General features: G+C 46.7%; 3 protein-coding genes across 3 annotated transcripts; 2 read left to right on the top strand and 1 right to left on the bottom strand.

Moving 5' to 3' along the window:
* Positions 1 to 1,078: 1,078 nt before the first annotated feature.
* Positions 1,079 to 78,508, top strand: LOC149325412 (sodium-coupled monocarboxylate transporter 1-like). The gene is made up of 16 exons (XM_089564271.1): positions 1,079 to 1,420; positions 14,961 to 15,026; positions 16,730 to 16,781; positions 17,715 to 17,782; positions 24,186 to 24,343; positions 25,575 to 25,715; positions 44,434 to 44,563; positions 46,705 to 46,793; positions 47,616 to 47,725; positions 55,733 to 55,800; positions 56,547 to 56,633; positions 58,618 to 58,790; positions 60,754 to 60,857; positions 68,833 to 68,936; positions 69,005 to 69,038; positions 78,384 to 78,508. Exons 1-16 carry the CDS (start codon positions 1,079 to 1,081, stop codon positions 78,506 to 78,508), a joined length of 1,851 nt encoding a protein of 616 aa, XP_089420397.1.
* An 18,643-nt stretch (positions 78,509 to 97,151) lies between these two features.
* Positions 97,152 to 100,161, top strand: LOC149325413 (uncharacterized). The gene is made up of 5 exons (XM_089564272.1): positions 97,152 to 97,578; positions 97,665 to 97,930; positions 98,854 to 99,123; positions 99,497 to 99,519; positions 100,123 to 100,161. The coding sequence occupies exons 1-5, from the start codon at positions 97,157 to 97,159 to the stop codon at positions 100,159 to 100,161; spliced, it is 1,020 nt and encodes a 339-aa protein (XP_089420398.1). The 5' UTR covers positions 97,152 to 97,156.
* LOC149325414 (uncharacterized) lies at positions 99,588 to 101,875 on the bottom strand. Its single transcript, XM_089563957.1, has 3 exons — positions 101,408 to 101,875; positions 100,998 to 101,205; positions 99,588 to 100,902 (listed from the first exon to the last, which is right to left on the bottom strand). Exons 1-3 carry the CDS (start codon positions 101,873 to 101,875, stop codon positions 100,514 to 100,516), a joined length of 1,065 nt encoding a protein of 354 aa, XP_089420083.1. The 3' UTR covers positions 99,588 to 100,513.
* Positions 101,876 to 117,178: the final 15,303 nt, after the last annotated feature.

Genomic DNA, 117,178 nt, shown 5'->3' on the forward strand with positions numbered 1-117,178 from the left:
ATTAATCGTTTTATTGAAATATGACTCTTAATATTACTTGCATCTGCAAGTATGAGCAGGATGTTTGAGAGGTATTGTATGACGATTCAGAATTCTGCCTTACTCCTTTGCAGCATAGCGTCTACGCTTGTGCACGAAACGTCTGGAAAGTTTTTTTTGGGGCCTCTAGCGCACTTTTTTTTGAAGTCCGTAATACTGGCTACAATTAAAAATCCCTGCTGGGCCAAGCAATATGGTCGTTTCGTGCTTAGGAAATGAAGTGATCTTCTCGACCAAGAAATAGAGATGGGCGTGTACGGCATCACTAGCAAGTGCTGCCTTGGGCTTTCACTTCTTTTTTTCTGATGATGTAGAGTGCTTTACCAAACGACACTATACCTACTATTTCGATGCGGTAACTTCGGATGATAAGCTAAAAAATTGATATAGTATGAACGTGTTTGTTAAAAGAATTAGGCTCTTAATCTCTAAGCGTGCTCGATACGGCGTGCGTAAATTCATAAAGTTTTTGCATTGGTGTTATTTTGTCATGAAATGAGGGCTTTAAGCAATACGAAAACTTTTCAGGTTTCTCTCGACAGTACAGCGCATTGCGTATCTGAAAATGTACGCACACTGTGGGCCACATGAATATTCAGAGACGCTAATGATGTTTCTCACAAGGAGAGCTATAAACATGATTTAATGAAGCAGAAAGTTTGTCTCCCATTTCCACGCTTATAATACTTAGTGACAGCAAGATCCACAACACAAGAGGGTAGTACGCGCCCAGATATGTAGTTGCACCAGTCCTACTATTCCGCTCGGAAAAAATGAAGCATTGTTTTAAAGTGAGACGAATTCAGCTACTTTCTTTCGATAACATCATCAATCTAACACTTCCATGAACCGCGATTCCTGATAAAATTGTTGTAATTCGCGTATGTTACTGGGCACTTAAACTTTTGCACTGGCAAAAAAAGCACAGGCCTTTCAGGCATATGGTGGCAAACTATACATATTTGCTTTTTCATTTTATTTGTCCTTAGTGTGAACAAGGACACCCCTAGGAGCACAACTGTCCTGAAAGTCGTCAAGAATGGTCCGGGTGCTCGAGTATGCTTTGTTTGCCATCCTGGTTGCTGCGAACCTTTCTCTCGGCTTGTACTTCTCCTTCCGGCGGAAGAACGTCAGTGCCGGAAGTAGGGACACAGCAGAGGAAGTGTTTCTCGCTGGCCGGATGCTGAAGACACTCCCCCTGGCGGCGTCCTCCGTGGCGTCGCTCTTCTCGTCGACCGGACTCGTGGGCTTTCCAGCGCACTACTACGCCTACGGCTGGCACCTGTCCTGGGGATACCTCACCTCTTTCGTGCTGATTCCTGTGACCACATATGTATTCGTGCCAGTGCTGTACCGCCTGGGCATCACATCGATATTCGAAGTGAGTACAGCGGCACAAGGTGCCGTGCAGTCACCCGCCGCTGTCGTCTGTGTGTGTGAGTGCAACCTAGAGTATGGCCCCGACGTGCTCTATAATACGTGATTAAAAAAAAATACACGCCCCTCCCTTTGAAACACATTCTTAATCTAACCCTTCGGTGAACAAAAAGCGACTCAGTACAGAATCATCGCAGAACGGTGTTCTGCAAGCGCTAGTTTAAAAATCCTCTCGGAACCATCATATATGCACTATAATTTTGGTTTTTAGAAGGGTGAAGTTTCCGCGCGTAATGTACTATTGGGCAGGTACTGAAAGTTGTAGTTGTTGAACGCTACGTGGCATCAAGTGCACTGTGCCCCCTTAATGCTGGAACCGTAGCTTCTTAAAGAGGCAGACATAAGTTAGTTGCAATAACCAACACATCTTTCAATTCTATACGCGTGTAAAATGGTTTTCCAAAGTCCTTAGTGGTCTGCTCGTTTTCTTGCTCTTCATAAACTGTATCGTTGACAATCTTTTAGTTCTTGATAAATATTATGAAGACGACTAGGTACCTTACAACGTTGTTAATGTTATCCGGTTCCAAATTACAATGAATAGTCAGCTGCTGAAAGCAATACCATGACGTGAGGAGTGGAAAATGGCAAAATGACAACCGCCCTGAAGAAAGGTCCCCTGAAATAAGTAATGCATTGTAAATATGTCGCTCTTTCGATTGATAATAATTTATCGAGGACAGAACATATCAGTTAAAATTGTCAGATCTAACGCTTTCCTAGATGGTTTTATCTCAAGCAGCCATTATTATCTGCAGCACAAGCTGTATGATCTCGTTCATAGAACATCCTAATTCGTCCAGCACTTGAATAAGCTGTACTAATTTGGAACCCGTTTACCGCACCAACAAATTTGGGCGCATCCAACCAAAAGCAGCAACATTTATTTTCAAGAATCGTAGCCTACTGTCTGACAGTGAATTACTTCGGTAAAATTGCTTTCTGTCTGTAACTTGTATAAATTGCCTATTGAGAATGAATTTCTGTTTGCGCTCGATAACAGGAGATTACAAATCTTCGACTGAAAATTTTATGCGAAGCATACTAAAATAGCCTAACCCAGCTCCTCGAGCGCGGCGGTGTCGTTACCATTGACCTTTCGTGACCTCCATGTCATACCACTTGATGCGTGACGTCACAGCAGATGAAAAACGGGGGCCCAACTCGCGCCGTCGCGCGAGGCGTCGTGACCAAGGATGACCACGTGGTACGTGACGTCACAGCAGATGAGAAACGGGGGCCCAGCTCGCGCCATCGCGCGAGGCGTCGCGACCAAGGAGGACCACGCGATGCGTGACATAACGACATAGGAGAAACGGGGCCCCAGCTCGCGCCGTCGCGCGAGGCGTCGCGACCAATGTGTTTCCTGCTTCTGCCGCTAGGTGCGCTGTAGTGAACACGTGATGCTGGAGCGGCGGTATACAAGGGGGTGCGCCTGCCTCTGCTAGGCGTACACGGGATAGAGATGCCTCCTGGAGACAGGGCTCCTCGTTGGAATGAGAAGCAAAAGTTGCGGCGTGCTACAGAGACTGATGAAGAGCGTGAAGAACGTCTAGCCAAGCGGCTTGCTCGATATGCAACTCGGCGACAATATGCTTCGCATCTGACTAGGCTTAACCTAAGCTAAGCCTCAGCCATTTTTTTAATGCTCCTATTTCCGGCTTAATGCAGTAGAATGAAATAACCTTTCTAACGATGGAGTTGAACAAAAGTCGATATCATCATTTAAAGAGCTCATAAAATTATTTGTTCGTACCCTTTCGCCTTCATATATGCGTATGCAAGCGCGTGTGCTCACCCTGTTATGATCCTGGGGAAGGCCACACCACTCATGTACGAATAAAGTAGGTATGAAGTACGGACATTCACGGACGAGGAACTAAACTATTTCTCTGCAGAACAGCACTGAAAAAGAAAAAGATAAAATTTGTTCCATTTTCAAGAATTAAGTGAGAGTAATTTTAGCGCAGATTGTCAGAGGTGTGCAGCGTGGAATATGGAAATTGCATGCACATAAAACGCTCAGCCGGAAACCGGTGGTATAGGGAAGAGACAGAATGTAGGCACAACAAAGCGGCCGGTATAGCCAAATGTGACCTAGAGCAATCCAGTCAGGCACTTTAGAAATTTGTTTCAAACACATGCCCGTGGCTTGCGCTGAACAAGAAAAAATTCAGGAGGGCACTTTGTCGACCTAAAGTGCGTTGAGGCGTAAGCCTTAAGCGCGGTGTTGCTGCTTGTGTCACTGACGCGTTGTTAAGATGTTAAGCTTCGCCTCTAAAAGTGAAACGCGACGGCGTCTTGCCACGCTGCCAGGGAGTCCACAGAACGCCATCGCCCGTTCGGTTCTACCCCTTGCTCGTCGGTAAATTGGTTTTTCAGGAAAGGAAATGTATCTGTCTCGCATATCTGGCTGGACACCTAAACCTCGACGTAACAGGAAGGGAGGAAGACGGGAGTGAACGAAGGCATTGCATTCACTAGACGCGCCTTTGTTCATTACAAACCATCGAGTAGGCATGGCGGAGTGGTAGCGTGCTCGTCACGCACTCCGGAGACCGGGGTTCGATTCCCCAACTAGACCAATTTCCTACTCGGTTTTATTTATTTATCTGGCCTTACTAGAAGGGTTAATTAGGCTAATTGGGTAATTAAGCAATGAACTAAACTTATTCCCACTTACTTGGAGCATCACTATACGATCCCTTTAATTGGGTGCATGGTTACTATAGCCAAAGCACAATTGGCCGCGTCTGAAATTCGCGCACTGTGACGTCAAGACCGTTTCGACCAATTGAAAAGCGTGACATTTCTGTCGACAACTACTGCTTACAACGATGAGGCATTAAAGGCTTATGCCTTAATATTTGGCAGCGATTGCGAGCACAATTTGCCTGACAAGAAATTCACCCCGTCGGATGCTGATGACGCTTAGGAGCCGTATGGAAACTATGGGCCAGTACTCTAAGAAGTTCTTGATGACAGAAAAAGCAGCGCTTTTCGTTACACAGCTAACGTATCCTCTAGAGCTTGGTTCTGACGCAAGAGGAAAGGCTTCTGCCAGTCAGAAATTTCTCAAATCGCTGACTCGTCGAGCGCTTGAAGTCAAAGTATTTTATTTTGGACAAATAAACATTGAAGAATGTGGCGACCGGTAATAACATCCCGCCATTGTTTGCCCGTTAGAGGTGCAGTACTGCCAAGCGCGTCGCTTTTTACATGTCACGTCCTGCACATCTGCAGGACGACGTATTCGATCTATTCATTAGGGACGACCTGTTCCTATCTGTAGTTATAGACAAGGTTGTGGTATGTTATTGAAAGAAAAAAAAGTTATTTCTGCTCTGCCTTGCCAGGCAGTATTCTTCTACACGGTATATCATGCATGTTCCCTTATATTTGAAAGCTTTTTCAGTGACTTGCGTTGCTCGACAGCCCCGAAATAAATTTTATTGCACGTACTCTCCCCCAGCGAAATTTCGCTTATAGTAGCAAGTTAATTTGTACAGCACCTACGCAAACTGTACGATGTGGACCGTTCACGTACTACTCGCGACAAAAAAGTGACGGTAACTTACTTCCGTCTATCTTCCGCCGTTTTTTTCTCCCTTGTGGTTTACCTCTAATGTTCTGTCCAAATAGTTGAATGCCTAAGACGCCAAGACAAAACATGCGGGGCTAGGCTTTCAGTGCTCCATAATATTTGAAAACAATATGATTCACTCTGAAGCAAACAAGTCGCTATAGAGAACAGAAGCGCTAATATAGTAGTAAGAATTGCAGTTTGTTCTGGAACGCAAAATATATGCATTGAAGCCCACATATGCGCACTGGAGAAAATCAGGAGAAAGTAAAGAAGAAAAGAGATGTAAGAGAACAGGAGCACTTGCCCTAGTGACGAAAGTACGAAATTTCGCTCGCATGCGCGCGTCTGTACCTTCGGCTCACAGAAAGCACAGAGCTGTTTTAGATGGGATGCTCCTCTACCAGATGATCAATATGTGTTAGCACCACTGCTTTCTGATCAAAAAGTGGGCAGCAGGCGCAACCTCATCAGGAGATTGCCAAGTGAAGCTAATGTTTCAAGGTGGAACATGTGAACATATGTCAGTGAAAGCGCATGTGGCAATGAAAGCAGCGTCAGGGAGACAATCCTTGATATTTTTAGCCGAAAAATACCGATAGTATTTAAAAAACGCGCATGGTAAACAGAACCAACTGTCCTGCCCGTTTTGCGTCATTTTTTGTCGGATATCACTGATGGCTGTCTGCCCTTGCAAACATGTCTTTGTGATCATTACCATTGAAAACGAATTTATGAGCCTCATCTTAACTGCCTCGTTTTGTCGCGTTTCAATGCATATTTTAGATTTTTTGTGATCTATTGAAGAAGTGTCTTCTGACGGGCTACTTCAGCCATTCGTTCATTTTCAAACAGCGCCTAACATCGATAACAGACTAAGGAAGGCACACACGCGAAGCTCAATGCTTTCAACTTTTATTCGAAGAATTGCGTGCACTCCCTGTTAATGCTCGATAACCACCACACGAGCTAACCAAATCAGGGGGTATGATCTGGAGATAATACAGTTCACTACTCTATATCGTACAGGCTCCACAAGGAACACGTATGCTCCAGATGATAAGGGCAGATCAAGATTATGAACACTGTCTAATCTTTTCAGGTAGGATGCTTTTGCTGAACCATTTACTAGGGAAGACAAGGCAAAAAATAAAGAATGATTTCAGGTGCTACAGTTGGCGTGATAGCGTGACTTCGAACTAATTGTATACCAGAGGATGACATTGCACAATATAAAAAGCAGAGAAGAGAGGGAAAGCACGTTAAACATGCTAAAAGGGGGATAGGAGAAAGGGTACGCACAGGTAACATTGGTATAAAACAAGGTTGCTACAATTCATTATAACTAAGCTGAAAAAGGTAAAATAGAATGAGCGCGAAGGATGGAAACAAATAAGAAGCGTAAAGGTTACGGCAGAGATGCACGTCACCAAAACTGATGGCACGAAGGGTGGCCTTCTTAAAAACAGCTATTCATTATCTGAAATTGCAAGGGATGGTGCGCTGACACGTTTATCACATTCTTGGGGATTAGAAAGACTAATTATTTCAATTTAAGTTTTGCTGCTTGCTGTAGTGAGGAATTTTGTGCTTTCCTGTCGCGGGTGACTGTCAGATTTCTGGCATTCATTGCGGTGTATAATTTACTTGCCGTTTGAATTGGTGAACAGATTGTGTTCACAATCATTCTTCCTCTCATTGTAGTATCGGTCAGTTTGGCCGATGTACATCATTCCACCGGATACCGAATCCTGTTAGGTGATTTCCGTAGCGCATTCTATATATTTCAGGATGTGGTTTGAAGTGCATCCTTGTTGTCTTTCATGGCTGTTTATCACTGGCCACACTCTAGCGAGCTTACATGGCGCCGAAACATGAGTTGACTCCGTCCATCGACTCTCTTCACAGTGTGTGACACGTGGTGTACGTACAACATGGCACATACCGATTTTCGCTCTTCGTGCTTTCGTGGCGCTTCACATTCTTCATCCTTTGTAAAAGGCTGTCGAAAACAACAGCAGTTAGTTCCCATGGATAGCCTCACACGTACTGTCTCTCAGTCTGGAGGTATATACATAATTTCTGTTAATTATTGCATGTGTTTCTGAAAGAAGAATGCCACACAAAGTGAATGATAATTCCTCTAAGAGTGTGTTCCAGGGAAAAAAATATCATGGAACGTTGCAGATTCTGTAAATTATATATCCTCCACCCTTCTTTCGAAAGCCGCCGCGGTGGCTCAGTAGTTACGGTGCTCGACTGCTGACCCGCAAGACGCGCGTTCGATCCCGGCCGCGGCGGTTAAATTTCTATGGAGGTGAAATTCTAGAGGCCCGTGTACTGTGCGATGTTAGTGCACGTTTAAGAACCCCAGGTAGTCGAAATTTCTGGAGCCCTTCACTACGGCGCCTCTCATATCCTCAGTCACTTTGCGACGTTAAACCTCACAAACTAAACTACGCTTATTATTTTCGTACTTCCTTGGATTCTTTCTTCACACTTTCCGTTTGTGGTTCGAATATTTCGACATTTTTAAAGTATGCACGAAAACAAACCTTACAAACAGAAGCGTTACTTGTTGCTAATTCTGTGGCACACCATGAGTTGATCTTTATCGCTCGGAACATCAATGCTCATAGCTCATGATAGCCCGCCTCTCAAGGAAAGTTCTCTAAAAAAGCAATCGCGCGCATCAAAAATTTGTTTTCAGCAAAGCTGCAATGCAGAAAAAAATGCCCAGGTAAACAATCGTTGCTTTCCGGGTGCCGGGCGTGAACACTCGGACCGCTATCAACTGCTCCGCGTGACCGCTCGGGAGGGTATGACATGCGGTTGTAGTATAACTTTTCATGCAGTCTTGTCATCCTCTGAGTACAAGCTACAGTGACGTAAAGCTCAGCAGACAATGTGTCACGTTTAGTTCTACACAACTTCCTCATGAACTATAAATTAAAGTTGAATAAACTCTCGGGGTGAACAACCTGTAGAGAAAGCCTGTTCCCCGGATAAGTCTGCTTCTCAACGCGAAATGAAAAAGTCCGCGTTTGTACCCCTATTGTGGCGACTGATTTGATTGTTCTAACTGAACCTTGTTTTCGTCATCCGGTGCATAACGTCCAGACCCTTGCAAGTTACCCCATTGCAAGGCGCATTCATTGAAAATATTTGCTCAGAAACATTAAAAACAAACATTGTTCTTATCCGTTTTACTTTTATGGCAACCAGCCCGAGAAACGCTCTTCACTTGGCGTGTTTTCGTTCAATCATACAACGCCTTAGACTTCATATGGCAATCTTTCATTTACAGAGCGATAAGCCGAGCACATAAGAGGAAATGAACTAAAGCATTTACAACGTTCGGCGGTTTAGTAACGGCAGCGAAGCATTAGATAAACAAAATCAATCTGACTGCTTTATCATCTGCTCTAACATTTGTCGATGCTTAGAAGCCTTTACCCCGCCGCGCTGGCTGAGTGGTTACGGCGCTCGGCTGCTGACCCGAAATACAGGGGTTCGATCGCGAATTTCGATGAAGGCGAAATTATGGTTTGGTTTGGTTTATGGGGTTTAACGTCCCAAAGCGACTAAGGCTATGAGAGACGCCGTAGTGGAGGGCTCCGGAAATTTCGACCACCTGGGGTTCTTTAACGTGCATTGACATCGCACAGTACACGGGCCTCCAGAATTTCTCCTCCAAAGAAATTCTAGCCGCCGCGGCCGGGATCGAACCCGCGTCTTTTTGGTCAGCAGCCGAGCACCATAACCGCTGAGCCACCGCGGCGGCGGTGAAGGCGAAATTCTAGAGGCCCGTGTACTGTGCGATGTCAGTGCACGTTAAAGAACCCCAGGTGGTCGAAATTTCCGGAGCCCTCCACTACGGTGTCTCTCATAGCCTGAGTCGCTTTGGGACGTTAAACCCCAATAAACCAAACCGAACCAAACTTAGAAGCCTTTGTACAGGCTGCCAGTGTCAACAGTGCTGTCGGAGTGATAACAAACGTGTTGTAACTAAAACGGCCGTCGAACTGTGACGTGTGTAGGCTTTCGTGCCGTCTACGGGATACATAAAAAGTGCCGCATAGAAAAGACAAATGAGTTCATACAGTTCTCGTTGACAACCGCCCATGAGTCACCTGGGGCGGATGGACATAAAATCCCTGAGCACATAATCTGTTGGGTCTAGCAGACCCTTAATGCAGCATGAAGGTGAGATCTCTTGATATAACCGTACTCCAGTATAGATATGTCAAATTACGTATTGAAGAAAAAAGTTTCATTTCATATACGCGTTCGATATATGTGGTTGGATGACCACGTGTTCCCAGATTTTAAGCTTAAGGCTCCTAAGTGTCTTCTTTGATTTTGTACCCAGACCTAGAAGGTGAAGATGTTCTCCTTCCTCCTCAAAGCCAGCACGGTGGCGCAGTGGTTGACCGGAAAGGCGCGGGTTCGATCCCGGCCGCGGCGGCCGAATTTCGATGGAGGCGAAATTCTAGAGGCCCGTGTAGTGTGCGATGTCAGTGCACGTTAAAGAACCCCAGGTGGTCGAAATTTCCGGGGCCCTTAACTATGGCGTGCCTCATAGCTTGGGTAGTTTTGGGACGTTAAACCACATAAACCAAACCAATCCAAACAAAGCCTCATACGTATTGTCATGTTCAAGCGAATACTTGATCGACAGAACAGCTAGTGCCTGTAGCGTGTTTAAAGTGCCGGCAAAAAAAAAACTGTACAGGCATCTGTACTCAATGTTATAACAATCCCGTCACGTTCAGATTCGTTACTGATACGCATTCTATATGATTCTTTGATTTCAACAATAATTCCTCCTTAGTGCGGGTCAAACCGAACGCTGAAACATTTTAGCACCCGCTGACACATTTTATTACTTGTTTGTGACATCTTATAAGACACGAGATCTATTGCTGTCATAATGAGTCTGTGGTAAGGCAGATAATTTGTCAGCCAATACGCGCTGGTATCCGGCATGCTTACTTCATGTTGCATGGATTCTGAAGCGCTTAGGTTTAGGGCGGAAAAAAGCACCACTGTATTTCAGCGAACCCTTGAAATGCTTGAAGCAAAATATATCGTACAATTACTACGCCAATGTGAGCTTTTTTGCGAAGTAAGCACCGTAAGCCACAAAAGCTTTCAGCCCCAAAGCCTTCTGCGTGCAGCTGCATGGCGTCCCTGTGATGCACGTTTTCCGACAAGCAGGTGCGTGTAAAAGTGGTAAGGGAAAACTCTCCTGCCGTTAGGCAGGTTCTGGGAACGGACTAACGCGACTATTTTCTGGGACGCACGTGCTGCCCTGCTCCGTCGACGCCTTTGGACCTTGAGTTTATCTGGGGCGTTCTCTGTTGAGAACAGCTCATTCAATGCTTTTTTTTCTAGACGGTTGACTATGCGGTCGGTCTTCCTGCAGGTGGGCTGCGCGTTTAGCCAAGAAACTTAACCAAAAATGTAACACTATATTAAGCCACTTTTGCATGTGCTTCAAACGTAGAAAATATAGTACCCAAGTTTTCCACACGATTGACAGCTCCATCAGATTTCTTTTTCGTGTGAAATTTTAAATTTTGAGCACTTACATTTCGGTACACCTTAGAGTGTCACTAAAAGGAGACACTAAATTAATCCACATGCAAAAGGTATTGTACTGATATGCGTCATAGGCAATGGTCCACTTCGACCTCTAACAGTGATTTCATAAACCCGGTACCAAAAAAAATCTGCCTAAGGGCAGGACGAATTTTCGCCGCTGCGTCCTGTTTTCTTCATTCTTCACATGGCGCGATTAGTGGATTTCCTTTAGTTTAAAGCTGTTTCAACCATCATGTGCCTCCGAAAGGGCGTGAAGACACCGTGGTGAATTCCGTGAGAGGAGACTGAAACCTCAGACGATAAGCTCTCACGGGTAGGCGTGCACTGAGTTGAAAACAGCGCGATTTGAAACTGGGACGAAGAAAGCACAGAAAGACTAGCGCTGGCGCTGACTTTCCGCTGAAGTTTATTGCTCCTACCGCGGAAATAAGCATATACGACAGCGCTCGAAAGTCAGTGCTCACTCTTGTGCGTCTTCCTTTGTCCCAGTTTCAGATAGAGTTGTGTTCTACTCAGTGGATTAGCAACTCGGCGAACTTCTCTTTTAGCCATACTTGCATGTTTTGTTCTGATATGTTGGGTTGTGGGCACAACGAGCTGTGTTCTCAGGCGGCCCGGTAAATCCATGCTCTGTGGACTCCGAGCGGTCATGAAATGGAAAATATCCGTGTTTCGTAGCGTGCGTGAAGTTGCGAAGTTTGCACAAATCGTTCGTTAGCAGACGACCTTTCTCAAACACATATGATATCTGGGTGAATCGTCTAGTAACCGGCTTATCGGATACTTGGGGCCAGGTCTCATAGCCTGCCTGAGCGAAGCCTTCAACTCAGATGAACGGCGCCGTATGGTCGCAAGGTCTGACTAGGTTCTTGTGAGGTTCCATTGCAGTTCCAGGTCAACTCCTCGCTGCTTGAAGGCGAAGTCATGGCTTCCCGCCATACAGAAGTCAAGGCTCTGCTGGATGTCGCCGGCTGGGTAGCCTACTACTTCTATGACACCATTTTTCACGGCAGCGTGAGCCATATGGATCAAAACGTGTCAGCGAAGACCGCGTAGTGTCAGGTGGTGGCAGAGGTTTTAGCTTTAGTTTAGATGTTAGTTACGGTTTAGTGCATTTCAGAAGTTCTTCCCGCTAATTTTATTCGAAAATGTCAAGCAAGTATTGCATCAGCTCAAAGAAAGGAACTTGAACAAAGATCCTGGAAATCGGGATGCTCTAAGTGCATTTACTATAAAGTATTTTTTTTTGCAAGCTGCCAAAATACGATTATTTTGATTCATCTATGAACGCAGATGATTCTGCATCATAATGGTAACGTTGAGTCGCCTCTGTTGTGTGAAAGTGTAGATTCACGGTGCTTTTCGCTTTTTGTTTCAAGAGCAGAGTTATGTATACAGTGCAAAAAAAAATATGCTGCTTAAGTCCTCGAAGCGCAATTCGCTACTTTATTGTTATCTACGTTTTTCATACTAAACTATTAGTATTAAGGCACTTGGGACCGCTTTTAGGCAGTGATGATAAGCTTTACGGCCGATCTCGCTTCGATTGAAGAGCTCGCGTTTTCTGGCATAACTAGTCGTAGTGATAACGGACTAAGTTTCTCCACATGATTGAGATTCTTGGTCCTTTCTCACACACATCGAAGACAGAGGCAGGTCGAATTTAGCCTAACGTTCCCGACAGACCAATCTAAAATTTAAACTGGGGTGTCTAAAAAACAATGAAAATAGGGGCCGGTTTTCGGTACGGGAAACAGACAGAGTATCCACGTAACTGATTGTTTTTTTCCTGCCTCTTGTGATCAAACAGGCTTTGCTTTTTGTTGTTGAACACCATGTTAATATGTCAGCAAAAAAAAAACAAAATTTTGGAAAATGTATGTCTCCAAAACAGGATTCCGACATGTCATGCTACAGAGCATTTACTTCAGAGCAAAGATTTCGCCTCTGCCGTGAACGTTTTTTTTACGGAAAAAAAAATTCTTTTCTACTGAAAGATAGATCTTTCCTATCGGTCTTCCGATCGAACCGTCGAATGAAATAAATGTTTCCTTCAACGAAGCGTATACTTCGATATATATATGCACGCACGCACGCACGCACGCACGCACGCACGCACGCACACACACACACACACACACACACACACACACACACACACACACACACACACGCACACACACACACACGCACACACACACACACACACACACACACACGCACACACACACACATATTGCAATGTGGGGACTCGCACAGTTAGTGTGGACGGCCACAGTCCTTGTTCCAGCAGTGCTGCTCAGCAGGCCGGCGTTCGCAAGCGCGCACCCAAGCTTCGTCACCTTCTTCTTCTGTCTTCTTCCTCTCCTTCGTCGGCGCTAGCCGCTGGGGCAGCAATCCCCAACTCTCTTTCTTACAATATATATATATATATATATATATATATATATATATATATATATATATATATATATATATATATATATATATATATATATATATATATATATATATATATATATATATATTTCTGTGCAGCTAATTGATCAATACAAGTTATTGTTCAGTAATTGAGAAACAACAGGATTTAATTCCCGATGTTCCGACTGGAGGACCAGCCTCTCCCGCCGAAACATCATGAATTAAGTCCTGTGATGTTTTCAATTCCTGGTGACATGTGCGTGCGTGCGTGCGCGCGCGCGCGCGTGTGTGTGTGTGTGTGTGCGTAGCAAAAAAGGGAAGGGAAATGAGGGGCTCGTTATGCATATCAGAGAAGCCAACAACCACAGAAATCAAATACCATAGGGGATTTTGAACTTTGTGGTGCTGATGAATGAAGATTATTAGGAAATATTTTAGCTTTTTTTAAAGAGACACTCAGTAGAAATTAAAATTGGCTTGTATCGACAGAATACCAGCTCCTGATTACAAAAACGCCACTCATACTGACGAGAAAGCTCTTTTAACTTAGAAAAGAGCAAGAACCAAAATACAGGTATCGCCGCCACTGGCCAAACTCGCAAGTACAAGCGTGATGACGTCATAGGACAAAACAGTGTTGCTAGAACCAATAGTTCTAGCAACACCGGGACACGATAACCACGAATCACTGAGGCGCAGCCAATGCATGCGCAAATCTCCTTGACGTCGCCAGATGGCGCCACGTACCCGGCAGCTAGGCGCGCGCCTGAAGCATGGGGACCAATCAGCGCCTGCTCCCCGGCGGTAGGCGGGCTCCCGGTATTCCGCTAACAGTAACAAGGTACACGGTATGCTAAAGTTGTCTATTTGCGAGAACTTCGTTGACGACTTCGAGAACGGGAGCCATCATAACGATGGCAAAACGCTGGTGCAAACGTAAACGAAGCGACGGTAACGATGGCCGCAATAGCCGACGGATGCCTTCAACGTGCGGCCGGCGGTAGCTTTCTTTTCGGCTGCTGGTAGGCCGCACTGCTGGCCGCCAGAAATCACGGAGTCTGCGTTACGTCATGTGTACGTCATGTTTCACGGCACTTAGTCCTGTGTCGTCAAAGAGAGTTCCAAGGTTGAATCAAAGCGGCGGGACAAACTTTTTAAACTTCAAATCCAAATTTCTTAGAAATAAATGCATCTTTCACTGCCAGCCAAGTGGAAGCAAAGCCAGAAATGCCGAACTATGGGATTTTGCTTTAAAAAAAATATCAATAGAGCTCTCCTCACTGTCCCATTAAAGATCACTGATTAGTTGGTAGAGCTCCGGACGCGTAATCCGGAGGTCGTCGGTTCGGTTCCCACCGATGGCATGTGCTTTTTCTTCTACTTCTCTAATCAGTTAATGTTGAGAAAGATAAACTATTGACTAATAATCTTCATCGATGAACACCACAATACAAAAACGAATCCCCTAATCCCCTTTGCTTCGGGGGCTGTTGGCTTCTCTTATAACGCTACTGTCATGAGGTAGTGGGGAAAGGAATCTTCCCGCCTCCTTTTTATTATATGTCCCCCACCTCTTCCGAATACCTCCGTCCATAATAAGGGATCACATTTTGATGTGTCATCAATTATTTTTTTAATTTGTCATTGTTTTTCTACGCCTTCTTCAACCCCACATTGCTTGCACTGGTGCCTTACGCTATTCCAGTACCTCAAGCGCGCTTTAGAAGCAACGTGTTTTGAATTCTGTAGTACACTGGAAAAAAGGCTGGTCCTCCAGCCGAAACGCCGTGAATTAAATTATGTTATGTTTTTTTTTTGAAATTCTGGTGATTTTTCTTATTTATATGTATAAAGTTTATCCCTCTTTTCGCAGTACATCCGGCTGCGTTTCAACGCCAACATTTCCTTGACAGCATGCGTTATCTACCTTTTCCTCACGGTAAGTTAGTAAAAAAAGACAGAGTAAATTCGTGTCTTCTCAGCACTACCTCAATTCGATAGCTTTAACATAGCGTACCTACAATCTTAAGAGACAGCGGGACTGGTGTGCATCAAAGACGGCGAAAATAAGGAAGTAAAGGAATTACGCCAAAGATCTGAACAATAAAAATCAGGGGATGTGCTGCCACACTTTAGAAGGTTTGTAATGATTAGGAGATGTGCGAGATCTGTCTAGTGATCGACCCAACAGAATAACTAGCCTCTCGCAGGGCATTCGCTGCGATATGAGCACATTTAAACGCGACTTCAAGCATTTTTAATATCCACTGCCGTTTTATTGCCCATTGAATGAGAGAAAATGCCGGTTTCATGCACATCGGTAGCAAAATGGCGGAGCGACATCAGTGGGAAGGTTATGGCAAGTTTATCAATATTCATAGCATAAAAGTGATCAGCTGAGAGCTAGAAGAGATGCAAAAACATTTTGTTATTGAATGGCAATTATATAAATTTTTGTGCCCGATTTAGATATGCCACGCGAAGGGAATGAATTTCTGTCTTCGCTTCCAGTAGAAGAACGGAATTAACTTACTGTTTAAGGTGCAAAACATTTGCTGGAAGCTGCAACCAAAAGCCGTACTGCTTGTAAACAGTCGTGACTGTGGATATAACAGAGCTATCTCAGCAACGCTGAGAGCACGCAGTAGTGCTCTCGACCATACAAAAAACACATCGGGGTAAGAGAAACGCAGAGGGATTTGTACGGATTAGTAACTTGATTCAGGCTCGAAAATAACAGGTACTGCGTGCGTGTTTTTGGTGCCGAAGGGATATTATGCGGGGCAAACTACGGAAGCTCCAAGATACGATGCCTGGTGGTTTTACCCCACATGCACGTCCTAATATTCACGCTTCAAGCGGAATGTTTCGGGGGAATGACGGCATCGCCGAAAAGTACCCACCTCCCCGACCACGTAAATATCTCATTTTACTTCCCAGTCTGGAGGCTGCCAACAGACATCAGAGACAGCACATACAGACGTGTGAGGCGTCACAATGCAGCTGGAGGCTGTTCTAAAATAAGATTTACAGCATTGCAGAAGTCAGGCGAGTTCTATTCTCAGTTACAGACCGTATCCCAAGAAAAACACACTGAACAATGCTGAAGCTACTTCTTTACAAAAAGAAAAAAAGTTGATCTGTTCTAAACAAACTTCGTAAAAACTCCTCTGTAGACGTAGCGTACCAATGTCCCTGAGTGAAGCGATGGCCACACCAGCATCCTTGCAAACGAGAAGGGGCTTACGGGGGGTGTATTTATGATGAAATGCATGGAAAACGCTTAACCTAGGATTGCGACCAAAGCTTTATTTTCTCGATTTCCTGGTGTTAAGACAGGCCAATGGTAGGAAAGGAAATGATGGAGGATCGTTGGTCGGATATGCATCTTCGAAAATTTTGAATGCTTTTAAGATTGCGCATCACCTCTCTCTTCACTCTGCTTTCAATATTTTATTTGTCAGTTAACAAAAACCACCATAATCATCCCAATAGTTCTCCTGCATCAAGCTGCACATAGTCTCTGAACCAATCTTCTATGCATACACTTAATGGCCTTTGAAAAAAGGCGAAATCAGGCCAAATGTCGCAGAAGACAAGAACAATTACTGAACTGTTTTTCTGGTTTCTTCCTTCTTCCAGCAAAGTGTGGGCGCCATCTCCATTTTCGCAGCATCACTCACTCTTGTCACAGGTACGGTCAGTTTCATTCTTTAGCAATGGCTTCTGTCAATATCAGAGCCATAGATTACATGTGGACTACTTATGACAGTAATATTGAATTGGAGTTGAAGTAGAAACTTATCATTATTATTATTATTATTGTCACTATAATTCTTTATTGCTATGAAATGTATTAAACTGCTTTGCTGTTCAGGTGATTTAACTATACGTATGGCCATAAATGAAAGTATAAATACCTCATTAGAAACACGAAAAATGTTATCGCTTCACTAATGGAACTCACAGCTTAGCAGAGAGAATTTCTGACGAAGTTTCTCTATTAAGGTTTCTTCGGCAGATGTGAAGAAAACGAACTGCCCGTGCACTCGCTTTCTTTTATGTAGATGTTTTTTGCTAGATTTTGTCCTTGATTTGTCTTAGAACTCTAAAAAAATAGAACCATGAATCAATATGCTTTTTTCAGGCGCTGTTCACGCCTAAAAGAGACTTCGCTGTGAATTACGACATTCCGGCCCGTCAGGCGCGTTACGCCAAAATAGAAGCCATCTCTTTCCCTTTCGTTTTCCGCAACACTTCAGCGCAACGGGCATTATTGTCAGACACTCAGCTTTACTTCATACTTCGCAGTACGCAGTCGGCATGTAAACGACAATAAAGCTAATGACCAGAGTTTTCTCAGAATACATTAGTCACCTGCGAATTAATTTGGCCAGACCGCAATTCTCTTTTCACGCTTAACAGTAAGAGGTCTTCCTTAAGGCCTCGCGAGGGCTGTTAAGAGACTTGCACTGTATGGTTATTTTCTGGTTGAATGCACTCTAGGTGCCATCCTAAAAGCAAATTACTCTTCATAGTCCACAGAGAAGATTCACGAGAGATGGGGAAGCGTGGTGTTTGTACAGGTTATATGTCTTCCTTATGCCGAGATCTCCTGGCTTTTCAGCTTTCAAAGCTCCGCTTTTCTGGTGCAACGTGTTTATCGGACTCTCGGGAACTTTCTACACCGCACTGGTAAGTGTTTCTCGCAAACCAAATACTAACGTTGCATAACTCGTGAGAGATATGGCGAGGCTTATTTTATGCGCACATGTGCAGCGATTAAGTCAGACGTGTTACTATTTTGAGGCCACAGTAGCGGAGATATGTACGAACAGACCATTTTGCGATGAAGGAACCTGAACGTATGAATACACGTTTTTGACGAATTCACTCTCATATCGCCGTGGCTCCGGCAAAAATGTATTAGCCCCTATCTTCACTCAAACTGCGAGCTAACTTGGTCAAGTTTAAGAATAGCAGAGATAATGGGCTGAAAGCATGACGTTCTACGTCTCATCTTGATGCGAACACGCTTGTAACCAAATGAGCTTTTCGAAACGAAGAAAATTATGGTAGCAAATTTGTGACGTTTATCATTCAAACAGTTTGGCTACTTCTTTTTATAGAGCTTACTTAAGGGAATTCTTGCTAAGCGAGCTAAAGCGTGCGCGAGAATGATAACTGGCATTGCACCACACTGCGCAAGTTGAGTACAACCTACGTTGCATACGCGGCGCGAAACACGATTACGAGAGCAACCGGACCAAGAGGTACGGGTGGCATACCTGTCGCTGTCATTTAGACTATCTCTTCTCGGTGTGTTTCGCGCCGGGAATGATTCATCTCCCATTATCCTGAATAGGGCTTTTGATGAAGCCTCGTGTCAGCGCTGCTTCAGCGCATCGGTGAGCCCCTCAGGAATTCCGCAGTAATAGCCGTCGCACGCACGCAATGCATGTCCAATGACGGCAGTGAGATCGCTTTGTTGCTGTGCGCTGCTGCTAATCACTGAAGTATCGTTTAATTACATATTCAAGAAAACTTTGTGCAGAATGACACAAGACGGAGAAAGAAACACGTACACACACGCGAGCGCGCACGAGTATCGCTTCCGAAAATACAGTTGCAAGTTTGCGCTCGTGTGTGTGCACGTGTTATCCTTCCGTCTTGTGTTTTTCTGCGCAAAGTTTTCTTGGTTTGGTTTGGTTTATGGGGTTTAACGTCCCAAAGCGACTAAGGCTATGAGAGACGCCGTAGTGGAGGGCTCCGGAAATTTAGACCACCTGGGGTTCTTTAACGTGCACTGACATCGCTCAGTACACGGGCCTCTAGAATTTCTCCTCCAAAGAAATTCAAACGCCGCGGCCGGGATCGAGCCCTTGACTATGTCGCTACACCAACTGGCCCAACGTTCTGCTCTACTATCGTTTAGTTACTTTGCAGAAGCTGGTGTTGGAACTAACGAAGTGGAAATAATGCAACACGACGGTCACTTTAAAGCTCCCAGGGCACATGCTCAACGTGCCCCAATGGAATTTATTAAAATGTAGGCTCTATATACATGAACCTAATTTCACAGAATCGCATTGAGACTGTTTCCTTCACGGACAAGTTTCCGGCCCTCTTGATGCAACGATGCGTTTTGTTCTGGAATTGCTAATCTGGCCTGAATACTGAATGCTTGGAAGATGAGGTGCTGCATTTGGCAATTATTAAAAACACATCATAAGACGGGTGTACTGGTGTACTGTAGGTAGCTATGGCATAAAACCTATTTCCAAACTTGCGTTCATTTCAGAAGGGAGTATGTTAGCACTTAACAAAAAACTTGTCCTTGCGTGTAACGCTACTAACCAGCTAACCTTTTTGCGCTATAAATAAAAGTCTAGACAGCACACATGGCTTAAGAGAAACATATTGCTCCGCATGTCTGCAGCACAATTCTCTACTTCTATTTAGCGCTCCAATTCCGATGAATGATTTGAAATGTAATCAGCAGTAGGCACTTTCTTGATGCTTGTTCGAATCACGATTGTTAAAGTGGTCGATAGCACATCTTTAATCGCACTGACGCGGTGTGTTGGTGGAGGTTCAGCTTGCTGCCTCTTACAAGTTAGCACTTGCGGTTAAAGTGTTCATTCCGCGGACGAATGGCCATTCTTTCTTTCCTGATCAGCTCCAAGTTTGAAGTGATCATTTTTTTCGCTTTTTTTTTCGTTCCGTCTGTAATGGATCGAAGTTACATAATCTGTTTTCTATGTAAAACAAAAAGCGAACATCACATTATTGGTTCCAAAGTTCCGCATGACTAGGGCCTTTCCCATTTTCGCAGGGTTTGCAGTGAACATTGCGGTTTTTTTTAAGTAATTGGAGATTTTTTGATGAGTATTACGCTGATTAAATCTATTATTACCACCTCTCTTCAAAAGCCGCATCAGTTACCATTCCAGAGAAGAGGAAGTGGGGCGCGATACTGTGATGCGTGATAAAGCGAAAAACATAACATGATGTAGCCTCCAAGGCCGCCTGTATGTTGTATAGAAATCAAGCTATGCAGCGATACCAAGTATGCAGGGCACAGCTGCGCGCCGCTTGCTCTTGGCCGACGGCGACGGTCAGGCATCTGCGCAGCTGTAGCGGCCGACTGAACACACCTGGGGACAGGTTGCAAAGTTTCACCTGTAGAATTTACCGTACGTTTTTGAAAGGCTAATAAATACCCGGTCTTGAGTGTTTCACAGAAGATACGCAACAAGTTCTTAATATCGCCATGAAGCTAAGTGTGCTTTCTTTGTTTCAACCAGCGCACTTTTTTTGTCACAAATGGCATGCGCTTTTCTTGCGTGGAATCAGCTGCAACCAAGATTAGTACTTGTGAATTGACAGGTGTTCATCTGGGTTCTCTTCGACACGCTGCTGTGCTTTATTTTTTTCGGAATGAGTGTTTCACGCAGTCAAGATGAGTTATCTACTTAGGTTGGAACCACATGGCTGAATTATTCAGGAATGATCTGTCACCTGCACAACTAATTGTGCGACGTTTAATATTGGCGCAAAATTGAATCATTGAAAGTGTCATCGTCATCTGGCATTGATGACTTGAACTCTAAAGTACTAAAAAATACTAAAAATGTGGTTAGTGTCATTTTGTGCCATCTTTTTCAACAGTCATTATCATCAGGCGTGCTTCCGCAAGACTGGAAAATTGGTAAGACCGTTCCAGTCCCCAAGAAAGGTTCATCGTTTTCATGTAAAAACTACCGCCCTATTTCTCTTACGAGCATCTGTTCAAAATTAATGGAACATGTTATTTATTCTCACATCGTTAAATTTTTAGTTTCCGTCAAGTTTTTTCATCCTATCCAACACGGCTTCCTAAAAGGACTTTCCTGTGACACCCAACTAGCCCTTTTTATTAATGATCTTAGCTCTCATCTTGACTTAAACATTCCCGTTGACACGCTCTTTCTTGACTTTGAAAAAGCTTTGGATAAGGTACCCCACAAAAGACTACTACTAAAACTTTCACGTCTTAACCTTAGCCACTTGGTGTTAAAATGGCTACAAAATTTTTTGACCAACAGAGAGAAATTTGTCTACGCTAACAAATCATCGTCACCTCTTTCCCCCGTTACTTCAGGTGTACCACAAGACACAGTGCTTGGACCTTTGCTTTTTCTAATCTACATTAACGATCTTCCCACTAACGTCAACTGGAACATCCGATTATTTGCCGACGATTGTGTAATCTACCGCCCTATTACCAGCAGAACTGACTCTGACACCCTCCAAACTGATCTAACTCAAATCGAAACTTGGTGCAAGCATTGGCTAATGTCCCTTAATATTGCTAAAACATGTATGATTTCTTTTCATCGAAGGCAATCCCATATTCCCTCAAAATATGTTCTTTTCGGTTCTGAAGTATCATCTGTTCTTTCCTGTAAGTATCTTGGCATCACCTTAACTCATACCCTAACATGGTCTTCGCATATCACGAACATCGCTAATGACGCTAACCGCACCCTTGGCTTCCTACGTCGAAATCTTCGTTTTGCTACCCCTTTTATCAAATTATTAGCTTATAAAACATTCTTTCGACCTAAACTAGAATTCGCATCAGCAGTATGGGGTCCTCATCAATCTGGCCTTTCTATAATTCTTGAAAAAGTTCAAAACCGCGCTATCCGTTTTAGTTATTGTGACTACTCTTACTATACTAGCGTGTCCTCTTTAAAATCCAGAGCATCCTTGCCTAACCTTGAAACTAGAATAAAAATATCTCGACTATGCCTATTCCACAGGTTCTATCATTCACCTTTAGGATCATCTATCATATCAACAGCTCATCGTCGTTCTAGCCGCGACAACCAGATCAAGACCGTATACCCACCCGCTGCAAGAACTACATCTCATTTCCGTTCTTTTTTTGTCACATCATCTCGGGACTGGAGCGATCTGCCGCCGGAAGCCGTACTCATCGTCAACTGCATCGACTTCAAGAAAAAGGTTGAGGCCATCCTTATGTAATCAGTAATCTTTATGTATTCTGTAATATCTATGTATCCTGTAATCTTTATGTACTCTGTAATCTTTATATAATCTGCATGTAATCCGCCCATCCCTCAAGTAATGCCCCACAACCAGGGCCTTTGAGGTAATAAATAAATAAATAAATAAAATCCAGGCTTTCATTTTATAGAAGTTTTCCTAGTTTTCTAGCGGCTTTCCTTCTCCCGAAACCGCCCTATGTATCTTGAAAAGGTTTTTTTTTATACACCTTCGCTCCTTTTACTAACATGCTGTTGTATTCTTTACCAAAGGAACAGGGGTCACAAAACGAGCGAAAGGTATATAAGCCTGCTTGGAAACAACCGAGCATAACTGACCGCGATCATTTAGACGCATAGAATTCCGCTACTTTAAGAATTGTTTCCTTGAAACTGCAAGGATCTTTCCACTTCGTTTTTGTAGTGCTTCAGTTTTTAAGAAATTTATAGCCCATTGACCAGCTTTGCGTACCACTCGAATAAATTCAAAATCTTTGATTCTGTAAATGGGCGCAAATAGCGCTTTATAGTTGGAGTATTAATAGTGGCCGACTGCGTTGCCTGTGCATTGGAAGAGCCACAACGCGCCCAGAGTACGAGGTCTGTTAGAAAAGTATCCGACCTTTGGCCGTAGAAAAAAAACTTTCATAACTGGAGCGTTGCAAACCTATTCACCTTCAAAGTAGTCTACTTGGGACTCCACACACTTCTCCCAGCGGTGCTGCCATTGTGCGAAGTATTTCGAAAAGGCCCCTTTCGGAATGGAGTTTAGCTCAGCTGTCGTTGCAGCCATAATGTTCTTCCTTGTCTGAAATCGCGCTCCTTTCAATGGCATTTTAATTTTGTGAACCAGCCAAAAGTCGCAGGGGCCATATCAGGACAGTAAGGAGTCTGTTGAACTACAGGAGTCTGGTTTTTCGCCAAAAAATCTGAATCGAGTGCGAGGAATGTGCAGGAGCATTGTCGCGATGGGTGCGCCAATTTCCTGTTGACCTCAGCTCCGGGTTCTTGCGCCGCACAGCATCACGTAGGCAACGGAGGACATCCCTGTAGCACTCTTTGGTCATTGCTTGACCCTCTGGAGTGCGTACTCGTGGTCTGCCACACAGAGGGTCTTAAAGAAAGCAGTCAGCATCACTTTCACATTGCTGCGCACTTGGCGAGCCTTCTTAAGTCTTGGTGACGTGGAATGTTTCCACTGTGACGACTGGGATCTGGTTTCCGGGTCCTACCTGTACACCTAAGACTCGTCACCAGTGAGTATGATGTTGATGAAGTCGGGGTCACTGTTTGCGGAATCCAGCATGTCCTGTGAGACTTCAACACGAAGCTGATTTTGCTCCACTGTGAGCAGCTTCGGGACGAATTTCGCCGCAACTCTCTCCATGGCCAAATCTTCGGTGATAATGGAATGTGCGGAGAAATTGCTCATGTCCACCTCTTCCTCAATTTCTCGGATAGTCACGCGACGGTCCTGCATCACCATAGCGTTCAGTTCGGCAATGACCTGGTCATTTTGGCATGTTGATGGCCGATTGGAGCGTGGCTCGTTCTCCACCGGTGTGCGGCCATCTTTAAATCAATTGTACCACTGCTTAATCTGTGTGCTGCTCATAGCATCGTCACCGAAAGTCGTCTGAATATTTCGAATGGTTTCCACTTGGCTGTCGCCCAGTTTATGGCAAAATTTGATGCAGTAGCGCTGCTCCTTTCACTCCGCCATTTTCCTTGCAATAAAAAACCGACGAGAGCACTGCGTACTGCCTCACTCAAATGCTGCGTCCCAGCGACTGACGCTATCGGCAGGCGGGAAAAAATTCGTGCATGCGCATGAAGGTTCAAGGTCACCTGATGCAAGCGCGCTTGTTTCATATCCATCAGGTGTTCCCCCCCAAAAAAATAAAGTCGGATACTTTTCTAACAGACCTCGTATACCTGCATGCCACCCAAGCGGCCGAATACTGTAAATACTCTGCTAAATGCCACATCACGGCCAACGGATTATGTAATCTCCTTTTATTGTCTTCATCTTTCCTTCGTCGCAGGGAGGTCTGCGGGGTGTGGTGTGGACAGACTGCATGCAGTTCTTCTTCATTCTCTTTGCACCAATCACCGTAGTCTCAAAGATCATGATTGATTCTCTGTCGGCGAACTCGACTGTGCCTCCCCTGACCAGTGCAGACTGGAGGAAGTACATGGGGAAGTAAGTTTGCTTTACATCGCTTTATGGGGTTTTAACGTCCCAAAGCGACTCAGGCTATGAGGGACGCAGTAATGGAGAGCTCCGGATAATTTCGACCACCTGCGGTTCTCTTTAACATGCACTGACATCACACAGTAAAATGAGCCTCTAGAATTTTGCCTCCATAGAAATTCGACCGCCGCGGCCGGAATCGAATCAGCGTCTTTCGGGTCAGCAGCCGAGCACCACATGGGGAAGTAAGCATTCCTCTTAATGTGTTATTTGAAAACCGGCCGCAATGCGCTGCAACAGGCACTTCATGGAAGTCTGTTTCAGAAAGAAAGCATAATTCAATAATCAAAGCATTCGCATAAAGCCATAGCGCGAACACTGCTTTTTAGTACAGCGGAATTAGAGAAGTATGTCAGCGCTTTCCGTTTGATTGTAATGTAAAATACACCCTGCAGTGATAAAAAGTATCTTATTACTGTAGCGACAAGCACAATCCAATATTTTATTTGTTGCCGAGAACTAGGAATATTGTATAACAGTCGTTTAAAAAGGGGTAGGGTTTTAACTCAGCTAGACCAAGAAGACGTTCGAAAGAATGTGTTTAGCGTGCACACGTCTGGCGATGATACTGTACTCAGGTAAGCACTGATCGAGGTTGAGCTGGTCTGATCTGTTCGCGCCGCGGATGCAGGTTGATGAAGACCGCGATGTGCAGTGCACAGCGAGAGAGTGTTGCAGTTTAACACGAGGTGAGATTGGCTGCGGTGATAGCATAGTGCCCTCACGCAGTGGCCGGCGAACTTAACCAGTTCGCGTCGCCGCGGGTTCGAAATCTAGCCGCGGAAATGTGTATTTTATTTTCGCATGGGCTGTTGCTACGCTACAATTTGCAGAGATGTACTTTCAAGATGAAGCTTAACGTAAACTCGGTGAGACTGTTAGACTTCGTGAAATAAAGCTTTCGCACTAAAATAATATATTTTCTGTTTTCTCGTGAGCAGGACAAACACTTGCAGAAGGATTGTGTTTCAATAGCACCCAAGCCTGTGGACCGCAGCAATAAATACTAGTTTGATGTGAATGGTTATTTTACAGAAAAAGCGCATGTACCCACGGATTTCTTCTTGCGATATCATTTCGTTTCTCTATGTGATATAAAAACCAACAGGAAACGGGTGCAAGGTGCTTACGTAAAAGCAGAGACTAGCATCGTACGGCATTTTCAACGTTTCTTCAACAGCTACAGCTTCGATCTGACGAATGACGAAACCATATGGGCCTGCTTTTTTGGTTCCTGCGCTTTGGCAACCTATCGGCTCTGCTTGGACCAAGTCGTTGCCCAAAGGCTCCTGGCGTGTAGGACACTGGAACAAGCTCAAAGGTATGAGCTCTGCATGATATAGTCGTTTGATCTATCCTAAGGGCAAAACAACATATACTTAGAATCACTGCTCCAGCTGCGTTTTTCGATTCTGCGTTTGTGGTACAGGAATGAAAGCAACTCTGACTAGTAGAAGGTGGCGCAAAAAATGAAATTCTTTTACTCTACCGCTTCACATCAGCTTTCCAATTGGTGTCACTGGTTAAAGGAAAAAGAATACGGTCACTGACCAAGTCAAGAAATTTCACTGTCACTGGTGCACGCCCTGTGAAACAAACCCATCAGGGCTTTGACATTAATGCTCATCGTATTTTATTTTATTCATTTTTTTATAAATACCACCAATCCGGACCTGGATCATTGCATGAACTGTAAATATACCGAATACGAGCAAGCAAGTGCATAGTATACAGCAGTGAAGCAGTATGTGTGCGGAGCCTGTCCAGTTAATAGCAATACTAATAACCGATGACGAATAACATGGGACCAGCAAGTAAAAAATGTTAAAGAAAAAATTAACATAATGCACTATACAGTACAACGCAGAATTTCAATTTTTAATATAGAGCATTGAAGCATACGGAATGGTGTTTAAATTTACGTTCTAGAACTAGTAGGCACACTTCATATGTGTCTAAAGTTTTTATAGAGCTTGTTATGCACGATGGTTGGCTATTCCGTTGTCTAATGGATAACGGACAAATGAATGCCTAAAATAGTCAGTGTTGAGTCGATACTCTTCCAGTGACTGTGAGTTCATATGTCCCGTTGTTCATGTTTCTGATATTGAAATATACGTTATAGTATCTATGTTCATCATGTTATGCAATACCTGATGAACTATCTTATGTCGTGCAAGCCTGACGCGGTTTGTAACTTCAGTATTCCGTAGTTGTTTATCAGTTATGTGGGTGAGTGAGTTTGTGTTTGTTACATATAAATCTTACAGATTTTCATTGGATTGCCTCGTTTTTATTTATTAGTTTATCTCTAAATGAAACCAGGGTACATTCGCATATTCAAGTACGCGTCGCACATATGTACTGTAGAAAAGTAGTTTAATGTCTACCACGCGTCTCGGAGGAGCCTCTCCATAAAGAAAAGTTGTTTTACTGCTGATGACTTACTTCTGTTTTACTGCTGATTACTTTCACGTAAGTGCCCCATTTCACATGAAATGGTAAAATTAAACCAATGTATTTATGCTGTGTAAATGCGGGAAGTATGATATTGTTTAGTGCGTACGAAAAGTCGAGCACATTATGCTGCATGGTAATTCGTAAGAGAGGTGGTTTTTCGGTATTAAGACATTTGCCATTTAGCGCACCATTTAGATACCGACTGTAATGCATTCTCAAGTCTTACATGGTCGTCTGCCAGATTAATTCCATGGTATAGTAAACAACCATCAGCAAAACCGTTATATTATTAGGAATACTAGCAGGTAAATCATTGATGAAGTTTACGAATAAAATAGGGGCGAGAACGCTGCCCTGAGGAACACGTGATTTCCGCTACTTGACTTTTCACGGTTAAATTCTACGAACTGTGGTCCACTGCTTAAGTTGCTCTTGATACAGTTAATGACTGGTCCTTTGCCTGTTTTCATTTGGTTGATAACCATGCCTCCGTGATTGCAATGAAGTCAGGGCTGACACAGCGGAGGAGTGGTTCAAGCTCAGTTGTTAATGTTCACGAGGCTACGAATGTTCATATGTGCAAATATTATATAGCACGCTGATTAGGGTGGTGACGACGCAGCGGCCATGTTTCGGCTTCGTCCTTTTTTTTCGTTACCAGTGCGTGTACCTGACTGAGACGAAACATAGCTACTTGTATCATTCCTTGGGTTAGCAGGCTGAGTATATTATCGAATCAAAGCAATACTGCCTGCCTCGTGATCATTGTTGAGGCGTCAGCAGATCATTGTTGACGCCTAACGTATCAAAAACCAGATATACTTGTTGTCCTGAATACATGTCCTCCTTCCCAGAGCTTTTTTTTTATTTCACGTACTCGAGGTAAAAAACCTTCAGCAATCGAGTGGTTAGCAGCTTTTAGTCTGGTAGTTTCTTAGAATTCTGGTCATACCTCGAAAATCTAGAAGCTTCAGTATGATGGGTCTGCATTTGATAGATTGTGGTTTGCTTAGCCGATATATTCTTTCTATTGCACACTGTTAAATTTTATTTTGAAAGCAATAGCACGCCAGGTTTCGAGCCTTCAGCGTAGCGTGGTCCGGTATTTACGCTTTACACCACGTGACTACTGCCGCCATACTAGCGCGAGAGCTGGGCTACCAAGTCGGCTCTTCAGCGTAGCGTGGCTCGTAGCCACGCCGGGCGTATCGCGCTTCTCCCACTTGGTGCGTTGTGGTCTAACAGGTGCTTATAATACAAGGCCACGAAATACCCAAAGTGGCCGAATACGAATACCTCGGGATATGGCTAAACGAAGGGCAGATATACACGGAAAAGCACGAACAGACTCTTAGGGCAAAAGGACGAAGAGGCGCCGGGATAATGAAACATAGGGCATTATGGGGGTACAACAAATATGAAGTACAAGAGGTATTTCGAAAGGAATAATGGTGCCGGGACTTACTTTCGGCAATGCGGTTCTGTGCTTAGGGGCAGTTCACTCCAGATTAGACGTAAATCAGAGAGCTGTTGGAAGATTAGCACTAGGTTCCCACGGGAAAACCACAAACGAGGCAGTACAAGGGGATATGGGCTGGGCATCGTTCAAAGCACGGGAAGCTAAGAATAAAATACTATATGAAGAACGCCTGAGGAAATTGGACGATAACCGGTGGGAAGCTAAGGTATTTAAATATTTATACAGAAAGATCGTTGACTCACGGTGGCGGAAAAGAACTAGAAAACTAACCAGTAAGTATGCAGGTCATGAGGACGGAGAAAGAAAAAGCATTAAACGACAGGTTAAACACAGAAATTAAAAATTGGATGAATTCAATGAAAAAGAAACATAGTGTAGAACTATATCGATACTGGAAAAGGCAGATCGGGAAAGAATTTTTCTATGATAACTCAAGAGGCAGTGCCCTACTTTTTGAAGCTAGGTCAGGGTGTCTTAGAACGCGCAGTTACAAAAAAAATATAACGAAGAAGATGACACATGTGCCGTGTGTGGTAGGCCTGTGGAAACAATTGAACACCTCATAATCAAATGTGATGGTATCCATCCGGATGTCGATGAAGGCGCAGTCACTCTTCCTGAGGCCCTAGGGTTTAAAGATAACAATCGTGGTGTAAATAAATCTGCAGCGGAAGTTAGCAAAAAACGATTGGAGGATTGGTGGCTGAAAAGCAGAGATGTGGCATAAAGTTAGAATTGTAAGAAACTGTAGGTAAAGATGATGGCGATTCTTAATGAGAATTGCCAACACAGTAAACAAAAAAATAATAAACAAAGAAAAGCTGAGCATGGTGGCAATTGCCACCACCCCGTTTCAAAGGGGGCGCTCCTATCCATCCATCCATTAATTAATGGAGGGACGTCATAAGCGAGGCAAAAGATGGGCTACCAAGTCGCCTCTTCAGCGTTGCGTGGCTCGCAGCCACGACTGGCGTTTCGCGCTTCTCCCCATTGGTGCGCTGTGGTCGAACAGGTGGTGTGACGTCATAAGCGAGGCGAGAGATGGGCTACCAAGTCGCCTCTTCAGCGTTGCGTGGCTCGAAGCCACGCCTGGCGTTTCGCGCTTCTCCCACTTGGTGCGCTGTGGTCTAATAGGTGGTGTGACGTCATAATCGAGGTGAGAGATGGGCTACCAAGTCGCCTCTTCAGCGTTGCGTGGCTCGCAGCCACTCCTGGCGTTTCTCCCACTTGGTGCGCTGTGGTCTAACAGGTGGTGTGACGTCATAAGCGAGGAGAGAGATGGGCTACCAAGTCGCCTCTTCAGCGTTGCGTGGCTCGCAGCCACGCCTGGCGTTTCGTGCTTCTCCCACTTGATGCGCTGTGGTCTAACAGGTGGTGTGACGTCATAAGCGAGGAGAGAGATGGGCTACCAAGTCGCCTCTTCAGCGTTGCGTGGCTCGCAGCCACGCCTGGCGTTTCGCGCTTCTCCCACTTGGTGCGCTGTGGTCTAACAGGTGGTGTGACGTCATAAGCGTGGAGAGAGATGGGCTACCAAGTCGCCTCTTCAGCGTTGCGTGGCTCGCAGCCACGCCTGGCGTTTCGCGCTTCTGCCACTTGGTGCGCTGTGGTCTAACATGTGGCGTGACGTCATAAGCGAGGCGAGAGATAGGCTACCAAGTCGCCTCTTCGGCGTTGCGTGGCTCGCAGCCACGCCTGGCGTTTCGCGCTTCTTCCACTTGGTGCGCTGTGGTCTAACAGGTGGCGTGACGTCATAAGCGAGGCGAGAGATGGGCTGCCAAGTCGCCTCTTCAGCGTTGCGTGGCTCGAAGCCACGCCTGGCGTTTCGCGCTTCTCCCACTTGGTGCGCTGTGGTCTAATAGGTGGTGTGACGTCATAATCGAGGAGAGAGATGGGCTACCAAGTCGCCTCTTCAGCGTTGCGTGGCTCGCAGCCACTCCTGGCGTTTCTCCCACTTGGTGCGCTGTGGTCTAACAGGTGGTGTGACGTCATAAGCGAGGAGAGAGATGGGCTACCAAGTCGCCTCTTCAGCGTTGCGTGGCTCGCAGCCACGCCTGGCGTTTCGTGCTTCTCCCACTTGATGCGCTGTGGTCTAACAGGTGGTGTGACGTCATAAGCGAGGAGAGAGATGGGCTACCAAGTCGCCTCTTCAGCGTTGCGTGGCTCGCAGCCACGCCTGGCGTTTCGCGCTTCTCCCACTTGGTGCGCTGTGGTCTAACAGGTGGTGTGACGTCATAAGCGAGGAGAGAGATGGGCTACCAAGTCGCCTCTTCAGCGTTGCGTGGCTCGCAGCCACGCCTGGCGTTTCGCGCTTCTGCCACTTGGTGCGCTGTGGTCTAACATGTGGCGTGACGTCATAAGCGAGGCGAGAGATAGGCTACCAAGTCGCCTCTTCGGCGTTGCGTGGCTCGCAGCCACGCCTGGCGTTTCGCGCTTCTTCCACTTGGTGCGCTGTGGTCTAACAGGTGGCGTGACGTCATAAGCGAGGCGAGAGATGGGCTGCCAAGTCGCCTCTTGAGCGTTGCGTGGCTCGCAGCCACGCCTGGTGTTTCGCGCTTCTCCCACTAGGTGCGTTGTGGTCTAACAGATGGCGTGACGTCATAAGCGAGGTGAAAGATAGTCTATCCAACCCGAATCGTCCTGTAGGCAGTAGACGCGGCGAACTGCGTTCCTTCCGTTAGAGGCGCTGCGCTCGCTTTCGCAACCTACCAGGCTTAACCAAAGCTAAGCCCCTGCCAATTTTCTGTCGTGCCCCTGAATACCTCTTCGTTGCCGCCGCGGTGGCTCAGCGGCTATGGTGCTCGGCTGCTGACCCAAAAGACGCGGGTCGAACCCGGCCGCGGCGGCTAGAATTTCTTTGGAGGAGAAATTCTAGAGGCCCGTGTACTGTGCGATGTCAGTGCACGTTAAAGAACCCCAGGTGGTCGAAATTTCCGGAGCCCTTCACTACGGCGTCTCTCATAGCCTTAGTCGCTTTGGGACGTTAAACCCCATAAACCAAACCAAACCTCTTCGTTAATTTATTTTTCAGGTCAGTTGTTATATTCCCCAAGGTTCTCAGGAACGCTATACACCTGCATTTCTTCTGCAGTAGTTTTACAGCTTCTCAGTTGTCTTTTCAAGGGACGCTTCTGTTTCCTGTAAGGCAGCTGCTTGTTTCACGCAAGTGGACGCCTTATCTTCAAGAAATTAAACCCTTTCTAGTTTCGTTCAGTGGAAGTGAGCGAATCATTTTTATTACCTCCAGGCCATCTCCGGTTTGCTGCAGCTGCCTTGAAAGCTGTGACATATCAGGCCCCTGGTTAGTCTTTACGACCAAAGCAAGTAATCGCAGCTGTACAAGATACAAAGATAAATCTGAACACTCAAGCAAATAGCAGGGCAGCACAATCGAACAAAAGTTATTCGATCGAAAACATTTTCCATAATTTTTTTGTAACTGCATTAAGCAGACCAACGGATTAGACTGCATAGCTGCAGAGTTGGGGGATTAGACTGCCTAGCTGCAGAGGTGCCAAGCTGTTTACTGGTAAAGTGATCAAAATTCTGCATTAATTTTTTCATGAAGTCGAAGTTGAACCCTCCCGCTGTTCTTGGTGGTGTTCTGCAAGTATTTCTCGACATAAAGTAATATGTTACGATGTAGCGAAGCCAGGCCAGCAGGGTGTGCATGACAAGCAGCTTTTAGGGACGGATTGGCTTGAAACAATGATTGGTGAAACAAAGGTCACGTTACGCATCGCGTCCTAGGTCAAAGGACTAAATAGGAGCAACTTCGTGCCATCCAAGGAAACTCTCAATGAACAAACAAATGTAGCGTCACGCATGCCATTGTGGGTGATGTCACATTAGATTGCTCGCTCAGCATTTCGATGAGGGGATGCTATTCCGGTGTAGAAATGACCGACAAACAGTCCTCAGTGCAAAAGAGCTATGAACGGCGCTCAGAATGTTAGAAAAGATGGAAGAGTTTCGTTTGGTTTATTGGGGTTTAACGTCCCAAAGCGACTAAGGCTACGAGGGACGCCGTAGTGAAGGGCTCCGGAAATTTCGACCACCTCGGGTTCTTTAACGTGCACTGACATCGCACAGCACACGAGACTCTATAAGTTCGCCTCCATAGAAATTTGGCCACCACGGCCGGGATCGAACCCGCGCCTTTCGGGTCACCAGCAAAGCGCCGGAACCACTGAGCCACCGCTGCGGAGAAAAGATGCGAGAGTTCTACATCAGTAGCTTAATATTTTGTGCCGTGACACGTGGGAGAAAGCAAATCATTAGGCCATTGAGTTTGCATTCAGCCTAAATTAATTATATTGGGCATAATTATGAGACTGCGAATAAAACACAGCAGATACCAAGGTTTGCGGCAGGGATGCAAAGATTATACTACTGGGCTAGATTGGCGCTCAATAAACGGCTGCGGGTATGCACCCGCAGTGATACTAATACGCAACAAACTTTCACGATCTCACCCCTCATGCCTTATTTAGCGAAAATGGGGACTTACAGAAAATTTGCGTACCACATCGCGCTAGCGGGCTCGCACACAGATGAAAGCAGTCTTCGTGCTTTCTGAGAAAATTAAACCGAACAACCGCAATCGATGTTGGATGCACGGCTGCGAAAAGTGTGCAGCTGATCTCGGTTTCTAGCCGTCCATTTCTGCCGTTAGGTTATGGGCTAAGCAGATGAAGAAATTAGTTGCCGATGTGGGCTTCGAAAGTGGACGTGCCGTTTGTGTGCATTGAAGTTTAATATTTGTCCTCTGTAGGGGTGTTATAGCGCTAAGTTACTCTTATAGTCACTTACATAAAATTGCTTGGCCTTACCGGGTAGTTCGCTCTGTCGAAGGGTGCTTGAAGCGGCGGTTGAGTTTGGCAGCAATACCTGCTTCGCGCGCGCCTCCCGGAGTCCTCGAAAAGGTAGCTTAATGACAAAGTGGCGAATTAAGTTGTATTTGGGCAGCTTCAATTCATTGCCACGAGCATAGCAGACAGGGAAAGAAGAAGGGTCTAAAGCTGCCGCCATACCGGTGCGCGAAACGGGTTTGACCTCCGCGGAATGTTTCGAGATCTGGCACTGAGTAAAATTCACGGATTACATTTCTTCTTTCTGGTCTACCGCAGTTCCTCGAAAAGATAGCTTATTGTAAAAGTGGAATAAATTTCTATATGGACGGCTTCAATGCATTTCCATGAGCATAGCTGACTGGGAAGCAGAAGAGTCTCAAACTGCTGCCATACCGGTGAACGAAATCGGTTCGATCTCTATAGAGTGTTTCAAAATATCGTATTCTGATAAAATTCAGATGCGCATTTCTTCTTTCCACAGAATAGGTTTCATTAGCGCGTGCAGTCCGCACTGTGCTGAATTTAGAAGCCGAGTGTTTTATCATCGCGCTAGCATGTACCAGTTGCTGACTGTTTTCTTTTGATGTTTTTGAGCACCACATCAGCACACTAAAGCATATTGTCACGTTGTAGTGACGGCAGTCCAGCAGTCAGGAAAACACCAGAAATACTTGCAAACGAAGCTCTTTATTTGGGCTGACTTGCGCCCGCAAAAGAACTGAATCACTCCGTGGCGGCGTAAGCAACAAGCGTGCTCGTCAGTGGCCGAACTATGAATGCCCGCTGCTCGCGGCATCGTTCAATTTAAAGCCAGCAAGGAAACTTCGAGATAACAGGTCGAGATCATCTAGAGTAATCTAGAAACACGTAGATGCAGCTTTTCATGGCTGTGAACAATCGAGATTAGTCCGGTCGCTTCTCGCGTCACGAACAAAAATGATAACACCCCTTTTCTGCGGCCTTGGGCGAACGAACGGACGCTACAATGATACGTGGCATTACTCCCCTTCCAAAGAAGCATCGTCTCGATGCTTTAAAATGAAAATAAACACGGAGAATGCTAACTTCGAGTCCTTTAGCGTTCATAGTAAGGTTTAAGTGCAGCTGTAAAAGCTTCAAGTCTGGCAGTGTCGTCGTCGTCGGTGTTGTCGAAGTTTTCGTCGTCGTAGTGGTCGTCGTCGTCGTAGTGGTCGTCGTCGTCGTAGGGGTCGTCGTCGTCGTAGGGGTCGTCGTCGTCGTAGGGGTCGTCGTCGTGGTAGGGGTCGTCGTCGTCGTAGGGGTCGTCGTCGTCGTGGGGTCGTCGTCTTCGTAGGGGTCGTAGTCGTCGTCGTAGTCGTCGTCGTGTTCGTCGTCGTCGTGGTCGTCGTCGTCGTCGTCGTGGTCGTCGTCGTCGTCGTCGTCGTGGTCGTCGTCGTCGTCGTCGTGGTCGTCGTCGTAGTCGTCGTGGTCGTCGTCGTAGTCGTCGTGGTCGTCGTCGTAGTCGTCGTCGTCGTCGTCGTAGTCGTCGTCGTCGTCGTCGTAGTCGTCGTCGTCGTCGTAGGGGTCGTCGTAATTGGATCATAGTCTTGTGTTTTCCTCGATGGAGAATCGTAGTTCTTGCGCTCAGAAGCAACCTCACCTCCAGAGGCTGCTTTACTCAGTTTAACCATCGGGGGCTGGGGGAGCGTCCACGCACTGCGTAGCCTCGGCTAGGAGATACATAGAGCGGTGACAATGGCGACGGGGAACGTGATAGGCGGCTCAGCGATGAGTATTCTTCCCGACGCAAAAACTCCTCGATTTCGGCTGGTCGCTGGCCGCATCGGGGTCGTGGGGCGTCGTAAGAGAACCCTCGGATTCTCCTGTATGGGCAGTACCGGAGAATGTGTCCGGCTTCTCCGCAGTGGAAGCATAGGGGGCGGCGCTGGTCGGGTGTTCTCCACTAGTCGCATTTCCTAGGCCGTGTGCGACGCTCGTAGGACGGGAGAGTTGGGGCGAGAGGGCGGCGCTCCAGCGCAGCTGGCTAATGGCGATAGGGGCTTGGGTCCTGTCGTCGAGGTGCAGCACGGCGCACTGTTGCGGCGTAAGACATGGCTGGAGGCTCCAGAGGCTGCGTGGTAGACTGGAGTCAGGTCCTCCGGTGAATGACTCAGAGGGCTGGCGTCACGACTTGTACGGGGTGTCCGGAACATGGAAGGCTACCCAGCACCTCCACCAGATGTCACGTTGTAGTGACGGCAGTCCAGCAGTCAGGAAAACACCAGAAATACTTGCAAACGAAGCTCTTTATTTGGGCTGACTTGCGCCCGCAAAAGAACTGAATCACTCCGTGGCGGCGTAAGCAACAAGCGTGCTCGTCAGTGGCCGAACTATGAATGCCCGCTGCTCGCGGCATCGTTCAATTTAAAGCCAGCAAGGAAACTTCGAGATAACAGGTCGAGATCATCTAGAGTAATCTAGAAACACGTAGATGCAGCTTTTCATGGCTGTGAACAATCGAGATTAGTCCGGTCGCTTCTCGCGTCACGAACAAAAATGATAACACCCCTTTTCTGCGGCCTTGGGCGAACGAACGGACGCTACAATGATTCGTGGCAATATTTTCAGAATTGCTTTTTTTTGGCGCGGTATTTGCGGCACTCGTAAACCAGCCTGTGGCAAACAACAGCTGTCCAGAAGGTAAATTTCCAACGGCGTGGGTCGCTCATCATGTCGAAGCTGGGACAAGTGCCCGTTGAATTTCTCTGAACATGTAACCGTGCGCAAAAAAAAAAAGGGCATGGCCCGTTCCTGAAAAACACGCAGTTTGTCGGAGGAATTTCGCAGGTGCTCTGAGGAAACAACTCAATCGCGGTTTCTCATTTTGAAGCAGCAGCGACTCTCCACAGGACCTGTGCTGAGAAAATATCCCTAGTGGGGTGCATCTCGTTACCGACATCTCTCAATGTACCAGCCTGCTATGTAGACAGTTATTTAGATCAGAAGGAATGTCGGTGCCCTTTGTAAAGCGACCTACCTGCATTATAGCGTAGTCTGCGCGAAGCTAGCCCGAGAAAAAATTAGCGCAGAAGACTTGCATGATGCTGGGGTTGGGGAGCGGGACAGGTGGTGCCAGGGGATAGAGACGTGTACTCATGTCGCCATTAAATCTTCCCCTCAGATTATGCCGAAATGTATAGAAATTTCCTCCCTCGGTAGTTAATCACCACTTGAGTGTGTGGAGGAAAGCAATATTATCAATGAGATTGCGTCTGTGTGGCTTTGCGTTGCAGGGTTACAAGATCCGTAGTCGTCAGAAACAGCATGCGCTCTCACCGGACATGACTTCACTACTCGAATTAGGCCGTACAATAGATGTGTCTGACACTAAAAGCTTAGTAAAAAGCAGTGGAGGGAGATTTTTACTGATAATACGTTTGCGTTAATAGTCAACGCACTAAACAGAAGCATGGATTCAGCTTCTGGTACAGAATTTCTCCAGTATGTTCAACTTAACATTTCTGAACATGGATGTCTCAGCTGCACCGGTGATTTTAGGCCCCGACTAGGCGCATCCGCATGGTTCTGGATAATCTCTCTAGCCGCCTCTATAATGTCATATGCACGAAAGAAGGAGGCTAACGAAGAATTTTCTGGCAAGGGCTAAATATGGTAAACTTAGTTATTTGGACTTTCTCTTTCATCGGTGTTTTTAATATGGCATACAAGACAGCTGCACGCAACTCACAGTAATGCGGTTCTCGGCTCTATTCTAGACTAATGTTCTCATTCAACGTCATATTCACAGGCAAGGTGAGCTTTCCTGAACATCACCAATCACCGCTATCTGTCAGCCACCAGCAGCAAGCACTCCGACACACACTCTGGGAATATTTACATCTGTGAGAAAAATCAGAGTGCGACGAGATGGCACACAAAGCTAAAACTGATGGCCGGCGAACCTTGTCCACTGAAGAATTTGATTTCTTCAGTGCTCCCTGCCCTGGCAGCAAGCGCTCAAATCTAAACCTCCAAATTCATTGCGGTCAATTTTGGTGGTCAGCGCCATGCTGCACATGGTGGCACTCGTGGAAAATAGGAGCGTTTTTGCAGGTTATAAAGGCTTGAAGCAAAGTAAGGCTTTTTCAAATAAGTATTTTATTTACAATTTTGTGTCCTCAGAGTTTGTCTTTGTATGAACATTTTCGATATTTTGTAGTCTTCGAGAAGGCGTTGAGCTGTGCTCTGGTACAGCTGAAAGATTTTTATTCGCAGCTGAAAACAGTTCCTGACATCATTCATCGCATAACACCATCTGTCGGGCTAGTTGGTTGCGATCCATATGTATCAGCAGCGCGAACACCACACAGGAAGAAGAAGGAGAAGAAGGTAAAGAGCGCTGAACCAGGTCCACTCCGTCCGCGGTACATCGATCCGCCTCCGCCGCTGGGGCGAGGCTAGAAACTTGCCTGACCATGGTCAACATTTCCGGCGCTGTCCTCCTCGGTTCCACCGCGAACTTGGGTCCGTGACCAAGGAAACGCTGGACTTCCTCTGGGATGCTCCTGACACCTCCCACGAGGTGGACGGGGTTTCCAGTCTTTTTCTGCTTTGGAGGCACGAGAGCACGCAAGCACGGAAGTGCCTGCTGCCAGAGGCACTCTGTCGTTCGGCTGACTTGTGTCGCAACTTCACGCCATTTCCTTGATGCTGCTGGCATTGGCGTCGATGTGAACACCATTAACCGCAGGTGTTCTCTGTGGAGGCTCGCCTGGTGCTGCCATTCCGAACTCAAGATTTTGCACAGGCGGGTGGCATGGCCGACAGTGGGCTGGATGCCGCCGAACAGCTTCAGAAGTTCAGGTGGGAGCACCTTGCGTCGAATGCAGAAGCCGAGAATTCTTCCCTGGCAGGAGGATGCCGCGGCGAGGTATAATACGTAGCCGGGATCAGTTTCTGAAGAAAGGAAAGGGCCCGTAGAACAAGAAATGTACTTGAATAACACCATCTGTCGGGCTAGTTGGTTGCGATCCATATGTATCAGCAGCGCGAACACCACACAGGAAGAAGAAGGAGAAGGTAAAGAGCGCTGAACCAGGTCCACTCCGTCCGCGGTACATCGATCCGCCTCCGCCGCTGGGGCGAGGCTAGAAACTTGCCTGACCATGGTCAACATTTCCGGCGCTGTCCTCCTCGGTTCCACCGCGAACTTGGGTCCGTGACCAAGGAAACGCTGGACTTCCTCTGGGATGCTCCTGACACCTCCCACGAGGTGGACGGGGTTTCCAGTCTTTTTCTGCTTTGGAGGCACGAGAGCACGCAAGCACGGAAGTGCCTGCTGCCAGAGGCACTCTGTCGTTCGGCTGACTTGTGTCGCAACTTCACGCCATTTCCTTGATGCTGCTGGCATTGGCGTCGATGTGAACACCATTAACCGCAGGTGTTCTCTGTGGAGGCTCGCCTGGTGCTGCCATTCCGAACGCAAGATTTTGCACAGGCGGGTGCAAAATCGGAATGGCAGCACCAGGCGAGCCTCCACAGAGAACACCTGCGGTTAATGGTGTTCACATCGACGCCAATGCCAGCAGCATCAAGGAAATGGCGTGAAGTTGCGACACAAGTCAGCCGAACGACAGAGTGCCTCTGGCAGCAGGCACTTCCGTGCTTGCGTGCTCTCGTGCCTCCAAAGCAGAAAAAGACTGGAAACCCCGTCCACCTCGTGGGAGGTGTCAGGAGCATCCCAGAGGAAGTCCAGCGTTTCCTTGGTCACGGACCCAAGTTCGCGGTGGAACCGAGGAGGACAGCGCCGGAAATGTTGACCATGGTCAGGCAAGTTTCTAGCCTCGCCCCAGCGGCGGAGGCGGATCGATGTACCGCGGACGGAGTGGACCTGGTTCAGCGCTCTTTACCTTCTTCTCCTTCTTCTTCCTGTGTGGTGTTCGCGCTGCTGATACATATGGATCGCAACCAACTAGCCCGACAGATGGTGTTATTCAAGTACATTTCTTGTTCTACGGGCCCTTTCCTTTCTTCAGAAACTGATCCCGGCTACGTATTATACCTCGCCGCGGCATCCTCCTGCCAGGGAAGAATTCTCGGCTTCTGCATTCGACGCAAGGTGCTCCCACCTGAACTTCTGAAGCTGTTCGGCGGCATCCAGCCCACTGTCGGCCATGCCACCCGCCTGTGCAAAATCTTGCGTTCGGAATGGCAGCACCAGGCGAGCCTCCACAGAGAACACCTGCGGTTAATGGTGTTCACATCGACGCCAATGCCAGCAGCATCAAGGAAATGGCGTGAAGTTGCGACACAAGTCAGCCGAACGACAGAGTGCCTCTGGCAGCAGGCACTTCCGTGCTTGCGTGCTCTCGTGCCTCCAAAGCAGAAAAAGACTGGAAACCCCGTCCACCTCGTGGGAGGTGTCAGGAGCATCCCAGAGGAAGTCCAGCGTTTCCTTGGTCACGGACCCAAGTTCGCGGTGGAACCGAGGAGGACAGCGCCGGAAATGTTGACCATGGTCAGGCAAGTTTCTAGCCTCGCCCCAGCGGCGGAGGCGGATCGATGTACCGCGGACGGAGTGGACCTGGTTCAGCGCTCTTTACCTTCTTCTCCTTCTTCTTCCTGTGTGGTGTTCGCGCTGCTGATACATATGGATCGCAACCAACTAGCCCGACAGATGGTGTTATTCAAGTACATTTCTTGTTCTACGGGCCCTTTCCTTTCTTCAGAAACTGATCCCGGCTACGTATTATACCTCGCCGCGGCATCCTCCTGCCAGGGAAGAATTCTCGGCTTCTGCATTCGACGCAAGGTGCTCCCACCTGAACTTCTGAAGCTGTTCGGCGGCATCCAGCCCACTGTCGGCCATGCCACCCGCCTGTGCAAAATCTTGCGTTCGGAATGGCAGCACCAGGCGAGCCTCCACAGAGAACACCTGCGGTTAATGGTGTTCACATCGACGCCAATGCCAGCAGCATCAAGGAAATGGCGTGAAGTTGCGACACAAGTCAGCCGAACGACAGAGTGCCTCTGGCAGCAGGCACTTCCGTGCTTGCGTGCTCTCGTGCCTCCAAAGCAGAAAAAGACTGGAAACCCCGTCCACCTCGTGGGAGGTGTCAGGAGCATCCCAGAGGAAGTCCAGCGTTTCCTTGGTCACGGACCCAAGTTCGCGGTGGAACCGAGGAGGACAGCGCCGGAAATGTTGACCATGGTCAGGCAAGTTTCTAGCCTCGCCCCAGCGGCGGAGGCGGATCGATGTACCGCGGACGGAGTGGACCTGGTTCAGCGCTCTTTACCTTCTTCTCCTTCTTCTTCCTGTGTGGTGTTCGCGCTGCTGATACATATGGATCGCAACCAACTAGCCCGACAGATGGTGTTATTCAAGTACATTTCTTGTTCTACGGGCCCTTTCCTTTCTTCAGAAACTGATCCCGGCTACGTATTATACCTCGCCGCGGCATCCTCCTGCCAGGGAAGAATTCTCGGCTTCTGCATTCGACGCAAGGTGCTCCCACCTGAACTTCTGAAGCTGTTCGGCGGCATCCAGCCCACTGTCGGCCATGCCACCCGCCTGTGCAAAATCTTGCGTTCGGAATGGCAGCACCAGGCGAGCCTCCACAGAGAACACCTGCGGTTAATGGTGTTCACATCGACGCCAATGCCAGCAGCATCAAGGAAATGGCGTGAAGTTGCGACACAAGTCAGCCGAACGACAGAGTGCCTCTGGCAGCAGGCACTTCCGTGCTTGCGTGCTCTCGTGCCTCCAAAGCAGAAAAAGACTGGAAACCCCGTCCACCTCGTGGGAGGTGTCAGGAGCATCCCAGAGGAAGTCCAGCGTTTCCTTGGTCACGGACCCAAGTTCGCGGTGGAACCGAGGAGGACAGCGCCGGAAATGTTGACCATGGTCAGGCAAGTTTCTAGCCTCGCCCCAGCGGCGGAGGCGGATCGATGTACCGCGGACGGAGTGGACCTGGTTCAGCGCTCTTTACCTTCTTCTCCTTCTTCTTCCTGTGTGGTGTTCGCGCTGCTGATACATATCATCCATCGCGCGCCGGAAGATCCACTCTTTTTGGCATCTGCTCGTAAGGAGCAGCGGCTGATGCTTAAATTAAGCATTAAATCTCAATTACACGCATGCAATCAAGTCGTTGATAGCTGGTATTCATCTGCAAATGTATAAAGTGCGACTATACGGCATTCAGTATTCGAACACTTCCAGCAAGTTTCAACTACCTGAGGTTCATCGAGATTTTACCGATTGACAGCATAGTATCGGGTTGGAATTTCGCCTGTATTAAAATCTTCGCATGGCTATGGTAATCGAGCCCGCCACGCAGTGGTAAGTAATACTACGTAATATTGGCTGGAGCACCATGGCAGAACGAAGGGGTATTCCATCAAAGCAAATGCGAAATGTGCATATTCTTGCTCCGCACTTCGACCTAGTGTGTCCATCTGCCATCCGTCCTGGTTAACGTAGTCCTAATTAGGGACCACCGCGGAGAGACAGTCATTCTGGGGTCGAATGTTCTTTCAACTGAGAAGTTGCTTGGTATGTTGAACGTTCAACTTCGCTTTATTGCAGTAAGGCTGCGCTTTGGGAGTTCGAAATGAATTACTTCCTTTCATCTAAGGTTACTTCCAATGACTGATGACTAAACACTTCTTTATTTCAAGCTCATTCACGTTTAGCTGTGCAGTGGCAGGCAGGAGAAACCAGTACTCGAGTACTTTTCGACATGGACCTAGCTGCGTTTCTATTATATTGGGCAGCGTCCACGTATATCATGCCTGTTCTTTGTCATGGCAGGAAGTTTTTCGTTTTCAAGGAAAACGGCGCGCGGAAACAATTTTGCTGCGAAAATATGTTTGCGGTCGAAGGCTGGACGGTTGAAACAATTTTGCTCCGAACATATGTTTGCGGTCGAGGGCTGGACGGTGGCGTCATCGTTGTGCAACATGAAAGTCGGAACAGCACGATTTATGTAATGTGCTTTTTCTTCTTTTTTTTACGTACCTGGCTTGGTGGCTTCCTGTGCACTGAATGTGTATATGACCTCGCAGCAGAATTTAAGACTGATGACCTGCGAATGCTGAAGGAATAAACACTGCTCTCATTTTGCTCTTTTATACCTGCACTGAACTCACTGTTGGCAAGTTTTTTCTATGTAATGCGAGTGGTTAAGCGGAAACGCTAAACTACGCTGTCTACGTGGTAGCATGCTGTCCTACGCAAGTGGAGCAAGCACATCTATTTTTGACACCCGCAGCAAGTACACCAAAGAGGAATGTCACTTTTTGAGGAAAATACAGTACTTGTGAAAAAATGAAAAAGCGAATGCCACAGCGCTATTTCAAAAACATCATTACTTTGCTTTAATCTAGAAAAGGAAGCATTCTGCGGCCAGATGCATTCGCCTTTGCGCTTTTGACACGAACGTCAGGCATTATTCTCTCTTGTCAGGAACTTGACTTTAGCCATGCACCCTCCGTGCGTGAGGGCTACGAAAATGTGCTCCGCAATAATCCTTTCTCTTCTCCAGAGGCATAGATAGAGTCGGGCATTTTCTAATTTCGCCAACTGGACGGCACCCGGTCAGCTGCACCTGTTGATGATGACGCCGACTCAAGCGTTCTCACTTAACTAGTCATTGAAGCAGCCGTCGTGCTTCGCCAGTCGCGCGCAGCGTTGTCCCTTCCAGGGCTAGAAAGCTGGCATGCGTCCACATTTGATTTGATTTTGATTTGATTTATTTATTGAATGGGCAATACATGGCACTGCCCGTGGGGCAGGACAAAAGGAGGTAATTAGTCTCCTGACGAGGCCCTGGCCCCACTGGGCGCAACAGCAGCGGATACAAAATACATGTAGACAGTACACATGCAATTGGCTATAACAATCATCCCCGTACAAAAATGCACATGAACAAAATACTTGCAGACAGTACACATAGAATTGGATAACAATCATCACCGTACAAAAAATGCACATGAAGCAAATTCAAAAAGAAAGAAACACATGTTATTGTTAAAACTTCGAACACAAATATAGAAACCAGAAAATAATAGCTTTGCAATTAGAATTTGTTATTCATAGGTGTTTGGCCAGCTATTTGGAGTGAACAAAAGTTGTATTCTGCGCTTGAAAGTTCTCAGACTTCTACATGATTTTGCGATCTCGAGAATTTGTGAATAATTATTACATAGTTTCATAATTTGATAATCAGTTGTCTGTTTAGCGTAATTTGACATTGGTTTTTCTATGACAATGAAAGTCCTACGCAAATTGTGACCAGTGTCTCTACTTAGATAGTGACTAACAAATCGACAAATTATCCGCACCGGCCCTTTTCCGGGCACTTGAGGGTAGATGCTGCGTAAATGTGGTCGCTGTGCGTGAAAAAACTCTGCGATCCGAAATGTGATGGTGGTCGTGAGGATCAACATTTCATGCAATAAAAGGCTTTCCGCCTCCGTGACTGGGAGGCGATGTTAGTTCAGGGCTCCCGTTGTCCTTAGATGTCTGCTGCGACCGGTGAACAAGGTCTCTCCTCTCTTGTAAAACTGCCCGTGAACAACTGTTCTGGTCATTCTTCAACCGTGGCGGGCTGAAATCCGGTCATTCCTATACACATACAACGTATGTATATGTGGTGTATTTGAGGGCTGAGGGGATGTAAATGTGGGTTCTATGCTGGAGTAACCTTGACAAGCGCAATTGGTCTGTCCTAAGAAAGCAGCTGCTGGTCCATCATCGACTCTGCTGCTGCTCAAAAGTAGCCACAGTCAAGCTCTTGAGGTCCTTGAGGGCATGTAGACTCTATCTAGCCAAACTCTGGGCACGCTGAATTGGTGCATCCCCCAAAAAACCTATCTTGGTCCTACTTTGACCACGGCGGTGCTTAAAACATTTCAAAATATTTCGTGCAGATAGCAGAGATTTTGAGTGTAGCAAATACGACCCTTAAAAAAATCAGGTTAGTACTTATGGGTTGCGGGCTCGCCTGGCAATCTAATGTTCCTTGGCTCAATTCCCCGCACCTTCACAAGAAGTTTTATTTTTTGTTCTTGGCTGCAGATGTCACTATGTGATGGTCTGCTCCTAACATCATTCGTGAGCATGGTGGCTTCGCTAAAGAATTTTATGCCTTGAACGGCGACCCGGGAGAATGCGGGCGACAATATCAAGCCTCAGCGCCAGGCGTTTATTGAGCAATTAACGAGAAATGCCTAACTATGGCAAATGCAGAGTCAAAAGTACACTGTTTTCACTTGTCCCTTTTCTCTTCCAGAACTGCCCGCACAAGCACAGTGCTACTGTTCGTGGTGTATTTAACTGGATTGTTCCTTGGAATGGCACTAACCGTGTGGTTCCGTGGCTGTGACCCAGCATTAACGGGAGCTGTTCAGAGCATTGACCAAGTAAGCCGATGTCACGATGGGCTGTTTTTTATTCGGGGTTAGAGCAAGCAGTTGAGCGAATCTTCTGGTGTTGTCGCAGCGAAACAAGGTAGACGCAGAAAGAAGGAAGGCCCGAAAGATGACTGGAAGCCACGAACGCTTTCCTGCAGCCTTCTTAATATATATGCATGCATGAACAACTATCTTTTAAGAGGCAGATTTAGATTCATGAGACCCATGGCTTAGCAATATTCAAACATACCACAATTATTAATTCAGCGAGATTTGACACACCCTGTACAGAGGACCATGGAAAAAGATGCAGAGACTCCTATAAGGCTCTGGTTGCCTAGAACTGCTACATTTGTTTGAAAATGCAAACTGCAACACCAATCATGGTTCGATTCTCGTTCAGGATCTCTGTTCACCGCTGTACTAGAACGACAGTGCTCCTAGGAGAGTGGCCGCGACAGGATAGTGTCCTATGTGAGCAGCGCTCCATTCGTGACAATCTCCAACCGTTTAGACCTGAAGACCGACTACGTCAAAGCTGTTACTATTTTTACCTACTGAACTGTCTTCACAACCTCGTCTATTGTGAGGGGGGCTAGGAATGCCCTGTCTCATATCCTTGTCCGCGTTTTTGTTTAGTCTTGACAAAGACTGGTGGAAGTGATAGATTCAAAATAATGATTAAAAGGATTTGCCCACTCAGATTCAAACCGTATTCTATCTTTCACTGTTATCTGAAGTATAGTTGTCGTTGTGTTCGTAGGAACTAAATTGTTTAAGCATTGCTAAGGAACTCCGTATTTAGTTTTAATTAGATAGAAAATGGCTAGTTTGTATAGTGCCTCCAACTGTTTCGTATAATGCTGTTTCCTTTTTTTCGGGAGGTTTTAAATTTTTTTCCTCTATGGCTTTAGATTTCGCAAAGCGCTGGTGAAGCAGATTTTTCGCACTGATTCCTCTTAAAAATTTTTTGTGAACCATAGCTTTCATGCTCTTGCTGCTCTGATCTCGTTCTATAGAAACGGAAAGCATTCAGCATGAATGAGTTTAAACATGATATAATCAGATTATATGGTTCACCAGGTTTAGACCTAGAGTATGCGGCATCCCAGATCACTTGTGCTAGTGCATTCGAAAATTATAACAAGACTACTTCGGTGATAAGTTGGCGCCTTACAGATTTTTTTTTTACTAGAAGTTGTCTGAGGCTACAAGCAATTATACATAAAGTATATAGGCAAATAAACGGTGATATCAGCTGCTGTTACCGCGTATGCCTCATGCAATTCTTCCCAGATATTTCTGCTGAATGCACCTTGTAATGTGCGCTTGTCGCCTGGAATACATGTGCGTTATGGTTTAAGTTGGTGAAAGCGTTACCCTCCAGCGCTCCAAAATCTCAGTTTGAACAGCAGAAATACTAAGAAAATTCACAGTTAAATAGCCACCAAGTACAACAGTATATTTATTGTCGCTTAACTCAGCTGAAGTCTGTTTTAAGAAAAGCCAAAATGCTGGAAGTTTTTGCACTGGGTGGCAGGCGCACGGCGCAAAAATCCAATCCACCGTGCTGCACAGAAAACCCTAAATAGATTTTAGTAATAAAGTAATAATTTTCCAGCACTTCACGGCCCTCATCTTTTTTTTTACAGAATTGAGCACATCCATACTTGGTTATCACGGTGGCTTACGACGAACGACATCCGGGTAGATGTATGATAATGACTACACTAATAATAATTAATCAATAAACCGTTTACTTTGTTTCGCGTGCTCATGGTAATGAGTATGACCATGGTGCAACGATGATCGCCGTGATACAAGGGGGGCGTAAAGGGAAGTGTGTGCAACAATAGAGCTTTTCTCTTGGCGTATCGGCGGGACATTTAATAGTGGCCTGGGGCAACATCACAAATAAGTGTAAACGGGTAGGAGAGCTCCTCTAAAACTGCGCGGGAACGCCCAGTGCAGTGAAGACGCTAAAGTAAATTGCATATCGAGTGATTACCCAGCTCTTTACGTCTTTCGTTTTGTGCAAACTATCATCGTTTCTTTACTTGCTCGGCGGAGCGGCAAGCGGACTATTGTCTTTTCCTTCTTGAGCGAACTTCATTCCGAAACGTTAATTGAGCGTCTCCGCTTCATTTCAGATTTTACCGCACTACATCAACACCCACCTCGTACATGTGCCCGGATTTACTGGCCTCTTTCTCGCAGGCATCGTAAGCGCTGCCACGAGGTAGTTATTACCCTGCACCACGCCTTTACTGTCGACATTTTTCGCTGCTTAAACAGTAGGGGTGGCCAGCTTATATTTTCTACTACTGTTATCGGCTATCGATACGCGGAGGATTAGGTAGTACAGAACCAGAGCACTTGCTTCAAACTCTGTACGCATAAATAATTCTTCAATTGTATTCATGCTTTATTTTTTGTTTCCGCGCTATTTGACGGAGAAGGCAAGGCCGCAGTATGACCATTATTCACGCACCAAGAAAGAGCACTGATGCAGTTCTTACTCTTTCGTCTGTTGCGATTTATAGAATGCCACAAGCGCTCTAACAGCAGACGACATAGCAGCGAATGACCCAAAATCTTTTCTGCGAGCTTACTGGGGTTTTTGGGATCTTGTGTACAGACGTGAGAAAAAAAATATTAGCACAAGAGATGCACCACACAGATGACAACACTGAGGGCGGCGGTCGCGAACTTGCCGATGAAAATTGGTAGCATTTTAATGTACTTAAACCGAGCGGCAGTGCGATACATCTGTTTAACCTGATTGGCTCATGGTTTTGATTTGATGGGTCGTCGGCACATCTGGCGATTATGGCACGTCTGGCGATGATATTAGACTCAGTTTACGCTCTGATCAAAATTAAGCTGGTCTGATCTGTTCGTGGTGAAGTGGAAAGTGCATTACGGTGACGACGCCCAATGTACAGTGCCACTTTCAACGTGCGAATACTTCTACGTGATGATACTTTTACGTGATGATACTTTCTACGTGCTTTTCATTTCCAAGACCTTTGGGTGCATGTTTTTTTCTATTCTTGCGCAGCACAGTGTCGTCTACGATCAACTCACAGGCTGCGATCTTATATATGGACGTCATTGTTCCCCGGTTCAAAAGGGCTGAACATCATGTCTTGTGGGTAACACGTGGCACAGGTGAAACCAAATTGCTCGAATAATACTGGTCCTTTTTATTTTAGTTTCCTACCTGTACTTTACCTCCAAAATACATTTTCTTAGATTCTGCGCTGATATCACGTTCATGCCACCATGTTCTTAAAACAAGTTTGGCTTCATTTAAAGATCTTAAAGGTGTTTCCATTCTTTTCTTTAAATCTGTGAAGTTCTTATAACTTTTATTTTTCCTTATCCGAAGGAGTGTAAACAACGAGATCCTGGATCTGAGTAGCAGGGTTTGACATATGTGGTGGGGAATCGCTAAAATAGTTCTTTTGTTACCGTCCTAATTATATTTGTCCCTATATTGAAGATACTACAGTCAGACTAATTGATAATCAAGAAAGTGCGAGGAAGAGGAGCTTGAAGCATAGCAAAAACGAAATCTTGCGGAATAGAAAACAATTATCTTCATCGCCAGCCCAACTACGCGTCCACTGCAGGACAACGTCCTTTCCCGTATCTCTCCAATTAACTCGGTTCTGCGCCAGCTGCGGCCACGATATCCCCACAAATTTACCGTGCAAAGATATATGCAGCAGGAACAAAAAAAAACAACAAGAAGCTGAGGGCGAAACTAAACAATAAAAAGATAGATCAAAGTAGGAAAAATGTGGCTCGAAGACAATGATATGCCTTTCGCTGAAGGCGATACTGTTGATGCTTGCATTATTTTGCATGGGCATTCCTTTAGGTCGTCACCGTCATCATCATGCGCCCAACTCTGTCCACTGGAAAACAAACGACTCAGGGTTCAATTATTTCTCTACTGCGACAACTGCGGCCAACCCGTTCCCACGAAATTCGTAAAATCATGCCCCAGATTGCCCCTGAGTCTTCTCCTTTTAAGGTTACCTTCTTGCAGGCGGAGTGTGCATATTAAGCCCCACCTAGTACTGCTGAAGAAAAGTACAGCCTCCGCCTTGCATGCTGGAGGTACAGCGAGGAAATCCCCATTTCAATTTCAATAACTGGTGGATAACTAAACAGTGCCTGTGATTTTATACCAGTGCTGGCCAAAGGTGCAATGAATGACCGAGAGAGGGGGCTGGCTCACTGAACTATAGTTGTCACCGCGGGTGTAGTAATTAACCAATATTTCACTTAGACATCTCCACGTGCGATCTTTTTGAAGTACAACCAGCGGCAAAATAAATCGGGGCATGTGACACGCCGCCAAAATCAAGTAAAACTGCCTCGCGGCGCTATCTGACGCTGCACTTCTGGTGCGAGACGTCGCAGTGCACGTGCGCGTGCTGTCGTGATCGCAGCCATGTCCTTTTTCTCGCCTGCAGCGGACTATTCGATTACATCCACCTTTCGGCGCTAGGCGTCGCTTTCTTTATTCACAGTGTGACGCTGGCAGTTCGCTAAATCCTTGCGATGCGCCCGCCGAAGACTGAACTTGACGTAGTGAATAAAGAAAGGGACCCCTACCCCCAAACGCTGCAGATAAACAGCTGCTCAAACGCAAGCAAGAAAAAAGGTAGGGTTGAGGGCGGGAAAGAACGTATACGCGCATTGCGACGTTTCGGCCCAAGAAGTGCAAGAAGTGCAAGAAGTGCATACAGTACCTGTGTGGATAAGATGTTCAAAGAAGCTGGTATTTTCTGTGCAGATGTGGAGAGTCATCAAAGCAATGAGGAATTAATTGCAGTCAGCAGTGCAGAGCAGTCGGATATAATGCTGGGAATGTAATATGAAGTGAAGAAAACCATAGAAGCAATGCCGGTGGAAAAACAGCTGGGGATGATCTGGTGTCAGCAGATGTGTTGAAGAACGGTGTGGAAGTTGTGACAGATAGACTAGCTTTCCTGCCTATACATTGCCTCATGATCACGACAGTGCTGGAATCTTCGAAAAACACCAATAATATTATGATTCTTAAAGAAGCAGACGCCAGGGACTTGAAAAATTACAGACAGATCGGAAGCAGAACCTTAAACTTGACGCACCTGCAGCGTCAGGTAAAGGCTACTCGAGAATAGAACACATTCGCATTAATGATCATGTAATGAGATATGCGCAGGTTATAACGAACAACTTTATATAACGTTCATAGATTATAAAAGCACATTTCGCTCATTAGGAATCGGATTTCTCATGCAAGCGTTTCGGAATCTGGAAATTTAAGAACTATGTGTAAAAGTTACAAACAATATATATATAGTGGATGCACCGTAGTCATGGTCATATATAAAAAATTAAAGAAATCGCAAATATTACGGGTGTCGTGCATAGAGACACATTCTCTCCAATGTTTTTCGTCGCCTGTTTACAGAAGGTATTCAGAGACCTGGGCTGGAAGCAATTCGGGATAAGAGTTAGTGGGGAAAACCTTCGTAATCTGCGAGTGGCTGATGACATTGCTTTGCTAGCCAACTCAGGGGACGAACGTCCAAGCATGATCATTGACTGAAAGAAGCGAGTTACAACAGCAGATTTAAAATTAATACAGAGAAAAGTAATGTTGAGCATTCTTGAAAAGGAGCAGCAATTCGCGCAGAGCAGCCAGGCACTAAAAGTGGTAAGGGAATACATCTGCTTATGGCAGGTAGTGACCGGATATCAGGACCATGATTGTGAAATCAATTGAAGAATATGGAATGGATGAAGCGCCTTTGGCTTAACAATAGAAGATTATAATTCTCCCTGAAGAAAAAAGTTTTTAACAGCTGTTTATTACCGGGTGCTCACCCAGAATCATAAACATGGAACAAAACAGAAAGGGTTCAACTGAAGTTGGGGACAATGCACATAAATACGCAATAAAATGACAGATGTAAGCTTACGATGGGGGAAAAGAACAGAGTGGATCAGGAAATAAACTCAAATATTGACATCCTAGCCGAAATTATGAAAGGAAACTGTGCATTGGGAGGTGGTGTAGTGCGATGGCAAAATAATCGATGGTCGTTAAAACAGAGTGCATTTCAAGAGAACAAAAGCGAGCAAGAGGTGGCGGAAAGTTAGGTTGGCGAATGAAGTTAGGAGATTTAGGGATAGGGAAGCTGCAGCTGGCACACGACCGTATAATTTCAGAGTTGTGGCAAAGGTCATTGCTATGCAGTTGGGCGTAGTAATGCTGATGCTCCTGATCTCATTAGCTCAAGTAGCTACCCTCAAAGAGCTGCCAACTACGGCGGTTTATTTTGATAAATGTGGCAGAGGCCTAGTGGGTGTAATCTGGATGATGATTATGATGGTGGCGACTATGATATCGAGACTAGAGCACTGCACGGGCCTCAATCTGAGGCTCAAGCCCGGCCCGGGCCCGAGGCCTGAAGCCCGAGCCCGGCCCAGGCCCGCGGCTTCAAGCCCGGGCCCGGCCCAGGCCCGCTAAATTATCGTTCTAGCGAGCCCGGCCCGGCCCGTTTCACAGTAACGCTTGCTCACTCTGAGCAAGCCCCGCCGCTGTGGCTCAGTGGTTATGGCGCTCGGCTGCTGACGCGAAAGACGCGGGTTCGATCCCGGTCGCGGCGGTTGAATTTCTTTGGAGGAGAAATTCTAGAGGCCCGTGTACTGTGCGATGTCAGTGCACATTAAAGAACCCCAGTTGGTCGAAATTTCCGGAGCCCTCCACTACGGCGTCTCTCATAGCCTTAGTCGCTTTGGGACGTTGAACCCCATACACCAAACCAAACCACTCTGAGCAAGTAGACTGCTACTAGACCGATAAGAAACTGGCCGACAAAGGTTCTAAAACCACCGGGCTTGCAGAAATTGGTTCTTTTTAACCCAGAAGGAAGGGATTAAGAGCAGTGCTTGCCAGGCCCGTCTTTTGGACAGGGATCTCGTGTAGGTGCGCTAAGATAAACTAGGAAGTTCCGAGAGCCAAATAAAAAGTGCTGCATAAGTGCGTAATCGACTACTTTGCATTCCCCCATGATTTTAATCAGTTATATTTTGCCGCCCGCGAAGTATAAGCATTAAAGCTGCCTAGCAAGCAGCAGGATGACATTTTTTTAGTGAACGTGATCTCACATGTTGAACTCATAGCCGAACTGGTCGCCTTTCAGCAGAAACAAAAAGCTAAAAGGCTCGAGTATTTCGCGATGTGTGTTTTGAAGACTAAAATCGTGCTAAACTAATATGTCCTTCCCGAATTCATTTCTAATAGTGTATAGGTAGGTTTTGGGATGACGAACGATCAGTGGCCAATTAAGACCGGTTAAATATTACTCTTGCTGGTGGAGAAGAAGATAACGCACGAACCACGTGATAACTTACAGGGCAAAACACTTGTCATGTCATCCAGGCTGAAGAAGCGAGGAGGGATAGATGTGGTTATGAGATGAGATTTACAAATTCTCGCGAGGTTTTGCGGCTATTTCATTTACGAGACGGTCCGGTCAGCTGATCAAAAAGAAAACCAAGCGCGCTTTAGTTTGTGATTTTTCTCACATAAGAAAATAACATAAGAAAAATACAGCTATAAAATAAAAGCTATGTTTTGGGGGCTTCAGGGCCCAAGTGGAGTCAGGCTGTGAAAGACACCAAAGCAGAGGGCTCCGGATCATTTCGACCACCTGGGTTTCTTCAACGAGCAATGATACTACAAAGTACATGGCTGTCATGCTTGCCGCCTAAATAGAAATGCGGCTGCCGAGGCTAGGAGCAAACTTTGGTTCCCCGGCTCAGTAATCAAGCGCCTTGACCACTAAGCCACGTCGGCATGGAAATAAGGACATAAGTAAGTCAATGAATAAAGCTTAGTTTTTCTCTCAGCGCGTACTATAACACATACCTCACCCGTGTCGCTGCTCCAATGCCGCAGTTTTGTACTTCGCTCTGCAATAGTGAATGAATAGTCGGACACTAGCCGTTTTTGTACGGACCCAAGCCCGGATCGGGTCCGCAGCTTTCAGCCCGAACCCGGCCCGGGCCCACAACTCCAGGCCCGGGCCCGGCATGGGCCCGGCAAAACAGATCATGTCCCGGCCCGGCCCGAGCCCGTGCAGTGCACTAATCGAGACATTTAGGGTGTTTCCAGCGTACTAAGTATGATATTCTTGCGTGATGTGGACCGTTGTCGAAACTACCTCTTTGGAACAAATTTAATGAGAAGGAAATATCCGTAATACGCGCATTGGTCCTGTCTGAATAGACAGTTACTACTAAAATTATATTTTCCTAATGCTTCGGTAAAAAAAGGATGACAATAAATGTATAGCTTTCCTTTATCCTCAAATGTCTCAAGATGACATCTTATAACGTTTAGTTTCTTAGTATGTTTATTTATTGACCTGAAAATACTGGAGACCTTTAAGTTTTGCCAAAGCATGACGGATTACACATTTTTCAGTACACTGAAAACAACAAAGTCATACAATTTTAGGGGAAGTAAAAGAAGCGCTCGAGTGTGGCAACAATATCGTGTGGCAACAAAAATATAGATTGTTTTGTGAATTATAGTTTTCCCCTAGAATACATAGCGTAAAGAAGCGGTTATTGGCAAGTTATCCCATGGGATTCTAGTAAGTCAATACTATTTAGACACATTAGCTGTGACGGAGCCTCTACTGTGTAGTTTTGCGAAATATAAACCACACATCTTTCCTGTGGACTGTTCAGACTACAGGATGTGTTTTTTTTTGTGTGTGTCCGGGCCACCAATGGTACAAGTGTATTTGAGAAGAGACTTGACCTTACACTTGGCTCTTAGTCATAAAGAAAGAAAAATAAAAACCTAGGCATTTTTTGCCGGCTTGATGTGCACAGGAATGGATACCTACTGAACTTGCATAGTATACATCAAAGCAATTGGATTTTTCGTAAAAGAGCAAGCTTCCAAATACAAGACAAAAAGATATGGTTTAGATTGAATTTAAACTGAACTGCAAATAAAGGCTAAAGCAAGATTTTTAAATAAAAAAAGCTACAAAATATCGGAATCCAATAAAAAAATAACAATGAGCGGTGTTAAGTAGCTGCTGAATACAGCAACTTACATAAAGCTGCCTAAATATGGTATAAAATTCCTCGAAAAACTAGGGCGTACCCTGTGTCCTCCATGCGTTGCACCACTGCAGCTATGTTCTTACTTTCTATGAACAAATCAACACAGCCTACGAACACTACTGGACAGAGCACTTTGTCGGCTTCTCGCTGCCGTTGACATCTCGTAAAGCGATCCTAACATCACTGCATATCAGGTGCGCTGGTCGTGTGAAATGTTATTCTGACGCTCAGGCCACTGTTTAGCCGCTTGAAGCCTCACTATAGAAGAAATGAGGAATGGACCGAGGCAGACAGATATACAGTGTCATGCTTAAAACAGCTATTAAGACTTCTATTGGGATGAACAACGTAATAATGTTAATTGGAAAGAGCTCACTGCTCTTAGATTTGCACCTTACAATGTGGTGCTAAGTAACTGTAACTGGAAGTAAAGCACGAGGCAATTTGAAGGGCATAGTTGAAGAACGTAGGAAAAAAAAATTAAAACTATATGCTCGAAGACCTCAAAACAAGAGGCGTTGTACCATGTTCCACCGCTTCAAAGAGCACCAACAGCTGAGAAAGGCAGGCCCACACAGACAGTTTAATGTTAGTGCATCAATACTTAGAATTATTTGCACAGTCTCCCGTGATAATAGAAAATTAATAAGAAAAATGAGGGTGCATTTGAAAGACATTTTAAGAAACACTAAACGGAAACAGCAAGCCATTTAAGGCGTTACTTTAGACGGACGAACCATTGCTCGAGAACAATAGAAACGTTATATTCTGCTCGGAAAGGTGGCCACGTCTCTGAGAAAGTCGAAACTGAAATTCCCGATGTCATCCCACAATCATAAGCTTCCGAAACGAGGGAAGGTTACGTCATTTGTATGCGGTTGGCATAGCGAAGCTCTCCGGGGAATCGGAGGCGCCACTTCCGAGCGCGTACGAAGTGGATAGCTTTTACTTGCTAAATTAGCCCGCAAAAGTGCTGCACGCAAGCTCAATACAAAGAATAGAAAGCAGAATAGTAAACGCTTGATCACGTTTGTGCCTCTTCTTGCTGCCCGTAGCCTAGCTTCAGGCGTTATATTTTGGGCCTTCTCACGTTCTTGGTCACGCTCGTGGCGCTGCTTTCCTCTGATCTCGACGCTGCCTTCACAATGAGGCGAAATAGGGTTGACCAAGAACACGATGAACAGACCGGAGCTGATCAAGTATCCTCGCCACGAAGCCGAATGAAAAAGAACCCTCCAGACTTGTGACTGCCCATTCTTCACTTTTCCGCAACTTTCTTCTTTATCAAATCTCTGTTTTGTTAAAGATCACAAATTTCGTTTTGCATACCGCTAAGCTATCAGTCTACTTTGAACTACCAGTCATTATGAATGCCCCATTTAAGTTGTGGATCGGCGCTAAGCGATAACGATAAAGCGTGTGCGTCTAAAATTTTGAGGCCAAGAGAAAATCAATGAATTTGGTTCAGAACAGCGGTGACATTCGTGGAAGGAAAAATTATCGCCGAAATGCTGAACTTCAGGAATAGAACCGTATAGAATCGCCAACAATCTTGACTTAGTTATGGCTTAGTGAAGAGAAATACGAGGAAATGTACATGGGTAAGGCATTTAACGTGAACTAAATTTCAGAAACGTGTAGAAGTCATTTATTTGATTCCAATTAGTGGAGAATGTCGTGGTAGGAGAATGATAATTAAATAGAATGATAAAGGTGAGAGAATGATAAAAAAATTTCTTTCAATTAGGAGGCCGCATTTGTCACAGGACACCAGTAGCTGCATATCAGCTGCTATTAGTTTTCTCTTACAGTCGACAATCGCATATAATGATGATGATGATGGGGGTGGTGAATATGGTACCGTAACTGGCCTGCATATGTCTAGCGATTACCTAATATAGAAACTGCGCGGTAAAGCTAATTGTATTCATGTTTACCTCATTGGTAACAAAGTGTTAAAAGAATTTCATGCAGCCACTTAACTTTCGTGATCAATAATATATTCTTTGTCCCAACATCTTTCAGCTCTCCTTTTGGGTATCTTAGTCACAGTATATAGCACAATGTGCGTACACATGGGATCACTGACTAGAGTGAGTACGATTGCCTCTTTATTTGTTCTCAATCTAGGCAACGTTTCTTGTACACGCAACATTTCTGCTATTCTGAAAAATGCTGAGAGTGACGATTTTATGCTCATCAGAGCTGACAACAAAAATTTAGCATTGAACAATAATATTAATAAAACCTGCGAGATTGGTCATGTCTCTGAATGCATTTGGCCCGCACATGAATTTGCAGTGGGTAGCAACACCGGTCCACGCAATTAAACTGAAATTTGCGACCGCCAGTGACGATGCTAGCATAATAGCTTCTGAGCATTGTCAATAGGCTGAACAGTGCCCTTGCTCAGAATGTGAAAAAAAATGTTGACGTCTTACTTTCTGCCACTAAAAACGAGAGCAAGAGTTCCACAATGTAACTAGTCTGAAACAAAATCGAACGCTCAATATCTGGATGTAATAAAGTTGGTAACAAGTTCTGATCCTAAAGCAGCGGCATACGATTATATAAGTGCAGACATATATTGCTCAGGTTTGATTCTTCCATTTGACCACATCGACGCTCATACATAGTCAAGTTATTTTTTTTCAATGCAGATTTAAGCCACAATGCAGATTCAATGCAGATTTAAGCCACAATGAAAACCTTGGTGCTACGCGTTTCAACCTTCTCGACTTGCCGCTTATGTGCTTGTTTTGGCGCTCATTCTGGGAGTGCAGATATTTTTGCTGTCATACGCGGTCTTTTTTGTGCTTTACGATTATTCATTTTCCAGATCTTTATGATGGTATACAATGGCATCACGGCGGCATTTGTTGGCCTCTGCCTTCTAGCGGTATTATTCCCTTTCGTCCATTCGAAGGTATGTCAACCTCTGCCACCGCTATGGATCAGTGGTTACGGCGCTCGGCTGCTGACCCGAAAGACGCGGGTTTAATCCCGGCCACGGCGGTCGAATTTCGATGGAGGCGAAGTTCTAGAGGGGCGTGTACTGTGCGATGTAAGTGCACGTTAAAGAACCCTAGGTTGAAGAAGTTTCCGGAGCCCTTCACTACGGCGTCCCTCATAGCCTGAGCTGCTTTCGGTTGTTAAACGCCTTTAACCATACACCGTATGTCAACTTCCGCAATATAATGCCCTCTTTCTTTCTCAACATAAGATTGCAAAGCCTATGTTGCAACTGCAGTAGCGAGCTAGCGTTAAAAGAAAAGCCTCATGTAAGTTGCTGTCTACTAAGTTGGATTTCAATACATGCGCGGCAGAGTGATTCATGGTAGAAGTTTTGAAAGATGCAAACCAAAGCACAGCGAGAAAACAACTGTAATATCTCCTTAGATTCTTTCCTTCTTTCGTGATTCAAATGATGTTGTGTATTAGCTGCTTGCAATCGTGCAGATTTCAAATGGAAAAAGAGTAAGGCTGATATTGCTTTACTTTTTATTCATGTCCTGTTACTGTAATAGCTATAAGGTTGCTGTAGATATTATTGCACTGCCGGAAAGAACAAACCCTTGTGAACACTTGCTGCGACCCTTTAGGAATCAGTACGTAAGGAAGAAGGCGTATAGCTAACGTGAGAAATCAGCCAGGTGACCTCTTATCGACGACTGATCTTCTTTTCTGAAGGTTATTCCTGCACAATTACTATATCAATTGTTCCAGTCCTTCCTCTTGCTTCCACTTATTCACAACCTTATGCATTAGTGAAGCGTTGAGTGCTGGCAGTGTTATAATTTTGAAGCGAAAAGCTTCACTACGTGGGTCGGAGACGAGCTTCGCGTGAGCCGGTGCACAGATTTGCCAGTTCTGCGCATGCGCGAAACCGAGTGACGTCACACGCGGCGCAGGTGGCCGCAGCAGTCGCCGTCGACTCCATCGCCTGACCTTTCACCGCAGCCGCGCGCTACTGCGCATGTGCGCCGCCGCTACCGCTGCGCGTGCTACTCCTCCTCGCTACTGGGCTATAAATGCGCTTGTCAGAGAATAGGCGCTCGCTCTTGCCATGGAAGGCGAAGCACCCAGACGTGGCAGTAGCAAAATCTGCCGATCCAGAAGTGCTAGCTTGGGAGTTGGCCGAAAAGCAGCGAAGAAATGAACAGCGCAAAGCTAAGCGTATGGCCGAAACGCCAGAAAATCGGGCGGAACGCCTTGCAATACGACGTCAAAAGGAAGCTTAACCGCGTCTCTTGGCCGCGTCAACTGAGAGTAGCCAGATGAGCGAACACGGCGAAATAACTTCTCAATTGCGATTTGCTTTTCGCTTCTCAACCAAGCTCAGCCACGCCTAATTTTTTCACTTCATCTTTTTTCTAAGCAATAGGAGCTACGGCAGTCAAACCGTTCTACTCACAACTAACGAACAGGAATCGACCATTGAGCTCAACGCCTCTTTCGCTGCTTCAGTTTAATTGATTTTCCGGCATTTTGCTGCACTGCACGCTTGTGAGCTCCTGATTAGCTAAAATATAAAATAGCATAGTTCTCAGCAAAACAAGCTTGAGGTTCTACCATTCTTGCTGAAATATGTCCAATATTTAAACGATTGTCAACTGCATGAAAATGCTAATGCCTTTAAGACAACGCACATTTTGTGCGCGCAAGCCTATTTAATACGTATTGTCTAGCATTAGAGCACATCAGAATCGTTCTGCGTTCAGATTTTTGGTCACCTGCCAACTTAACATGTCAAAAATCTAATTGAGCGTTCATGTCAAGTATGAAAACGAAATTTAACTTAACATTATCAGGATCACAAAAAGTTACAGATGTGCGTTATTTTCTCAGTTTTATGAATTATTCTTCTGAAAACAGCAAGGCAGTATTCAGAGAAATGCATACTTTCACAGGGAGCAGGCGTGGCTACGCTCGCCGTGGTTGCCTACCAGCTAGCCCACATCGCAGATACGATTCGAAATGGAAGAAAGCCTCGAAGGATGGAAACAACGCTGGAGTTCTGTCCTGTGAACCAAAGCATCATCATTTCTGGAGCAAACGCCACCCTTCCTGCCGTGCGCACAGAGTAAGACCACTTCTAAATTACAATCAGCATACGAACTGAGTCCCGCGGTCACAAAGTACATTCAGCGGCCGGTATTTCTTGCAATCCAAGAGATTCTCACATCCATCTGGCTCAGACATTAGTGTCAAAAGGTTTCTCTAAATAACACAGAGGCAAAAGAAGCACGAGCCCCTAATCAAGATTCTTGTCGAGCAATTCATCCCACGCTGTAAGGCCATGAAGTGTAAATTTCGTATATAATTTAAGTTCGGCTCTGAAACAAGAGATCACTATAAAAGTCGAATAGAAACTACACCTTCTAAGCGTTCTTCAGATTGGAAGAACGAGGCAATTGGGTCTTTTTGATCCGCATGATTCTGAAAGTCTATCTCCGGATTACACAGCCTCCACCACAAGCAGGCATGGCTACTCTTTTTCTTCTTTTGCAACACGAGCATTTTTTCTCAATAGAAATCAGTTTTTGACTGCGCAACAGGAACTAATTGAGCCAAGCGGCTCAATGGCGATAAGGAAACCACATTCCGAAAGTTTACTGCCTACGCAAGTCCCCCCATTTGGGGATCACCCACCCACAGCATCGCGGCCGCCTTCTAAGAATTACTGAGCGAGTTCCAGTTAAAAAAAAAGTCTTCATTTCACATACCCAGCTTTCTCTGCGTTTTAGTAGGATGTTCTTTGAACTATGCGGTTAAATGTGCAAAATTCTCCTTCCCAAGACGGCGTCACAAGATTTTGTACATCGGTACAAGCGCTTCCGTATTCGGACGTCCTTCTTTGTGGCAATGGCTCAGCAGCTTTGAACGCTGTTTATCAGAGAAAATATTATGCCAAAACTATAATTGCATTTTTCTCCGTTTGCTTTATTTCGACTCTTTGTGGCTCGCTCAAATGATCCCACGCTTCATGCTCTCCTCCGCAACGCTGAAGCTCAGTGATGGCCAGGTTAAGGCAGAAGTTTAGCCACTCACAAAATATGCAAAAGAAAGAATGAAATATTAAAAATTTCACGTTGTACCGAGCCGAAGTTTCCGAAAATATTGACTCAGGTATCCTCGAATGCTTTCTTTGGTCATTGCTGTACGGCAATGTTGTTTTAAGTTCACATTTCAGCTATGCTGCTTCGTTACCAGCCGCCGGTCTTAGCTGATGCAGCGGCAGTTTAGTCTTATTGATGGCAATGATAGATCATCACGCCTGTAACCTGCGCTAAAAATTACGAAATACGAAGTCTAAATCAGAAATTAACATCTCTCAGCAGCATAGCACGAAGTTCAGGGCCAGTTTATTACACTTTTATTTCGGTCATATTCATTTCTGTTTTCGTTGCCAGCTGATGCACCTGCCGGTCATTGTTGCGTCTGGACCAATCAGCCTGCTCGACAGACGATTACAATGAAGTGGAATCGAACATAACAATTTTTTTAGCTATCATAGTCGATTGTCGATGAACAGTGCATTGGTCAGGCATGACAGTCAACAGGTTGTTGGTCACTGACCCTGTAAAGAGAAAATTCGAGACCGGTAGGAACCCGTGGGTGTTCAGAAAGATCATGAATTTTACCTTTACATGGTCAGTGATGTTCAACGTGGTCAGGTTTGAACTTCTCCAAAGGATGACTCAGTAAAAGAAGGTTCTCCTAACTTTCCCAACAACGTGCGAATTTTCTGCCGTATTGGGACAATGTTCCTCACATCGCTACCGCGCTAGGCACACACTGGCGGCTCAATGATCCGTTTCGTGCAATGCACTTAAAAAATGGCGTCCGCCGTTTGCACTAATGTTATACTGATAATGCTTAAGAGCAATCGAAATCCTTTCTCTCTTTGGTGTGAGTGCCCCTTTGGAGACCTCTCGTAGATATTCTGAAAACTACTACTGCAGAGCGAACGTGATAACAATACCTACAAAATTTCTCCCTGGAATGGAGAAAAAATTTGTACTGTTCTCTTTTTTTCCTTCTAGATCGGAAGCGCCTCCCTTCATATTTCGGGTGTCGCATATGTGGGCGAGTTTCTTTTCCATATTCGTCTGTGTTCTGATTGGAGTAATCGTGAGCGCTCTCACAGGCAAGTGAAGCTTTTGTATTTTGTATTTTTGTATTTTTGAGTAAACCTCTGGACTCTTATCGCGGTGCCGCACCGAGAATGATCCCTATTAATAAAAGAGAAAATATCTTCGGGAAAAGCAGTCTACTGTCACAATACCCGCAATTGTAACGTCCACTTACAGACACACTTAGCGCGTGTAGGCGTAGCGGTTTCGGTCGCAAAGGAAATGCCCTCGACTCAGCGTGGCGTGGATTGTAACTTTTTTGATCCCTCTTTCGAGATTTGTTCCAACTTTTACTAGGATTAGCCTGCCTGTTTCCGCTGTGCTGAGTATCTGGATATGAGAGGCGCGCACCGCCTGGACTAGTTCTATCCGCTTGATATGTACCTCTAACCGAAGCAGTCACTCAGTGGAGGTACCCATGGGTAGCCGTAGTGCCTTTTTAAGATATTTCCGAAAGAGGACATCTATTTTCTCTGGCTTTGATATCTCGGGAAATCCTCGGTTGACGCCAGCGACGCTGTCTAGCCAATTTAGGCAACGCACCAAGCTCTCGTAGTTAGCCTAATGCTCTTCTTTTCATTGATAAGAAGCTACAATTCCTACTTTTTTGTTTGCATATGTGTAGTTGTGTTTGTTATTTTGGGAATCAGTCTTCTCACATTGCGCCTCTGTTGCTGTCACAAGTTGCGCCAGCGGCGTCGTCAACCTGCTGCTAGCAGTAGCTTCTTGAGGCTGCTCGATTGGTGCAGCTTAGCAAAGAAAAATATTTGAATTTATTTGATTTCATTTCATATTTGTATTTGCTGCTTTACAACGCACAAGCTCAAGATTAAAGAGCAAGGCGTTGCAATATTTAAAAACATATAGTTGTAACATTCAATCTGTTGTGATTCTCGAGAATGCTTTTCCACGACTTAGCAGAGCCAAATGCACCTCGCTGACGAACCGGAGTGTTGAGCGGGTAGAGACGATTTTCCTCTACCTTGGCCTGCCTCGCATTTTTCCTGTAAAAATGAGGCCCAAAGCGAAAGTACAAATACATCCTTTTTAAGCTGGTTCCTTAGAGCAGTGGGGCAAAGGAAAATGGGTTATCGGGGAAAAGTTTCCAGGAGGTGTGAACTGCGGCTGAAGCTAAGTCCTCGGCCACTAGCCAACAGTTTGAAACCACACTTGCGGGGGTGAAATTGAGACGCACCAGGGAGAAAAAGTATGTTAGTAGGATGAAGTTTTCAGCGTACCACAGTCGACCTATGCACCGTGTTCACTTTTCATGCGTCCTGTAGGCTTTTTTCATAGATGATGCACTGATGGTATCTTTTACTGAACATTGGAAAGTTGTCTTTCGCGCCCTTGGTACCTCTTGTTCTGCATGCGAATTGCTCGCTACTGTGGTGTTGGCTTCAGAGTTTTTCTAACCTTGCTGTTTGGGGGCAGGAAAGTTGTGTAAAAACGTTTAAAGTACGAATTTCCTTCGTTCGCTACCCATAGCAACACCTGCTACGGGCTGCGTTTGAAACACTGCTATACGTGATTAACGCAAAAACCGACAAGGAAAAATCTTCTTATCCGCAAATACTCGGCCTTCGGTTGTTACGAACGCAGCAGGAAGTGGGAAGCACAGCTGTTTTTTTTAGGATGAGGATCGCCGAACTGCCGAGCTCATGCAAGACAAATAAGACGCTCGGCCACGCACTGGGAGACAAGGTGCGGCCACCTTGCTCCACCGAAGGCTCCATCGAGCAAGCCGCCACGAGGGATCTTTCAGATTCGCCAGCCAACACAGTGAATGATGATCGCTCACAACACGAAATGGGCGGGCATACAAGTACGGACGAAATTTCGAAACGGCCCACAGCACAGCCAAACATTCCTTTTCTGTGGTGGAATAGTTGACTTCGGAACGGGACAAAGTGCGACTGGCGTAAGCAATCACGCGTTCTAGGCCATCTTGCCACTGAACAAGAAGCGCACCGAGACCAACATTACTGGCATCAGTGTGTAGTTCCGTGTCGGCCTCCTTGTCGAAGTGGCCAAGTACACGCGTACATTGGAGAAGGGACTTGAGTTCTGTGAAGCGTCTTTCTGGGTCCTGGCCCCAGAAGAAGAGATCAGCGTCTATCGTCAGGCGGGTCAGAGGCTCAGCTAGCTTGGAGAAATTATGAACAAACTGGCGATAGGAGGCGCAGAGGCCCAAGGAACGACGTAGGCTCCGTTTGTCTGTGGGCTTGGGGAAGGCAGCTGCGGCGGCCGTCTTTTCGGGGTCTGGACTAACGCCTCGAACGCTGACAATGTGACCAAGAAAATTCAGCTCATGAAACGCAAAGTGACATTTTCCCGGTTTGAGAGAGAGACCAGCGGAACGTATGGCCTCGAAAACGTTTAAGGTGGTCATCGAACGTGTCGGAGAAAATAACGACACCGTCGAGATATACGAGGCACGACTGCCACTTCAGGCCAGACAGCACGGTGTCCATCATTCGTTAGAATGAGGCAGGGGCCGAGCACAAGCCAAAAGGAAGCACCTGAAACTCGTATACATCGTCAGGGGTAATAAAGGCTGTCTTCCCTCGGTCGCGTTCGTCCACCTCTATTTGCCGATACCCACTGCGGATGTCAAGGGACGAACAGTAGGTGGCATGGCGCAGGCGGTCTAGAGAGTCATCAATGCGTGGCAGAGGGTACACATCCTTTTTCTTGACGTTATTGAGGCGCCTGTAATCCACGCAGAACCTAAGGGTGCCCCATCTTTCTTCGTGACGAGGACAACAGGCAATACCCAGGGGCTCGTGGGCGGTTGTATGACGTCGTCCTGCATTTGTGTAACTTGGCGGCGGATGGCGTCACGTTCTTTTGAAGACACACGATAAGGGCGCTGACATAGTGGTCTTCGGCCGTCAGCAGCGATAATTCGGTGCTTGGTAAGCGGCGTCTGTCGCACCTTGGAAGTTGATGCAAAACAGTCGCGGAAGGAATAGATGAGATTTTCTACGCAGCGTTTCTGACTGGCCAAGTGGTGCGGGTTTACATCGGTCGGGGTGGCTGTAGCCGTCGCCTCGTCGAGGTCTGACGTCATGGACAAAGAGCACTGCCTGGTAAACTGTCCAAAATCGTAAGAATAAGTGACGATCACTGTCTTCGTTGGATGTTGCGGTTACCTCGTTGGATGGGTAAAGTTGGTGACTAAGATGTAGGTACGACCGTTGGCAAGTTCTACTACGCCTCGGGCTACACAAACTTGCCGAGCGAGTACCAGCGACATGTTCGCTTCAGCGATGCCAAGGGTGCCGGTGCTGCCATCACACTTGACTTTGACGTATTTGCTGGCTCGCGGAGGGATCGTTATGTGGTCGTTACATAGACGCAACACTACTCTGCTGGGCTCGCTGTTGGTGTCAACGGCTCGCTGGGCGGAAAAAGATACCATGAGCTCCCGAAGATCGATGACCGCACCATACTCTTGAAGGAAATCCATACCCAGAATGAGATCTTTCGAACAGTCACGTAATACGCCAAAGGAGCCAGCGAAAGTAAGACCTCAGTTCTGCATGCGGCAGGTGCTGACGCCTATCGGCGTCACTACATGGCCACTGGCGGTGCGGATCACGGGTCCACACCAAGGCGTCAGAACCTTACGGAGAGTCATGGCGAGCTGACTGCTCATCACCGAAAAATCAGCGCAGGTATCGACGAGTGCGGTCACTTGATAACTGTCGGCGGTAACTAAAACTTCAGCAGAAACTAATCGTTCGCAGCACGTCGGTGAAGTCGTCGGATAGGGTGGTCGCCGCCCGGGTCGTCGCGCCGAATTGTCGGGTGGAGGCTGTTGACACTGTGCAGTGGCGACGGCCCTACCCCCGGAGGACGCCGTCTTCAGTTTTCCCGGCGAGGGGACGTGCGTCTGAACTGACCACAGGTTGAGGGCCGATTGGGCGAAGCAAAGCGCCCCTGGGATGGCGGTCGCGATTGGCACTGCTTCGAGGTCATCGGGGGCAGCAGGTGAACGGCGAGGTACTCCTCTATGTCCTGCGGTCTTTCACCATAGCGCGGTTGAGGTGCATCCGGCGGGAATCCTCTCAATCCCATACGCCTGTACGGGCAATGCGGCAGAATATGGCCACGCTCTCCGGAGTGGTAGCAGAGCGGGCGATCGTTGGACGTGCGCCACTCGTGCGCTTTGCTGGTAGGAGTTCGCAGGTCCTGCTGCTGCTCCACGGGGCGTAGGTAACGGTGGGGTGATCGAGATCCGGCAAAGGGGCGAAACGCTTGCGGCACGAGGGCAGGTCGGCGCAGGGCATTGCTGTAAGACAGGACGTGCTGCTCCGGTAGTCGTGCTGATGGTGGCTGCACCGCTCGCTGGATTTCGTCATGGATGACGTCCTCTGTTGAAGGTATGCTTGCCGACAGAGCATCCAAGCGGAGGTGTCGCAGTTCTTCGCGGACAATGCTCCGTTCAGCCACTCGCAGCGCCTCGTACCCGGGGCCTGGCAAGGACACGATGTAGTGAGTGGCCGCTACATTCGCCTGACGGCCGTATTGAGCACTCCGTCCCTACAACGAACGTTCCATGCTCGTAGCTTCTTTGGGGAAGGCGGCGTCAGTTAGCGGAGGGTCGCGCATGACGCGAGCGAACAGCTGCTCCTTCACCCCACGCATAAGGTGCCGTACCTTTGTAGCTTCCGGCATGGCAGGGTCGGCCCAATTGAAGAGGAGTGTCAAGTCCTCTATAAACATGGCCACGCTCCTGTTGTACTGCTTTGACCTGGAGCGAAGGGCAATCTCAGCATTTTCCTTTCGTTCGCTCGAGCTGAATGTGGCGAGCAACTCGCGGCGACAAGCTGCGCATGGAGAAGGACGCCTCGTGGTTCTCAAACCAAGTTTTCGCCGAGTCGTGCAGTGCAAAATACACATTCATCGGCTTCCGCTCGTCGTGCCACTGGTTGAGTGCGGCAACATGGTCAAAACTGGCCAACCAATCCTCTACATCCTCGAACCGGTCGCCGTGGAAGGATGGTGGCGACCGAGGTGCGAGAAAGACGAACGGCAGAGCACTGCCGGAGCAATGACCTGTCTGGCTGCCAGTGGTGGACGTCATAGCTCTCACAGGCCTTGTCAGTGGCTCAAACTCGGGTTGCAGGCCTCGCAGGCGACGGCTCGCTTTGTGGACGGGAGTGGCGTCCGCTCGTTGGGGAGAAGCGTCACGGCTGTCGTCGAGGTCTCAGTACGTGGGATGGCACCCAGCACCTCCACCAAATTTGACCGACCAATGCAGCAGGAAGCGGGAAGCACAGCCGTTTCTTTAGGACGAGGCTCGCTGAACCGCCGAGCTCGTGCAAGACAAAGAAGACGCTCGGCCACGCGCTGGTAGACAAGGTGCGGCCATCAGGTGGCGCCTGCAGAGTGTCAGAAGTGTGGAAATATTTCAGTCTATTTTATCTCCATTTTCTGTCCAAGAACATCCCAAAAAGTGCATCTAAGGTCGAACCCAAAACGACAACGACTGGCTAACCATGTCTTACTTATTCTCAACTTCCCCCTATCAATACTTTAGATATATCGATCACAGTCACTAGTGGTAGTAAGGTGCAAGTTTAAGTGCTGCGATATCCTCGGAGATACCCCATAAGATTTGGCATAACGACGGGGCACTGCATCGAGATTCGTTGGCGTAGTAGACGAGATAGTAGAACGTTGTCCAGAGTACATTACTATGAAAGTCAAACAGATTACAAAATGGAACTCGCTGAAGATTTTGACACGCACAGAAGCGTGAAATAATCGCTAATACCTATGATATGAAAAGGGGTCGTTTCCGATGTTTTAGCGCGAGTTCTTCCTGTAAAAAAATTGAATTATGCGCTTGACTTAATATGGCTGCTAAAGCTGCTCCAAGGTAGCTTTTTTCCCCTGCCTCTTCTATATATAGCAGCGAAATAAAGCAATCTAGCTGAAGTATCTCACAGCCCATATGAACACCTAAAATCGCATTTTTTCTTACATCGCGAAAATTATTTTTAAACGTGAAGGAGAAGTTGCATTTTCTAAATTTTGTGCACAGAGCTTTACTGCTCAAGGAATGAGGATATCGCCACAGTAGCTTTTTCTTTTATTTTCTTACAACACGTAAAATATTATGAAATAAAAAATTCTCAATTCCTGAATATTGCAAAACTGTATTTTCCGTTCACTTAAAAGCGGACAGGATGAGAAACAAAACACAAACCCAAATAAGTCCTTTGCTCCAACTGCTGAGAGTGCGGGTTTATATACGCCTTAAATTATATGGGAAGGATAGGAATTACGTTGTGCGCTTGAAGAGGACTTTCGGGGTTTTTGAATATTTTCAGTTCATAACAATATACCACTCCGTAATGTCCCTTTTCCCCGATACGAAAAAAAGTTTTTAAAATCTCGAGTAGACGTACTTGAAAAGAGGAAAACCAGGGAAACGAAACCGAAATTGTATTTTGACCTAGCTATCACGTCCGGACAGGAGAACCTTAGACTCTCTATCGTGTACGCATTGATTAGCTAAACTGGCGACTATATTGGAGAGCCGCGGTCAGTGCTGGTTCAAAATCACTAAAAGCAAGCTGGACAGTCAGCAAGCCCAGAACAAATATTGACGCCCGAGCGTCCAGTGACGGTCACGCACGAAAGGCCCATAGGAATCTTTCTGGTTGAGTCCAAGAAACAGGAAATAAGCCCAAATGACGAGAAAACTCTACATAATGTGCAGTGAAAGTTTAAGTAAAATCTGAGAAGGTGGGCAAACACCTGGCTTTTGCCTTAAATAGGATATCGTTCTCTAGTATTGGCTTAGACTAAGAGTGAATCTGTGACAGAAGAACTGCAGCGACTGGCAGTGGAGTGGGTTTTCTGCGCTACTTTGATCTCTCCTCTATTGCCGGCCTGTGGCTGCTTTCAGATCTGTCGAGCAGGTGCGGCCATAGCCTGGGCTTAGATGTATTGCCGTGGAAGGTTGGTTTGTTTGGTGGTGTGTTTATATTCGCGAATTGTTCTTCTGTAATTCACCACGCAAACATGGCGCAACAGCGTCCTTGGGACATCGCCTTATAACTGTGGGTTGTTCAGAGGTGAATCCTCTTTTTTACACTACTTTGAGATCTCAAGCATTCTTGGCTGGAAAGATATTTTTACCTTTCGTTGGTCTTTGAATTCTCTCGCGCAAACATTGCATATTTATTCAAATTTGTTCGTCCACAATAAAATCGCGTGTATGAACAGCTCCCTGGGGAGGAAGGACCTAAATTCACTACTACAGAAAATTTGTCTTCACTGCGAGATACACGGCTAGAACATGACGCAACGCGTGTGCTTACAAGTGCCCGTTAATGTTTCTCCTCGCATTTAGCACTTCTGGGAGCAGAAAAGAAAACTTCGTTTTTTTTGCAGCCAATGCCTTTCTAAAATGGCAAGTGGCAGTTTGGATTTTTTTTCATGGCTCTCTTGAGAGGCCCTTCTTAGGTTGTAGGCTGCAAGGCAGGACCGCGACAGAATTGTGTTGTAAGAACAACCGTGCTTGGTATGCATACGAGGGAACTGAGCTGTTTCGTAGAGGTCTGCCGCTGCATCGCATAGTGGGTGAATCAGCTGCTCTGGCAAGCTTTCTTTGTCTCAACATCCTTACTCATTGGAAGATGCGGAATCAGACAAACCTGAAAAAACTTGGGCATGTACTAAATATCCGACCTTTTCACTATATTCTCTTTAACTTAGATGCAGTGTTAAAAACTATGAATTGAGTGCTGAGAATAGTGAGCAAAATTGAATTCCAACCTCGTCGTTTTACTCAGATTTGTGAAGCAGACACAGTGCCATAATTAGAAGAGCGTATCTGGGCTCCGGCCTCAACATTTGACTTTGTAAGATGATTTGCAAGGAAAGGTTTTGGAGGGGGTTAACCAATACGATAAGGTAGAAAGAATATTTCGGTAACAGTTAACAACCAAAAACGTTTTCTTCTCATAGGCGAAATCAAGTACAAAAATCCGCAGCAGCATCGTCTGTGCAGTGACTTAGCACTTCGGTTTTGGCGAAAGACCAAGCTCTGTTCTTATGAAGAAAGCTCTAAGGTAAGAGTCTCCACCGGCGCTATTCTGTCATTTGAATGCCAGATTTCTCAAAATCGTATTCTTTTCAGGTTGCGACTGTCGCACAGGCCAAGGAAACGACAGGTAACTGTTATATAGAGGACGAAAGTCTTCTGTCACACAAATGGGAGACCTCAATTTAAAAATATACGTTTGCAGAGGGACGAAGATGAAACAAAGGTGCTAAGGCCATAACTTGTTTAATGAAATCCATTAAGTTTTCAGCAAATAAATTTTACCTCATTACCGAGGCATTTTACGCCCCTGATCTGAAATAAATGTCGTAAACAAGTGCACAACCGTACCCTAAGCTGTGATAAGTTATCACACTAACTGCATGATCCTGCACCTCGTTACATCATCTATGAAAGAGAGACAACGTCATTAAATTGAAACGAAGTCGATGTCACATATGCGCACTTGTTCAGCGCACTCCCAGATACTGTTAGATAGTGTGGGGGTAGCTCTTCCGACTCTAAGGAGATGTCCTCGACACAGAGTGACAAGCTCAGTCAAAAACAAGCTGCCAAATCACAAAGGGTGTGGTCGTTTGTTCCCAGCTTTTGGCGATCACAAGCCAGGGAATAGGTAGGAGCCGAACGTACACAAACAAAAACTTTATACGACAAAGACAAGATACACAGGAATTTCTAAACACTCGCATTAGCGCATGCAAAGTTATCTACCAAACAATGCAGCACATGCAAACTAAAACTAGAGAGAAGCTACAATAGGAAAGGTCTTGCACCTAAAGTGCCCTAATACAACAGTGTCAAACAAAACAGAACTCATTTTGTTCACCGGGCACTAACACAGTCCTACAACTACAACCACACCTACAACCGCAGACTGGCACGCGTTCCATCTCTAGTGCGTGGCTGGACGAGAGCTGTGTGGCCCGCGAGTCGTGCGGGCTAACTTCTCCGAAGCTTCAACTAAGGCACCGGCTGACTGACAGTGCTCAACGTCCTTCCAATATAGAGGGCGCCATGACTGTTCGTTTCTTCGCGCGAAAACAGGCGGGCACATGACACAGTATTAACCGTACAGCTGCTCTCTCATCATCCCGCCGAGCACGTGTCTCCATTGTTCAGGCGTGTAGAGTGGGTTCCTGAGAGTTCGAATGGCTTCTTTCCGAACCAACGCCGCCTCTTGCGAGCGAAGTGGAGACAGCACCCCTCAAAACACGTGACGTAAGTCACTGTCCATCGGTGGCCGGAGCTCGTTTCTCTCTGACGCTCTCGATTCGTATACGGCGCGCGCGGGCAATATGCCTTCTGCGCCACGCCGGCTTTACAAGCGGGACCCGATTTTTCTGAGAGTCGGTCGGCTTTCAAGATAGCAGCGTGACCCTGACCAGAATAACCAAACATTCGTGATATATAAGAAAAGCTTGCAATGTGGCCTGATACATACAGGTTTTGAAAATCTGGGTATCAGAGTGGTTCATAACTGCTTAAACGTCTGAAAAGTCAGAGTGCAAGAATAGAGTCACGGTATTAAAGCAGTACTGTACCGCTGGATTGCATACCGCTGTGTGCAATGAATGGAGCGGTTAATGAGGAGGGAATAATCTTTTAACCTTGCCTGTATATGCTTTCAGCGCAAAACCAGTGGGAGGGGTGTAGTATAGGGGAATCGACTCAGCCATAGCTGTCTGACGATATCCTTGTTGTCTCTTAAGGAGACGGCAGTGTATATTAGTGCCACATCTATCGGTCCGTAGGAGAAGAGTGAAGGTTGTGGATACCTCGGGTAAACCATTCAATGAAACATTGCAACCCTTCGCAGAGCACTGCCATCTGCTCTGTCCTTGCCGGAAGTGTGACGCAACTAATCGGGGCTAGTTGTAGGAAGGCGCCAGCTGGAGCATTGCCCGGGTGAAGCTTGCATGACGTTCTTGGAAGAACGCTGGCATTTCTTAACAAGGAGGCCGCGAGGTACTTGCAAAATTAGAGACCGACCAGCTTGCTCTCCGTTTAGAAGCTAGTTACTAAGGCAATCGCTAATCGAGTGAGATCAACTTTACAATTCATTAAGCAAAGAAGCAGGGTGGTTTTCGGAAAGGCTACTCGAAGACAGACCATATTCGCACCATTATTAAAGGTTAGAGTGAAAGGCGCGCGAAAGTGTATTGCACGTGATAACTATAGATTATGAGAAGGAATTTGACTCAGTCGAACCCAGCAGTCATGCAAGCGTATTAAAGGCTCTGGAAAAATATCGATAACGATTGCAACACGGACCAATGTGCTTCACATTGATAATACACACATCACGCAGAGTGTCAGGCAAGGAAACGCTATCTCTCAGATGCTATTCACAGAATATTTACAGAGGCACTGAAAGAACCTGAATTGCAAGAAATGAGGGTAAGGAATGGGGATAAAAGCTAGAGGGTACAATTACGCTCAGATTTCAGTGTATGACTGGAGAGCACTGATGGCCTAGTGCCAATAAATGAGGAATTGTTCAGTCTCTACTTTACATGCGTAGATCATTGGAGTCTTCGTACCATCCTGGCTCAGGCATGCAGAGGTTAAGCCATGCGCTACAGTCTTGCGATGGTAGTTGCTCCCACCAGTTGGGCTGGTGCAACCCGAGTTGGTCATCGCGAGAAACATCTCGCGACCATTCTTTTAACTGCAATCTTCCACAGTGGTCTGTTTGCTCACATTCCGGTGGAAAGGTACCGATCACGCAAGAAGGTTTTCCTGATCTTGGTAGTCCACCTAGGACCCTTGTGTGAGGATTTTTCTCTCACGACGCTGATGACGACGACGACGTCGGATTCCCAGCCTAACGGGATCCAATCCCCCGCCGTGGGTATGTGCCATTCAGCCCGAGGACATCATCATCATCAACGGGATCCTTAACGTTGTTTTATAAGTTACTGGTGAGTACCTTAGTAGCCTACAACTCGCTGACGACATCGCCTTGCTCAGTAAATTAGCGCACGAACTACAGACCTATATCAAAACACTAGGCAGGAAAGCACAACGTGGTAGATGGAAGTTGTCTCCAAAGTGTCCACAAGAATTTTCAGTCATAAGTTGTATGGTAATTAAAATAAAATCTAAAAGTTCATTGTGGAAGAGGTGATAACCAACGTATATGTAATGATAGTAGCGATAGTTACTAGTTAGCAAAAATAGTGATAGTTCCAATAGTGGCAGCCAGTGCTAGATATAAATAGTAGTAGTGATGGTAGTGATATTGATGATACCTGCCGATAGTGGTACCGGTAGAGATAGACAGTGATAGTAATAGTTGTGGTTGGTTGGTTGGTTCGCCTCAAGTAGAATGGCACATACCCACTACGGGGGAGTGGCCAAGAGTGCACCCTTGGAGCAGCAAAGACTGGAGTTCGCGCAGACTGGAGGTCTCTTTCACGCGTTTGCGATGCCGAGTTCCTCTGCTTAATTTCTACCTTCACAGATCTGGTCTGGCGGTTTCTCCACTGTGTCCATTTTGTGCCGAGCCTGAGACAGTGGATCACTACCTGCTGTTCTGCCGCCGATTCTCTTCTTTGAGGAGGCGCCTATTAGAAAATCCGTTTCACCAGCTGGGTCTGCCTGTGTCCACTGAGGTTGTTCTTTCCTTTGGCGCTACTTCGCTTGGACGAAGCAACAGGAGTGCGCGCTGTGCAGTTCAAAAATTTCTTTTAGAAACACAGCGACTCCCATGCTATTATTATTTTTTTCTATTTGTTTTCATTTTTCTGATTATCAAACTTTTAATTTATTATTATTATTATTATTATTATTATTATTATTATTATTATTATTATTATTATTATTATTATTATTATTATTATTATTATTATTATTTTTTCTGTCTCTCTTTCAGTCAATACAAAATTGAACCATTCCATATGTTGCATTAAAATTTGCACATAATGCCGTCCTCCCATCTTCGATCTCCCTGCTAACAGGTCCCCTTTCGTTGCGTCGTCCAATCTGTCAGCCTATACCCTATTAATACTCCTTTCCCTCTAAAACTCTTAATCATTCAAACAGTTTAATAGTTGTGGTAGTGATAATGATAGCTACTGATAGGGATAGTGAAATGTTAGAGACAGATACTGTTAGAGATATAGTGATGATGGCAGTGATGATGGTAGCTAGAGTGATAGACGGTGATAGCACTGATGATGATAGTTATGATGAAAGCGGTTGGAAAAGGAAAAAATATGAAAGATAAAAGTAAGAACTAAATAAAAATAAAAAGCTAAATATCAAAAATAAAATAACAATAAAATCCCGAAAATGAAAAATGCAGGAAGAAAGACGGAATGGAAAGGCTTTCGCATTTCTGCTTTTAAGCAGACTTAAAGGTGCACTAAAGAGGATTCTGAGCCGATCTTTTTACAACGGGAACTCGATCTGCTCCAAGTATTCACAGAAACTTCGAATTATTGTCTTGTGCGGACGATTTTTCCATTAAATAGAATTAGACGTCAGAGCTCTCGCATTTTTTGAACTCATCTCCGGAAGGAACTCAGGATATCGCTTCAGAATAGGTATTCGGCTTTAACTGAGTGCGACGATCTTAATTATCACGCTATGAACGGATGCACAGTAAAAGCAGGCGGTATTAGATGGTTCGGCAAGTTCTCTCAGCAGTCAAAAGATCCCATCAAGAAACGTCAAAAAATTAGAGCTTCTAACACAACATATATTACATAACTGCCAGAGCTATAAAAACTAAAAATAAACACAAGGTAACCAACACTAGATTAGGGACAAATCTATATATAAGCCATGATAACAATGACATAAATGAGATTGTAAGTATTACACAGCAATGGGACATCCCGTCAGTAACCACAGAGTAGGCAAAGACACCATTAGGAACAATGCGGAGGGGAAAAGGAGCTGGTGATCATGTGGTAACAGCAGATCTTCCCAAGGACGCTGGGGGGATTCTGCTAAAATATAACCACCCTCTAAACGCAATCCCTTATGACCTAGAGCATGCCACAAGCTTGAAAGAACGCTAGTATAGTCTTAATCTGTAAGAAAGGAGACGTCAAGGACTTGAAAGATACAGACGGATTTACTGACTGTCAGCTGCCTATAAATTATTTACTAAGGCTCGATAATAGATTCAGGACAACCTATGACCTCTACAAACCAAATGAGCAGGCAGACTTCCATAAAGAATACTCGACAGCAGACCACATTCACAATATTAGTCGGGTGATAAATGCGCACAGTATAAATAATCCCGCTATACAGCCTTCAAAAATTACAGGAAAGCACTTAAGTCAGTCGAAATATTCAGCAGGCATGCAGAGAACTGCCTTTCCGCGTATATGCACACACTTCATCATCATCATTATTTTTGTTCCTTAAACGTTCCTTCATGTACGTTATACAGGGTGTGGCAGACAGGGTTGTCAAGCAGTCATGCATACAGAAGGAGAAATAAATACTTGCGCGAAAAGATTGACAAAAAGGGCACTAAAAGTCATGTACAAATCAAATTTTATATATAGAAAGTAAGGCAGAAAACGTGTCAGTATATAAAAATCAAAGTTAATGCAGTGGTGCAAGCAAAAAGACTGCAGAGAAGAGTAATATAAAAACATGTAGAAATTCAGAAGAATAGAACATAATGCAAGACTGCGTGCAGTTCAGATCGCTGGGAGAGGAGCACCATAAAAAGCAACTATTGAAGAGTTGAAGTGATCAGTTAATAGCTGCATAAATCTGAAGGGATTATCTTCTGTAATAGTGATTATTCGCTTTTATTCGCATCTCAGTTAAATGTAAATTTTGCCACGATATCGGACGATGTAATAATAAGATGGGCGACTGTGAGAGCAAAAATCAATTCAAGCTAAAAAAAGCAAACGGAAAACCAAATATGCGTCTTGCTCCTTGGCAGAAGCACGGCGCCTATCTTCCTATTTACCGAGGGAGGTTTACTAAGGTGGAAAAGAAGGCGGATAGGTTGAATGAAAAATTATTTAGGTTGCCTAGCCCGCACTCAAACTAGAGGAAGCTATGAAGATGCCCTTCTAACTGGCAGCTAACTGGTCGTACTAGTCGAAATGCTGTTGTTTCTGAGGCCATAGGTAGGTTTTAGTATATGACAAAGGTTCCCTGCTTATAAATTCTTGCTTCAGCTCTCCACGCACAAGAGTCAAATAGGGGACCGAGGATAGCTAGGAAAGTTCCTTTATTGGCGTTGCCTTCTGAAAAAGGGGGTAAATTAATTAGAAGAAATCGGCAACACATTTACGAGATCGAGGAGTCAATTATACTTGTGTCTTCTCCTACCGACGAAGCCAATAATTTTTCTTACCGATTCCAATCGTCCAGTAGCTGCAGTTAGACTTTGCACTGATTGTTGGGACGGCTGACGTCCATGGTTACGTTCTCACCCGAGATCACGCACATTCCTTTCGTCACTGTCGCGCTTGGAGGCACGCGAGCGATCGTGTTGGCGACCGGCGGAATAACAGTGTTGAGCGTGATAGCGCCGCCGCACGGATTAGCTTGCACCCGGAGGGCCAGAGGAGCGAGCACGTCCTAGCCTTGCTCTACGTCTGCCCCGGCCTCGGATTCACTGGAACGGAGCTGGTTTACAGCGGTCGATTCCTGCACCAAGACACAGGGATGGTTGAGTTTTCACCTACAGGACAAACACCGGTGAACAGCGGCATGATGAAGGTCAACTTTCTAAGCAGGTCTTTAACCTTTAGTACTCCGAACTGCCTGGCACTGTTTCAAAAACTAAAATTCTAGTTTAAAATTAGTATATGCTTCCTAAATTAACGGAATAAAGTGTAGGCAAAACTAGGAGTTAGTGGGCATGTCTCTTGAACGGTCTCATTTTAAAACATACGCGCTTGACACATGCAGAATGCAAATTCCGTCTGAAACTTCATTCTTGTTGTGTCAAGTGTAACCCGCCCTGTACCCCGGAAGAAGCAGAGGAAGCAGCTATAGCAATAGCCATTGCCCAAACCAGTGCGGTTCATATAGTTAGCGATTATAAAACAGAAATTTTTAACTTCGCCCGCTGACGCGTTCATCCTCCCGCGTGGCAGATATGGAGAATGTGCACCCTAAATTCCGACCCGCCGCGGTGGCTCAGTGGTAAGGCGCCCGTCTACCGAGCCGTAGTACCCTGGTTCGAACCCAACCGCGGCGGCCGCGTTTCGATGGAGGCGAAACGCAAGAGGCGCCCGTGTGCTGTGCGTTGTTAGAGTCACTGGAAAAAATTTCAGAGTACCGCAAAGGTCGGAATTTGACTGCAACACTGAGCGGCCACTGCCATTTACCTTCCAAAGCGACTGCGTCGCAGGAAGGTCGCCGTGTTGCAAGAGCTTGATATTCGGTGACATATCGGGTGGAGTGTTCACTGACGCGCAAATACTTCGTGCTCGGAGACAATGGTTACTCAGAAGAAAAAAAATATTGTTACTTTGTACGAAGTAATGCAGCCGGCGGTTGTTTTGCTCTGCGATTGCGTTTACTGCAGGAACTGTGCTATGACTGTGAGCAGCATCTTAGCGCTGCTATCGGCTGCTTGTGCAGTCCTTTTTTCCCTTTCCGCGAAGCAAGCTACGAAGGAAACATTTCGCCACTCCGAGCAGCAAAGAGACAAGCTCGTGCTTTTGGGCAGTGAGCATCGTGGACCGCCATGGGACCGCCGTCTCGTTCAAGCAGGACGAAACTACCTGATATTATCTTCTTCCCGTCCACTCTAGGCTTCTCGAAGTCTTCAGCACAAAAGTGGTCCTGCAAATGTTTGTTGTACAGTTAGAAGAGTGATGCTGGTCACCCGAATGCTGGGCTGCCCAAGGAGGCTCCCAGGCCCTTTTCGAGTGAAGCCCTGTTTCAAATATGTGCAACAAGAAAAACATGGAAGATGGCTGTAATAATAAGCTGATACAACCAAATAAAAAGGCGAAGAAAAAGAATACGTTATAAAAGTGGTAAAGTTTACGCAGTGACACTTAAAATAGCTCATTTGGGATGTAAACGCGCATCTCGCCGCCAACACGCAGCTTGAAGGATTGCAAACATTCGACCGATTTCTATTTTTCTAATAGTCCCAACACAACTGAACAGAAAGCGGCCGTTATGTGGACGTAAGACATGCCCGACCATGTTTTTATTGACTGCGATCGTCACGGTCCGCGAAAAACATGTGCCATGGGTCGAATGACTCGAGGGGCGGAAAGATCGTGCGAGTGCTTGGTGCACGTTAGGACGCGGAATTCTCGCGCGACAAATTTGTGCCTTCGCGTGCCACAAGCACGGAATAGTCGGAAGAGCCGCGTGTGTTGAGTAACAAGCGCGTACACCTGTATCCGCGTCAAGCGGGCAAGCCGCGAACGATCCCTGCGTGACATGCGTGACGGTCTTGCTGTGAACTCCTATTTTCTTTGCATCCTATCGCTAACACCGCGTGCACTGTGCTTACATACCTTCTAAAACAGCACCAAAAAGCACAAGCAAAGTGCACTTACCTCGCACAAGCGTGTGTTTTATGAAGGCTTGAACCTCTCCCGCCCGATTCTGTGCAACTACGCAGAACGACGCTCTCGGTGATTTTTCCCGGTAGGAATCGAGAAAAAAGTCTTTCCGGACTCGGTTCGGTTGCTGCATACGAAGGCGCAGCAGGCAGGCATGATTTCTTTGGTATCAAACACGAGAGCGACAGTTGCAACACGAGAAACGTCGGGAACCTGCGCTCTTCTCAGCCGGCCCGACGGGCGCTTGGAAGGTATATGGCACCCCAAGATCACGTGGTACGGTTGGGCCAATGACCGCGTCGGCGGCGCGGGGAAGAGAAATGCGGTACTCTGAAATTTTTTCCAGTGACTCTGCAATGTCAGTGCACGTTAAGGATCCCCAGGTCGTCGAAATTATTCCGGAGACCTCCGCTACCGCACCTCTGCCTCTCTTTCTTCTTTCACTCCTACCTTCCTCCCTTCCCTTACGGCGCGGTTCAGGTGTCCGCTGATATATGTGAGACAGATACTGCGCCATTTCCTTTCCTCAAAAAACCAATTTACCAATTTACCTAAATTTCGATCGGCGTATTGAGCTCGTGTGGGTGCCGGTTCACTCTGGAAATCCCGGCAATGAGGCCGCTGATAACATCGCCCGAGGACTCATTTGCCGGTCAAATGGCTACCCCTGCCGGGATTTCTCGAGGAAGCATGCACACGCGTTCTCAGAACTGACTCAACAAGCACGCTTTGCCCGTCGACTCTGCCCCCCTTCCCATTCCCGCCTATCCCACTCTCAACAAATCCTCTGGAGGCGACTGCAGAACCGAACTCTTCCTACCCTTCAGCTTCTATCCTACTTCCTCCTCCTTTCCCCAGAGTGCAGTCTCTGTGGAGAATACCACGCCACCTCAGACCACATCCTCTTCGGCTGCCCTGCTTATCCTCACCCTCAGGAACAGCCCGCGATCAGAACATGGGAGGCCCTCCTTGCGTCGCAGAACCGGACACGCAATTTGGCTGTATGAACCTGTGGGCCTCCAGTGTCATGGCCCTGCTTGGCCTGGACACATGCGCGTAATGAAAGGGCTGTGCGGTGGCCCTGAGACCTTGCACGGTCCAAACTTGCCTTTATAATAGTTTTTCATTCATCCATCCTGTTAAAAAATAACTGCTTCCTGTAGTTCGAATCAAAAGCTTGTTGCTACCTGCTATGTCCTTGAAAACCACAATTCCTGAAAATTATATTACACCGCACAGACTAGATGGCACTAAGCGCTCGAAGGGGTGTGTCAGGCTGTAAGTCATTGTCTTTTGTAATGCCTTTTACAAGCGCTAGTGGTCATAAGTATGTGTCTTACGACATACACAACGCTGCATGAAGGTCACGCTTAATCACGTGACCTTCTCCTGCGCAGCACGCGACAATCGCCATTAATGTTAATATTGTCATCGAGGGGACGCAGAGTTGCAAGAGGCCGCTCAATGCTTCGAAATACCTCTCGGATGCTGTAAAGTAGCCGAGAGTTGATCGCCGGAAACATCTGACGGGTTGAACGCTCTAAGAACCTGAAATTAAAACTACACGCAAACGAACCGCCTGAACACATCCACAGACTACCGCGGTTTCTGAGTGGTTATGGCGCTCGTCTGCTGACCCGAAAGACACGGGTTCGATCCCGGCCGCGGTGGTCGAATTTTGATGGAGGTCAAATTCTACAGGCGCGTCTATTGTGCGTTGTCAGTGCACGTTAAAGACCCCTAGGAGGTGAAAAGTTTCTGAACCCTTCACTACGTCGTCCCTCATATCGTGAGTCGCTTTGGGACATTAAACCACCATAAACCGTGAACGCATCCACAGGGCTGGTCACGTGCATTTTAAAGCGAATAATTTGGAACGCTTACGGCATTCTGTGTAATGCTGGAAACTGAGAGATGGAGCCACCCCCACTAGTTGAACTTGGCTCCTGAACGTCAGTGTTTCAAAAATAGAACTTTAGCACGAATCTAACTGCGAGCAAGATACAGACAGGCTTCATTGCTATTTTCCTGCTAAATATTACCAAATTCTTTTCAGTATTTCAGCGGATTTGTTCAGTTGAACGTTTCCTTTTTCACCCTAAAGGAGGCAGTACATGGTCGGATGCGGCAGAAGTCACAATGTATCTATTTGCTAATATTGTCACGACCAGAGGGGCCGTGGAGATAGGCGTCGGGAAGAACCCAAGACTGGGAGCCTTCTTTTAATTACAGCGCCAGGTTCCAGGACAACGAACAGAACAAGCGCGCCTCGAGAGCCCAGCGCCGCTTCGTCGTCGTCTTCGACTCAGCGCGGAGGCCGCGCGGCGCATTAGGCGCGTGGCAATATCATTTCAATCATTTTAAAGTGACCGAAATTAAAGATCAGATAATGTTTTCCACAAACACATTGGCAGGTAGGAAAAAAATCATTACAAGAAAGATACACTGTCCAGCATATTAAAAATTGAGTTTGATGGAGGCGAAATGAAAGAGTTGGTTCTGAAAAACGTTCATCCAATAAATATTTGCAGAGAGGTGATTGGGGTCCGGCCCTATTGGCCCCTTCCCCTCGCAATACAAGGTGCAGCCCCTATTCCGGGGCCCCATTGGCAAGCAACACCACAAGCGTACGTTGAACCAAGGCCTGTTGGGTCTTCAGGTTATTAGGAACGACGACAACAAGTCTCGCCGGGTAGCCGCCAGCACGCTTGCTTCTACTGTGTATTGCTGCGAGCAAGTTGAGTGTGATTGCTTTCGGGCCTGCCGCCATGGACCGCACGCACGGAAAGGACCCAGGTGCCAGCTGACTTCAATTACGTAGGTTGCCCGGTTGGTGTGCAGGACCAAAACGGACCCCCTTTCCGAAAGGTCTGCACGTGTAGAACGCCGCCGCGGTCGCCTCTGGGAGACGAACGTTATCTTCCCCATTTGCCCTGACCGTGCCAGGGAACAAAGGGCCTCGTTTCCTGTTGCTCTTAGGCGTGCCAAGCACCGCGACAAGCTGGCAGGCATCATCTCCGACCCTCGCGAACATCTCCAAGCACGAGGAACCACTTTCGGCCTTTTCGTGACCTCGCGTCCGGCTTGGAGCGGCGGGTGGCATCAGATAATCAACAGATGTCGGTGACCCGCAGAAACCTTCGGCTGGCCGGAGGCCATCACCTACCGCGGTCGACGCTACCTCGACGACAACCTTCTTTCCCTCAGACTCCACATGTGAAGGGGGCGTGACCATGAGTGCAGTGTCGTGTTTGTGCGCACAGGTGAAAGCTCTAGGCCCCTCCCACTACGGCAAGGGCGTCCTCAACCTAGGGAATTTAGGGAACGAGAACAGTATAAAACTCGACAACGAATGCGGCAGACTGGTCTCACTTCTAACCACCAATGTAAAAATGTAAATAAACCTATTCTCCTTTCGCCATCTACTCACCTCTTCGCTCAGCGGCACTCCTGTCCTGAACCCTCAACACCAACAACTGGCTGGCAGCGCTTGGGATGGACCGGGTGGCATCGCTGTGCGTGTATGGGTGAGCGCTTTGTCTTTGCTCTAAGATTCACCAGGCTTTAAACTCTGGGTTAAAAGTTTGAACTGCTGGTAATCGGGTGTCTGTAGCACAGTGGTAGTTTGCACAGAACCATTAGTGAGCAGACAGGGCCACCATTTAGGGCAGCGATCGTGGACCTCAGGAAGGTAGTCAAGGACGAGCTGCTGCTGTTGGGATTGGAAGTGGAGGAAGGAATGAAGAAAGTAGAAATCATAAAAACAATCAAAAATTGTGAGGCGGACGAAGAAGATATCCAAATTGCGTGAGAAATGGTCAAAAAAGAGTTAAAAAGGCAACAAGGAGAAAAAAGAAATCAGAGGATGAAAAAAACGAAAAGGAAGCCGCAGAAAAAAAGAAATCGGAGGATGAAAGAAAAGAAAAGGAAGCCGCAGAACAGAGACAGCTGAAAATGATGGAGCTCCAAATCGAAAGCCAGCGTCTGGCAGCTCAAAATGGGGGAGCAGGCATTGTTGATCGATTAAACAGGGCGTAGTCTCACCGTACAGACAATTGGATGTATCCCTACAAAATGGGCGAAGACATCGGTCTGTACCTAGTTAACCATGAAAGGGCTTGCCAAAAGAGCAAAATCGCCGAGAACTTGTGGTCACAGCGCCTGCTAGGCCTTTTGCCTTGCGAGGCGGCTAATGTGATCGCCAGGCTAAGCGAACAGGATGCGGAAAGCTATGAAAAAGTGAAATCGGCTCTACTGAAGAAATAGCTCCTTTCAGAGGAGGCGTTTCGGCAGCGCTTTAGGGAAGCAACAAAAAAAAGCAGCGAGGATTATGCGGAGTTTGCGTACACATTGAAAAGCTATTTAGTGGAGTGGCTTAAGAGGGCAGGCGTGCACGATAGTAAGGACAAGGTGGTCGAGTGCGTCTGCCTGGAACAGTCTTTCCGCAGCATCCCGCCGTCCGTAAAATTCTGGGTGCAGGACAAGGAAAAGGTAGAGACTGTTTAGCGAGCAGCTCAACTCGCAGACGAATTCTCGATACGGAGAAAGGCGAGTGCGGAGGAAGGGCAGTAGGAAAAAGGAAGTACCTCGAGAAAGTATTTTTCCTCAAGAAGGCCGGCTCTGAATGGAAACGCGGGGCAGGGTGCAACTCAAAGAAAGGTGGCCGAAAAGGCCCCGGAGAAGAGCTGTAGTCAAACGAAGGACGATGGGGTAGAAAAGGCGCGGAAAAGGGAGTTTGAGGCCAGGCAACCGTTGCGGTGCTACAACTGCCAAGAACCAGGGCATATCGGCGCGAGATGTAGAAACACGCGAGTGGTGTTTTCCTACATAAACAGTAGCGATGAAAACCTTGAACTTCTTCGCCCCTACCTTCATAAGTTAGGGGTAAACGGCAAACCATGTAAGGTGCTCAGGGATAGCGCGGCTACGATGGATGTAGTGCACCGATCCTATGTTGCGCCTGAAGATTTCACGGGAGAAGTAACGTGGATTAAACAGGTGTTGGAGGAGCACAGTGTTTGCTTGCCTATGGCAAGGGTTGAGATTTCAGGTCCGCTTGGGAAACTGGTGACGGAGGCAGCCGTCTCAAGTACTCTTCCGCTGGAATATCCTTATCTGTTCTCAAATCGGTCTGACCGACTGTTGCGTGAGAGAGGACAGCTCTTTGGAGAAGGAAGAGTACAGGCACTAACGCGCTCGAAAACCCGCCAGCTCGCAGCTCAGTTAATACAGGACCTGGGACAGAGCGAGGCGGAAATCGGAGCACAACCTGAAATCGAGGAGCCAAGGTTAATGGCTGAACAAGTGGAGGAGGTTGTCCCTAGATCGGGCAACATAAGCGCAGCTGCAGCGCCAAGGGAACCGCAGGAAACAGAGTCCGCCGGGGCGTCGGTATTGTCCCCTACTTCGCGCGGCCTTGAGCGGCTGTTGGAAGCGTCAGGGCCTTTTCGGCCACCTTTCTTTGAGTTGCACCCTGCCCCGCGTTTCCATTTAGAGCCGGCCTTCTTGAGGAAAAATACTTTCTCGAGGTACTTCCTTTCTCCTACTGCCCTTCCTCCGCACTCGCCTTTCTCCGTATCGAGAATTCGTCTGCGAGTTGAGCTGCTCGCTAAACAGTCTCCACCTTTTCCTTGTCCTGCACCCAGAATTTTACGGACGGCGGGATGCTGCGAAAAGACTGTTACAGGCAGACGCACTCGACCACCTTGTCCTTACTATCGTGCACGCCTGCCCTCTTAAGCCACTCCACTAAATAGCTTTTCAATGTGTACGCAAACTCCGCATAATCCTCGCTGCTTTTTAGATTGTCTTGAACAATGTGGTCCACGTGTGTGCGTGTTTTAAAATACTTTATTTATCCTGTTGTCTTCCCTATTTATCTGAGCTCATGTTTGTTTATGCTTTGTGATATTTTTCACTGTGTTATGTAATACGATTGCTTTACTGTTTTTCTTTAACCCCCTATGTAATGCCTGTAAAGGGCCTTTAGAGTATTTGAATAAAAAAAATAAAAAAAAAGATGCTAAAGGCAGAGCAAAAGAGCGATCCTAGTTTGGGGCCCCTGCATGCTACCGCGGAAGAGGGCGTGGCTAGGCGTAACATCACGTTACTCGAGAAAGGTGGACTGCTTTACAGGCACTACAGAGATCGCAAAGGCAGGACTTTTGATCAGCTAGTAATTCCCGAAAAATACCGGGCTGACCTTCTGAGTTTGTGTCATGGAAACAGCTGGTCGGGACACTTGGGGATCAAAAAAACGAAAGAGCGACTTTTAATGGAGTGCTACTCGCCAGGGTGCTTCAAAGACGTTGAGAAGTACGTGAAGTCGTGTGACGCATGTCAACGAGTCGGGAAAACTAGGGGACAAATGGAAAGCTCCACTCAAATTGGTTCCACTGATCAGTGAACCATTTCGGCGGTTAGTAATCGACACGGTAGGGCCCCTACCCCAAACGAAGTCACGATACAAGTATATCCTTACTATGCTGTGTCCAGCAACAAAACTTCCCGAAGCAGTCCCCCTCAAAGAACAAAGCTCTTCCGAAATAGTGGACGCTTTGCTCAGTACCTTTGCACGAATCGGTTTTCCCGCGGAAATTCAGGCTGACCAGGGAACCGTGTTCACCAGCGCCTTAACGACCACCTTTTTAAATAGGTGCGGTATCAAGCTTATACACAGTTCGGTATACCATCCCCAGTCGAACAGTGTCGAAAAAATGCACTCCGTGCTCAAAAGGGTTCTGCGCGCGTTGTGCTATGAACGGAATACAGACTGGGAGAGCTGTTTGCCGGCAACGCTGTTCGCGCTTAGAACAGTTCCCCATGAGGCGACCGGGTTCACACCCGCTGAACTTGTGTATGGGAGAGCCCTACGTTCTCCTCTCCGGATTTTGCGAGAATTCTGGGAGGGAACGGGCGAAAGCCAAACAGTCGTGAGTTACGTGTTGGAATTGCTCGACCGACTTAGTTCTACGCGTGCTCTCGTAGAAGAAAACCTGAAAGCGGCGCAGCAGGGGGCAAAGCTATATTATGACCGAAATGCAAGGCAACGAATATTTCAGGAGGGCGATAAGGTCATGATTTTGCGACCATCCAGGAAAAACAAGATGGAAGTGCAGTGGGAGGGGCCGGTGGAAGTTCAGCACAGGCTGTCGGAAACCAACTACGCCCTGAAAAAGCCCGCAAAGAGAAATGAGGTCACCATCTATCACTGTAATTTGATGAAACCTTATGTAGGCATGGAGGAGGTTGTAAATATGATGTTAAACATGCCCGACGAAGTACAGGCTGATCTACCTGAGATAGGGTAAGACAGCGATGCGGAATGTGTCGTCGAGGAGATTCTTGCGCGTTCCGCGAGGACCGATGTGCTGAAAGAGGGGCAGCTAAATAACCTTAAGGGACTTTTAAGTGAATTCAAGGGAATGTTTAGCAGTCGGCCAGGAAAAACTGACCTGATAACTCATGATATTGAGCTTACCTCCACTGAACCAATCCGGTCAAAACCTTATCGAATGTCACCACGTCAACGTCAGATCATGGAGGCAGAAATTAAGCGAATGCTTGAGATCGGGGTCATCGAACCAACTGAAAGTGATTACACTTCCCCCATGATCCTCGTTGAAGTACCAGGTAAAGAGTCTCGTCCATGCGTGGACTATAGAAAACTGAATGGAATCACCAGAGACCAGCTCTATCCGATTCCTAATATTGAGGAGAGAGTGGAGCGCGTAAGTGGGGCCCAGTTCATCTCTACGTTGGATCTTGTGAGGGGATATTGGCAGGTCCCTCTCTCACATGTCCTGAGCCGCTACGCCGCCTTCATTTCGGCGATTGGGACTTTCAGACCTCTCGTTTTAAGTTTTGGCCTCAAGAACGCGAAGTATAGCTTCTCGAAATTTATGGATATTGTGCTTAAAGACATGGAAAGCTATGCGGTCCCATACTTAGACGATGTAGCGATATTTTCTGACAGCTGGGAGGAGCATATCTCGCACCTGTGGAGCGTGTTGGTCAGGTTGCGGGGCGCTGGCCTTACACTGAAGGCTGAGAAATGTAGCTTTTGTTGTTCCCAAGTGACCTACCTTGGACACATTGCAGGACGAGGAACGCGGCAGCCTTCAGAACTAAAAATTAAGCCCATAGCTGACTTTCCAACGCCTCGGACAAAGAAAGACATCCGCTCTTTTCTTTGGCTGGTTGGGTATTATCAGAGGTACATTCCTCGCTATTCTCAACGAGCAAGCGCACTGACACATGCACTGCGGAAGGGAGAGCCCGAAAAGGTTTTTTGGGATGAGCCGAAAGAGAGCGCCTTTCAGGAGCTAAAAAAAGTGCTCACTTCACGGCCCGTAGTACGGACGCCTGACTACACTAAAGAGTTTGTAGCTCAGTTCGACGCTAGTGATAGGGGGATGGGTGTTGTATTGAGTCAGGTCGGGAAACACAATAAAGAGCATCCCATCCTGTACGCAAGCGGGAAACTGACGCTGCGGGAGGAAGCTTACAGTGCCTCAGGAAAGGAATGCGCATGCTTAGTCTGGGCAGCACAAAAATTGTCATGCTACCTATACGGGTCGAAATTCGTTTTTGAGACGGATGCTCCTGATGCAGGCTAGGCCCGAGCAGCAAGATGATGCACGCAAACAGAAAGAAAGGAGGCCGGTAGTAGCAATTCCGTATCTTCACAATATTTCCCATCGCCTGAAAGGCATAGGTCGAAAATCTGGCGTGAATGTAGTGATGACTGCTCCTAATAAACTCAAAAGTCTGTGCAGACGAGTCAACTCCGATCCGACCAAAAAGAAGCAGGGATGCACGATAAAGCATCGAACCCCCTTTGTGGAGTGCACCGAAGGCCTTGTTTATTCGTTGCCAGTGACTTGCGGTAAACAGTACATTGGGCAGACTGGCAGGTGCATGAATGAAAGGCTGCTAGAACACAAAAATAATTTCGAGCAAGCTTGCAGGAACCTGGGAATCCATTGCAGAGATTGCCCTTCAACTAGTTGTGCACCGGTTTTCCAAAAATGCAAAGCTTTGGCTAATCACAAAGACCAGTTAGTCCGGGAAATAATCGAGGCAGCTTCGATAGCGAGTCTGCGCGACGCTTGTGTCAGCACGCCGTCTGTTGCTTTGACTAAGAAAGAATTTGACATGTTAAAAATGTGATTATAAATATCTGTGATTATTTGTCTTATGCTTTTTTGTGGACGCTTGAACGATATGGTTGCGACGCATGTGCTTTTTGAGAGGGTGAAGAAGGTATAAGAAGCAATGTTTCTTCGAAATAAAAACCAGTTGTAAGTCAGCGCTTGTCTCTTGTCCCGATGTTTTGCGCTGTTCCATCAAGAAAGGTGGAGCAAATCTGTAATAAGGGAGCAAATTGCTCATAGTCATCCTTCCAAGGGCAGACATGCGGCTACAAAAGAAAGCTGCTCAGCTTCCACAGAAACTTCGTAGTTAAAGGAACATTTGATGATTTCACGAAACATTTGACCATGCACTGATACTTTTCTTCAGCTTGCAAGGCACCCAGGTGACAATACAGCGAACGCGTGAAGGAGAAAAAGAAGACCTGCAGCAGCTCCTCTCTGCTTCCTCCACACCCCTGATATAGTAGCACTTCTGGATGCTGGCACAAATTTATCGCTGCCAGGATATGCTCTGGTGCCCTCTGACACCACTCAAACCCCAGCGTTACCACGTATCTCCAACATTTTGTACCATACACTTGTCATGTACTAACCTCGCCGGTAGCTCACACATTTCTAGAATTAATCCTCTCCACTTACAGATCTCATCCCCTCTTCATCCTCGACTGTTACCTCCTTCCGAGGCAACCCGTCTCAGATTTAATCTCCCTAATTAAAGCCGCCTCCAACGCTGCAGAAAGGACCCGCTATTATATTAGGGGATTTCAACTGCGCACATGTAGACTGGGGGTATACACGCATTAACAAGAGAGGAGCGGAATTGCGAAACACCCTTCAGATGCACAGCCTGTCCATATATAATGATCTGAGCACACCTACAAGAATCGGCAATAGTGTCACTGCCGACATAGGCCCAGATCTTACTTTTGGTCGCAACCTTCCCACACCGGTGTGGACGAACTCAAATGAGGCCCTGGGCAGTGATCATTATATCATTACTATACAGCTTGCTTTCGCCAAAAAAGCTAAAAACTACCATGTCCGAATTACCAGTTGGGATAATCTTCGGAAGCACAGAGAGGCCAAAACATTAAAATCCCCTTTTAACCTCCACACATGGATGACAGAGCTGAAACAGGATGTCCAGGCATTCACGCAAACATTAGACGCCACCCCCGAGACTCCTGTTGCAGACAGTCGCTTAGCGCACCTACTCCAAGCTCAAAACAGTGTCCTCACACGCTGGAAAACCCAGAAGCAAAACTGGAAACTTAAGCTAAAATTAGCGCAACTACAGAAACAAATAGAAGAGCACAATGCCGCACTCAGTAAATCTAACTGGCATAAATTATGTGATGGATTACGAGGTAATCTCTCCTCCTCCAGGGCCTGGAATCTTTTGCGACATATGATAGACCCCACTCAAGCTAAAAAGCAAACTCGGCTTACACTCAAAAGACTTACCCATAAAAATCGTCAAAATCATCAAGCACTGTTATGCCAACTACAATCAACTTATACCACTGTGGGCCAAGCTGTATCATATCCCGACTATGTAGGCCCCGATCGACCCTCCCTCGACGCCCCCATTATGGAGGTTAAAGTCAGAGCAGCCCTTATCAAGCTCCGAAACTCAACCCCTGGAGAGGACCAAATCACAAATGTCATGCTCAGAAATCTAGATGACCGTTCAATTTCCCTTCTCATCGACTACTTCAATGAGTGCTGGCAAATGGGGGCGCTACCTGCTGAATGGAAGCACGGGAACATAATTTTCATTCCAAAACCAAATAAGCCCATTAACGCCCAAAACCTCCGTCCCATTTCGCTGACTTCGTGCTTGGTCAAACTGTTTGAGCATGTCATCCTCACCCGTCTCACGCAACACATGGAATCCCATGGACTATATCCCTATACTATGGTAGGATTTCGAGCCCACCTCTCGGCTCAGGACGCCCTACTCCAGCTTTCACACGTTATCCTCAATGACATGTTGCATCACGCCAGAGCAATCCTGGCAGTCGACCTCACCAAAGCATTCGACAAAGTTACGCACAGGGCCATCCTGCAGGGCATCCAAGAGCTGCAGTTGGGGCCTAAGACCTACAACTATATCCGGGCCTTCTTAAACGGTCGCACAGCCTCACTGCATATAGATGATATACAGACCCGGCACTTCACGCTTGGTAACATTGGTACCCCGCAAGGGGCGGTGTTATCTCCCTTCCTCTTCAACCTCACCCTCATCCCCCTGGCTAAGGCTTTCAGCCGCATTCCGCACTTAGGACACACACTTTACGCGGATGATATAACGGTTTGGACCACATATGGCTCGGATGGCGACATAGAATCGACATTTCAGGAAGCCGCCACAACTATAGCTACTCACGCGGCAAACATTGGGCTTGAATGCTCCCCCACAAAGTCAGCACTTCTCATAATCCGCCCGCGGCGCGTCCCTACATCTCCCATCACGATCTACCTGCATGACACTCCCATACCGCAAACATCTACCCTTCGCATTCTTGGCCTGCATTTACAGGACACGGGGAAAAACAACCTTACCGTGAAAGCACTAAAACAGTCCACTTACTCCGTCATCCATCTTCTTAGAAGGTTTTCACATTCACGAGCCGGTCTAGACGAAGCAGACAATCTCAAGGTGCTGCATGCCTTTGTGCTTAGCCGCATTCTTTACGCCACTCCTTACCTGAACCTCTCCTCCGCGGATAAAGACAAGATCAATGCTCTAATCTGCATGGCTGCCAAAGCAGCGCTAAACCTACCAAAGAGCACTAGCACGGACAGGCTCTTCAAATTAGGAATGCACAACACTATACAAGAACTTATAGATGAACATCGCTACACACGATCTTTCCGAGGGAATAAACAGCCGAGGTCAAACTGACATATTATTCTTGGACTTTTGAAAAGCATTCGATAAGGTATCCCATCCAAAGTTGCTGCTAAAGATTAATGCTATTTTCAGGAACTCCAAAATAACACACTGGTTTTCTTCCTACCTCACCTCCCGTGAACAGTTTGTACACCTCGAAGGTTTTCAATCGTCTTCTTCCCCTGTGGTTTCAGGTGTTCCACAGGGAAGTGTCTTGGGCCCCCTTTTATTTTTAGTCTTCATAAATGACCTCAAAAAAGCTATCACAGTCCCAATCAGACTTTTCGCTGATGACTGTGTCGTATACAAAACGATTAGGACCCCAACTGATCAAGAAGAACTGAACGCTAATCTCCATGCAATAGAACATTGGTGCGCTAAGTGGCAGATGGTGCTTAACTCTGACAAATCCGTAATTATGTCTGTTACTAGAAAGAAAAATATAATGATATACCCTTACTCCATTGCAGGTAAACCAGTTAATAGAGTACATCAGCATAAGTATCTCGGCTTAACCTTCACTTCTGACCTTTACTGGAATACTCACATAAATAATATATGCTCTAAGGCACGCAAAACAATTTGGGCACTAAGACGCAAAATCCGTAACGCAGCTCCCGATGTAAAAACACTCACTTATAACACCCTTGTAAAACCTGTAATTGAATATGGTAAAATTTTTTGGGATCCTTACACTGCGTCTAACAAAAATTGAGAAAGTTCAGAAACTTGCTTCCCGTTTTATTTTCAATAAATATCGCCGAACTGATTCACCGACCGAATTATGTAAATTAGCAAACCTTAAAAGTTTAGAATACCGCACTAAGGTAGATAGGCTGAAATTTCTTTACCTTTTAACCCATGGTCACTTGAATATCAACACATCACCATATTTTACAATACACCCTAATGAAACATCAAGACATCGCCATTCCATGTATATTCCTGTGCCGCGTTCTTATAACGATTGTTTTAAGTACTGTTTTTTTCCTCGTGTTATTAAAGAATGGAACATGCTGGCAGAGTCCATTGTAAATATTAACTCCCTCGACGCCTTTCTAGAATGCCTAAAATCTTACCTGGACCGTAGTACAACAATGTAATAGTTTTGCCTCAGCACTTGCATGCGTTATTCTTGTCTACTGTTGATTTTTCCTTTGTTTTTGTGTCGATATCGCAGTTGTGAATTGTACCTTGTTTTGAATGTGAATTTATTAGGTTTTCCACTCCTGTAATAGCCTGAGAAAGACTGACAGTATCAATAAATGAATGAATAAATGAATGAATGAGTACCTTCGTTTGGCTGGCACGGAAACCGGACGATATATACTGGATTCTGTGGGAATTCGCATACCGGCACACAAGACAGACTTCACCTCTCTCCCTCGCGCCATACACACCGCGCTTATCCTGAAACCCTTTCCTAAGAATGTCCACCCTGAATACCATCAATCCCGCCAAGTCGCGCGAGCCAAAGCTCTGCATAAAGAATATGGCACTTCAGAGGATGTGCGCTTGATGGACGCCGCGTGTGGTCCAGACCGTTCAGTAGCTGTGGCTTACCATCCAGCAGCCCCCCCATTTACCCATTTCATAGTCTCCCCTTGTACCCCGGAAGAAGCAGAGGAAGCAGCTATAGCAATAGCCATTGCCCAAACCAATGCGGCTTATATACTTAGCGATTCCAAAACAGCCATTCTTAACTTCGCCCGCGGACGCATCCATCCCCCCGCGTGGTAGATATTGAGAATGTGCACCCTAAATCCCGATAGGCGTATTGAGCTCGTGTGGGTGCCGGCTCACTCTGGCAATCCCGGAAATGAGGCCGCCGATAACATAGCCCGGGGACTTATTTGCCGGGAAAAATGGTGACCCCAGCCGGGATTTCTCGAGGGAGCAGGCACACACGTTCTCAGAACTAACTCAACAAGCACGCCTTGCCCGTCGACTCTATCCCCCTCCCCACCCCCGTTTATCCCACTCCCAACAAATCCTCTGGAGGCGACTCCAGACCCGAACTCTTCCTACCCCTCAGCGTCTATCCTACTTCCGCCATGTTTCCCCACAGTGCACTCTCTGCGGAGAATCGCACGCCACCCTGGACCACATCCTCTTCGGATGCGCTGCCGATCCTCCCCCGCAGGGACAGCCCGCCATCGGTAAATGGGAGGAATGGGAGGCCCTCCTTGCGTCGCAGGACCCGGACACGCAACTTCGCTGTGTGTACCGGGATGTCAGTGCCATGGCTCTACGTGGCCTGGACACATGCGCGTAATGTGAGGGCTGCGCGGTGGCCCTGAGGCCTTGCACGGTCCAAACTCAATTGCTTAATAAAGTTTTCCCTCCATCCATCCATCACAGATATCCATCCAATGTATAACAACTCTCCTTCATTCAAAATTCCATTTCATGACGTTTTCTCATCGAATGCAAAGCTACAGCCCTTTCCACTCCTTCATGGTTTCTTGCATGACTAATTAAGGTCCTTTCATTCTCATATTCTCATTGCTACCGATGCCTCGCAGGATCGTGAAAAGGCAGGTTTGGGCACTTTTTTCCCCTACATTGAGATGGTCCTTTTTCTCTCCGTCTTCCTTCTTTCACTGCAATTTACCTGGGCCAATTATTAGCAGCAATTTTAACCTTACGTAAATTAGATCCTACCGCTTCCCAAGTAATGGTTATTACGGACTCTGTGTGTATTTTCTCTACATTGTCATCACCCACTGAGTCTCGGGTATTACGCCTCTTTAAGCAGCTGATCCCGCTCCATCTAAATTTGGTGCGGTTGCTTTGGGTACCGGGGCACATGGGCATTGAGTTAAATGAGGTTGCCGATTCCTTAGCAAGGGCCTTCCTCTGGGGCCCAATAATTGCAGTCCTGCCAACCTGCGCACATACAGCTGCGGTGAGGTTTCGCAGTTACACATTATTTCAGGAATTTTCAGCCTCGGCGCTTACTTCATCTCCCGAATATCAACAGCTTCTGTGCATCCTTGGTGTAGCAAAGACTGGCGCTCGCGCAGACTGGAGGTCTCTTTCACGCGTTTGCGATGCCGAGTACCTCTGCTAAATTTCTACCTCCAAAGATCTGGTCTGGCGGCGGTTTCTCCACGGTGCCCATTTTGTGCCGAGCCTGAGACGGTGGATTCCTACCTGCTGTTGTGCGGCCGCTTCTCTTCGTTGAGGAGGCGCCTTTTAAAAAATTCTGTTTCACCAGCTGGGTCTGTCTGTGTCCACTGCGGTTGTTCTTTCCTTTGGCGCTTCTTTGCTTGGACGAAGCAACAGGAGTGCGCGCTGTGCTGTTCAAAATTTTCCTCTGGAAACACAGCGACTCACTCCCCTGCTAATTTTAATTAACTTTTTATTTTCTATTTATTTTTATCATTCTGATTCCCTAACATTTCTTTTATTTATTATTGTATTTCTGTATCTTTCAGATAGTGCAAAATTAAAGCATTCCTTGCGTTGTATTCGAATTTGCACATATAGCCATCGTCTCGTCTTCGACCTCCCAGCTAACCGGACCCCTGTCATTGCGTCGTCCAACCTGTCAGCCTATACCCTATTACTACTCCTTTTCCTCTAAAAATGCTCCTCTTTCCAGCAGTTCACCGCACGTGTCTTGGCCACTCCCCCGTAGTGGGTATGTGCCATTTTATTTGAGGCCAACCAACCAACCACCGTACCTGGGCCAATCCCCCCGCGTGGGTATGTGCCATGTTTACTGAGGAGAAGAAGAAGAAGAAGAAGATATCCTTGTGGTAGACTCCCCCGGTGTTGCTCTCCCGTGTGCTTTTCTTTTGCCTTTAGTACGCACAGGTGAATAGCAACCCCTGCCTCCCGACTCTTGGCCGATCGCCCAGTGTGGGTATGTGCCATCTCTTCAAAGGCTAACAATAATTACGCTTTCCTGCAGCCTCTGATCACGGCGACCATGACCCGTCACAAGGCGTCCAATGAGCAGCGGGCAGTATCCACGAAGAAGGGGCAAGCCGGCATCAGGACGAGCTGCCTCAAGCATCATGGTTGCGTCACGGGCACGACTGGGCGGAGCCAGGAAGGCGCTTCGTCGCACCCTCAGAGAAGCGGTAGTGGGCGACAGGACGCTCCAGGGTCCATCTGTGAGCACAGAGCCAAGACTAGGAAGGCTGCCAAGGCGACATCACCTGTTGTCGATTCGAAAGCCTCGACTTCTCGAAAGTGAGCGTTAAGGAATTTCTTGCTGCTCTTTATCCCACTCGCTTTAATACCTACTAGCGCGTCCTGTAATTGTTCGCCAATGAAGAAATTCGATATAGGTTCCATCAAACGTGATTTATCCCTCTAAAAGAATATAAACTGTGTGTGTGTGTGTGTTTGTGCGTGTGTGTGTGTGTGTGTGTGCGTGCGTGCGTGCGTGTGTGTGTGTGTGTGATTATCACCTTGCGATGATAACAAGATCACCTAACAGAACTCTTTAGGTAAACTGCAATTGAAAGGCGTCAATTTAGCATGAAGACTGGCAACATTGCACTGCTTAAAATTAAGGCCAACATGTTGCCGTGGTAGCTTCTGAATTTTCAGCAAGCCGCAGAATGGCCTGCGCGAAATAGACAACAACAAAATAGACACTGAGTCAGCGAACGTAAAGCGACGATGCACTTGTCCTGTGTTCTTTCTTTTACTGTACATTTGCCGCAAGCGGGTCGATTATCCTCAGAACACCAAAAGCCGCAGTTCCTAATGCGACTGCATTAGAGTGATAGTAATCGTGTGGTGTAGCACGTCTTTATGTTCACACAAACACACACATTCTTCGTTACTCTAAGAGAGAAGACGGCCCCTGGGCACTACTTCAAGAGTAGCTTTACTATTCCCGGAGCCATTTACATGGCAACATACAGAACTCATGAAAATAGCAAAGCATCGTGCGAAATTAATTAGTCATGTAACTTCAATGCGAAGTACAGACGAAACATATAAAGTATCTTTACTAAACAAAGCACCGTGAAGATGGCACAATATTACAAAGAAGATGAGCAATACACCTGATTACAAAGTAAGATAAATGTTCTCTATTGCATACTACAGACAGCAAGGTTAAATTTTCTATTCAACCTGCAGTGCACTAAGTATGGTAGAATAGTACACAACACAGAATATTTAAAATAAAATCACAGCTCCTCTTGTGCGCTGTGCGATGCCAGTGCGCGCTGAAGAGTATGAGGTGGTTTAAGTTTTTCCGCAGCCCTGCACGACGGTGTCCCTCCACGGTGCGGGAAACCCCACATGCCACATACCAGTGCGAAAGTGTTTCCTTCACTAGAGGAACCATAAAAGACGCTCTTATTACTAAATAAAACGCCCGTATCCAGGCGTACTGCAATGTAAAATCTGGGATATTTGGGATCTGACTTAACAAAATGGAACGACCGTTCGTATCTAAGCATTCTGCGCAGTCTTGAAGAACCCGCTGACACATTCGCAATGTTTTCAAGGACAGTAAGCGTTGTGCTCGCTCGCGGATTTAACTATAACGTCTTGTAACAGAAGACACTAAGCAAACGTTGATGTACTTTTTATGAATTAGTGCTTCGAATGCCAGGAGACAGCCAAAGACAGTGTTAGGCAAAATGTGCTCGTTCCTATGCCGCCTCTACACAGCGCATAGCTGCAAATCTCGTTCAGGGCAATGTAGGAGGAGAGATCTGAGTCAGCAGGGAGAAGTAACGAAAAAACTATAAACGCGAACCGTGAGGCGGAAGCAGGCAACGCTTGGCTGCATGGTGTGCCCGCCTGTCCTCTGCGCAGGGCAGTCGACATCATTGGAGAGTGTTTCACGCCATCGAGCTCCCTTCTCAGGTTGCAGATCACACAGAAAGCATTTTCCTCGCTCTGAATGAGGATGAGGACACATTTGTACCACAAGCGGCCCGTAAGTTTTTTCCAGAACACGACTGCACCTTTACATCTGCTTCTGACTTATCGGTTACAAAGTCCTCCGTTGAGAATGCCTACCTAACCATTGCAGAATTGCTGGGCTCCATTAAATGCCTCAAAACTATCACTTCTCCCAGGCACGACGGCATGCCTAACTCTTTATTCCGTAACTTGGAAGGGACTGCTTTGCAAACACTACATGATAATTTCAACCAAGTGTGGCATTCTGGCGTCATGCCTCAAGAGTGGAAGCAATCTATTCTGGCCCAAATACCCAAGTCAGGTGAGCCTCTAGTATCTCTATCGGCCCTTTGTCCTATTTCTATCACGCCTACCATCTGTCTAATAACGCCAATAACGCGCATTATCACATTGCCACGTATCATTGTAGCGTCCGTTCGTTCGCGCAACGCCGCAGAAAAGGGGTGTTATCATTTTTGTTCGTGACGCGAGAAGCGACCGGACTAATCTCCATTGTTCACAGCCATGAACAGCTGCATCTACTTATTTCTAGATTACTCTAGATGATCTCGACCTGTTGTCTCGAAGTTTCGTTGCCGGCTTTAAATTGAACGATGCCGCGAGCAGCGGGCATTCGTAGTTCGACGATTGACGAGCACGCTTGTTGCTTCCGCCGCCACCGAGTGATTCAGTTCTTTTGCGGGCGCAAGTCAGCCCAAATAAAGACATTCGTTTGCAAGTATTTCTGGTGTCTTCCTGACCGCTGGGTTGCCGTCACTACAACGTGACAATATTGAGTTTCAATAGTTTTCTAACGTTTACTGTAAGCACGGCTACAGATGTCTGCCAATAGCAACCGATTACAATCTTATGTGAGGCTATGCGCGCCATAACCTATTTTCTCCGCTTAAGACCGATACACATGCTTCAGAAGATCGCCCATCTTAATACTCTGAGTGAACTCATCGACCAGCGGGGGGCAAACAGAACTCGCAAGCAGTATCTGCAATTTCATCGCTCAAAGACGCTCCCTCCGTGGTCGTACTGTCAGCTCACAGATAATCGCCCCACTGTTTCCCCGTCGGTATCAGCCGCGTATCTGCCTGAAGGCGACATATTGTACACCGATGCATCACGTACTGCAGAGGGGGGGGGGGGGGGGGGGGGTTCCTGCTGCGTATAGCCCCTCCCATCCGCATCTCAACTCTCGCGCGACATACACCGCGATCACGTGCATCCCCCTGCATTGGAGCTTCAAGCCATTTACAATGCCATTGCTTCCCTTTCGCTCGTTCTCACATTCAATGCAGTTCACTTTGTTGCGACAGCAACACTACGCTAGTCGCTGAGCGATTTCGCGGAGACGAGGAAAGGCCATACTGCGCATGCACGAGGAGCAGTGACGTCACACGGCGCACAGCTGCCGCGCCTCCGCCGTCGCTGCGCGGGTGACTCAGAGGTACCGCCGCCGCGCTCGCCAGTTGCGCATGCGCAGTAGCGGCACATAAGCTAGCGTGCAGAGGCCGACGCCGCTGCCGCGCGCTTTCCATCGCCTCTCTCTCTCTCCTCTTCGATGCTCTGTAGCAGCGCACAGCTAGCGTGCCGGGGCCGCCGGCATGCTAGGTGTGCGTAGTGACGTCACTTGCTCCTCGTACATGCACAGTATGGTCGTGCAAGAGCACGCGAAACGGCGAGACTGTGGGCAATAGAGAGTTTTAGCTGAGCGTTTTTACGGCCAGCGGAGCGGAGCGGACGAGCGCGGACGCCACTGCGCATGCGCACATCGCTGGGCCGGCCAGCGTTTTTACGGAGCGAAGCTTACGCCCGCTGGGAAGCCCTCTCCAGCGGAGCGATGGGCAGCGCGCGAGCGTGCGTAAGAGCGCGCGGGCGTGTATGGGTAATCAAGATGGCAGCCGTCAACACAAGCACCGGCGCTGCTGCGTTGTCGACGGCGACCACAGCTCAGGCCCGTTTACAAGCTAAGAAAGCGCGGAGATGTTTCACAACTGAGGAAGACTTGTGTCTTTTGCGGGAGGTGGCAGCGACCAGGCCGTTTGGAGATGACCATAAGTGGATCGAAGTTGTGCGCATCGTGAAGCACGCGGTGGGCCGCGAACTTACTCTGCGTGGAGCAAAAGACCGCGTGGATTTACTAATCGGATACTGGCGACAGCAGGACGCCAAGAACCTGAAAAAGTGAGTTTTATTTCTGCACAACTAAATGCCGGGCACACTGATAGGCAGTCGTTAATTAACGTGCATGCTGTTTTCACATTATTCAGGTCTGGTACTGAAGAGCAATACGCGGAGAAAGAGCAGATACTCCAAGACCTCTCCGACTACGTTCGGACAATCAATTATGAGCCGAGGATAGCCCCAAGAAGTGGGGGCATTATGAACAGAAAACGGCCCGCAACAGCTGAGTGTTCAGTTTCCGTGTCCCTAACGGGTCCACGGGAAGGTGCGACTTTGGTGCAGGAAACGACTGGCTGCAGCAGTAATCCTAGCGTGGCTGCCGACCGAAGTTGCGAAATTGAATCAACGCATGGTAAGTCTTACCATGTGTGTGTCTAACCTTGCATGTTCTAGGTTTTGATTTTCTCTGCTGAAATATAAAAACGCTTATGAGTGGTAATTGTTGCGGGTATTCTATGCACTGTAAATACGTTCGATTCGTCAGAGCAGTCGAGTGCCTGAGCTTTTCATACTGAAAGTCTTTAGGGCTCACTTCACTCATCATTACTGTGGATGTCCTTACTGTTTTTTTGCTTTGGCTGCGAGCCTCCAAAAATAACCCGCGCAAAAATTGGCAAATCAAACTGCGTTGATTTTTTCAGTTTGCGTGCTGTCTAGAATGGCTCGTAAATAAAACGGCACAAACAGAAAAGGCAATTGACGCGAAATGAGAGAAAGCTTATGCAGTCTTTCAAAACCGAGTCGATCATCGTCAGTGCCGCGCGGCCGGCCTCGGATGAATGATAAAAAAAAATACATTTCTCGATGAAGCAGCAGCAGGAATGAAAAGCCGTACTCACATGTTATAAAGCGTGAAACACGATTGCGGGCTGCCGTACTGTGGTTGTGGAAAGTGGCTTCGCTTACTTTATAACAAAGCAAGCCCACCGCCTAAGAAAAGGCGCTGCGCATCGTTTCGGGTTTCGGTTACCGCATGATTTGTATGGTGACTCCTAAGGACTTAAGCCCGATAAGTAATTTAGTTCCGTGGGTTCCTTTAGAGGGAACTTAGCATGCTTAATAACTGAAAGTAAACCACAGCGTCAGGAGTTCGCAGAGCGAAGGGCGACGATTGGCAACCATAATAACGCTGATTTTAATGTGGGCTCAACTAATTATGCAAATACTGAGGTTTGTAAGAATTAACAGACGATATACATTACTTATCTGTGCGAATGAAAAGCGGCTCCTAGGAAGGCTGCTACATTTTTGTGTCTACCTTTCTTTACACGTTAGAACCACAATCCCCGGCTGCTCAGCTGCTCCTCAATATGTACGAGCCGGATCCTCCAGAGACCTCGGCTGCTGCAGCTGCTGGTGGTGGTGGCGACCGCTATGAGCAACATGTGCAGGGACAAGTGCATAACCAGCACTCTGCAAATGTTAGTCAAGAGCAGCAACACATCCCCGCCGGGCGAACGCAGCCCCAGCCCACAAATGGAACGGACCAAGGAGGAGAGCGCCAGCCTGCAGCTAGGCGACAACTCCTGCCTCTCATTACTACAGGCGAGATTTCAAGAAATGTTTATGCATTCACATGCGTAGTCAGTGTCAAAAACCTCTGGATAGCTAACAAGGAAATTTATACACATTGCCTGCACATTGTTCAACAACTACAATAATTCCAGTACCACAGATTACTGGCATTAGTTTCTTTTTCCTCGGCACAAATGTAGTCTTGTCTTGGTGGATAGTAAGGAAGCAACCATATAGTTTGCTCACACATCCAGAGACATTTTTTCTGAACTCTGCAAGATAGAATGACGTGCACAGAGCTAAAAACACAAGCTTTAAAGCCGCCTTTAGTGTTTATGCATTTAGCACTGAAGAGACATTTCAAGAGAAACTCTGTTCTTTCTTTCTTTTCTCATATTTTCAGACACAGACAAAGAGGTGACTGGGGTAAAGGTGATGACAGAACACCTAAGAAAAGGTGCAACCCCTTACACAATTTTTTATAAAACAAGATAAGACAAAGTTTGGCCCATGGCTTATATATTGGCTAACAACAGAGAATTAGATGTTGCATAGCGACATGTCAACACTTGCAGATACACATTAAAAGAGCTATACACATTCGGAACATGATTGCAAGGCAATTACAGCATAACAACATCCAGTCATAGCTGAAAAGTCATAATGAAAAAAGAAAAAAAAAAGAGATTTCTAAATGTTCTACTCTTCTTGCTATGGTTTCTTTTTTCCATTTGTGTGCAAATTAGTACTTCAACACTGATTTCATAAAAATCAGTCAGCTTCAGTTGTGGAATGCCAATTCATTATGTTTTGTGGAAAAATGCAATGCTGACTTTTGTGCTTTAGTAGATGCTCTTACATGAATTATTTTTTTTATTCGAGAAGTTTTTCACAAGGCATAAGCTGAGAAAGGGGGAATGGAATTCAGGAGATAGAAAGTTAAAAGAAGCAGTAAAGTCCAGTTTCACAAAGGTTGTCGCAGAGGTATGAATTAAATTTAAAAATAGCCTTCTGTGCCTGTCTTTGCAGGAGGCAGAGGACTGCAACATATGGGCCTCCAGCTGCTGACCATGCGTGAGACGCGCGAATATGAAATACGCCTGAAGGAGATGGAAATTGAGAAAGAAAAGATGAAAATTGAAAATGCAAAAGTGGAAAATGAGGCACGGCGACTCGCTCTTGAGGAGCGGAAGCTGGATTTAGAAGAAAAAAAACACCAGCTTGAAGTCTCTCGCCATGAAAGAGAGCATGAAAAACTACTTGAAAGCCTTCAGAAAATGATCAACGCGCAAAGCCAAGCAATTTTTCACTTTTTGAATAAAAATACGTGACTCCTGTGCTAAGTGTTTGCGTTTAGACTGTATTTTAGGATAAGGTTTTGCAAAAGCTCAGATTTCGGAATATGTCTGGTTTGCTAGAACTACAGAGGAGTGAGGTAAGCTTCAAGATCTGGTGGATCAAGTCCGAAATATTGCGATACCTGGGCACTGTATAAACAGGTATGGCAGTTTGCAAGAAGAGCACTCGCTTTGTAGATTCGGGGCAAGTTCTGGAGGTACATCTTTTGGTTCTTCTTAAAGTCTACAAAAGCAAACAGCCCTGCAATTTTACCGAAACCCCACTCCACGGCCTGCCTCACACTACTCATAGCCTTATTAAATTCGCACTGCTCCGGAGTCAAGGATGCACCGCCATAGGGCTTGAGCAGAAGGGGCCGCAGTGGGTAGGCAGGGTCTCCATAAATGCAGTAATCATGCCCTTGAACAAGCTTTTCCAGTTTAGAGTACACTTTGCTGATCCCAAAGTTACCTGAAAGAGCAAAAAAAAAGTATTATATGAGTCAGCAGCACTTGGTTAGGACAGCTGGGCTCATTTGTTTTTGCTGAAGTTGGTTATTCACTCACCAGCATCATGTTTACTGCCGGGATATGACCCATCCAATTGGCAAATGATTCCATTGGGGCACATTATGGCTTGATACTTCAGGGCATGGAATCGTTTGTGGCCGCTGAAATAAAGTTTTTGGTCCCTTGAGGGTCGGCAAATTGCCCGTGCTGTGCCATCGATGAAAGCCCAGCAGTTCGTCAGAGGGGCTCCTTTGGAATGAATGGCCTGAAAGAACAAACAAGTGGGTTCAAAATTTCTACAAATTGATCTGTGATCCTAGTTATGATGTACAGCCCCGCCGTGCTGGCGCAGTGGTTAGGGCGCTCGACTAGTGTGCCTGAGGATCGGGATCAAATCTCGGCCAAGGCGGCCGTTTTTCCTAGCCTGAGTAGGTTTCAAACCTAATTATGATGTATTAGCCACTTACCTGCGAGAATTTCTCCAGTGTGTCGATGTTGAGCCAGCTGTGATTATTTACGTCATCCAGCAAGTGAAAGAAACATTCGTCGATGTGCCGGAGAACTTGATTTGCCAAGGAGGACATCGTCGAACTGTGCCGCCCGAAAAGGTCCTCGAGATCCATTAACCGGTTTGGATAAGCCAGCCGTCTAAGCGTTATGCACAGAGCCTCGTCGCCAGGTACTGAAACCCTCTGCGGGGTTACCACGTGTTCGGGGATGCGCAAGGCCACCCTTAGTCGCCGCACATCATCCTTTTCAAAACGAAAATAGGTCCTGAAAACACCACTGTCCATCGCGTCAATGTTGAGAAGTCCACGTACGGAAAGTGGGTCACGGCGCGTCTGTCCAAACACTTCCAGGCACAACAAATCTTCTATCTCGGACCATTTAAGTCTCGACAGGAGTAGCGGATCTTGCATAATGCTTTTCGGCATCTTGGAAACGGATATAAGCAGAGCAGAAGCAACTAAAAAAGCGCGCGAAAGAACTGACCTGGCGGTTAGCACTTGGCTTCATTTTCGTAGCGTCGCAGTCGCAAACATTTTTCTAACACAAATATTCCTCTACTGCATCCAAAACACCCCTATTTTAAACTAATATAGAGAAAACAAAAGAAAATTACATTTATTCCGCAGTTATAGCATAATAAAAACAAGCGCGACGCGTATTCATATTACGCTAGCTCCAATTCTGACCACGAGATGGCGCAACAGAGCGCGCCGACCTTTTCCGCTCGGGCGGGTTCCGGACCCGCCGAGCTAAAAGTCTTTTCTCGCTCGACGCTCCGCTGGTGTATCCGCTCGTCCGCTCCGCTCCGCTGGCCGTAAAAACGCTCAGCTAAAACTCTCTAATGTAGCTCACGCAACAATATATATCTACGCGCAGTTGTTGCTTCCGAAATCCTTCAGGTTTAACCAGAGCTAAACCACAGCTTATTTTTTACACCGACTCCATCGCCTCCCATAAATAGATCAAGGCTTTTCGACGCACATTCCAGATTACACAATCAGTTCATCTCCTCTGTGCAAAGTACCCATGACCTGTGCGCATACGCTGAATTGACGGCCATGCACATAACATTCAAGCGGATCCTATGACAGAGCTTGACACATCAGACGATCCGCCACCTTCCCTTCTTTCACAAGATCCGTTCCTGTCTCATGGCTACGATTCACAAGCTCTGGGCCAGCGAACACGCGGTCTAATTCCTCCGTGTTCGCACCCTCTCCCCCGTAGTCTTACTCGGCAGGAGGAGCTATAAGTGTACGAGTTTCGGGCAGGGGCGGCTGTGACCCCATCTGCCCGTCATCAGTGGCGTGATAAAGATTTGCCAGCAACTGACAGGTGCCCTCCGCTGCTCCGGACATTTGTGATTTGCGGCACCTGTTGTGGACTTGACCAACGAGGGCCCCTAATAGAAAACAGCTCCTCGGGGAGGTGGCCCTGCGGTGGAACCGCGGCGGTGACTATGTGAACTGGACTGTGAGCAATCAGTTCACCAACAGCCTATGCGACTACCTCGCCAAAAGTGGTCTCTACTCCCTTTTTTAACTTTGTATATCCTACATTCCACTCCCCCTTTCTTAAATTCTGCCGCATGACAGACTTCTTGAATAATAAAAAAAAAGAACCACAGCAACCGCTCCAGGACAGCAGGCAGGACAAGAAGCGTGCGCGCCTTTTTACGAACTGCGTAATTCAAGGCACCGGCCGGCGTTGTCAGCGGAGACAAGTTGAAATGCATAGTGGATGTGCGAAAAAAAAAAAAAACTTTCTAACCTTGCCGTCGTCAGACCGCACGAGTTTCGCGTCGAAGACGAAGAAAGAGGGAAAAACACAGATTCTGGGCGCTAAGACATACCTCGCACGCTCACAAGCGCAGCCACGTAGACGACCGTCTCATGGCTTCGTTACGGTATGCCTGCCTTGTGTGCCCGTCTGCTCCGTCGCCGGTCACCCGCGCGTGCGCGCTAGCGCTCGTGGCGCCACTAAAAAGACGGGTTACCAACTAATTTGTGACGCAGTTCCTGGGGTCAGATTTCTCTCAGTGTCCGCTCTCTATGAGTCCCTTTCTCTATGTCTGCGGTGTCTAGGCGGTGAGCGTTGGCCTTTATTCAGCAAGAGCGAATCACGTTGTCAGTCGCGCGACACAACTGGCAAGAGCGAGCGGTCGGCTCAGCAGCAAAATGAGTGGTAATAGCTGCTACAAGTCACGTGGTATGACGTCACATCTGCACCTGCGACGAGCCTCTAGTTAGAAGTCAAATCCAAGCGTCATTTGACATTCACCAGTGCTTGATACAAGTGGAGCTTTTAAGGCGGAAGCCTTTAATGCCTCATCGCTGTAAGCCGGAGTTGTCGGCAGAAATGTCACGTTTTCCAATTGGTCGAAATAATCGTGACGTCACAGTGCGCAAATTTCAAACGGGGCCAATTGTGCTTTCACTGGTAACCATGCAACCATTTAAAGAAATTTTATAGTGATACTCGAAGTAAAATAAATAAATAAATAAAACCTAGTAGGAAATTTGGCGAGTTCGGGAATTGAACCAGTGTCGAATGGAACCAAGATGCTCCAACCTATCGACGAGTCGGTGGTACAGATCGGACGCCTCCTTAAGCGAGTTTCCAACAAGCATCGTGGTATACAAAAGTCCAACCCTCTGCGCCTCGTTCAAGCCTTCATCTGCTCCCGCATCACCTACTCTGCACCCTACATACGTCTCACTCGTGCCGAAAACGAACGGTTAGAGTGTCACTCCGAAAAGCGTACAAGACGGCCCTGGATCTTCCCATGTCCACAGCTACCCATAAGCCCATGGCTCTCGGAATCTTCAATGCCGTGAGCGAACTTATCGAAGCAACCCTCACTGCCCAATACGAGCGGCTCTCACTCACACACGCTGGCCGAGCGATACTGCAGGAAGTTGGGATCTCCCCGCGGAGAGCAGCCCCAAGTTATGCTGAACTTATCCCGAAATATCGCCTAAATCTCCGCATCCCGCCCATTCGCGAACGGATGCACCCGGAACACCATGCCGAGAGACGGGCCGACCATGCACGTCATTTCGAGGAACGCTTCAGCGGACGTCCGTACGTCAACGAATACGGACGCCTCTGACCATCCCTCGAAGCCAGCGACGGTGGCGGTAGCTATCGCCCCTCACCTCAGCTGGTACACAGCCTGCGGCATTCGCAATGCAGAAACAGTCACAGCAGCAGAGGAGGTTGCCAATGCGCTAGCGCTAGCCGACCCTAATACCAAAATCGTCGTTAGTGATTCTCAACAGGCTATCCGCAACTACGATGCTGGCTGTATCTCTTGCCAGGCGTTACAAATTCTACTTTCTACTGCACCCTCTTCCACCACTAGCTGACTCCTCATGGACACCGACATGCACGAAAACAGACGACAAGCGCGGGCTCGGGCTCTTGAGAGACAGCACGGCTCCCGACCCGGTGTATATTATGTAGAAGTAGCAGGGCCATCGCCCACGTATTTTACACGTCCTCTGTCGTTCACCAGGAAATGCACGTGATGGACTCTCCTTTCGAGCCCCGAATTCATTGCGAGGTGAGGAAGTAGCGATAGCGTTGCTGCCGCCCACGCCATTTCGAGAATCATCATCACGGACTCCCGAAAAGCATGTGATCATTCCTTGACAGGAGAGATCTCCCCCTTAGCTGCTTGTATTCTAAGATGGTCTGCTACTGATCCAACACCGAAAAGAATCATTTGGGCTCCTGTCCACCAGGGCTTACAAGGTAACGAGGCCGCTGATGCGCCTGCTCGAGCGCTTGCTTACTGGGCTCCTCATCCCAGCTCTTCTGGCTCGGAAACTAACCAGCCGCTCCTGCGATTCAGGGAAATAATAACGCATTATAGCGACAACCACCGCCTTTTCCCGGCACCTACAAAGGGCCTGAGTAAGACGGAGGAGCGAACTTTAAGGCGCCTGCAGACAGGCACTCTACTCTGTCCTGCAATCATAAAACATTACGATCCTAACACGGATGGGCGATGCCCGCACTGTGGGGAGACCTGTGATATCTTCCACATGGTGTGGGCATGTACTAGAAATTCCCACCTCCCTCCTTCCCCTACCCCTTCCAGAGAGGCATGGGAGACTGCCCTCCTCAACTGCTCCTCGCTTGAGTCCCAAAGGGCTCTGGTGAAACGGGTGAGAGACGGGGCATTGTCATGCGGTGTCCCGGGCTAGGGACGCCGACCATGAAGCGTGGCCACTCTGTGGCTCCCAAACTCTATTGCACCAACTAAAATTTTCACCACCACCCACGAGTCCCTCAGCGGAAGCGCCCAGGCGCGCACACTCGCCCGAGATATGAGCTGCCAAGCCGAGTGTATGATCAGCCTCCCTGCTTCCTCTGACACTAATATCTCACACGCTTCTCTACTCACCACTCACACGGACATACTCCAGCACTACCGGCTCGAAAGATGTTTCTATCCTTCCGCACACCGTGATCTAACAAGACGCGAAGCCGTTAAACTGGCAGTTTTCCAAACACCCGCTTGTACAGCAGTATCTTTCCGCAACAGATAGACCCCATGAGCAAACACTGCTCAACTCCGGCCACTCTCATACACATGGCGTGGACTTGTACACACCACCACACAAACAACTCAAACGCCCCAGAGACGTGGGAGTCTCTCCTGCGCACTTCCGAGCCAGTAGACCAACGCCGGCTTACCCAGCCCGCGGTGGAGGCCGCGACATTCCAAGGGATCCCCGACAACCAACTATAAGCCAGCGCAACCGGTCCTTGGACTGGTTTCCTGTTTTTGGGCGTAATAAATGAGTTCACCCCCACCACACCGAGGTATGCGAGACAGATACATTTCCTCTCCTCAAAAACCAATTTACCGACGCGCAAGGCGTACAGCCGAACGGGCGATGGCGTTCTGTGGACTCCCTGGCACGCTGTCGCGTTGCACTCTTAGAGGCGAAGCTTAACATTTTGACCACACGTCAGTGACACAAGCAGCAACACCGCGCTTTAGGCGTTCGCCTCAACGCACTTTAGGTTAACAATGCGCCCTCCTGAATTTTTCCGCTTCGAAATGGTTGGGTTTTCAGGCAGTTAAACCAATTAGATGTCCGAAAGCGTGATTAGCCTGGGTGGAACATGTGTTCTTCGCCTACACGTTTGGCGACAAAATTAGACTCATGTTAAGCTCTGATTAAGGTTAAACTTATCTGATCTGTCCTCGCCGCAGATGGAAGTTGATCAACACGACGGTGTGCAATGCACGGCGAGAGTGAGTGTTTTAGTTTAAAGAAGCAATAATCTGCTGTGGCGATAGCATAGTGCTGTCATGCGGTGTCCAGCGAAGCTGATCTGTTCGCGTGGCCTAGCGTTCGAAACACAGACTCGGCATTGTTACTTTATTTCTGCACCCTCAAGGTCACGGACGCCTAAGGTTCTTTGTTGTGCTTGACCCCGTAAGTAGTGAGTTCGAATTTAAACTCCTTTCAAACAATATTTCAGGCTTATCGATGTTAAACCGCCAGTCATTTTTTTTTATTTCGAATTACCCTTAAAAAAAGGAACTTCAGACATTTTCTGTGGGCTAAACTGTGATTATATGGATACTTCAGGTGATGGTAAATTGTATTGAAACACTCAATCTCAGATCAGAGCGCTATGTTCATGACGCAAGTATTTTTAGTGAGCCGTAATGTTGGTCAGGTCAATTAGAGAGATGTGGGAAAGGAATTTGTCCTGCAGTGGGCATAGTCAGCCTGATGATGATGGTGAATGGCGGCCGTCAGCAACGCCAATTGGTTTTGATCCAGTGAGAATCGGTTTTACGTTCATTCAGTATGCGGTTTTCAAGTACGTAATGGTGCCCTTTTTATAGTCCACATTGCGCGGTATCTTTGCAAAGCGGTCAAGGCGAGAAGAACAGCAATGGGGTAGTCGTCAATTCAAGTTTTAGTTTGGAACAGGCAAACGGCGGTGTCCGCCGTAGGTAATCGCCGCTCGGTTCAACCTTCCAACAATATGAAGTTGTGCGGCCCGCAGTTGCGAACTCAAGAAAAAAAATTCGCTGTGGTTTAAGTAAAGTTCAGGTTCTCTGTCTTCCTTTCACCAGAGGTGCCCCGCCGCGGTTTGTAGAACTGGACTGAAGCGACCCTCCGCACCAGGGGTGCCCCGTCAGAGACGGTCTTGTGGTGAGTTGAGATGCAGGGGTGAGGCGAATACTTGAAGTTTATCTACAGATATTTACAACCACATGCAAATTTAGGCACTGGAGACATATTAAACAGCACAAGGGCAAACAACAAAAAGGTAGAACTGGCTAACACTAGGGAAGGCCCCTACTCGGCGTAGCCGAAGATGCACAGCATCTCACCTTAGCCCAGACGCTTTTTCTGGCGCCGGAGCCCGGTTTTAAAGACCTCAAGGCACGGCCCACATTTGGAAGCACCCAATCATTCTACACTCTTCATATGATTGGCTAATCGAGAGCATGGACAGCCCTCCAACTACCGTAGGGTAAATCACCCTCTTCACCACAAAATAAAAATAAAAACAACCACAAATGCACATTCGCGCCAGCACGTGCGCGAATCGGTACCGCGGGCGGGAGCGACACCCGTATTTCCCGGCGCATTCGCGAGCGGCCGCGTTCCAAGAAAGGAGACGCTTCGCTTTGAGCGCCCCCAGCCGCGTTCCGATGAGCCCGCTTACACTACCGATCCCTTACAGTGTAGTTTGGTTAAGCCCGGTAATTGCGAAAGCAATATCTGTACCTACGCCATGGTTATACAATCCAATCCAATCCAATCCAAACCATTCCAATTTAATCCACTCCATTCCAATCCAATCCAATCCAATGTAATCTAATCTAGTGTAATGCAATCTAATCTGATCTAATCCGGCCAACCCGTCCAGTCCAGTCCAATCCACTCCAATCCAATCCATTCTAATCCAATCTAATGCAATCAAGATCAAATGAAGGTCAATGGTGGTCACCGCCGCGGCACGGCAAAGGCGTGAAAGTGCAAGTAGTATTGCTTTCGCAATAATAATAGAATTCACGTTCTACGTTTACATGCGTGGTTGTTGGCAGTCAAACTGATTACCTCTTAGCAGACGAAAAAAACGCCGTTTCTCTTTGTGCAGGCACGTCGGAACGGGACCAGCAATATGTTCATGGCATCACGGCTCAGCCGGCCAGAGACCGACACACGCTGACTCCCAGGGATCAGGACGCCAGCGTCGGGCTTCCCCGCGTGAAAGCAGCATCGGCGGCACTCGATCCTTGGGCCAGACGAAGGGGTGCCCCAGTTCCCAAGACTTCCGATCCCGACCGCTAAATATTCAGCGACCCGAAGCTCCTTCGGATCTGCCGCCTGCTCTCGGCGTCCAATTAGCGCAAGACGGGCGTTCATTGACTTCGGCGCCTCTCGGGGTTCTCGAAACGAACGACGGAGCCAAAGTGCGCGTCACAGACATGGCCACGTGCGTAGCGTTCCTGCTGTACGCGGCAGTGCTCCTAGTGTTCTGGGTCGTCTACTCGGCGGCGGAAGTCAACACGCCCCTGAAGAAAGTTGCTGCAAGGCACATGATGACGGCGACAGATGGGACAGCCGCTCCTGTCGTTTCCACTGTGGTTGAAGACGTCCCGAGGACTACGGTAGCTGGAGAGGACTACATTCGTCGTAGCACGCGATTCGACGATGGCGTTTCGCTCCACGAAGAGGAAGCTCAAAACGATCAGGCTGGTGAAATGTTTATGCATCTGAACCAGGTTGAACCGATCGCTGTTGGCGGCGACACTGGACAAAATGAGACTACGACCGCTGAAGGCGCACTGACTGAAGGGGAAATTTAATTGTAATGTACACATACGTAACCACAGCAACTGGTAGTCGGCGGTGATCTGACGTAAGAAAGAAGCGTAGAAAGTTGCGTAAGAAAGCCAAGTGCTCAATTCGGAATTGGGTTGCTATAGGTAAAACGTAGTTTTTCGTTTGCCGACCCTCAAATACACTTAGTCAATGGCAATTGACTTTCGCGGTAACTCTATGCAGTGGCTTTGGAAAGGCCTCATGCGTTTCATTGCGTAGTAAACATAAGGTACCAATTTTTTTACGTCAAATTTGGTCCCGTAATGCGTGTGGTGCTTTGGCGTCGTCTTAAATGTTACGCCTGCGAAACACCAAAACAAAGCTCTAGGACTGCCCATAGAGGTGTCACTACTGTACACCGATATCGACAGCAGCTAACAGCGCATGCCTATCGGCTTTTGGCTGCAGTGGTCGGCGCTATATGCGTGCACTTTACTGACAATTTGCATCTCCACGCCAGCGCTAAACTTTTATATGCATTTATCGCAAAAAAATGCGTAGAAATGGTGACACTTCGTAGTCATTGAAGGTACATTTAGCTCATGTACTAAAACGTGACATTTTCCAACGTATGGCAATCGATGGGATCTCACGGCTCATGGAAGCCTTGAGTACGAGACGAACTGTATTTCTTATAAGGGTATTCTGGGTTTCCATAATCTTATGGACGTGCCCTTTGAGTATAAAATTAAAGTTTTAAGCATAGAGGGCTGTGATGCGAAAAAAAAGATACCAGCAGAAGCTCAAGAGCGGGCTCAAAGTGACAACCTATTGACACAGCATTTTTTCTTTCCAGCGAAAAGAAATATTATTTCCCCGAAATAGTAAATTCAGGCCTTAAGAGAGATACTTTGTTAGTTAATTTGTTAGCGCAAAATAATAGTGCGTAACTTGCCGATACGGACCCGATACGATATTGCCGATACGGAGCGAAACAGGACGATGTGAAACAACAGCGCTTCCAACTGATGGGGCGAGCCCAATGTCGCCGCTGCACCTCAAATGCTGAGAAGCAACGACGCCTGGAACTTTGCAGCCGACAAAGGGGCGCCCGCGAGACCGTCTAGTAACCGGAGGCGAACCTAAAAATGATGTGTGAAATTAGGCGTCGGCGTGTGCCAGCACAACCGTGTGCTTCCGAGGCTGATGGCTTTTTCCAAACACTTCATACGAGATGCACTAAGGGTGAGTAGCGTCGTGAGTACTTTGACGAATACTGAAGCACTTCAAACATAACTAGCGTAGTGGTTTCTGCAACATTCTTAATGCAATAATTTCTGCTAAAATTGTTGTGCTCCAATGTTCAAACTGTCCAAGTTTTGTCTAAGCACACTGAATTAACAAATAAAATTCAGAAATTAGACATGAAACTTATTAATTCGTAATTATAAAAAGTGCGCCTGATGGGGCTTATATTCTATATTTGCATAATTTGTACCTCATAGTTCATGCACCAGAAAAATTTTGCTGCAACTCACAAAATACCGCCATTTTTCCCTAGGGAGGAAGATAGTTCCAAGCAGAATATATTGATCTAAATATGCAAGTTAAAAATTGAAAGTATGCTTAGCGCAAAGTCAATAGAACACGTGTTTTAAAGGAAGCACTTTGACAATTTGCGCATTGGTTAAAGATAAAAAAAAGAAATCTTGAACCCGCCCCCACCTCGTCTCAGACGGGACGCTCCACGAATAGGGACGAAATTCTATCAGTCGGTTTAAATCCAGTACCATAGAATACCATTCCACTGGATTCCATTCATTCCATATTTGTTGTTGTTGTTGTCCACCTCGTAGAATGGCGCATAACGACACGGGGGGATTGGACAAGAAGAGGGTTGCATAGAGTTTTTGTGATGAATTTTTTTTTCTGTCCATTCAGGGACGCTCTGTGCAGCGCCATAACTTTTCCTTCCTCTCTTTCCTCCTCGACTCTTTCGTGTTAACGTATGGACACACTGGCGGCAGAACGCGCGCGGCACGCCGCTTGCCTCGAAACCTGCCGCGGCGGCGGTTTGATCTGCCGCGCAGCGAATGGGTCGAGGAGCCATTTTCGGCGGCTTGCCGCGTTCCGCGGAGCGGGGAGACCAATGAGGGGCGCCCGGCTTTGTCACGTGGGGAGCGTCTGTGTCGCCACCTCTTGGCTCCTAGTAAAGTGACATGGCAGCGGCGGTGGCGGTGTCGCGCGCGCTCCTTCATCAGAATCGCGGACCTCGACCGGTTTGTCACGAAGGGAGCTTTGCGCGGCGGCGACTCTTTGCCGCAGAGTGTGGCCGTCCCTTTCGCGGCGTGCCACGCGTTTTGCCGCTGGTGTGTTCGTACCTTCACGCCGCCGCCGCCGCCGCAAAACGGCAACGCTGAAGAAAAGGGTTGGTTTTGGTTTTGTGGGGTTTAACGTCCCAAAGCGACTGAGGCTATGAGAGACGCCGAATTGAAGGGCTCCGGAAATTTCGACCACCTGGGGTTCTTTAACGTTCACTGACATCGCACAGCACACGGGCCTCTAGAATTTCTGCTCCAAAGAAATTCTAGCCGCCGCGGCCGGGATCGAACCCGCGTCTTTCGGGTCAGCAGCCGAGCACCATAGCCACTGAGCCACTGCGGCGGCCGAAGAAAAGGGAAAGGTGCGCTTAACCCCTACCGCTGTAAAACACTGCGCAACGAAGAGAAAGATGCGGCATTAAAATAGCAAGAACCTCAACAACGAGTTCACCGCTACGCAAGGCTGCAGATGCGGGGGCCGTTCACACATGTTCGATTGGCTGCAGATTAGCCGTCTATGCCCACCCGGAACAAGCACCGCTCTGCCGTCCATGGACACATCCACCTCGACTGATCGTAGAACATTCGTGCGGCATATGGAAATCATAGCTCAATATCGCGGGAAACGATATTTAACTTCTCAATTAATGGTTGCCTCCTTACGTTTTTGCGAAATCCGTTGTTTTTAATATTTGACTGCAGAAAATTGGGGGAAATAGATGCGTTTCAGGAAAAAGAATTTCATTGCATTTCATACTAAACGAAAATCGGGACACAAAATTTTCTACCTAATTAAGGCATCCTTGAAGAAAGCAATCATGCACCTTTCGACGGTACTTTCAGGCAGCTCACGCAGAAAGGCATAAGTAATAATGCTCTTTTACAAACTTTATAGCAACCCATAGTAATGAAAAAAGAAGACGTAAAATAGAAGCCAGATACTCGACACATTCTATGAGTATTCCAGGCCAAAATAATGCGATCTGCGGTGCACGTTTACGTTGTTGAAATGAAATTAACATAACGCACATGACAAAGTGCGATTAATGCAAGCACACTTGTAGGTTTTACTGCGGTTCACTGAGGCCGACGAAAAGAAGAAGAAGAACTGTTTTACTGCGGCTTGACCGTAAGCTATCAAGCTACACTTTGCTTATTCCCTTTTCTGTTCATGTTTGTTTTTGTTTGTTTTGTTTTTTGTTTACACATACTGCAGTCATAAAGACCAAGCAGGGGGGCAACATTCAAAAAGCAAAAATAATATCAAACACTACGCAAATCCAGCGTTCCGGCAACAATAAAAGAAGAAAACCAAACAGAGGGCAATGATATTGTTAAGTTTACACATACAATAAGACACTCTTTTCAAAAGCAGCGGCATCCTGAGCCGAAAAGACATTTGCTGGCAGTGAGTTCCATGTTGTGATTGTTCGGGGAAAAAATGAGTTTTTGAACGTATTCGTGCGTGCAAAGTACGGGGTAAGGTTATGGTTGTGGCTATTACGTGTCTGTCGTGTAGAACGGGGGGATATATAGGGAGCAGCATTAATATTAAATTGACTAGAGTAAAATGAGTACAGAAATTTAAGCCTTGCGAGTGCTCTCCTTCTTTCTAGAGTGGATATGTTCTTCGTAGACATCAGAACGGATGGCGAGATAGAGCTATGGTAAGCGTTAAAAATGAAACGGACGGCTTTTCTTTGGATCATTTCAAGTTTCTTTATATCCTTTTTTAAGTGCGGATCCCATACGACGGAAGCATACTCAAGTTTCGGACGAATTAGTGTGTTGAAGGCAAGTTGTTTAAGTTCAGAGGGAGCGTGTTTTAATTTGTGTCTTAGAAGGCCGAGGTTCCTTGAAGCAGACGAGCAAATGCTATTAATGTGGCTGGACCATGAAAGGCGATTTGTAATGGTGACTCCAAGATATTTGTATTCGCTCACCTGTAGCAGTGGAAGATTGTTAATTGCGTAATTAAAACTGTATGGCGCTTTCTTGTTAGTAACCTGAAGAAGAACCGATTTGTCGCTATTTATTTTCATGGACCAAAGGGTGCACCACTCTAGGACATTATTAAGATTTGACTGCAAGCATTCTTGGTCGGTAGTGCTGCTAATTTTCTTAAACAGAATGCAGTCGTCTGCGAATAGTCTAATACTGACTTCGGACGTATTTACGGAGTTAACCAAATCATTGATATAAATAAGGAATAAAAGAGGCCCAAGTACGCTGCCTTGAGGCACACCAGAAGTAACGGGTAAAATACCTGAATGAGATTTTTTAACATCGACGAACTGTTTTCTGTTGGAAAGATAGGTTTTAATCCATTTGACAAGTGCTGTTGGAAGACCAAGATGCTGAAGTTTAAAGATGAGCTTATTGTGCATGACGCGATCAAACGCCTTGCTGAAATCTAAAAAAATGACGTCAACCTGTCCAGCATTGTCAATCGATGAAGCGAATTCATGAACTGTAGTGACGAGCTGAGTAACCGTAGATAAGCCTCTTCTAAAACCATGTTGAAAGGGAGACAGGATGTTATTTTTTTCCAGAAATGACATAAGATATTTAGATATAACATGCTCCATAAGCTTGCAGGTACCTGAAGTTAGCGATATGGGACGGTAATTGTTAACGTTCAAACGATCACCTTTCTTAAAAATTGGAACAACGCGAGCTAAGCGCCAGTCATCAGGGACAACAGAATCTTTTAATGAAAGTTCGAAGAGGCGAGTTAAAATGTGGGCTAATGGTTCGGAATAACGGCGCAGAAACTCATTAGGGATATCATCAGGCCCCACTGCCGATTTCGTTTTTAAGTTTAGCAGCATGTTTAGTACGCCTTGATAGCTTATAAAGTCACCTGATATATCAGATCCAGATACCTGAAGTTCCAAATCTGGATCACTAGAGGCAAAGACAGAATGAAAGAAACTATTGAAGTGATTTGCAATATCCACAGATATCTCCGAGACCATGCCGTCAATAGATAGCTGATTTACCTCATCTTTAGAATCACGTAGGTAACGCCAAAACTTCTCAGGGCTCTCTCTTAAGAAGTTGGGCAGTGCCTGCGAAAAGTAGTTTTTTTTTGCTTCGGAAAGCTTAGAAGCTAGCTGAGTTTTCAGCGTGCGAAAACAGGTAGTTTTATGAACGCTTCGTTTAGCGCGTTTAATTTTGCGATGCAAATGAATGATTTCTCTAGTAATCCACGGATTAGGCTTATTTGTACGTACACGCTGGTTGGGAACAAAATTTTCGATGCAAAAGTGAATAGTGTCCTTAAGTGTAGTCCATATTGCTGTGACGTCGCTAGGCAGGTTATCACATAAATCCCAGAGTTTGTCTAGGATCGCAAGATCATCGGCACGTGAAAAATTTTTTACAGTGTTATTGTTCGCTATCTTATGGTTTTTCTGGGCATCAAGCAGCAAAGACAAATGAACGCTTTTGTGATCAGAGATAGCCGTATCAACATGCACACTGTATTCAGATAAACTAGCGCTGACAAATACCAAATCAAGAATTGAACGAGCGTTACCCACTTCTCTAGTGAAATCAGAGACAGTCTGCACCAAATCACACATCAGCATAATATTCAAAAGAGGGTTGGTTGAATCATTAAAAACACAATCAGGGTTAGCCCAATCAAGTAAAGGAAGGTTGAAATCACCAGCGAGAATAAGGCGGTCATCTTTGAACAAAGACATATGATCATACAGCTCAACCAAGAAATCGGGGGAGGCAGATGGTGGTCTGTACACTGCGCAGACTGTGAACAAACTACCCCAGCAGTTTACCCTAACAAATAAACTCTCATGGTCATCTATCTGGTTAAGAACAGTGCCATTCAAACAGTTTTTTATTATGACGGCTACGCCCCCACCACGGGTAGGTCGGTCTCTTCGGAACATTTTATGTGACGCGGGGACAATAACACTGTCAGTAATGCCGTCATGCAACCAAGTTTCGGTAATTATCATTATGTGGGGATCATGGGCCAAAATGAGAAACTCAAGCTGGTCAACTTTATTGGCAATACTCTGTGCATTCAAGTTCACTACCCGTAACTCTTTGGGCGCAGTGGATGCATTCCGTCATGTCTCTACGGCGTTCCGAGAAGGAAGCGCGACGCGTGTGTTATTAACTTCGTCCCAAACGAACAGGTTACCGTCAATTTTCAACTTATCATAAACAAGGTACACCTTTTGTTTATTATCTCTTTCTGCCTTCGAGCTTTCCCAGAGAAGTTTTCGTTTGCGCAGCGTGTGCTGGCTGTAATCGTTTTGCAGGTATATATTGCTACCTTTGAGCTTGCTTACGTTCCGCCAGACGGCTTGTTTTTCATTAAAATCTTGGAAGTACGCAATGACTGGTCTGCGAGTTCCGCTGAGCCCAAGACGGTGAATGCGAGCGACGGACGTGCACTGGACGCCCAGTTTTACACCAAATACATCCGAAATCACCTTAGTTCTCAGTGTTTCTTCACTTTCATCCGGGGATTCATCAATGCCATACACAACAACGTTAGAGCGACGACTGCGGTCCTCAAGATCCGTTAATTTGTCCTTTTGCCAAGTAATAATGCTCTGAAGGGAAGCGGTAGAATTTTCTAAAGTAGCAATCTCAGGGGACTTTACATGCATTTGTTTCAGCTGTCCATCTAAAGAACGCAACCGAGAATCGACATCACGCAACAGTTGCTCGTTTTCTGACACACAGGTTTTAATGGATTCAAGCTCTTTAAAGATTCGAGTCTGACCTTCCAAAATACACTGAAACATATCTTCGACTGAAGGTCCAGGGTTTTGCTCAACATCGCCGCAGAGTAGCATTTTGCACATGAAGTAAAATTCATACACCAGGTTCATATAAGTGCGTGGGCACGGCACAACAACAAGAAAAATTTCGTTGCCAGAACGAACTTTTGAAAAGGAACAACTAACCTGTGTTGTGAAAAAGAATTTCGTGGTAAGCGACATGATGCCAATCGCTTCGCCGCGCCCACTGCCGAAGAACTGCTGTGGAGGCTCTTTTATAGCTGGGTTCAGTGTCGACGTAACGGATGTGCGAATGTCGGGTAGAAAAGTATCCGGTTTGCTGGCCAGGAACGGAGGATGCGCAGAAAAGGCAGTGTCCACAGCGCAGCTTGAAACCTTTGGCCATGTACACATGCCGTTGACAGTTGATGAATCGGCGATCACACACAGGAGAACCTGTGTTGTGAAAAAGAATTTCGTGGTAAGCGACATGATGCCAATCGCTTCGCCGCGCCCACTGTCCCCCATGTCCCCCTTGAAGTGCCTTAAAATTTAAGCGCGAAATTTTAACGAGTGTCGCGCGCAGCATAGAGCAAATGTAGACGAAACGTTTTACTGCTTAATGTATCTTGTCATTGAAATACCCTCTGCTTGCAAGGCTTTTGCCCCTTGCTGCGCCTATACTGGGAGGGTCTCTATTTCAATACTTGTTTTTATCTTGGCGTTGACACTACTCTAGTTCGTATCAACGTAATACGGCCCCAGATATTGGTCACTGTATTGAAGGCAACTTACGCCGCGCCAGCAGTAGGAATTCAAGAACGAACTGATGTTCT

The sequence above is a fragment of the Amblyomma mixtum genome, chromosome 10 (genome assembly GCF_055824585.1).
Source record: "Amblyomma mixtum isolate Tamu chromosome 10, ASM5582458v1, whole genome shotgun sequence".
NCBI classification, from domain to species: domain Eukaryota; kingdom Metazoa; phylum Arthropoda; class Arachnida; order Ixodida; family Ixodidae; genus Amblyomma; species Amblyomma mixtum.

Excerpts from the sequence above, each read along its gene's own strand:
- LOC149325414 (XM_089563957.1), bottom strand. The coding sequence starts at position 101,875 with ATGCCGAAAAGCATTATGCAAGATCCGCTACTCCTGTCGAGACTTAAA. Across the intron at positions 101,206-101,407 it reads CACTGGAGAAATTCTCGCAG|GCCATTCATTCCAAAGGAGC; the intron begins GTAAGTGGCTAA and ends TTGTTCTTTCAG. Across the intron at positions 100,903-100,997 it reads CGGCAGTAAACATGATGCTG|GTAACTTTGGGATCAGCAAA; the intron begins GTGAGTGAATAA and ends TTGCTCTTTCAG.
- LOC149325412 (XM_089564271.1), top strand. The coding sequence starts at position 1,079 with ATGGTCCGGGTGCTCGAGTATGCTTTGTTTGCCATCCTGGTTGCTGCG. Across the intron at positions 24,344-25,574 it reads TGGAGGAAGTACATGGGGAA|CTACAGCTTCGATCTGACGA; the intron begins GTAAGTTTGCTT and ends TTTCTTCAACAG. Across the intron at positions 58,791-60,753 it reads CTTCCTGCCGTGCGCACAGA|ATCGGAAGCGCCTCCCTTCA; the intron begins GTAAGACCACTT and ends TTTTCCTTCTAG.
- LOC149325413 (XM_089564272.1), top strand. The coding sequence starts at position 97,157 with ATGCGCACATCGCTGGGCCGGCCAGCGTTTTTACGGAGCGAAGCTTAC. Across the intron at positions 97,931-98,853 it reads CGAAATTGAATCAACGCATG|AACCACAATCCCCGGCTGCT; the intron begins GTAAGTCTTACC and ends TTTACACGTTAG. Across the intron at positions 99,520-100,122 it reads CAGACAAAGAGGTGACTGGG|GAGGCAGAGGACTGCAACAT; the intron begins GTAAAGGTGATG and ends CTGTCTTTGCAG.